Source organism: Tauraco erythrolophus, chromosome 7 (assembly GCF_009769465.1).
Source record: "Tauraco erythrolophus isolate bTauEry1 chromosome 7, bTauEry1.pri, whole genome shotgun sequence".
Lineage (NCBI taxonomy): Eukaryota > Metazoa > Chordata > Aves > Musophagiformes > Musophagidae > Tauraco > Tauraco erythrolophus.
In genome coordinates this window covers 63797000-63911265 of record NC_141471.1, presented here as the reverse complement: position 1 = coordinate 63911265, position 114266 = coordinate 63797000, and the positions used below count along the sequence as shown (strand labels likewise).

At 43.9% G+C, this 114266-nt stretch overlaps 2 protein-coding genes across 3 annotated transcripts; one reads left to right on the top strand and one right to left on the bottom strand.

The window, feature by feature from the left end:
- Positions 1-29858: 29858 nt before the first annotated feature.
- Positions 29859-37945, top strand: ADNP2 (ADNP homeobox 2). Its single transcript, XM_086614601.1, has 3 exons — positions 29859-29889; positions 31944-31993; positions 33878-37945. Exon 3 carries the CDS (start codon positions 33977-33979, stop codon positions 37148-37150), a length of 3174 nt encoding a protein of 1057 aa, XP_086470727.1. The 5' UTR covers positions 29859-29889; positions 31944-31993; positions 33878-33976; the 3' UTR covers positions 37151-37945.
- Positions 37946-48784: 10839 nt separating this feature from the next.
- RECK (reversion inducing cysteine rich protein with kazal motifs) lies at positions 48785-108566 on the bottom strand. 2 transcript variants are annotated; one of them, XM_086614438.1, is made up of 23 exons: positions 108488-108566; positions 104371-104429; positions 99712-99786; positions 95103-95139; positions 87556-87641; positions 85660-85707; positions 84597-84638; positions 82869-82949; positions 75605-75638; positions 74613-74810; positions 73936-74203; positions 71973-72152; positions 70806-71018; positions 69917-70053; positions 67557-67697; positions 64528-64716; positions 61485-61607; positions 60797-60968; positions 58588-58780; positions 56062-56272; positions 54722-54795; positions 51160-51315; positions 48785-49495 (listed from the first exon to the last, which is right to left on the bottom strand). In XM_086614438.1, the coding sequence occupies exons 1-23, from the start codon at positions 108564-108566 to the stop codon at positions 49280-49282; spliced, it is 3012 nt and encodes a 1003-aa protein (XP_086470564.1). In that variant the 3' UTR covers positions 48785-49279. The 2 variants fall into 2 exon arrangements, with proteins under 2 accessions (XP_086470564.1, XP_086470565.1); XM_086614439.1 differs by lacking the exons at positions 82869-82949; positions 84597-84638.
- Between the last annotated feature and the right edge of the window lie 5700 nt (positions 108567-114266).

Genomic DNA, 114266 nt, shown 5'->3' with positions numbered 1-114266 from the left:
TTTATTTTATTTTATGTTCTTTCTGGTTTTTTGTTCAGTTTGTTATATTTCATTTTATGTTTTATTTTATTTTTTTATCTTACTTTATTTTATGCTATGTTGTTTATGTAATTTTATTTTACTTTATTTCATGTTATTTTATTTTACGATATTTTGTTATTTTTATTTTATTTTTCTTTATTTTACTTTATGTTATTCCATATTCTGTATTATCTTTTGTTAATTATGAAATATATTCTGTTATTTATATTTCCTTTCCTTTCCTTTGCTTTCCTTTCCTTTTGTTGAGAAAAGATTCTTTTCTTCTCCTTTCTTCTTTTTTCTTTTTTCTTTTCTCTTTTTTCTTTTCTCTTTTCTTTTCTTTTCTTTCTTTTCTTTTCTTTTCTTTTCTTTTCTTTTCTTTTCTTTTCTTTTCTTTTCTTTTCTTTTCTTTTCTTTTCTTTTCTTTTCTTTTCTTTTCTTTTTTCTTTTTTTTTTCTTTCTTTTCTTTTCTTCTTCTCTTCTCTTCTCTTCTCTTCTCTTCTCTTCTCTTCTCTTCTCTTCTCTTCTCTTCTCTTCTCTTCTCTTCTCTTCTCTCTTCTCTTCTCTTCTCTTCTCTTCTCTTCTCTTCTCTTCTCTTCTCTTCTCTTCTCTTCTCTTCTCTTCTCTTCTCTTCCTCTTTTTTCTTTTCTTAAGAGAGGAAAAAAGAAGAGATTCTTCCCTTTCCCCTTTCTCCTTTTCCTTTCTCCTTTTCCTTTCCCTTTCCCTTTTCCTTTTCCTTTTCCTTTCGAAAGAAAAGAGAGGGAAAGAGCAGAGATTCTGCCCGAGCAGAGTCAGAGCGGGGCGGCTGTGGGGAGCAGGGGGAGCAGGGGCTGCGGGGCACGGTGAGGCAGGCAGGGCTCCCAGCAGGGCACGGGCTCGCAGCACTTGAGCAGGGCTCCTGGTGGTAACTACAGCCAGCTGTGTTCCAGCGGTCACCAGACAGCTCCGCAGGGATGGGGCAGGTCTGAGGTCAAGCCAGAAGAGCAAGTCAGCATGGGATGATTCCTGGCAGAGGTACACCTACAGCCTGGCAGAGCTGAGTACCTGAGCTTGGAGGCTTCTCCCAACCCTCCCAGCAGTCAAACTCCAGGTTTGTGTGAGAGCTGGCCTCAGGTGCAGGCAGCCAAAACCCTCCAGAGAAGGTGGAGGAAGAGGTTCAGAATCTGTTGGGCTTTCAGGTCCCTGCCACAAAGAGACATATTTTTTTTTGTTTTCCAACCCCTTTTAGCTGTAAGCAACATCACCTGTTTTATTTCACAGTAAATCTTCAGGAAGCCCATCGGAGGCAAGAGGTCTTGCAGGACTCCGGAAAATACTGAAGCATGAACTTGCAGCTTACGAGGCGCCAGAAAATCCAAATGAGAGCAAGGTGTTCTGCAAGCCCCAGCTGTGGAGAAAGCTGTGAGATGCTTTTACCTTATTAGACACTGAAACCCAATGATGAAATATTGTCTGTAAGAAAGCATTCTTCCGTAGTCCATCTATTCCCAAAACTATTCAATCCTCCTTACTTGCACTATTCTTTCCACTCTTTTCTTCCCATTTATACGGGTGTCAAGAGATGTCCAGCTTGGCTGCAGTGATCATAGAATCATAGAATGGTTAGGGCTGGAAAGGACCTTCAAAGGTCATCTAGTCCAACCCCCCTGCAAGGAACAGGGATATCTCCGACTAGATCAGGTTGCTCAGGGCCTCGTCCAACCTGGCCTTGAACGTCTCCAGGGATAGAGCATCCACCACCTCTCTGGGCAACCTGTTCCAGTGTTCTACAACTCTCATGGTAAAAAATTTTTTCCTAATATCCAATCTGAATCTACCTCCCTCTATTTTAAAACCATTACCCCTTGTCCTATCACAACAGGCCCTCCTGAACAGCCTCTCCCCATCTTTCCTGTAGGCCCCCTTGAGGTACTGGAAGACCGCTATAAGGTCACCCCAGAGCCTCCTCTTCTCCAGGCTGAACAGCCCCAACTCTTTCAGCCTGTCCTCATAGGAAAGGTGCTCCAGCCCTCTTACCATCTTTGTGGCCCTCCTCTGGACCCTCTCCAACTGGTCCATGTCCTTCTTATGTTGGGGGCTCCAGAACTGGACGCAATACTCCAGGTGAGGTCTCACGAGGGCAGAGTAGATGGGGAGAATCACCTCCCTCGACCTGCTGGCCACACTCCTCTTGATGCAGCCCAGGATGCGGTTGGCCTTCTGGGCCGCAAGAGCACATTGCCGGCTCATATTGAGCTTCTTGTCCACCAGTACTCCCAAGTCCTTCTCCTCAGGGCTGTCTCGATCCATTCTCCATTCTCCATTCTCGATCCATTCTCCAAGATCCATTCAGTGATCTTGAACTCTTCTCTTCTGCACCTGACCTTGTGTTACATTAAGCCTGACGTAACATCCGTATCAACTTCATAGCGTGCCTGCTCACCACATCATTGTCATCATCATGGATTTCACTCCAGGTTTCACTCCAGTGCCTCGCATGTGATGCTGGGTCTGCTTCAATTACCACACTTCCATGCAAGGTCACAAAAAGCAGTGGAGTTACAGCCTTCACCCAGGCCCCTGGGACTGCAGGTCTGAACCCTGCCACTATCCAGTCCTCTACATGATTCCTTCTTCAAACCTTTCAGAACCTATTTGGAGAAGAAATGCTACCTATCTCCATGTTTTACGCAGAAGGAATTAAGCACCAACTTGGCTGATGGAGTGAGGCAAGCGCCTTTGGGACGGCTGTCATCACTCGTGGTGGAACTCAAAGCCTCCTGTTTTAAATACGTCTCACCTAGGACATCGATATCTCTTCTCCTGACGGGGAATCAGGAAGAACAGTTCTTTAGCCTAGACATCCACAACGTGAACTTCTCTGACACTACTCATCTCACTGACGGTTGTTCAAGCAACTGTACTGGCCGCTTTGGGATGGGCAGCTTTGGTACCTGCTTACAAACAGGCTTCAACAGTTGGATTAATCTTGGAAACAGAGCCAGAGTCTGCTAGCTAGGTGTGAAACATAGCTCCTTCAGGGAGAAGTTCCCAAGCAATCAGGTAGGATGAGAACTCCAGAGATCTGTGAGGAGGCTAAACAAATGATATGTCTGGAGGGCTTTCCTATCAGCAGCTCCAAACATATTCCTGGTATGATCTGAGGGCTGGAGCACCTCTGCTATGGAGACAGGCTGAGAGAGTTGGGGCTGTTCAGCCTGGAGAAGAAAAAGCTCTGGGGAGACCTTCTAGCAGCCTTCCAGTACCTGAAGGGGCTACAAGAAAGCTGGAGAGGGGCTTTGGGCAAGGGCATGTAGTGACAGGACAAGGGGTGATGGCTTTAAACTGAAAGAGGGGAGATTTAGATGAGATCTAAGGAAGAAATTTTTCACTCTGAGGGTGGTGAGGCACTGGACCAGGTTGCCCAGAGAAGCTGTAGATGCCCCATCCCTGGAAGTGTTCAAGGCCAGGCTGGATGAGGCTTTGGGCAACCTGGTGTAGTGGAGGGTGTCCCTGCCCGTGGCAGGGGGATTGGAACGAGATGATCTTTGAGGTCCCTTCCAACCCAAACCGTTCTATGATTTTGTGATTCTATGATCAGCCTCTTCATCTCTCTTGTTCTCAAGCACTCCTTAGAATCTAAAGAAAAGAAATTGTATGCACTGAAACTCTTCAGAATTTCCTTTGATACGTTAACAGAACCAATCCATTCTTTTTCTAGCCCATGTATTTCCAGTCAAGACCAGCCACCAAGAAGTAGCTGTACCATCAGTTGACCTGTGTTCCACTCACAGTCAACACAAACTTAATCTTTCATAAAATATGAGGTAAATCTTTCTGTCTCCTTTAGGAATGTGTCAAGGCAAGGCATCGGAAAGGTTGTATAATGGAATAATCTCTTAAACTTTTTAGATACTGTGACTTGGATTTATATGTCAACTTTGGGAGAGGGAGCAGCTCCACAACCATTTTTTCACTTACCCAGCTGAAACATCTCATTTCCAAAAGCAAGACTGCCCGTCATCAGTGGTGGGCACTGGCTAAGCTGGTGGGACTGCTATGATTCCACAGGAAGTGACTTTTATTTCTATTTTTTTTTTTTTTTCCCCAGCAATATTTCATTAAACATCTGGACCCACATGAAGGGAGGGATCGTTCAGTGCTTTATATCGCTGAAGCACTCTAATCATAAATTTAAATGTCTGCTCTCCTGTGCAGAGGGCAAAGGAGTTCCAACTGTAGAAACATTCGAATGGGATTACGATGTCTGAACTTTTTGAGATTGACCATGAACACTCATAGCACCGTATTTAATGAAATTGTTAATTGGTTTGGAGTTAAAGCTACTACCTTTTAAATGAATGGGAAAACTCCTTTATATGTGAACAGCATGAGATCAAATATCGAAATATTCACTTCATCACTTCAAGTATGCATGCAGCATGCAAACTGGAAAAACGAGGCTGTAGTTTATTTCAAAGAACTCCACAAACATTGGGCTGGGACTGGCCAAAGTCAGCCCAGCTTCTCGGAACTAGCTGAAATATGTTGGTTTTGCAACTGGCCAAGGATTAGGTGGATCAGCTGTTTGGTCAGGTAACTAAAAAAACTCCACTTAGTGACAACAAGCCATTAATTATTCTCTTACAGATTAGTCTGCAGCTCTGTTAAACTATTCTATGTTTTGTTTTATCTTATCTCCCATCGAATGTCCAGCACATCGCTCTGAGCCGAGGCGGGCTACACCTCCTGCAACATTGCCCTTCCTTAAAGACTACCCCCTAACTACTGTGGCTATATCAACAACATACACAAATTACTTTTTTTTTTCCTAAGAATTCGCTAAATATTATTTCTGAACAAAGAAAAATACTTAATATGTGCATAATTTAGAAAGAAGCTACGTGATACTGGCTCATAGCTGCCTCAGAATACTTGTTTGACAGAAACACTGTCTTTAGTGGGACACAGAAGAAAGGCTGAGCAGGTTAATAAGAATCTGCATGTATAAAAATACTTATTTATAGAATCATGGAATGGTTTGGGTTGGAAGGGACCTCAAAGCTCATCTCGTTCCAACCCCCCTGCCATGGGCAGGGACACCCTCCACTACACCAGGTTGCCCAAAGCCCCATCCATCCTGGCCTTGAACACTTCCAGGGATGAGGCAGCCACAACTTCTCTGGGCAACCTGTTCCAGTGCCTCACCATCCTCCGTGTAAAAAATTTCTTCCTTATCTCTAATTGAAATCTCCCCTCTTCCAGTTTAAAGTTATATGTGACATCAAGTACTACAGGAAACTTGTTTGCTGATAAAACTTAAACAAGGAGAAAATACAGGTGAGAAGAGCATAGCTCATCTTTGAATATATTCTCCAGTTTATTAACGTTCAAAATAACGTAAAAATGCTGAAGTTGTAGTAGATTTCATTGGCCTTACTCACCCTACTGTGTTAATTGAATACTCCTACAGAGTTATTCAGTTCCCTTTGACGTTGGTAGAAATACACATGGGTTACTACCAGAACAATCCTCCTGACTTTTCTACAGGCTCTTGAGGAGTCTCTTCTGCCAACCCAACTGTTGGCCGCACACCTCCAGGTAGGTGCTCCTTGCTCCTGCTGCTCTGCGTGGAGAGAGCTAATGGGAAAGAGCCGAGCTAATGGGAAAGATTCTGGTGAATCTTGCCTGCAGGAAGGAGGAGACACAGCTTAAGGTGCTCACAAATCACCGCGAGCTGCCCAAGCGCTCTCTCGCTGCTGGTGGCACTTCCTCCAGACCTCCGACCATATAAGCCAAAATATGACTTAATATGTTACTGGTAAATGTTACTTAACGTGTTACTTAACGGGCGTAACTAACTAAACAAATATTGAATTCCTGCATGACAACAAAGCTTCGCGTAATTGAAACACAGCCACCAAATTTCTTGATGTCTCCTGGTTGGAGAAGTACTTGTCTCTAAATACGCATTCATCGCAAATGACTGATCCCGTTGGATTTAGTTGATCAAAGCTGTTACTCTCATCTAAGGAAAACTAACGGACCGCTTTACTTTTCACCCTTCTTCACACTGTGTGTTTCTGACTCGTCTTCTCTACGCTCTGTTGACCTCAAATCCACTTATTTTTATAGTTTGAAATTGCTGATTCATGGGAAAAATGAATACATACATAAACCACAGAATCCTAGGACAGTTAGGATCGGAAGGGACCTCAAAGACCATCCACTTCCAACCCCCTGCCATGGGCAGGGACACCCTCCACTACACCAGGTTGCCCAAAGCCTCATGCAACCTGGCCTTGAGCACTTCCAGGGATGAGGCAGCCACAGCTTCTCCGGGCAACCTGTGCCAGTGCCTCACCACCCTCTGAGGGAAAAATTTCTTCCTTAGATCTCATTGAAATCTCCCCTCTTCCAGTTTCCATTTTTATTCTGTCAAGTCTTCCTCTTAGACTTGCACGTTGCTGTCCTCTTTGTTTTTCACAAGGGGCGGAACTGGACGCCTGGCCACAGGTTTCACTTAGGAAAGCCTGACTTCACTTTGGAAAGCGAGTGCTGGAGGCTGACGGACCTACTTCCAACGCGTACAACTTGACGCTGGCCTCGCATCGTGAAGAACCTAACCTCCTCCCCGAGGTGAACGGGTGCCAACCCCACCTCGTGGAAATAGGACTGGATTTTGCCGAGCACACGGCACGGTTTGGCAGCCGGAGATGAACAGGGAAAAGATTTACAACTCCAGTCATTATGTAGGGACGTTTATTTACGCACTTCATAAAGTAGCTCCCGTTTTTATCGCCGCGATTTCAGTCACCATCTGGGTGTGATCCTGGGCAACTGGCTCTAGGCTTGGCCCAGACGGCCTCCAGCGGTCCCTCCCCACCTCAACCATGCTGTGGTCCCATGAAAATCAGGAGCTATTCCACAGTTTTGCTGTAACGCTTATTCTTTCACAACTATTTGGTGATTCTTTGCTGCAGCAGAAGCTTAATGTCGATCACGTGGGGGCCACTGGGCATTTCCATGTTTCAGAGACGTATTTAATTATTTTCCTTCAGGAATGACGAGACGGCAGCCAATGACTTGATTTGGAATGCCAGGATTTAACTAACTGGGACGTACCCCTCCTCGCACTGCGTAATATCAGATTTTTACGTTGTGGTCGTACGTCTGCTACGAATAATTTATCTTTTGGAGACGGCCGCCCTTTTTTCCATTGATGTTTTGGAGTCTCGGCTCGGAGCAGAGAGCACACGGCTGATGAATTGGTGTCATACACGTTTTTGACAGCAGAAAGTCACCGCCCAAAAAAACTTGGGAGTAATTCTGCTTCAATGTGCTTCTTAAAAGTGTTGGCTCCAAAGGTGAATAATTTTGGTGGCCACTACTGTGAAAAAAAAAGGAATAATTTTCTGCCAATGTGAATATTTGATTAGTATTACTTTTGACAAGATGCTGGTGAGTCTGCTGCTGCGGCCTCCACGGCAGCAGCAGCAGATCAGCAACGCAGGTCAATGCAACAGGAGTTGGCCAACGCATTGACCTGCAGGTGAGCTGTATGTAGACAAACAGTGAAATCTGTATGGGGTCTCCAACACAAGAAGGACATGGAGCTGCTGGAGTGGGTCCAGAGGAGAGCACAAAGATGATCTGAGGGCTGGAGCACCTCTGCTATGGAGACAGGCTGAGAGAGTTGGGGCTGTTCAGCCTGGAGAAGAAAAGGCTTCGGGGAGACCTTCCAGCACCTTCTGGTACCTGAAGGGGCTACAAGAAAGCTGGAGGGGGGCTTTGGACAAGGGCATGTAGTGACAGGACACGAGGTGATGGCTTCGAACTGAAAGAGGGGAGATTTAGATTGGATATAAGGAAGAAATTCTTTCCTCTGAGGGTTGTGAAGCACTGGAACAGGTTGCCCAGAGAAGCTGTGGCTGCCCCATCCCTGGAAGTACTCAAGGCCAGGTTGGATGAGGCTTTGGGCAACCTGGTGTAGTGGAGGGTGTCCCTGCTCATGGCAGGGGGGTTGGAACTGGATGGTCTTTGAGGTCCCTTCCAACTCAAACGATTCTGTGGTTCTGGGATTCTAGGATTCTAATCGTATGGCTACCAAGGCCAATGGCAAAATTCCCCTTGGCTTCCACGTGACGAGTGTTTTGTTCACACCACGAACACTTGAAGAAACTCCAGCTGAAGCAATAAGTTTGCCAACTCTTTGGAGACAGCCTGAGCAAAGCCAGGACAACCCTGTGGAGAAGACTAAAAGCTGTCCTGGGAAGATGGCAGGTATGGCGGGGAGCACGCTTTGGCGTGCCGAGGATGGGATCCAGCATGGCCGTGGCCCCACGCACCTCCACGGCAGTGTGTCCTGCCTGCTCCGGCCACGGAGCCGCACCCGGTGCCTCCGTGGTGGAGAGCCACCCATGCTGCTGACATGCTTGTGGCATGGCTGCCACTGGCCGGCAGAGGAGATCAGTCCTGTGTCCACCTCGTGTTCAGCAGGAACCTCCCGCCATCATGGCAGGCGCAGGAACCGCGTTCGCCGCTCGACATGGAGGCATCTGGCAGACGTGGCTCAAGGGACCGACCTCCAGAGGAGGTAAACCTTTCGCCAGAGCACGGCGCCTTCCAGCGCGTGACATCATCACGCTGCTGGATGACGTCACCGGAGGGGCACCTGGCGCATCTCCCCTGCCCAGGGCTGGCACGGCGGCTCCCGCAGACCCCGGGCAGGGTGTCGCCAGCCCCGCCATGGCCGCCATGCCTGGCGGGGCAGAGAAGGGTGAGCCACGTGTGGAGGCGCCGGGCGGGGCCTCCTCCAATGGGATGCCCGGCTGCCCGGCCTCGCCTTGCCCTATTGGCTGGTGGAGGTGGGCGGGGCCTCCAGCCACCAGCAGAGGCAAATGAGATTTCGCCCCAACATTCCAGGTGGCGAATCAGGAAAGCCCGGCTGGCTGATCACGTGGTCACCTCCCGCCGTTATCATGCTGACGTCCGCGATGACGTCACGCCTCCAGCTCTCGCGAGAGCGCCCAGCGGGTGCCCCTTGAAGGGCGCGGGCAGGACGGGCAGGTGACCCCCGCCACCGGAGGGGGGCGCCCCCCGCCTGAGGCTCCGCCCCCAGCCCCGCCCACCTCCTCCGGGGAGCCAATGGGAGCGTCGGCCCGACTCTCTTCCCATTGGCTGGCTGCCTGGCATGCAAATGAGCCCCGACGTCACTTCCTCGGGTAAATCGAGCGCCATTTTCTCTTTCTGGCCCTGGACGTGGAGCGGGCGGAGGCCGCAGGGCGGGCGCGGGGCGGCGGGCGCTGTGCAGAGCCCAGGTCGGCGCCGCGCTCCGGAGATGCTGCTGCAGCCGCCGCCGCCCTCGCGGCGGGCGGAGTGAGCGCGGCGGCACCGGCGGAGGAGGAGCCGCGGGGCGGGGCGGCGCGGCGGCAGCGCTGTGAGGAGCGGGAGGCGGAGGCTGCGGCGCGGGCCCCGGACCTGCCGAGCGGCGGCGGCGGCGACGGCGGCAGGAGCGGCAGCGGGCTCCCCCTGCAGCCCGGCCGGGTAGGTGCAGGGCGGGGAGGCGGCGGCGGCGCCTGCGGGCGGGCCCGCCCCGGCGGTGCGCGGGGAGGCGCGGGCGGAGGCGCCGCAGCCGCGGGGGGAAGCGGCGCGCCGGTTGAGCGCGGCTCGGGCGGCGTGCGGGGAGCGCGGACCGCACCGCATCGCACCGCGCCGGGGGCTGAGGGGGGCTCCGCCGGCGGGCGGACGGGGAGCGGCGGGGCCGGAGCGCAGCGGTGCCGCCGCGTTTCCCCGCAGACGGTCCCGGTGCGGACCTTTCCCGCGCCCGCGGCGCGCGCGAGTGGGGGAGGGGCTTCCGGGCTCGACCGTGACCGGAAGTAGCAATTAGCCTAATGAGATGTTTTAGCATATGGAGGACTCGGCAAGCAGCTGATTAGGACCGCCCTTCCCCCCGCCCCCCAAAGTTCTGCCTGTGCTTAACCGGTGGGAGTCAAGGAAGCGACTTAACGCGTTGTCTCGCAGTCTGCGGGTGCAAAGGGTTAATTGCCTCTGTGGTTCGGGGCTGTCCGGGTGTTTGAGGCGGTTTATGGAAAACTGACTGCGCAGGAATAGTGTGCGTGAGAACGGGAGCGCAAAATTGCGTTGAGCACTGTGGTCGCTCAGCAACGCGTAGATTTTGGGGAAAAAGGTAAAAAGTTTTTGGATGATGTGAACAGAGGTGACTCGTGCAGTGCAGAGCGTTAAAACCACTTGAATTTGCCTGCCTCACGCTGGAGAGCCAAGCGGTGGGAAGTTCCGTGTCCTGGTAGGTAAGTGGAGTCAAAGACGGGGGTTTGACTCTTGCTGCCATGGCTCCATAGTTCTGTACTGTCAAAACTATGGATGAGTGCCTTTCCATGGATTAAGTTCTGAAAGGGAAACTGTTGCGGGGGAGCTGGTTGTTTTCCTTAATGGTTTTCTATCATAGAATCACAGAATGGTTCAGGTTGGAAGGGACCTCCAAGATCATCCAGTTCCAACCCCCCTGCCATGAGCAGGGACACCCACCACTTTGAACCCCTGTAAAGATTCGTAATTAAATACTTCAAGACTCACTCTTGGGATGCCAAATCCAATCTGTATTCTAGGCATCTTAGTGGGTTTTTTTTAATAGACTTTCAGTTTAATTTCGAGAAGAGAAGGTGATTTCTTGAGAGTGGTATTTAGACAAACTGTAATAAATATGGTATATTGCAAGCTGTAATAAGACCTGTAATTCTAACAGTTTATTTCATGAAAGTTTTCTAAAAAAACTCAACAACAACAACCCCTCCCAAATTATAGCCAATCTTCGGACATGATGAAGAGCACATAAACACAGTTTTATTGCCCAGAGAAACTGTGGCTGCCCCATCCCTGGAAGTGTTCAAGGCCAGGTTGGATGAGGCTTTGGGCAACTTGGTGTAGTGGAGGGTGTCCCTGCCCATGGCAGGGGGTTGGAACGAGATGATCTTTGAGGTCCCTTCCAATCCAAACCAGTCCGTGATTATAATGCCTTATGTTTAACCACTGGGAACTCCTTGATGTGGGTTAAGTCTTGTTGAACGCTGGTGGAGCTGGCTTGTGTTTAAACACTGCAGTCCTTAGGCTGCAACCTCTAGCACAGCCTGATTTTTTTGTCGGTTCTGTCCCCTTGCTGAATTATTCAGGTTTTGGGTTCTCTGTGCTGCGGACTGTTCTCTCAGTCTGTGTGAAATGTCTTCGAGCCGTACTGGGCTGATTAGTGTGGTCCAAGTGCAGTTGTACTTCCTCCTCCTAGAGTTGCTGGGCTTGGTGTGTGACTATCCTGCTCCTGTAACGCAGGAGGCTGAGGAATCCCGCGGGGTTTGAGTAGGCTCTGCGTAGATGCTCCTGGCATCTAGAATGAGCTTGGGTCCCGCTGAGTTCACGTTCTGGCTCATGCTGATCCCCAAGGGGGTCTAGCTCTGTGAGTCACGGTGCCCCAGGCAGGCTCCATGAGTTCCAATGGGATAGTCCCTTCTTCTCTTCCAGCTCCCTTTGGGTAGCAGAGTCTTGATTGTGCCTTAACGAAGCATCGCAGTGGTTACTTAAACCACAGTAGCTACAGTTAGTGATGTAAATTTGGTTTGATTTGACTTTTTATGTAAGATAGATGTTGATGCCCTGTATCTTTTTGTCTGTGTAATCATGTACCTTAATGCTTTTTACTGTGTCGACAGCTGTTGAATGATGGCCATCTTTGTGTTGGGTTAGGTGATTGTTTTAATGGGTGTGCAAGTTTGTAGCCAAGAAGAGAGCAAAATTATTGTGACTATGAGATCTATAGTTCAAAACCCCTAAAGGTTTCTGATTCAGTTGCATGAAAAAAAAAAAAATTAAACCTGAGATTTTTATCAAGTTGCACTTAGATAGAAATTGTAATTAAAGAGGATGAAGTAGCATTATTTTGTTGAGCAGAACTAATCTTTGTAAGTTTTATTAATCTGTTTTTTTCTGTAGTCAGTTTAGTTTTAATTTACAACAAATAATAAACAAGAATAGTATCCATTCTAATGAATGGATTTTAATCTATGGATCCTGGTTTTCTTTCCAGGAATGCAATCTTTCCAAGCTGTTAGAACACCTGGAGATGTTGATAGGAAGCCACCATCCAAATTTCTTCCCTCTCCCTCCAAAGGCTGGATAAGCTTTGATGGTGCCAACGTCCTCTTAGATCTGGTTAGGTGTGTCTCAGATAAGAGCCCAGGGAATGGAACTGTCTGTGTAGTACGCGGCTGAGCAGGTATCCAGGTGTGACTCCTTGGCGGGCTTGTAAGCTTATTGGAAACAAACCAAAATTGATGAGAGTAAAATTTGGCATGGCCAAGCTGAGCTCACATTCTTCTCGGCAGTTTCTCAGCGTGCCTGTCCTCCTGGCTGCTGTCTTTGCCGTCCAGTGTTCGTGTTCCTTAGGTTTGGAGAATTAATAGATCCCATGCTCTCATGTACTTTTCAGGAATGAAGCAGTTATTACTGTTTTCTCAACAAATATTGAGTTATCAACTTCTAATGAGTGCACTAAAATGAAAATAAAGAATTCTTTATTGGTGCTTGTCAGCTCTGATAACTGCTGAATATAAGTTGGTAAACAAACTTTAAAAAATACTCCCTACCCACATATCCCAAAACCTCCAAGTCTTTGTAAAAATCTCTTCCGTAGTTACTAATGGCAGTTGACTAGATAAAAAGGTGTAAAAACTAAGAATGATGGAGTATCCGAAGGAAATAATTCGAAAGGCTTATGGAATTTTTGTCCTTTCAGAATTTCCCTACTGTAAGTGGTTCTACTGCAAGAGACTGGTGAAGGCCAGCTTCCTAGGAACGTGTCTGGAGATCTGACTTCAGTGTAGGTTGTCTGGTATCTAAAAAGGGTTTTGTTGCAGCCTGTTTCTCTGTGGATCTTCTGATAGGGTTTCTCTCTAGCTGCCTGTTTTCATGAACCCTCTAGGAATGCCTGGTAATCTGGTTCACTGTCGGATTTTGCTCCATGCATTTGTGTGCATGTGGAGGTCACATTTGTTTATCTTCCTTGTTCCAGCTCCATACTAATATCGTGTTTAATTCCATTGCGTATGCTGGGTTTCCTTAGGAACACAAGCTGACATGGTGCTGCTGTGATGCAAGGGAAAAACTTTTTGCTGTAAGCACAGTCCCTTGCTGGAAGAGGTTGCCCAGAGAGGCTATCAGACCTCTCTCTGTGGAGGTTTTCAAGACCTGACAGGTCAAGAGGCAGAGTCCTCTGCTTGCAATTTGTTGTTGAGCCTGCTTTGAATAGGAGGTTGGACTGGGTGTCCTCTCGAGGGCTCTTCCATGGGGAATGAGTGTTGTTCTAGGTAGAATCATAGAAACATGGAATGGTTTGGGTTGGAAGGGACCTCAACGATCATTTCATTCCAACCCCCCTGCCAATGTGCAGGGACATCCTCCACTACACCAGGTTGCTCAAAGCCCCATCCAACCTGGCCTTGAACACTTCCAGGGATGGGGCAGCCACAGCTTCTCTGGGCAACCTCTGCCAGTGCCTCACCACCCTCAATGTAAAGAATTTCTTCTTTATATCTAATCTAAATCTTGCTTCTTTCAGTTTAAAGCTGTCATCCCATGTCCTGTCAGTACACGTCCTTGTCCAAAGTCCCTCTCCAGCTTTCTTGTAGCCCCTTCAGGTGCTGGAAGGCTGCAATAAGGTCACTCCGGAGCCTTCTCTTCTCCAGGCTGAACAGCCCCAACTCTCTCAGCCTGTCTTCATAGCAGAGGTGCGCCAGCCATCGGATCATCTTCGTGGCCTCCTCTGGCCCCGCTCCAGCAGCTCCATGTCCTTCTTGTGTTGGGGACTCCAGAGCTGAACGCAGTATTCCAGGGGGATCTCACGAGAGCAGGGCAGAGGGGCAGAATCCCCTCCCTCAAGCTGCTGGCCACGCTGCTTTGATACAGCCCAGGACACGGTTGGCTTTCTGGGCTGCCAGTGCACGGTGCCAGCTCATGTTGAGCTTCTCATCCACCACCACTCCCAGATCCTTCTCCTCAGGACTACTCTCAATCCATTCTCCGCCCAGCCTGTACTTGTGCTTGGCATTGCTCCGACCCACATCCAGGACCTTGCACTTGGCCTTGTCGAACTTCGTAAGGTTCACACGGGTCCACCTCTCCAGCCTCTCCAGGTTCGTCTGGATGGCATCCCTTCCCTCCAGCATGTCCACAACACCACACAGCTTGGTGTCATCTGCAAACTTGCTGAGGGTGCACTTGATCCACTGTCCATGTCACCAACAAAGATGTTAAATAGCACTGGCCCCAGTACTGAGCCCTGGGGAACACCACTCGTCACTGGCCTCCACTTGGACATTGAGCCTTTGACCACAACTTTTTGAGTGCGACCATCCAGCCAGTTCCTTATCCATGACTTTGTCCATCCGTCAAATCTGCGTCTCTCCAATTTAGAAACAAGGATGTTGTGCGGGACAGTGTCAAATGCTTTGCACAAGTCCAGGTACATGATGTCAGTTGCTCTTCTCCTATCCACCAACGCTGTAACCCCATCATAGAAGGCCACCAAATTAGTCAGGCAGGATTTGCACTTAGTGAAGCCATGTTGGCTGTCAGCAATCACCTCCTTTTTTCCATGTTCCTTAGTATAATTTCCAGGAGGATCTGCTCCATGATCTTGCTGGGCACAGAGGTGAGACTGACTGGCCTGTAATTTTCTCTTTTTTAAAATCAGGGCTATATTTTCCGTTTTCCAGTTGGTGGGAACTTCACCAGACTGCCATGACTTCTCAAATATAATGGGTAATGCTTTAGCAATTTAATCTGCCAGTTCCCTCAGGACCCACGGACGCACCTCATCAGGTCCCATGGGCTTGTCCACCTTCAGGTTCCTTAGATGGTCTCGGACCTGATCTTCCCCTGCAGTGGGAGGTTCTTCATTCTCCCAGTCCCTGCCTTTACCTTCTGTGACTTGGGCTGTGTGGCTGGAGCTCTTGCCATTGAAGACTGAGGCAAAGAAGTCATTGAGAACCTCAGCCTTCTCCATATCCCGGGTAACCAGGTCTCCTGTTTCCTTGTGGAGGGGGCCCACGTTTTCTCTAGTCCTCCTTTTATCACTGACATACCTATAGAAGTTTTTTTTTTATCACTGACGTACCTGTAGAAGCTTTTTTTGTTGCCCTTGATGTCTCTGGCCAGATTTAACTCCATCAGGGCTTTAGCTTTCCTAATCTGAGCCCTGGTTGATCGGCCAGTTTCTCTGTGTTCTTCTCAACCTCCCTGTCCTTGCTTCTACCCTCTGTAGGCTTCCCTTTTGTGCTTGAGTTGGTGCAGGAGCTCCTTGTTCATCCATGCAGGCCTTCTGACCTTTTTGCCTGAATTCCTCTTTGTTGGGATGCATGATTCCAGAGCTTGGAGGAGGTGATCCTTGAATATTAACCAGCTTTCTTGGGCCCCTCTTCCCTCCAGGGTTTTCTCTCATGGGACTCTACCAAGGAGATCCCTGAAGAGGCTGAAGTCTGATCTCCTGAAATCCGGGGCAGTGAGCTTGCTGAGCATCCTCCTTGGCTCCCTAAGGATCTTGAACTCCACCATTTCATGGTCACTCCAGCCAAGGCTGCCCTTGAGCTCCACATTCCCCACTAGCCCCTTCTTGGTGAGAACAAGGTCCAGCAAAGCACCTCTCCTCATTGGTTCCTCTGTCACTTGGAGAAGGAAGTTACCATCAACGCATTCCTGGAATCTCCTGGATTGGTTCTGCCCTGCTGTGTTGTCCCTCCAACAGATATCGGGGTGGTTGAAGTCCCCCATGAGGACCAGGGCTGTGAACGTGAGGCTGCTCCTGTCTGTCTATGGAGGGCCTCACCCACTTGGTCCTCCTGCTCAGGCGACCTGTAGCAGAGCCCCACCACAATGTCACTTGTACCTTTAATCCTGACCCCATAGCTCTCAGTTGGCTCCTCATCCATCCCCAGATGGAGCTCCACATGCTCCAGCTGGTCTGTGACAAATCATGCACATACCCCGTGTGTCTGGCACCTACGAGCACGACCTTTTTAACGGGGCGCGTTCCAGACTAAAAGGAAGGCAAATGGGAACTTTCCATTTTGTGCGGTGACTTCTCACTTTGAAGAGGTGAAACGTTAGCATTTTCCCTTTTTTTAACGCAGACAAATTGTAGTCAGGCGTAGTTAATGTGGTAAACTAGTAGTATTTGTCTTGGAGTAGTAAGATACTCGCCAGACTGTTTGTTGTTGCTTAGACTGGTATTAAAAGCTGAAGGTCGTTGGATGCTGTAATGTGGTTACAAATGTTGTAGAGATGAAGGACAGTCATGTTGAATTTACTGGTTCGGAGTGAGACGCGTACCAACAAAAGGTTGACTGTAGTTGTGCATGGAAACAAAGTGCAAGTGAAGGCTTGAAGAATGTCCAGAATACAAGAGAAATAAACTGGTGGTAGAAGAGTATGGGTAATAAACCATGTGGTGATGAGGGAATTAAACTGAGGGCTTGAGGGAATAAGCTTAGAAGGTTGAAATTTTGTGACCTTTATGATGGGACGTTGCTGGTCCAATGGATGCAGAGGATGTTAGATGAGGATGTTAGATGAGTAACTTCAGACTTACTCCGAAGCAGTTTGTTTCAAGAGCAGCTCAAGAACCTTGCACACGATCCAAAAACACACCTATTTTTGGATTGAAGACCAACTGCTTGAAAACTGGAAAATAAGTAATTTGTATTCAAGGTGGTGGGTTTTTTTCCCTTTTTCTTTCTTTCTCCTGGATTGATGACTGAAATGGTTTGGAAAGATTACTGGTTAAGAAAACTCTTGAAATACGTGGATGTTGCATACTAAACCACCTTTGTAGACTAATATTTTGATTTTGAGAGATAGACGTGCCTCAAGAAATGTCTGCTTCCCCTTCTTCGGTGGCATCTGTGTATCAGTTAAAGGGCTGAGATGGAGGGACCATTTCCAGTGGAGCTGAACGTGTTGACCCAGATCATCTCCTTCTGGGTGATGTATGTGAGCGAGGTGGGATCCCGTCAGCTCTGCTGGTGCCTGCAGTGGACTCTGGGTTTGGTGCACGTAACCTGTTACCACAGAGGGACTGATCATAAAGCTTTAAGCTGAGACTGTACAAATTACTGGTTGATTTCACTTTAAAAAGGGAATTTTACATCTTAATTTTACTCCTTGGATTTTGATCACATGCCAGACTAGTTACTCTCATTTATTCCATTCCATACAGGTTCCTGTTCCACACCCACCTCAATGGTATCAGAATGTCTTCCAGACTTCTTACCAGTAAAAACTATTAGCAAACAAGACTAGCAGCTGTCAAATGGGGCTCCCTCTCCATTTCTCTCTACACATCTTTCCTTTGGGAGGAGAAGAGGAGGAGAATAGCATGTGAGTTGTTTGAGTTTTGATTAAAAAAACCCTCAATTGTATGTTTCGTACATAAATTAAGGTTTGTTTTTTTTGTTCTTGAGTGATGACATACAGAGTAGAAACAGTTGTTTTTGTGGTTTTGTGGTTTTTTGTGTGTTTTTTTTTTTTTCACTTTTTGTGAGGATTAGCTTGTAGCTTCTGTCCTATGTGGGAGGGGTTTTGCAACTGTTTACAGGGAAGTCTTGCCTTTCAAGGCAAAGATTTCATCTTGACAGTGATCTTGTGTTAGTTTTTGGGTTTCTTTTGTTTCAAGTACAGCTTTTCAAGACACTCAAGACCATCAAGGCTGAAGTACTGTGTGGGGATTTTCTCTATTTTTTTTCCTTTTTCTTCTTTTTAGAACTTGCCTTGGATGGACAAATTGATTGATCTATGATTCTATGAAATTGTTTAGCAATAAGGACTGAGATCTTTTAAGCTTTACTGGGCCCTCTGCTAGCTGTTTAAATACTCGTGCAGCTGGCAGTGACCTCTTTCAGTGCAGGGTGGTTCTGTTGCGTTCTGTGCCCATTGAAGTTTCCGAAATCTCAGTCTAAATTGCATTTTGCTGTAATCTAGGGAGCAGGTGATAAAGGCACATACTTCTAGAGTGAAGCCCGTGAGGATACCTCGTGGAGCTGAAGACAAGCAACTGATGTGTCCGTGCACGGGGAGCGATAAAAGCCTAGCTGTTGGGGAAACACCACACCCTTCCTGGTGGCATGTTCTAGACAGATGGGCAACCACGCTGCCAAAAAACCCTTCAAATAGATGACCCCCAGCAGATAATCTGCCTTTCTGTAGTCTTGCATTAGTCGTCATCCTCCTCTGTATGCTGGGCTCCAGCTATGGCAGCTTGCTGGAGGGAGCAGGGTAGGGTATAAATCCAAATTCTGGAGCAGGGGAAGGCGATAGAGCTATATGTGCTTCTTCAGAGGAGGAGACCTTAAATAAACCATATGGATATTAAAAAAAAAATTGCCCTACTTCAGCATATTTAAATCAGTGCCATACATGAATTTCATTTTATTTCTAATGCATTAGTATTGTAGTAGCTTGTTTTATACCAAGGTCCACATCAGCTTAGAGCAGCAGAAAACTTCTGAAGGAAATTTGGATTTGACTAGCAATCGTGTTTGAAGCATGTACATAAATGACAGCAAACCAAATTATCAAAGAGGCTTCTCATCTTGACACTAACTTTCAAGGTGAAGGTGCTGAATTCCTCTTTCCTAAATGAGATGATAGTAATTTTCTGAATAGAACTTAGTAACTAATTCTGGTGCTCATGTTCTCTTACAAAAAAACCCCACAAAACAGTGTAGCTGTCATGTAGACAGAAAGAGATCTGAAAGAAAAACTTGGAATTTTGTTTAGCTAGAAGAGAAGAAACATAAAGGATTTTTTCATCCCCCCTGGAATCAGATTCTGTTTCTTTTAAGAGGAAGCAAGTGATCTACTGGGAAATATTAATGACACCAGTTCTTTGGCTGAAGGCTTTTGGGTTTTCATATTTAAGAATATATTTTTCAGACTTTAGTTTTTTAATACTGTTAAATGCAAGTGCCTGTGTTCAGGTATTCCATCACTCTCTTGTATTTCTTTTTCAGGAAAAGTGCAAAATGTTTCAAATTCCTGTTCAAAATCTTGATAATATCAGGAAGGCTCGAAAAAAGGTGAAGGGCATTCTCGTGGATCTTGGGCTTGACAGCTGCAGGGAATTGTTGAAGGTAAAGCATTTGAAATAATGTGAACCAGCCTGAAACGTAAACCCTTGGAAAATATTTCACTTTCTAGTGGATATATGATATTCTTCTGCCATTGATCTTTATTGTGGGGTCTTTACTTGAAGGATTGCTCGTAACTGACTGCTCACATGCCACAGGTGGGTTTTAGTATTTTAGTAGGTAAGGTGTCCTGGTTTAGGCTGCTCCAGCAATGAAACTCCACACAGCTGCTCACTTACCCTCTGGGATGAGGAAGGGAATTAAAGGAGAAAAGGAAAAGAGACCCGTGGGTTGAGATAAGAACAATTTACTACGACTGCTACCAATATATAAATGTACCGATATGTACAAGGATAAATATATACGAATGAGTGATGTACGGTGTAATTGCTCACCACCCCTTGACCGAGGCCCGTCTCGTCCTGAACTAACGATCCTGAAACTGGGATAAGTCCTGATACCACAATCCCGGGCAAGCGAGAGGCCTGAAAATAGAGAGCGAGACGGAGAGAGCACTCTGAGTTGGAGAGTGAGAGCCCCGGAAGAGCAAAGGCCCTTCTTTCCAGCTACCCCACACTTTTATACTGGGCATGACACTGCATGATAGGGAATACTTATTGTCCAATTTAACCCTCAATCCTAAGTCTAAGTACAAATTACAAGGAAAGTCGACCCCCCATCCCGGCCATGCTCCCCCTTATCCTGTTGTGCTCCTGCACACTGGCAAGAATACAGCAGGTGAAAAGTCCTTGAGACCTCAGTGCCAACTATAAACATCAGTGTGCTGTCAGCATTCTCCTCAGAGCAAGTCTCAGACTAAAACCAAACCACAGAGCTCTTCTGGCTGTTAGAAAGAAGAGCTGACTGTCCCAGCTGAAACCAGGACAGGATTGACCCCTCGTTCCATACCATGCATGTCATGCTCAAACCTCATATATATACATAGATATTATTCCCTTAGTCCATGGGTCATCCCTCCAAAATACGTGTTGAGTTCATTCAGTCCGTAACTCCGGGCTTCATCTGTTGTAGCAATCTCTCAGGGCAGGAAAGATGATGTGGAATTCGCTCAGTCGGGAGAACGGATGACGCAGTCTCTAGGTTGAAGATGTCAGTCTCAAGGAAATTGCTGGGTGTCTGGAATCAGCTCTGGTTCTGTCGAAGGTTGTTCTTCATTAACCTGGATGACTCTTAATATAATGTCATTAGTATAATGTGACAATCATAGCAATGATGGTACGCAGTGACAGAGTTATTTAGCAGTTAATATCACACAATTCAATCCATTTTATTGTCTTATTTTCACCCAACATCAAATCCCCCTGGGGTATGCATCAGACTTCCTTGTCCTTCTGCATCACCCACCAAGTGCACCCAGGTCCTTGAGCAAAAGCAATCCCACGAATGGGTTTACCTTTACCCGAGGCAGGAATAACCCAGACTGTCTTCCCCAGTATATTCCTCATGTGCACTACAGGGACTTTATCCCCTTCTACAGTATGTAAAAGTCCTGATTGGGCAGGACCAGCTCGATTGGCAGATCCTCTAGTGTTGACTAACCAGGTGGCTTTTGCTAAATGTGTATCCCCATGTTTGAAGGTTCCACCACCCATTGCTTTCAGTGTGGTTTTTAGCAATCAGTTATATCGTTCAGTCTTCCCAGAAGCTGGTGCATGATAGGGGATGTGATATACCCACTCGATGCCATGCTCTTTGGCCCAAGTATCTATAAGATTATTACAGAAATGAGTCCCATTGTCTGACTCAGTTCTCTCTGGGGTGCCATGTCACCACAAGACTTGCTTTTCAAGGCCCAGGATAGTGTTCCGGGCGGTGGCATGGGGCACAGCATAGGTTTCCAGCCATCCAGGGGTTGCTTCCACCATTGTGAGCACATAACGCTTGCTGCTACGAGTTTGTGGAAGCGTGATATAATCAATTTGCCAAGCCTCCCCATACTGATATCTCAACCAACATCCTCCATATCACAGACTTTAACTGCTTGGCTTGCTTGATTGCAGCACGTGTTTCACATTCATGGATCACGTTTGCAATAGCGTCCGTAGTTAAGTCCACCCCTTGATCACGAGCCCATCTGTATGTTGCATCTCTTCCTTGATGGCCTGAGGCATCATGGGCCCAACGAGCTAAAAATTTCTCACCTTTTTGTTGCTAGTCCAGATCCACCTGAGCCACTTTAATCTTAGCAGCCTAATCCACCTGTTGATTGTTCTGATGTTCCTCAGTGGCCCAGCTCTTGGGTACATGAGCATCTACGTGACGTACCTTTACAGCCAGCTTCTCCACTCGAGCAGCAATGTCTTTCTACAATGGGGCAGCCCAGATGGGTTTGCCTCTGCGTTGCCAGTTGCTCTGTTTCCATTGCCGTAGCCATCCCCACAGGGCATTTGCTACCATCCATGAGTCGGTGTAGAGATAGAGCATTGGCCACTTTTCTCGTTCAGCAATGTCTAAAGCCAGTTGGATGGCTTTCACCTCTGCGAACTGACTTGATTCACCTTCTCCTTCAGTAGCTTCTGCGACTCGTCGAGTAGGACTCCATACAGCAGCTTTCCATTTTCGATGTTTTCCTACAAGATGACAGGATCCGTCAGTAAACAGAGCGTATTTCTTCTCATTGCCTGATAGTTCATTATAAGGTGGAGCCTCCTCAGCACGTGTCACCACCTCCTCCTCTGGTGACATTCCAAAGTCTTTACCTTCAGCCCAGTTAGTAATCGCTTCCAAAATTCCTGGGCGATTGAGGTTTCCTATCTCAGCTCTTTGTGTGATCAGCGCGATCCACTTGCTCCATGTGGCATCAGTTGCATGGTGTGTAGACGGGACGCTCCCTTTGAACATCCAGCTCAGCAATCGAGGTGCCAGGAGCAACTGTGCTTCCATACCAGTCACTTCAGAAGCAACTCGGACTCCTTCATATGCTGCCAATATCTCTTTCTCCATTGGAGTATAGTTGGCTTTGGATCCTCTGTATCCCCGACTCCAAAACCCAAGGGTTCGACCTCTTGTCTCCTCTGGTGCTTTTTGCCAGAGACTCCAGGTAGGACCATTCTCCCTGGCTGCAGTGTAGAGCACATTTTTGACATCTTGTCCTGTCCGGACTGGTCCCAGGGCTACTGCATGAACTATTTCTTGTTTAATTTGTTCAAAGGCTTGTCGTTGCTCAGGGCCCCATTCAAAATTTTTCTTATTCCAGGTCACTTGATAGAGGGGTTTTACAATCTGGCTGTAATCTGGAATATGCGTTCTCCAGAAACCCACAATGCCTAAGAAAGCTTGTGCTTCCTTTTTGTTGGTTGGTGGGGACGTAGCTGTTATTTTATTAATCACATCCATTGGAATCTGACGACACCCGTCTTGCCATTTTATTCTCAAAAATTGAATTTCTCGCGTAGGTCCCTTGACCTTGTTTTGCTTTATGGCAAAACCAGCTTTTAGAAGAATTTGAATTATTTTCTCACCTTTCTTGAAAACTTCTGCTGTGTTGCCCCATACAATGATGTCATCAATGTATTGCGAATGTTCTGGGTCTTCACCCTGTTCCAGTGTGGTCTGTATCAGTCCATGGCAAATAGTGGGGCTGTGTTTCCACCCCTGGGGCAGTCGATTCCAGGTATACTGGACACCCCTCCAAGTGAAAGCAAACTGTGGCCTGCATTCTGCTGCCAAAGGAATTGAGAAGAATGCATTGGCAATATCAATTGTAGCATACCACCTGGCTGCTTTTGACTCCAGTTCATACTGAAGTTCCAGCATATCTGGCACGGCAGCACTCAACGGTGGTGTAACTTCATTCAAGCCACGATAGGCTACTGTCAGCCTCCACTCGCCATTGGACTTACGTACAGGCCATAAGGGGCTGTTAAAAGGTGAGCGGGTCTTGGTGATCACTCCTTGGCTCTCCAGTTGACGAATCAATTTATGGATAGGAATCCGAGAGTCTCGGTTGGTACGATATTGCCGTCGGTGCACTGTTGTAGTAGCAATTGGCACCTTTTCTTCTTCAACCCTCAGTAATCCCACAGCAGAAGGATCGGTTGAGAGACCAGGCAAAGTAGACAGCTGTTTGCCTTCTTCTGTCTCTATTGCAGCTATGCCAAAAGCCCACCGATACCCTTTTAGGTCCTTGAAATACCCTCTCTTAAGATAATCTATGCCCGGGATTCATGGTGCTACTGGGCCAGTCACAACGGGGTGTTTTTGCCACTTCTTGCGAGTCAGGCTCACTTCAGCCTCTAACACCGTCAGCTGTTGGGTCCCCCTGTCTCTTCAGAAATGTAGATGGGTTCTGCCCCTCTAAAGTTCGATGGTATCAGGGTGCATTGGGCACCAGCGTCCACTAAAGCCTTACACTTTTTGGGGTCTGATGTGCCAGGCCAGCGAATCCACACAGTCCGGTAAACTTGATTGTCCCTTTCCTTCACCTGGCTGGAGGCAGGGCCCCTCTAATACCTGTTATCGTGTCCATAATTCGCTCCTTGTGCAGGAGGATCAGCAGGATTAGAATCAGGATTGTCAGGAGGATTAGCCCTCCCGTTTTGTCTAGGGGACTGCTCACTGTAGACTGGAGCAGCAGCTTTCCTGGAGGAATAGGAAAAATTTCTATTTCTGTTGGTTCTTCCTTCCAACTGGTGTGCCCTTGCCTCTAGGGTTGAGGTGGGTTTTCCATCCCATCTTCTTGTGTCTTCTCCACGATCACGCAGGTAAAACCACAGCTCGCCCCGTGATCTATACCGTCTCTCTCGGGGAGGTATAGATCCTGGTTCTAACAGGTGAAATTCTGGAACGTGCAGGTGACAAGGAGTCCACTTCTTCTCTTAATTCTCGGACCTCCTTGGGCAGCTTTTCCACAGCTGCGACGCAGGTCCGTACAGAAGTAGTATGGTCATATCATTGGAGGTGAGTGACTACATTACCTACAGGTGGTGCATCATCATCTCTGTCGTCCGTCATTGCCAGTGAGGTGGAATATGCTGGTGGCGCGCTCTGTAGTATCTTCTGCCACATTGGTCGTATGAGGTGGACATCATCTGGATCCTTGCATCTTGGTCCAGTTCTCGGGTCAAAATAAATCAACTCTCGCACGGCTAGTTCCCTCAGGTACTGAACAGCTCTCTCCATGTTGGTCCACTTGCCAAAATTACGTGGTACCTCGTCCTTATAGGGATACCTTTCCTTTACAGCTGCCAGGAGCTGTCTGCAGAGGCTGCGAACTTGTGTCTCTCTTCCAATCACTTTATCAATGCCTTCATCCAAAGAAAGGGCTCCTAGCTGCCTGGCTTCTTTACCATCTAACTCCAGACTATTGGCCTCCATGTCCCAGCGTCTGAGCAACCAAGTGACGATGGGCTCACCTCTATGATGGCTGTAATCTCTTCGAATGTCTTGCAGCTCACTCATGTTTAGAGATCGGGTGGTTATTGTCTCATCTATTAAGTCGTCATCTCTCCTCTGCCCGCTTTGTTGGGGAGAAACGGAACATTCCTGCTTTCTCTCTTGTTGTGATGGCCCTGGTTACTCCTCTTCCAATTGTCGTGATGGCCCTGGTTGCTCTTCTTTATCATCATCCTCTCCTCTATGTTCTGACTTTCGTACACGTTTCCTCCTACTTCCGGGAGCAACTCATAACATTGTAGTGTGAGTAGATAAAGTGCTTGTAGTGGTTTGAGCAGGGTGTTTGCTTTTACACTGGGTACCAGAAACCAGGGTTTGAGTAGCTGTAGTGCGTGTCACAGGGGTTGAGATAGCAAGCACAATAACACGAGAAATTAATCGGTACACTCTTCTAAACGGTCGATTAACCCTAAATATATAGATAAGAAAACATATTCAGGAGGCCTTGCAACAAAATTGAACTGTTTAGATGATTCCAGTGCTGTTCAGTATTCTCAGAATTGGCGTAAGCTTTGGTAAATGGCCTGGGGGGGAAGGGAACACAAGGAAGCTGTTCCCTTTACGAATTGGATCTCCAAAGGAGAAGCCACTGGTGTAATTGGCAACGACACCCGCCAGGTAGCGCTTAAGATTAATAAACGAGGTCCCCATCACCACCCGGCCCTGCACCGCCGGATACAGGTACTGAACTGGTTCCAGCACCCACGATTTTATCAGCATTCCACAGCACGAAACAGCAAAACTCTTAATTAGCCAAAAAATGCCTTTCATCCCGGTCCAACGCCCAGAGACACTAAACCGCGAAAGAATTCTGATAAACAGCATATACGGCAGATAAGGGGCTAAATTATAGAACTTACATTATTTTAACGCATTCTGGTCAAATCTGTTGTTGTCTCAACCCTTCAGGCCCCGCGTTGGGCACCACAAAGGACTGTGGTGGTTTAGGCGGCTCTGGCAACTCAACTCCACACAGCCACTCACTCACCCTCCGGGAACGAGGAAGGGAATTAAAGGAGAAAAGGAAAAGAGACCCGAGGGTTGAGATAAGAACAATTTACTACTACTACTGTATGAATATATACATGTACAAGGATAAATATATACAAAAGAGTGATGTACATTGTAATTGTTCTCCACCCCTTGACCAAGGCCTGTCTCGTCCTGAGTTAACGATCCCGAAACAGGTAAGTCCCTCTGAAGGATACACAAATAAATTATCAGTGTTTCTGAAAACAGGCAACCAGTTAGACCCAGGAACGTTGTTGCAAGGCCTTTCAACTTTGCGTCCAGAGAAAAGTACCAAACTTGTCTTACTGGGTGATGGTTCCGTTCTGCATCTTAAAAAGCGTGTGTAAGTGTAGCGCAGTGATCGAGATGGACCTCATGCAGTTGTTGCCCCTTTCGGGAGAAAGTATTGTGCAACAAGCAGGAGGGATTCACGCCATCAGATCGGCAAGAAAAAAGCCAGGAAAAGTGCAAACCCAGTAATGAAGCTCGGTGACCAAACAGCTGTGTGTGCCAGCCGGCTCGTACGTGGGCTTTTTTGGCTGTTCACGGTGTTCATGACTTCACGTTGACCGTAGCCAAGAGTTTGGATTAATTCTGTAGGATGGTACTAAAGGAAGCTGTGGAGGTGCTGTCGTGTCTTTTGTGGTGGTTTTTTCTGAAACTGTATAATAATAATGGGGAAAAAATGCTCAAGATTTATATGCATCACTAATTCTGGAATGTTCCTAGCTACTGCAGTTGGGCGGTGTTCGGTATATCTAAACAAATGTCACAGGAGCTCAGGGAAAGTGTATTTGTCAGTAATTTCCATTTTCTGCCTGGTTTTATCGTGGTTTGTATTGGCTTGTAGTTAAACCTCGAAGTCAGAAGCTGTTCTGTCTTGACCCGTTGGAGTAGGAATGTCTGGATGATGCTAGGATTTTTGCTATTAAATTGATTGCTGTCCATCTTTTGGATTGCAGTGTGGGGTTTAATGGCGAATGAGAAATAAGGTGTTTTGTGTTTGGTTGCTTGTTGGGTTTTTTGGAGGGGTGGGAGTGGTGTACATCTGTTTGGTTTTGTTTCCTTTTTAATAAACGGTGGTGGTAGAGAACCCAGTGAACATTTCCATTCTGGAAAAAGCTCTGTGAGATGTGGGCCAAAAATATTTTTTTTTTTCCCCCCAATTAATTCTTCCTCAGCCCATTTCATAACTTCAGTATGTTTTCTCTGGGTAATTGGGTAATCTGGGCCTGGTTTTGGTATAACTTGAAGCAACAAGAAGAATGGTTTTTAGAATTTGATTTGTACTTGGCTCATAATACGATAGTATTTCTTTTTGCTAGAATAGAGCATGTGATGTCTTAATAGGTGGGAAGTAGCTTAAGGTGTGGGTTTTTTTCCTTCAATGATTTTTCTGGACATTGTCCTTGTGAGGAAGCTGGACAATTTAGGAAACGGTATGAAACGATGCACAAACTCGACCTGCCATCTCGTCTTAAGTTGACCTTGAACTGTTGGAATAAGACATGATAATGGACAGTAGTTGTGAGGAAGGTGAAGGAGTTTCCCATACAAATAATATCTCTCTCTAGCTTGGAGACCAAGTGGATTAGATTTTAGGCTAATTGATCTCTGCAAGGAAGAAAACATCCTTTTGTGCTAGTTTACTAGTTTGATTCTCAAAGTAGTACTTTTAAGTACACTATAATGTCAGAGGCTTTCCTTTAGTAAACTATTGTAGCTTCTTTAGCATATTGTCATCTCTAAGTCTTCATTGAAACTCTGAGAGAACAAACTTTTTGTTCTGGAAGAGTGATGGTTTTAATGCAGAGGGGAGGAGAGTTCTTAATTTTAAAATATGCTGGCTAATTGTGGTGATAAGAATGGTTATCTTCCTTTATCAGCAAACGCCGTTTCGGCAAAATTACCCAGACTTAATATCACTTAATATCAAAATGTGTGTGAACACATTTTGCTTTCGGGAATCTGGTGTTCAAGTCTAAACCTTTCCTGGTGGAGAGCACTGAAACCAAAAGGAGAACGTTTTTGGGGTAGGTCATAAACTTCACGAGCACTGTCACTGTGTATTTCACTCCAGTGGGTTCAGCTGAAGAATTGTTAGTGAATCTTCAGTCTCTTTTGATAGAGAAAACAACATGTAAGAAAAGCATCATGTTCTCTAAGGCTGTGGGATTTCTCTTGTTCCATGCAAGGGTTCTTTCTAAGGTTTTGGTTTTTTTTTAAAGAAGGTTTGGCTGAAGGGCAAATAGATGACTGGTTCAGTGCCTGTAGATGTGGATTAGAATGGAGGGCATTTGTTTACTGTTGCCCCGAGCTCTTCGGGATGCTCGTTGGGGAAATGTGAAGATTGAAAAAGCTAGAAAGCCTATTGCAAACTTAGCTACATTTTTCTAAATTCTCAAATAATTTAATTTAAATCAAATTATCACTGGCATGACCTTCTGGCTCACTATAACCCGTTGCACACAGAGGGATGCTCACGTTTGCACGGTTTGGGCAGAAGCCTGCTGCAGACAGAGCCTGCATTAAGTAGGACTGTGTATTTGTTTGACTGCTGGAAGCTTTGTTTCTTTTGGTTGCTCAGTATACCCTATGTTGCTTGTAAATGTCACATAAATACCGCACTGTTTTTTGTTTTTTTTTGACCACAAACTATTAGATTTATGAACTTCGCTTCTCTTGAAGATGATTTAATCTTAAATGGTCTTTACCTGCTTCTGCTGTTCCACTGGGGTTTGGTGCAGAGGTGAAAACATCTCACCCTCTCTAGTAAGCATCTTGCAGAATTTTGATTGAAGAGGGGTTTGTGAAAGGGAGGGAGAGTGCAAGAGAAGTGATGTTAGTGTTCTGTGGATTAAGCCTGGATTCGTAGCCTGTGTTTCATCTAAGACATTCTTAGGGTGCTGTTGAAGCTAGCCTAGGGTCTTCAGAAATGCCTAGCAAACAGGAATCTAGGCTTTTTTTCGTTACGTTCATGTTTGAGTATGTGTGGGCCTCAGAAAATCGGAGAGGAACTTGAAATTTTTAGAGCTGTAGCTGGCTTTGGCTTGAGGAACATGAACTGCTCTGATGGGATCCATTAGTAGAATGCTATAAGGGAATTTGTTTGCCTTGACGTGATCGTTCCACACATGATAATGTTGCTTTTACAGCTTGAGGAAAGATAGTGCTGCTCTTAGAAATCAATTTCTGGGTGTTGTGGTTTAGCTGCAGGTGGCAACGAAGCACCAGGCAGCTGCTTGCTCACTTTGAGGGGGTGGAGAGGAGCAAAATGTCACAAGCTTGAGAGTGGAGAGAGGAACAGGGAGGGAGCACCCACCGACCATGTCCCTGGGTGAAACAGTCTTGGCTTGGGGACTAATTGGTGTAATTTGCTACCCGTCACCTCAGAGAGGATAAGGAGAAACAAAGCCAGGTCTTAAAACCACCTTCTCCCTGGCTCTGCCTCCTCCCCGGTGGCACAGGGGTTGGGGAATGGGGGGCTGCAGGTCAGTTCATCGCTCGCTGTTTCTGCTGCTTCTTCCTCCTCAGGAGAAGGGCTCCTTACACTCCTCCCCTGCTCCAGCGTGAGGTCCCTTCTTACAGGAGACAGCTCACCACGAACGACTCCGACATGACTCCTTCCTGCAAAATTCATTCCTTACCCGTCAGGCAGTTCCAGTACGTGCTTTTCCCACAGAGTCAGGGCTCCTTAGGGTGCAGCCACCCGCTCTGGCTTGGGGTCCCTTCCCATGGACTGCAGGTGCATCTCTGCCCCACTGTTAATCTCCAGCAGCGTGGGATCCTTTCCCATGGGAGACAGTCTTCTACAACCTCCTTCAGTCTCAGGCATCTCTGCTCCAGCACGGGGTTCTCATTGTAAACTTGGCTAGAAGCAATAAAATTAAAGTGTGAATGTTTTCACACCTGTATTTTTTTCAGTAACTATGAAGTGTTCAGAATTCCTACTATATTGCAAGGCAGTCATATGAACAGGAGATAAAATAAATCAAAGAGATGTCAGAGTAGTATTTTATTTGAGAGCTTGGAGACCTCTATCTGAATGCTGTATGGACTTTACATTCATCTTCTGTTTGTGTGGTTTTTCCTTTTTTTTTTTTTTTCTTGCTCTATATCGAGACTATTTTTGTATTCAGAACAGACTGCAAAAGCAGATTATTCCTTGTGTTCTTTATTCTTTTAGAGTCTTCAAAGTTTTGACCCAGGTGAAAAACACTTTTGCAACACTTCATGGAGTGATGTCTCTCCTTGGGAGTCTGTGGGCAAAAGAAAGGTATGTATGTGTGTGTTAGAAGTTCTGGGTAGAGGTGCATGTGGACTCACTGAATTTTATCACTTTCAGAAGTCCTGGAAAAGTTAAAATACGCTTTTTTATGATGAAAAAAAAAGACTTGAACATCTGTTTTCCAAGTACTATTAGTCAGGGAGTAATCTTTCATTTCTTCTGTGTTCTTCCCTGTAGTGCAGCTGGTTATAAGGACTGTAGATGCCATTTGCTGTCTTTAAGGATACAAACTTGAACGCCAGCGTTTAGGATGTCACACTAATGTTCTGCCTTTTTAGCCTCATCTGATGTGTAGTCTTAACATGCTCTTGTATACGTCATGCTTCTTGTTTCCCTGGAAGGGTGAAAATGTGATTGCATAGATATGGGTGGATTAAGCTGAAATTATCAGCAGCAGCTTGGGATGGGGTTGCAGTGGAGAACATATTCCAGTTAGATTTGTGTATGTGAAACAGCTTTTAGTTCTATATAGCTGGAATCTTGTGTGAAGCTAGAATCTACAGGAAAGGCAGGATTGAGATGAGTAGACCAAGGGATTTCTAGAACTTTATGTTCTAGCAAGTTTCTAAGATACTGTGTAGAGCATAGCAGTATACCCAGAAGAAAAGGTAGTCTTTTCTCAGTCTTGCTGAAGAGTCTCCTCACTGCTTCCATGAGGAAGGCCTGTCAACAGCAGTGGGTCTGCTCTTTTCATCCTGGATCAAAAGGTAATGGTTTAGAAGAGTTTATCTCTGCCTCTACTGTCTTTAAAACAAACTGAGGCTGAGTGCAATAGTTGTGGTTTTTTAACAAAGCCCTTAACGGACAGTCCAACCAAAGACACTCGGTCTTTGCCAAACTGTCATTTAGTAGAAAATGAGCCCCTCCCACCCTTCAGGACCTTTGTCTCTTAGTTTGCCTTTCCTGAACTTTGGTTCACCTCCATGAACTGGAGGTTCATCCGTTCACATGAATTAGTGGATGAGAGAGTGAAATGTGACTCAAGTGTTTGCTGGTCTAGGTCTGCAGAGCCAGGTGGCATCTCGCCTCTTCAGATCAGGTATGTGGTTACCATCAGTCAGGAGACTACCTTTAGGTGAATGGAATAAATCCCATTAATGGGTCTGATGGCCTCTTTCTTCTCTACCCTCCTTTTTAATCTTAATTTCTTCTCTATACACATGGAAAACTTCTCCTTTTATCAAGTCTCTGGCTCCAGTTACTTGAGCTCTAGCCTTGCTGATTCTGTCTTCTTTTGCCTTTCATACACCTTCTGACTAAAGGAAGAAATTCAGTGTTGGGACATCTGTGATGGATGAGCAGGGGAGGTTCCCTCTCCTCCCCGGACATGAAACAGGGAAAAAAGGAGGATGAAGACAGAGCAAATGAAGCTTCCTGTCTAAAACTTAAGATGAAGGGTTTGTTTTTCCCAATCTTCCATCCACAGTCCTTTAGCAAAAATGATTAGCCATTTCAGTGAAAATGGAAAAGCACTAAAAATCGTGCACTAGAGGGAATCTTCTTTCATCCCTATTGTCTGGAGAGAGACCAGGCAGAGAGACCTGATCCCTTACTAGAAGGGAGAAATACAGATGCTGACTTGGCTAATCAGCATGACCGGTAGTATCTATATCTGTCCAAAAACTAAAATTGGACTCTGATCTGATAAACTTCCATGTGGAGTTTGTGATGTGTTGCTGTGGAACAGATTTGCCTAGCTATGTCTTTTGGAGACAAAACTTGTTCCTATCCGTTTTCTTTGAGCAACTGTGGTTCCTCCATACATGTCAGTCACGTGTCTTGGCATCGTGCTGCACAGATTTGGGAGAAAAGAAGTTGGTCCTTCAGGATGTTCTATTCCAAAGTTGTTGCTGTAAGGGGAAAGTAAGTAGTTTGAGCTGCATTGGAAACTCAGTAGTCTGGAGATGATGTCTGTTTAGGTGAGGTGGTGGTTTCTACCATTAGTAATATTTTTAAGGAGGCATTAATAATTCTGGAAGAACTTTGGTTTTTGGAGGAATTTTGTTTTTTGGAGGCTATTGTGTCTTTCTGCTTATCTCTAGGTTGTGGGGAATGTGAGACTACACAACGGAAAGCGTTACTGCGTTCTGGGGTATGTTCTTTGGAGGAGGACTAATTGAGTCTTCCTGGATGCCTCTAATAACCCTTTCTGGATTCCATTTGTACAGTTTAGGGTTGTGTTGGTCAATCTTCAAGACGCTTTGTTTTTCCTAACAGGCTTAGAATTCTTATTTTGCCAGATTTCCTGTAAAACTAGGATACCACTAGTAGACCGTAGTAGCCCTTGCGTACACGAAGGGCAGCTCAGGTGCTTGTGCAAGAATGTGCTGACAAAATGATTGTCTAAGGTGTTTGTGTGGAAGGGTTCTACTTCATACAGAAAACGTCGAAGTAGCAGACTTCCACATACTTCTAGTCTGCTGAAACAGATTTTGGGGGAGATTTTTTTGTTGGTGGTGTGGTTTTTTTTTTTTGAGCTAAGTAGTGAGATTTCAGGATTTGTCCTAATTAGATAGAACTTGAGGTGCAGAACTTTTTTTTCTTTTGCTGAAGTGTCATAATTTTTACCTGCCGTATTATTAAAAAAAAAAATGGTCTAAGAAGGCATGGGACATTATTTCTGCTAGACTTACCAGTGTGCAGGTACTGGAGTGGTTTCGTAGTGGTATGCTACGATGCTTGTTTGTGTAAGAAGTAAAAACATCGTTACTACGGAATAGTAAATTAATTCAGCACTCGGATCGCTTGCAGGGTGTTCTCACTGCACCTCTCTCTTGGTTATCATCAGGAGATGAATCTTCTAGTACTGCTCATAGATGACATCATCATGGCTGTATGAAATGACAAAAAAAAAAAAATAGCTGCAGAGATTTTTGGTACAGTTCCTCACACCGTGTCTGTGACACGTGTGTGGGAGATGCAGCTGGGCTGGGTGCTGGGGTGGTGCAGCAGCTCCTTCCCTTTGGGTGGTGGTTCCGAAGGGGTGGAAGTCAGTAAGGTGGAGAACACCTCTGAGGGAACAGACTGGATGGCTGAGAGTGCAGATTTATCACCTGGATGTTGCTGGGACTGATACTGTAGTTTTTTGGTAGGAGCCCAGGGTTAACTTCCTTGGAATTTGATGAGGAAAAATAGCTGACAGGGCTACCAGTTTTTCGGAAAGAGCAAGTAACGTTCATACAGGTGTGAAAAGTAATGCTGTCAAGTGACATGTAATTGAGGGAGCAAACCACTGTTTAATGGAAGATAGTTAGGTTTATTGTTATCCGGTTAAAATATTTTTCAGAGAAGAACCTATATGTTCTATCATGAGTGTGCTAGAGGAAATTCCTTAAAGAGATGACTGATGAGATGTCCGCTGTGTTGAGGTAATACAAAGAGGTCATTGTTACTTTATCATAAAGGGTTTTTTACTCCTTCCTCTTTCTGTTGTTAACCTGGCTCCTAAAGAATGTCTTTTCTGGCTTTGCTGGGAGAGGTACTTTAGGAGAACTTTCAGTGAAGGGTAGAGTATTGAAATACACAAAAAACCTCTCCCGCCTCTTCTCTCTTTTTCTCCAGTAGATAGAAGGTTGCCCTGAACTGAGTGAGGCTTTAAAAGTGTCATACTAACAAGACTGCTGTTCCTAATTGCTAAGGCTTCACCTCCTGTGTATGGTGGCATACAAATTCTTCTTAGCATGATTCCCATCTTTAAAAAAGGGTTTCAGAATTAATTCTTGTGAACTGTGAGAAATTAACTCACTTATGGCTTCTTAATAAATCAGAAAGAAACAAAAAGGGCACAGATGTTTCTCCCTTTGTCATCTTTAAGTCTGCTTTTCAAAAACAGATCTCCATGAAACTGTGAGAAGATACATGCTATGCGTCCAGTGAAGGCATTTTTGACAGGTGATGATGCAGACTTACTTTCAAGCAGATAAGAGGGATTTAGGAACTGGCACTTTCTAAGTGGATGTTTTTGTTTCATTTGCAGAGATACAGAACAAAGCCGTACTGCTGTAGCTTATGCAAGTTCTCGTCAAAGTTGCTTACTTCCTTCAAGAACCACTTGCACCGTTACCATGAGGATGAGATGGACCAAGAGCTGGTGGTTCCTTGCCCAAAATGTGCATTTGCTTCTGATCCCAAAATAGTGGGAAAACATATCCGGATGTTTCATTCGTCTAATAAAAGAGTACAGAACTATACGGTCAGCATTTTGGATGGCATGAAACAATTCAGGAGTGACATCATAAACTTTACATGTCTAAAATGTCAATATACAGACACGTTGTATTACAATATGAAGAAACATGTGCTGATGAACCATTTTCAAAATTTAATAAGTACGTATTTTGGCCAGAAATCTGACGAAAGTAAAGAGAATTTTATTGAGCACTACTGTAAAAAATGTAATGCTTCTGCAAACAGCCAAGATTCTTTAATGTATCACGTCTTGACAGCTGAAACACACCGAGACCTGGAGAACAAACTTCGGTCTGTGATTTCAGAACATATTAGGAAGCCAGGACTCGTGAAACAAATGCATATTGCTCCGAAGCCTCCCCAGAGCGTGGCGGTGGCTGCTCCATCTGCAGGGCCTGCTGCTGCCCCCGTGGGTTCTGCCGCAGCTCCGGCTTGCATCCAGCTTGCGTTTCCACAGAACAATCAAAACCAGAGTGTGGTGCAGGCAAAAGCAGTTCAGAACACAGCCACGTCGCTGACTGTTCCAAGTGCCTCTGGTAGCGTTCCACACACAACTGCAGCTCCGGTCGTTACCCCGTCGCACGTTACTCTCGTATCTAATAATCTTCCTGTAGGTCAGAGTAACGTTAATATTCAGCCTTCACCTTCCCAGCCCATCTTTGTTTCCCATGGGCTCCCCCTTAATCAGCCCGTGAGGGCTGGAGCTATTCCTCTTAATAACTCTGTTGGGACCATAAATAGAACTGTGGCCCCCACAGTTCTTCCTCTTAATCCACCTGTCAGGCCTGGGCTCTTTCCTATCAATCAACCCTTGGGTGCTATAAATAGTCAAGTTGCAGCTGGAACGCTCCCTGTTACCCAACCTGTCAGCCCCATCAACCAGCCGGCTGCACCAGGCGTCCTCTCCGTCAACCAGCCGGTGGCACCAGGCGTCCTCTCCGTCAACCAGCCGGTGGCACCAGGCGTCCTCTCCGTCAACCAGCCGGTGGCACCAGGCGTCCTCTCCATCAACCAGCCGGTGGCACCAGGAGTTCTCTCCGTCAACCAGCCGGTGGCACCAGGAGTTCTCTCCGTCAACCAGCCGGTGGCACCAGGAGTTCTCTCCGTCAACCAGCCGGTGGCACCAGGAGTTCTCTCCGTCAACCAGCCGGTGGCACCAGGAGTTCTCTCCGTCAACCAACCGGTGGCACCAGGAGTTCTCTCCGTCAACCAGTCACTTGGGAATATAAACAGGCCCGTGGGTCCCGGGGTCTTTCCTGTGGCGCAGACAGTCGCGTCGGGGGTTCTCCAGCTTAACCAGCCTGTTGCCTCCGGAGTGGTTCCTGTCAGACCACCCGTCAGACCGGGCTTTGTTCAGCTTAACCAGCCTGTTGCCCCAGCAGTTATCCCGGTCAATCAGCCAGTTCCGCCTGCAGTTTCTCAAAACACAACTTTTTTGACGGCGGGCTCTATCCTGCGGCAGTTGATTCCAACTGGTAAGCAGGTCAACGGGATACCTACCTACACGCTCTCCCCGCTTTCGGTTACTTTGCCCGTACCTGCTGGTGGTGGAGTAGCAACTGTTACGCCGCCGCAAGTGCCCATCCAACTCATGCAGTCTGGGGCGGTGACTCAGTTGTCCCAGTCGCCGGCGAGCGCACCCTCTCCTCCGGTGGTGCTAACGTCTCACAGCATCTCCTTACCAGCCTCCCCAGCCAGTCCCGAAACAAGTGAGGCCGTCAGACAGGCCAAGCAGTGGAAGACTTGCCCTGTTTGTAATGAGCTCTTCCCATCAAATGTCTACCAGGTGCACATGGAGGTGGCCCACAAACACGGTGAAGTGAAGACTGAGGAAGCCCTGGAACCCGACAAACTGGCAGCTTGCGCGCCCTTTCTGAGATGGATGACAGAAAAGACAGTCCGGTGTTTCTCCTGTAAGTATTTTCTCTGTGAGGAGGAGCTCATGAAACATCTCCTGGTCCATGGCTTAGCTTGCTTGTTTTGCACAGTTACTTTCCATGACATAAAAAGCCTCGTGGAACACAATAAAACTACGCACAACGGGAAAAAGCAGTTACATGCCGATTACAGCAACAGAGGATTTCAGCTAGGTAACGATGCTCAGGGTGACCTTGTGTTTCCACACTTTGATTTCAGCACAGTGTTACCAAAAGAAGAGATTGGTGAAAGAGAAGTACATTTGGCGGTGCTCGCCGGGCTGAATTCGAGGACACTTGTCCCCGTTTACATCAAAGTGAAGCCTCAGGCAGCAGAAGCCAACAGCAGGTGCAACAAGAAAGCGTTGACCTGTCCCTTCTGCCTCGGTACGTTTGTTAGCAAAGAAACTTATGAAACGCATTTGAAAGACCGGCATCACATCATGCCCACCGTGCATACGATTTTGAAGTCTCCGGCTTTCAAGTGCATCCACTGTTGTGGCGTGTACACTGGAAATATGACTCTGACAGCTATCGCCGTGCATCTGCTCCGCTGCAGAAGCGCTCCCAAAAACAGCAACTCCAGCGTGAAGATGCAGCTGGAGCGCGCCGAGAAGAAAGAGCTGCTGTTAGTCAACGGTGAGAAGCACGATTCTGCGAAAAGGAAGCAGTCGGATTCCTGCTCAGTTGCAGAAGACCAAAGGAATAAGGAACAGCAGCCTCTGAGCTCAAGTGCTGGCATAGCTCTGTCTCCAGAAAAAGAAGGGAATTCCGGGGTAGTGCCTTTGAAACGCCAGAAGGTGAATACTAGGACTGAGATGAAGAAGCTTCCTCCTAGCGAGGATCTTCGCTTTCTTGCAGTAGATCCTAAGCCGTATGATTGCAACTCGTATGAGGCTCAGAAACAGTTTTTGACAGACTACTTTCACAAGAGGCCCTATCCTTCTAAAAAAGAGATTGAATTACTTTCCTTGCTGGTCTATGCGTGGAAAATCGATGTGGCGGCGTTCTTTGGAAAAAGGAGGAATATCTGCTTGAAGGCGATAAATAACCGCAAACCCTCCGTGCTGCTGGGCTTCAGTATGTCCGAACTGAGAAATCTTAAGCACAGTTTGAACATAAAAGATGATCCGTTAGATGGGTGAACCAGCCTTTTATACCAGCTCAAAGCGATCCGGAATCGCCCGCCGACCCACCTGGCAGTGTGGGGTGTTCCTCTGAGCTCCCAGACTGGCCCGTTGAAGGGTGCAGTGGTGCAAAAAAGTCTGGTTCCCTTGTGACTGTCCTTGTGAAAGGCACACGCAGTCGTCTGTTTGAAAAAGCTAAAACCTTCAGACTTACACATCTGGAATTTGGTTTAGCTTTTACTTTTTCTGGAGTAGTGGGGTTTTTTGGGTTGTGTGGTTTTTTGTTGGTTTTTTTTTTTTTTTTTGTTTTGTTCTGTTTCCCTTTCTTCCCCTCCAGGCTCTCGTTATACTTTTTATACCATCATGTAAAACATTTGTCCTGTTAAAACCAAATTTTATTTTATTTTTCTGCAATGTCGTCGTCTTTTCTAAACAATAAAACGTATCATGTTGGTAAAATACTGAGATAAACCACATGAAAAGCATTTATTTGATTTTTTTTTTTTTTTTTGTGTTCTTAAGCCCTCCTAATTTTTCAACCTTTTTTTTTTTTTGTTTTATCTACTGAAGAAGTGATTGTAGCCTTTACATCCATTGGCCCTTCAAATTCCCAGTGCGCTGGTAGCAATAAAAAAGATGGCAATCTTTTCCTTTTCTCAGTCAAAATACCTGTGCCAGTTAAGTCTGGTCACTTGTAGTATCTAAATAGTATTAACATGGTGGGGATTGAAGAGCTGGGGGTGCCTATGGAAGTGTTATAATTAACTGACTTGAAATGGTTGTGTTGTTATCTGTTAAATAGATCTTGCTAACCACAAGTGTTTACTCTCTTTGTGGGTGTTGAAACCTGGTTGTTTAAATACCTGTTGTGGAAAACTTGGGAGCAGCATTTGGTTTCTTCCCGTTTCCGAAGAGCAAAACTGCTTTGGAGAGCGTCAGATGGCTTTGAGACGCGGAGTATGCCACTTCTGTTCGCGTCGCTCGCCTGTAGAAGCCCTCTCCAGATATCACTGGAGTTTGGTGAAAAATCTGACCGTTATTTTAAATTGCTGTTCTGTGGGGTAGTAACTAAGCAGCGCTTCCTCCTCAGCAAATTAGAGCCGTGGCTTGAAGTCCTTTGGGTCACGAGTGGTGCAAACTGAACCTGGATGAATTGCCGGCGTTGAGACCGGACCCCTGAGTGAGTGAACAACGATACTCGTGTAGGGATTGGGTTTTGTTGTCCTGTAGAGAGCGTAAGAATAGTATAAACCCCAAACAGGCCATCTTGTTCGATACGAACTTGCGTCCCTCTTGCAGAAAAGCTCTTGGGAAGGTTCACTTGAGTTGGCGAACAAACTGGAGTACTGGTGGCCACGTTGAGGCGTTCTTAGTCCTGACCTTCCTTTCTGGATGGGCTTGGTTTCATCTGGCTGGTCAAACAGTGCCTCCAATATTCTTTTTTAGCCAGTTATATAATAAATAACCTATAATACGCATTATTTTTTCTTCCTCCTCTTCATCCCCCTCTCTCCACCCATCTTTCCCAGAAGAAGTAACAGAGCGGGCTCTTCCATCCGTTCACTCGTGCCAGTGTTGCAAGGAGAGGGGGATATGCCCAAGTTTATATTTTTCTAAGTACTAAACATACTTTTGCCCCGTGCAGTGGTTTTTAAAACGGATACAGAATTGTTTTTTGTGCCTTTTCTAGAAGGGGCATGATGTTTTTAGCAGAATTTGGTGACTGTCCACCTGAGGTTCTATAAGCTGTTTGAAATTCTATTTTGGATACAGCCTCGATATTTTCGTATTGATAACTTTGAGGAATTTTAATGTACAGTTAAGTTAAACTTAGAGAATCTGCTGTTGGGAAGAACGTACTCGTTTAATAGCAGCGTTGAACACATGGAAGTCCCATTTATGGGATCATCCGCACGCCCCACCCCAGAGAGGGACAGCGAGTCAGAAGCTGTGTGTTCTTATAGCCTAATAATAGCTCATGAAAAATAAATGATATTTGGGCATAGCACATTCCTGAACCTGTTGGAAGGGCTCCGAGTGAGGAAGAGGGATGCTCTGTAGAAGTTCTGAAATCCAGGCACTCATTTTCCCCTCTTAAAACCTTGATTTCTCTGAGCCTTGTCATCTTTGGGGTCATTCCGCTGGTATCCATGAAACTCCAGCAGGGAGGAATTTGGCAGCGTGCAGCTGGGGAGGGCTTGCCATGAACGGTTAAAGATTGTTCTGGAGAGAACAGCGTGGCTTGGGGTGGGGAGCTGGGGAACCATTTCAGGGTTCATGTGTGCTTGGGGTACCAAGGGAGCAGTCCAGTCTTGCCAGAGTTTTCCTCCATAGTGTCCAGTGGTGATGTTAAGCATTTTATTTATTGGACTTGGATTTCACAGTTTCAAATAAACCAGCTTTCACAGTTTCAAATAAACCAGGTGTGTGTGCAAATGATTACCTATCCCCCCTCCCCTTTTTAATATATTCGGGCAACTTGATGTGGAAGTTTTTCTTTTTGGTATAAAACAGATGTTAAAAGACACAAAAAGAAAGTAAGACCCAGAATTTGGCTCTGGACGCTTTAGGTAGACCTTAGTGCATTATAATTGTATCTTTTATTGTCTCAAATACTGACAGCAGCATGTTTTCCTGGAGACTGATGTTCTTAAATAGTGGGACTAATTTGCAATCACTAAATACTCTCATTAAATGAGGACAGTAGAAACAAAAACCAGATGAATTTTGAAGTGTGAAAGTGGTGACTGAGACAGAGTGTGTTGTTGGGGAAGACAAATCTACCAAAGGAGCTGCCCTCTGCTGCAGACATTCCCAATGCAGGTCCCTGCAGCACGTGGGTGAAGCTCTGGTCCGCTGTAACAGACGTCCAGCTGGGAAGAGCACTGGTTGGTTTGCAGGATCGTTGTAGCAAGTGCTTGTTCCTGTGGAAAAACCAAAACCTGCGTGTATTCTGCTTCTGAAATGTAGGCATTTGGAGAAGTCTCCGTGTTCAAGAAATACTTTGTTGCGGTGTCTCAAGTTTTCTGAGCAGAAAAATTGTGCTCGTGAAACGGTATGAGAAGTTATTTGAGTGTGTAGGAGAAAGGATTATCGTTACCGTGTGCCTTGGTCGTGTCTCTTCTGCATATGTCCATGTGCTGGGAGTTAAGTTAATGTTGTTTGGTGACCAAACTGGTGGTTTGGAAGGGGACAAAACCCAAACCACCCTTCGTGATGGTTTTCAGTACCGTATTCTTGTGTAGAATACTACAATTCACTATTGCATTGACTTTTTTTTTTTTTCCCCCTTCACTGTTCTGAGTTGTTCAGGAAAGCCGAGGGGCTTATTCAGGTAGCAGTGAAATACAATTTTGGGTGTATTTAGAGATATTCCCAGTGAATATCTCTAAAACTGTAATCCTGCTGCAGCTGGCTGTGCCATTTTCAAACACACATTTGTCAAACCTAACAGTGGGCACGTTTTTTTCTGGAAAAGATACTCGATGCTGAGTAGCACAGTACAGATACCTGGAGAAAAAAGTTGCAGTCCGATAGCAAGGAGGAAAAAACCAAAAACTTGTGCATGGCTTGTTTTAAAGATCAGAAGAATTTTCACTCCTTCCTCCGCAAACATGTATGTGAAAGGGACAAGCTGAGGACGTTGACGGATGAAGCTGAACTTTGTGGTGCCGCGTTTAAAGTCTGACCCACCACCCTGCTTTGGTGCCTACATGTCTCCTTTCTCCTTTCTGCTGCTCTGACTTGGCAGGCTGTGGCCATTTCTCTTTTTACTGAGGTACCAGATCCCAAAACATGTTCCTTTTGGAGGAGGAGCTTGTTCTAAGGCAGCTGCTGGGACTGATCTCATTAATGTTGTTAATGATGCAAAAAGTCAGGTCTATTAACTCGTTAATGGAAGAAGAGCTGTTGGGCAGCGTTGGTGCAGAGAGGAGCTGGTGTCGTATTTGAAGAACTTCAGGGCTGGGACTTTGCATCAGGATTTGTAAACAGGTGTGCACGAAGGTTCACCAGCAGAGGTTCACCATCCCATAAAAACGATTCCAAAATACTAGTCTTCTAAGAAATAAAATGTGAAATGCTTCTACAGAAGCTTAAAAATATTCGTATAAAAATTACTCAAAAAACGGCACGTAAAGAGTTCTGAACGCTTTAGTTTGGGGGATGATGGGATGGCCCAGAACAACAATAAAAACCTCTTAGTAGTTCGAGGCCTCTGGGGGAGCAGAACTTGGCAAAAAGACGTGTTTTGAAAGAGAAAGAAGACATTTTTCTCAGAGCAGATGTTTCTGTGTGCTTCCTGCTGCTTCTGCTGCCCTGAGCCACACGTTCCTCCGGGGCCAGGAGGTCAACTGCTCATGGAAACATAGAAAGTGGTGCTGTGGCTTTGGCGTTTGTCCACGTTCTGTCTGGTTTTGGAGCAGGTGGAAGACACCAGGTCTCTGTTGGTTGTGTGTTTTGCTTTGTACTAGCACCTTGGTGACCAACCGTTGGTAGCTCTGCGTGGTTTTGCCAGCTGGGTTCTCGTGCTGCAGACGGAGTGTTTGCATCACACTGGGAAGTACGGGTTTCTCCTTGGGAAATCCACCGCCGTAAAGCTTCGGATGACGGCGACGTTGCTGTTAGAAGGTGTTTATCCGGTGGGGCCAGCCCTGTTCCTTCTCGGCGGGTGGAAGGAGGTGGATTTTTGAAGGACTTGGAAGGGCTGAGATTTACACGGGCATTTCGGACGGAGACGTTCACAACCCCTAAGGCAGACCCAGCTCGGGACGGATGAGCTGTGCTGGAAATACTCCATTGGTGATGAGCCCTGGGCAGGGCGAGAAGCTCCACAAGGGTGATAAGTATTTGTTTCTTTGTTTTTTTCCCCTCCCTCCATACTGCTAAATACAAATGTACTATTTGTACTCGTGTGACGCGTCAGCTTCTGCTCACCTGTCCCGTGTCCATGGCGGGTCTGAGCTGCAGTCCCCAGCATTGAGTGGTGGCGCTCTGAGGCCTCCGGAAGCGGTGTCAGAGGTCCCGGAGAGGGGAGAGACCTTCTCTGGAATGGTTGAGAGCAATACTGGGCACTGTTTCAATCCGAGACTCACTCTGCATGTAGCCGGGGGGGTTTCAGAGCCAGAGAATGGTCCACTCGTGCTGTGACCAGTGCAGGGAGCCCCAGAAACCACTGGGAAGGCTGATTTCCTCGCTTGCTGGTTTTCCCTCTTGCGAATGAAGGCAGTAAGGCTGAATTTACTGTAATTCGTGATATTTTCATGTCTGGGCACGCAAATTCCTTGGACAACCAGGGTTTTCCAAGACTCTTAAAAATATTTGCTTTGCTCACAAGGGTTGAAACCTTGAGGGCATGTGTAGTTGTAGATGCCCCATCCCTGGCAGTGTTCAAGGCCAGGTTGGATGAGGCTTAGAGCAACCTGGTGTAGTGGAGGGTGTCCCTGCCCATGGCAGGGGGGTTGGAACTGGATGATCTTTGAGGTCCCTTCCAACCCAAACCATTCCATGATTCTGTGTGTGTCTGATTAGCCTCTAGAAATACCCCATGAAATGAACTTTGTAGATTGCCAGTGCCAAAAATTATCATTATGCATTTGGCACGTTTCCGTGCCAACAATGTCATACATCCATCCATGTCCTCGGTGTCAGGTCTGCTTTTCCAAAACCATTCAAAAGCGACGTGCCCGTTTGTGTACTGGAGAATTCTGTTCTTGGGGCAGTCCTGAATGCCTCCCGATGGGCATCTGCAGGAGAGAGGGTCTATGTAAAGCGAGGGAGACTCACCAGGCTTGTGCAGATTTGATTTTGATACTGAAGTGGCACAGAAGACAGAGCTGAAGCTGTAGGAAAGCCCTAGCTTTAAAAAAAATAATAATAATAAAAAAAAAAAAATCCTCAAACCAGTTGCATTCCTTCTGAATTAAAAGTAGCTGCAATGCAGTTACACTTGGGCTGTGATGCCACCTCCAGGAAAAAGGCCGTAAAATATGAGGAAAAACAGGCACCTTTGAGAAATACGTCATATATTTAGGATATGTTTCCAACTTGACTGTTTTCAACTCAGAAAATGGTTACTAAATTGTGGCTTGAATTCCCCAGGTACTGCCCAGAGCTTTTGGTCAGGTCGGGAGGGCTGCTGGATGTTCCGCCACTTTTATTCCGGTGGGTTGGGACTGGGCACGTTCAGCTGTCCGGCTGAGTCCGTGCCGCCTTCGGAGGTGTGGAATTCCTGCCTGGTCCGTGCAGCGCTGGGAATGGCTGCGGGTGGGGTGGGTGCACAAAGTGACACTTCTCAAAAGTATTTGGTGTGTGTTACGTGATAACGCGTCGCTGCGGTGGAATTGTTGATCTGGAATTAACTTGGAAAGAGAAAACACCGCATGGATCAGAGCTTCATTTTAAAAATGCACAATAAGGGAGGAGACCAGCAAACTGGTCAGTGGGCACAGTGCTGCCTTCCAGCTACTCAGAGCTTTGTTGCAGAATCACGGAATGGTTGAGGTGGGAAGAGACCTCCTGAGCTCACCTAATCCAACCCCCTGCTCAAGCCGGGTCACCTGGAGCCCAGGACTGTGTCTGGCCATGCGCTGAGCATCTCCAAGGGTGGAAGATACATTCAGCCTCTCTGGGCAACCTGTGCCACTGTCTGACCAGTCTCACAGTAAGAGTGTTTTCTCGTGTTCAGATGGAGTTTGAGGTTTCTCGTTTGTGCCTGTGGCCGCTCCTCCACCACGGAGGAGAGCATCTTCCCTGCGAGATGACCTCCCCTCTGGGCTCGGGCACCTGGGATTTCTGAAACCTGCTCTTACCAGGAAAGTCTGGGGTGAAGAAGGTCTCAGGTAGCTCAGCCCTATCCCTGTCCTGTGTCACCAGCCTCCCCACGGGGTCGGCAGAGGGGCCGCGTTCCCCCCGGTCCTACTCTTGATGCACTTGTAGAAACCTCTTGGGCAGCCCTGCGCATCCCTTGCCAGATTGTGAACGTGTCCTTGGAAAACTGGCGTCTGTCACTAATCGTGTAATTAACAGTCTATTGCAGGGTGCAGTAAAACGTTACCAAAGGTCAAGAACAGCGGCACGTGCGTTCACCGAGAATAAATGTTCCTGCTACGGCCTGACACGGACCCTCTCCCCTGCTGCCGAAAATCGGAGCATCGTGGGATGACGGAGCTGCCGCGGACGCGCCGCCGGTGCCTCTGTTGTCACCTGCCTCGCTTCGTGCCTGATGCGCAACGGTGCCGGACGAAGGAGACTCAGGTGAACGGTCCAGATGTTGGAAATTTCATTATGGTGTTGAGAACAAGTTCCGAATAGTCAGTTGGTTTCCAGAGTTTGTTCCAGTGCTGCTGACTCAGTCTGCTCAGTCGTGTGGGTGGTTTCTGGTTTATTTTATGTACTCGCTGAGCACAAGCGTGAGTGTCCTCCGAACTGCATGGCAGATGTTGCCCCGGAGGTGTAACGGGTCGTGAGTTCCACCGTGAGAGCCAGCAGCGTCACGGAACGGTAACGTTTGTGCTTCAGGCAGTGCTTCTGTGCCACGCGTAGCTTTGGTGCAGTAACAACGATGTGGAAAGTTCCAAGTGAGTTCCTGAGCCTCTGGCCCTTGCCCACACCCGTGCTCTTTGCCTCTGAAGTGTTTTAAACGCTTGCCAAGAGAAACATCTGTCTGTGAACATGATGGATGCATATTACCAGATTGTAATCAGGCCTTTGTGTGTTTCTGAGTACACTTAAACCTGGCTAAAAGTCCCTTGGAGAATAACGAAACGCACCCTGGCTACGTGTACCACTGTCGAGGAGATGCCTCGTGCGCTGTTCCTTAGGTCAGTGAGAGCAGCTCTCCTCTGACGAGGCAGGCTGTTCCTGGATGTCATCTTTCTCACCCTGCAATACATATTTAAAATACATCAAATGATCCGAGGGCTGAAGCACCTCTGCCATGGAGACAGGCTGAGAGAGTTGGGGCTGTTCAGTCTGGAGAAGAGGAGGCTCCAGGGAGACCTTCCAGTGCCTGAAGGGGCTACAGGAAGGCTGGAGAGGGGCTTTGGACAAGGGTGTGGAGTGACAGGACAAGGGGTGATGGCTTTAAACTGGAAGAGGGGAGATTTCCATTAGATCTAAGGAAGAAATTCTTCCCTCTGAGGGTGGTGAGGCACTGGCACAGGTTGCCCAGAGAAGCTGTGGGTGCCCCATCCCTGGAAGTGTTCAAGGCCAGGTTGGATGAGGCTTTGAGCAACCTGGTGTAGTGGAGGGTTTCCCTGCCCATGGCAGGGGGGTTGAAACGAGATGATCTTTGAGGTCCCGTCCAACCCAAACAATTCCATGATTCTATGACTCATCCTGAAAATATTTCTCTCCATGGGCCGTATGGAGACCATAGATGGGCAGTGTAGCTGCAGGTGGGCAGGTTACTCCAACCTCACGTTCAGCCGTGCCACCGGACAGCATTTGCTGATGAAAAGGAGCAGCAGAACGGCGACTCTTAGGGGAGAAAAGTAACGACGAAACAACAGAGCGACGTGAATCGCTGTCGTTACAACCAGCACTGACCAACCCAAGGGGCTCGTCACTCGGCTCCCCACCGTGTGTCACGACCCGCTGGCCCCAGTACGGCGGCGACACGTGTCCGTCGGCGCTGCCGGCCACCAGAGCGGGGTGAGACCTCCGTACGGGGGCTCGCCGCTGATGGCGCGTCCCCAGTACGTCACGTGTGGATGGAATTAGTTCCCGTCTCGCTTTTCTGTTCCCGTGTTCTGTTGCGTGGTGTCGTTCCTCTGGCTCTTGCTGCCAGTGCAGTTTCTCCTGTTGCAACCTGCTAAAACTTAAAAAGGCAACGTAGTTCCATAATTAATGCACATCGTGGTATGATTAGAAACCGTAATTTCCCTGGCTTTGGCTGAAGAGCTAAACGGGGGTGAGATGGTGGTTGGGGGATGTGGACAGAGGAGTCACAACTCCATCTACCCTGTTAGTCCCGTGGTGGTCATGGGTTGTGAAATAATGAGCAAACCTTGGCCGACACAGCAGAAGTAGGTGTCTTGTTACTGTGGTTCCATGTTTCAAATACCTGACAAAGGGCAAGCTGGGTTGAGACAAACACTGGAAGAGAGTTTGGATAGCTAACGGAATTCCTGTGCTTTTCCACAGTGTATCATAAGCGAGGGAACGCTCCGTCTGGCGTCAGAATTCAGTTGTGAAACCACGGCAGGTGCCTCGCGGGGAGAAAACCGAAAACCTAAGAAAACAAAAAAGGACTTGGAGAACCTGATTTGTGACTTGCAACGTGGACTTCAACAGCGGAATATGCCGTTCAGCACAACCACCGGTGTGCGAGCAGGGCTAAGGGACAAGCCTATGTTGCTGTGTGGAGGTGAGACAGGTGTTTATTTTACTTTTAGTTAAATATTCTGCAGTTTCCACATTAATTGGACACAGGAAGAGAGCTGCTCTGGTAATAAAACATGTGTGTGGAGCTCCATCTGGGGATGGATGAGGAGCCAACTGAGAGCTATGGGGTCAGGATTAAAGGTACAAGTGACACTGTGGTGGGGCTCTGCTACAGGTCGCCTGAGCAGGAGGACCAAGTGGGTGAGGCCCTCCATAGACAGACAAGAGCAGCCTCATGTTCACAGCCCTGGTCCTCATCGGGGACTTCAACCACCCCGATATCTGTTGGAGGGACAACACAGCAGGGCAGAACCAATCCAGGCGATTCCAGGAATGCGTTGATGGTAACTTCCTTCTCCAAGTGACAAAGGAACCAATGAGGAGAGGTGCTTTGCTGGACCTTGTTCTCACCAAGAAGGGGCTAGTGGGGAATGTGGAGCTCAAGGGCAGCCTTGGCTGGAGTGACCATGAAATGGTGGAGTTCAAGATCCTTAGGGAGCCAAGGAGGATGCTCAGCAAGCTCACTGCCCCGGATTTCAGGAGATCAGACTTCAGCCTCTTCAGGGATCTCCTTGGTAGAGCTCCATGAGAGAAAACTCTGGAGGGAAGAGGGGCCCAAGAAAGCTGGTTAATATTCAAGGATCACCTCCTCCAAGCTCAAAAGCAGTGCATCCCAACAAAGAGGAATTCAGGCAAAAAGGCCAGGAGGCCTGCATGGATGAACAAGGAGCTCCTGCACCAACTCAGACACAAAAAGAAGGCCTACAGAGGGTGGAAACAGGACAGGTAGCCTGGGAAGAATACAGAGCGATTGTCCGAGCAACCAGAGATCAGGTTAGGAAAGGTAAAGCCCTGATAGAGTTAAATCTGGCCAGAGACATCAAGGGCAACAAAAAAAGCTTCTATAGATATGTCAGTGGTAAAAGCAGGACAGGAGATGTAGTTACCCAGGATATGGGGAAGGCTGAGGGACTCAGTGACTTCTCTACGCTATGAAAGCACCAGTTCAATGAAGGGTGCAGTCAAGTCTAGGAAACCCACAGCAGATAAATCTTTTTTCCCCCAGTGCTGCTTTTGTTTGTTTTGGGATTCGTTTGAGGAGAGGGTCGTCTTACAGTCCAGACTTCAAACATGAAACGTTTAGGGCACAATTTATTAAACACTCAATGTTATTTATTTTGGCTCATGTAAATGCTCCCAGGGCTTCCTAGAAATAGGGGTGGTGGGAAAAAGTTTTGAAATACACGGTTATGTGCAAAAGGAAGACCTGGAAAAGTGTCATAAACACTTTTATGACAGTGACACTGTCATATGACACTTTTAAACAAAGGTAAATCCTTTGTTCCGCTGAGGCAGTCTGAGGGCTTGAGAAAACGTAGCAAATTCTTAAATACTTTTGTGCATCCACCTAAAAGACCCTAAACCCCGTCCGCTTCCGCTCAGGAATTTAGGATTATACAAAAACTCCTTGGTTCTGTACGTGTTTAACAGAACCACTCAAAATCTTCACTCTTTTCCAGCACGTTCTGGACACTCACACATGTATGAAAAAAGTCTCTGAGGTGAAATTCTGCTTTTTCCAGATTCGTCAAACAAACCAAGGAAACTTTTTTTGATATTATCTTTCGTTGAAGAAAATCTTCACAGCTGTAAATAGCACTACAGATTCTGTTCCACAAAAGGTATGGTTTTCAGCTCTTATTTTTCCAGTGTGGCATATATACATGTGTGTGTGTATGACGTGACACATGACCAAGTGTTTTATTAAAATATAAAGCTTTAATACTTTTGCATTTAAAAGATTTAGCAGAAAATAATTGCTACAGACATGCTACAACAACATACGCGTTCAAAAAGTTTTCAGTGCTTTCTTTCAAAGTTCAGCCTTTTGGCAAAAATAAGTTTTTTCTGTATATACTTCAAAAGTCGGCTGTCGTAATACTGATACGAAATACTTCATGTAGGCTAAGGTCAGGTGCATAAAATACAATAAGTAACAAAACATACTGTTCATATAAACATTTAAAGTATAAATTTCCTTAGATAACATGCAAATACTGCAATATTTTAAATGGCACTTAAATATAGATACTGAGATTCTTTATAATTTTGCATCCAAGGTGAGATTCTGAAATGTACAAAAGGATCAAAAGAACGTCCTTCGTCACTGGAGTCCGGTACTCGTGCGGAGCGTGATTGTCGTTGCACAAGCAGTGAGCCCCGTGCCCTGCAAATCTTCACTAGTCCAAGTAAAGATGGCTACTGAAGCAGGCCCAGGGCTAGCTGGTTTTCTTCTTCATAAAATATGAAAGCGTATTTACAGGAGAATAAACTCTAAAATTTTTGGTAAGGTAATTAAGTAGCAGCAAGTTGTCTCTTCCAAAAATGCTGTTTAAAGTAGGTGCGTGCTTTTTGTTGTCACTGCTTTGCAGCTGAAGAAGATCAAATGAACGTTCTCCAAGAAACTCGAAACGTGGCTGAAAAAACCCTGCGAGATCCCGTCCCGCGAAAATCAGAAATCCATAATTCAAAACCTTCCAGAGTATTTTTGTGTTTCCAAGATCAATGGAAAACCATCTAATTGTGCTGAAGGAGTCATCTGACTAGTAATGACAAACAGAATAATCTTTGCACGTTACTCCAAATGCTTTACATTAGTTCATCAAATCTTCTACAATTTTTGTCTTCTGGTTCAGTGATCAACGTTCCGAACGTCCTTCACGATACAAACCACCGCACCACTCGTGCGTATTTTCCAAGCAGTTACACGGGATATGTTAATCCTGACAAGGTGAGGAAAAGGCTGATGGACAGGGAGTGCAGAACAGGCACCACCTGAACTGAAGGAGAAGAAATGCTGAAGGAAACTTGGACTTGAGATGCAATTAATGCTGACAGCGGGACGTGTGACGCCAATGTGGGACTGTCTGAATTTATCAGCGACTCTATCTTTTCTGCTTCTTTATTGCAGGCTTCAATCTAAGGGAAAAAAAAAGTTGTTATTTATTTTCTTACCGTAGAATATGGCAAAAGTGTTGCTAGATGGTAAAATTCAAGAAAGAAAGTCTGAGTTATTCCCATCAGCACGTCAGATTTATATAATTTTGGGGAGTATTTCTTAGAAAACATGCTGGAACTCTTGTCGTGGACTTCGGTACTGCGAAAACTACTGTGGCAGCCTGAGTAGCAGGAAAAGGGAAGGAAGGAAGGAAGGAAGGAAGGAAGGAAGGAAGGAAGCTGCATACAGGTTATCGTGGGCGATGTGTGTTGAACGTCGATGCCAAAAAGCTCACAGTAAATTATAACTGAAGTAAGTAGCTGTAAATGTGAGGACTGAATTCCTGATTGACCAAGATACTGCCTTGAAGTCTGCAACAGTGGAAGAAAAATGAGGATTTTTCTCCTTATTGAGCTTTTTCTTCCAAATCAGGGAAAACAGATGGCTTTTATGGGAAGGGAAGAACGGAAATAATAGGAAAACCTGAGAAAACCCAGGTTTCCATTCCCCACTGACGTGATGATAATTAGGCATTTATGGTAGAAACCCCATTTTTTCCACCTTACCTTCTACTGCAACCCAGGAAACCCCTGGCTAAAATAACAGAAGCTATAAACTGATAAAAAGAAAAAAATTACTGAATGACCTCGTAAAATTCTAATTCTAATTTCTAATTAGACACATTCTAATTCTAATTTCAAGCTGGGCAGCTTATTAGAATTTTATTTCCTTTTTAAGGTCGTAATAGCATTTTGGGATCTCCCAGCGCTTTTCATCGTAAGGTGGAAAGGAACAGCAAAACCAGGATGGTCTCAGATTCTCAAGATTTATTTAGAATAATTTTTGTTCTAATTTCTAAATAAATCTGCCTGAGAAGCAGCTGCCCTATTAGATGCTGCAGCTTGCAAAGTTTATGGCAGTGGTTCTGTCCCCTCACGCTATACTGGAAGTCTAGCCCATCCCAGAAGCAGTACTGGGAACGCAAAATTAGACTGTGGAGATAAAATGGAAATGGGAAGCAGCCATCAATATAAGATAACCAAGTGCTGTCAGCAGGGCTGGGCAGGACTGTTAGAAACAACTATAAAATGGCAGGGAATTGTGTTCCTTGGAACAGGAAGAAGATCTCCTCACTGGTCTTGCACAGGTTAACGAGCAGAAAGGAAAAACGAAGCAACAGCTCCAAGACAATATCTCCCAGCACTTTTTATCGTAACGTGTGCTTCAGTCTACTTTTAACTATCACACTGGGGATAAAGGAGGACCATTTCATATGCAGGTGTGCATTTAACAGACAATTAGTATTAAGAGGTCATTCAGTAATTTTTTTTTTTCTTTTCATCAGTTTATAGCTTCTGTTATTTTAGCCATAGAAAGTTGAGGGTTGTGCACGTATTCATTTTAAAACAAAAAAATCATACTGCTCTTTCCCTGGCCTTCCTTCACCTCTCCCCCATCATCACCCGCACCCAAAAGCCTTGTATCAGAGAAGCAGGATTCTGAGGACACATTTTTACTATCCATAATTCCAGCTCTTCAGACCCGAGTCACTAGAGGAATCCCCGTGCGCTCAGTACGCAGGAAAATGCACCTGTAAAAATGAAGTAAACCCATGCTGGGGAACCAAACCAATACCATAGTCTACCTGCAGTGGTTTGGGGTTCTGATCCACAGGAATGATGAGAATCACAATTTCGGATTCTATGCTTAGGTATCCAAACACGTCGCACTGCGGCACCGAGACATGCAGGCGGATTTTTTCCAGTATGTCGAGTACCGTTATAGGCTTTTTATTTGTCACCTGCAAGGAAACAAAGAACTTGGTGGGTGACGTGATATTCTGCAAAATTACATTTCTCCCCTTCAGTTTTAATTACTTTATGTCATGCCAGAAAATTCGTTTCAGCCATTAAACTACTCTAATCTCTAGGAAAAAAAAAAAACAACACACAACCACCTCCAAAAAAAAAAAAATTAAAAAGTGAAAGGAAGAAGGGGAAAAAAATGTTTTCCTTCTTAAATTAACCATGGTTTTGGTATGCAGTGTGTGTATGTATCAGGTACACAATGGAGATGTTTATTTGGGGAACCAGAGGGAGAGCAGCCCCACCAGCGGGCATCCCATCACCAGAACCTGCTCCCAGAGCCACCAGAAACGACAAGCTGTGGCAACAGGTGACCTTTCAAGATCACTACATGACTACCAGGTAAATAGATTTTTTTTTTTCTTCTCTTAAAATCCTTCTCTCTGTTCTGCTGTTTGTATCTGACAGTAATTGGATTGTAGATGCTCTAAGGTGCTCAGTTGAAGGACACCCACACCTTAAAAAAGTTTTTCACTGATTTTCCAGGTCACTTCTGGTTGTGTTGAACAGTATAGACACCAACACAAACACTTCACTTGTGACTTCTGGTCATTCTGTTGTGTTCTGTTTTCTAGCTTTAGCTGCAAGAGATCCATCCTTCTTATCCTGCTGTAGCTTTGTTTCTTTTCAGCCCACTGGTACAGGCCCTTGGCAAATGGAAATCTGGAAAATCCGAGCAGACTACACAAATCAAACGTGCTACGTGTCACACAACACTTCTTTTACCAGATCTTTGAGGGATTTCCTTCTCATAGCCCCATTAAAATGTAGGCTGGCATCTCACTGATCAGCAAACCCTGTTCAAACCAGTCTTAAAACAGAAGCAGATGGATACTTTGAGAATGACCGATCATGTCAAACTTGGATTTTAGTATCTTAGATTAGAAATCCAGTAGATTAGATTAGAATTTTAGATTTTAGATTTTTCTTTGCTCTGTGTAGATGCTGACTTTTGTTTCCTGCTATCTTTACAAAAAAGGCCGGAGGGGTAGGGGGAGGGGGAAAAAAAGAAACACAGATTTATAGAACTTTTTTCAGTAATTGAAGCCCTTTTTTCTCATCTGAACCACCTGTCTGAACTAAGATAGGCATCATTGCTACTGCTACTGGGGGTGCTGGTGGATGAGAAGCTCACCATGAGCTGGCACCGTGCGCTGGCAGCCCGGAAAGCCAACCGTGTCCTGGGCTGCATCCAGAGCAGCGTGGGCAGCAGGGCAAGGGAGGGGATTCTGCCCCTCTGCTCTGCTCTCCTGCGACTCCACCTGGAATACTGCATTCAGCTCTGGGGTCCCCAACACCAGAAGGACATGGAGCTGCTGGAGCGGGTCCAGAGGAGGCCATGAAGATGCTCCAAGGGCTGGAGCACCTCTGCTATGGAGAATGGCTGAGAGAGTTGGGGCTGTTCAGCCTGGAGAAGAGAAGGCTCTGGGGAGACCTTCCAGCAGCCTTACAGTACTTAAAGGGGCTACAGGAAAGCTGGAGAGGGGCTTTTTACAAGTGTGTGTAGTGACAGGACAAGGGGTGATGGCTTTAAACTGAAAAAGGGGAGATTTCCATTAGATCCAAGGAAGAAATTTTTCACTCAGAGGGTGGTGAGGCACTGGCACAGGTTGCCCCAGAAAAGCTGTGGCTGCCCCACCCCTGGAAGTGTTCCAGGCCAGGTTGGATGAGGCTTTGGGCAACCTGGTGTAGTGGAGGGTGTCCCTGCCCATGGCAAGGGGGTTGGAACTGGATGATCTTTGAGGTCCCTTCCAACCCAGACCGTTCTGTGATTCTATACTTGTTGCCCTCTTGGGTTGGTTGAAGTGTGTGCCAGCACTTCCAGCAACGATTCCACCTATCTGAGACAACCATCTCCCGTACAATGGATGTATACACACTATATGTATCCATACATTGTCAAAAGAAAGAGCTGCGCCCCCATCCTATAGTTTTATTGATGCAGTCAGAGGAGATCAATGGTATTAATGTTAATTTCATGTAGATGACAAAAGTATCAAATCTATTCAACTACACAGTTGGGCAGCTTCTGTTGTACTACTAGGAGATACTAGCTGGATGTCTCACAGTGGAGGAACAAAGGCACAGAGCTGCTACGTCTCTCTGCTCAGGGCAGTGTCACACAGGCACAGACTCCAGGTGGCTGTGACCAGTTTAGAGATCGTTTCTGGGTGCTTACCAGATGACCCTTGATTGAAGTTTCCAAAGAAGAGAGCTTCAGTCAAACTTCTGTAATTTCTAGTACGTGCTCAGAGCACGCTGACTTGAATGTTTGAGAGATCACGTATTTCAAATGTAAAGACCATATATATATTTATACGTATGAGTTCTGAAAACTTGAAGACTGTGTATTGTGTTGGGTGAGCAAGAGAAGAGAAAGTCAGCTAAAATGTGGTGACAAGGGAGCAAAAAAGGGGGGAGGGGGGGAGAAGGAAAAAAATCAACTACTATGTACCCTAATCCAGGTATCGGGGTACTTAGATGGTGGTAACTTTACTCTCCTCTCACTTACTGCTTGAATAACTACTCAAGTCAGTCCAATAAATTTCTTTAACTAGAAAGCTGCCTTCTCACTAAACCTAAAAATTCTTTGTCACAGCCATGTGTGAACTGAGAAGCTGCAGTGGTCACTGTGTCCCTGGTACCATCAGAGACGACAACTGGAAGACATTCCAAGCTGCAGTCAGGACCTAACGGACACTGTTTCTCAGCAAAATTGGTCCAGGCAGACACACAGAGCACACACAACCTCCGAGGAAAGCAGCAGACCAGCAGTCAGCAGCACACCCTTGGGATGAAGGCCGACCACACGCTGGGCTGCCTCAGCAAAACCAGAGCCAGCAGCAGGCACTGTCTCCTTTTATCTACACCCCCTGCCTCCTGCCCAGGCCACACGGACAAACTGGGGAGAGCCCAGCAGCATTCGGCTTGTGGAATCTCCACTCCTGGAGGTTTGAAAAGCTCAGCTGGCCAAGCTGATCTAACCAGCATTAACCTTGCTTTGAGCAGAGGGTTGGACTAGACCCCTCCAGGGGTCCAGTTCAGGCTACATTTTTCTGTCTCTTTTTCATTTGTCTTTACAAGTCATTTAAACAGCAAACCTCAACGTGCTCCTTTGTGCCTACTCCAATTCTGTTTTGCTTTGCATTGTAATTCAATTTCTACACCTGATACGAAGAAATAAAGGGAAGTATAAACAGTACAAAGAAAAAAGAAATCAAATCTCAAACTATCTACTGGAAAATAATTGGGTTTATAGTGTGTTAACTTTTCAGGAGAGAGTGCACAGTAAATTGGCCTTTCCATGTACCATTTCACATAAGGCATGATTAAATTGTTTACCCTTGCAAAAGTATCCAGCTTGTCTTTGTCATACAAGATTCTCAGCATTCCAGCACATAGTGGACAGCAGGCTCCTATGGGAATAAAAAAAAAGTCTCAGAAACAAAAGCAAATAAATAGTGCGTTCACTTTTAAGCAGAGGTCAGAAGTTGAATGTTAACTGAGAATGAAAACAGCAAAAAAGCAAATCTCTCAATTTGAAAGCAGAATTGCACAATTTCTCAGATTTGTTAATGCTGAGAACGTTTGTAACGCAAAAGCAGTCGCCTTTCAAGGCACATTTACTGCTATCAAGATGAGTTCTCATTTGTTTCAGGATGATGCATTACTGTGAGCTAAACCCACAGGCACGCTGCGTGCTGCAAGCCAAGGTTTTGTATGGATGCACACCCATGCAGCTACAGAAATTACCAATTCCAAGAGCTGAAATAGCCAGGGCATGACAGAAACAATTATGCACACTGCAAACATTAAATTTACAAAGTTATACCATGTTGGAGCGTAGAATCTTTATATAAAAAGGGGGGAAAAGGACTTGTCTGACGGATTCATGTTTAACACAGAAGAACATCGTATTTCCCCTTTTTCCTCACTATCTTGGAAAACAACGGGATATTTCAACTTTCTACCCATGACTCTATATTTAATTCAGCCCCCAACTTTTATTATATAGAATCCACATTCACAGTGACTTCTGCAATGTTAAATGGAACACCATTGCACAAAGATCCTTCTTCAAACCAGTGAATAAGAAAAATGCATAAAACTTTTTTTTTTTTAAAAAAGAGCTTTCCTGTGATTAATTACTGACACTCCTTTTATCAAACAGTTTCTGCAAACAATAAAAAGCCAGTTCAAAGCAGCACAACTGCAAAACTGTTCCTACTGTCCTCTTTCACAGTACTGTAAATACATATGGTACCTTACTCTGTCTCCTAATTAAATACAATCTTCTGGGAACCTGACTTTGACGACAGGTTGGCATTCCAGTGTGGTGTCTGTGCTGCCATTTCAGAAAAATGGCTCGTCCAGTTCTCAGTGATGTTCTACCCTACGACACCACCGACCTCACTGGTTCCTCCCAAACCAGTCCTGTGGGGACCGCTGTGCGTTTCTCAAGCCGGAAGGCGAGCGACTCCCAAAGCCAAGGCTTTGCCACTCCAGAATCACTCAGCTGAGTCCTGGTACTGGCTTGTTCCAGTCCTCAGTAAAGGTCTCTGCTTCATCCTTCCTCTTAGATGTCTCACAGACCTTGCAGAAGACTATTTTAAAGCCTGAACGAACACACGTAGCCTGGGCAATCATCTCCCCCATCCGCAGTAAAATGAACAAACATTAACCTGGTGCAATAACTGGTTTGCAGCCAGTAGCAGAAAGCGGGGGGCATCTGACAAAGGCACACTCCGTGTGGAAGCCGTAGTCCGAGAGGACACCCACAGCCTGGCAGTGGCCATAGTAGTCAACGGCCACGCGGTCGGAATAGGCGGCGCAGACGCTGCTGTAGGTTTCCCCGTTGTGTCCACAAACGGGTTCCGCCGGTTTGCAGAACGGCTGAAAGACAGAGAAATTCAAATTTCAAAAGATCGATTTAGTCATGCTACGGACAAAGCTTCAGAGTAGTTTTAACACTGGGAAAACCAACGTTCATGGGAATTCACTGATAATACTGTTGAACATTCAAAAATTAGGAAGTTTAGAGTAAATGAGCAGCCAGTGTATGAATGGGTAATAATTGCAAAGAATAAGCACTTACAGAAGGTGACGGAAAAATGTAAGTTGGAATCTGAGAAATGTACAGTGAGACATGTTTTGGGAAACAACAATTTTTGTTCTGTGCTAATGCTTAAATAAAACGACTGTGTCGTTTAAATTAACTCACCTATTAAATTAATGAAGACCATTATATTTTCATTAGGTAACAGAATCATGGAACGGTTAGGGTTGGAAGGGACCTCAAAGATCAAAATAAAGCATTATTAAGAAAATCAAATTATTAATAAAAACTGCTGTTGTATAATTTGTAGTGTGTGCGCGCATGTGGAGTCACCACCCCTGGAGGTGCTGAAGGGACGTGTAGATGTGGCGCTTGGGGACACGGCTGAGTGGTGGAATGGGCAGTGTTCAGTTCACAGGTGGACTCGATGATCTTAAAGGTCTCCTCCAACCTAAGTGATCCTGTGATTCTGTGCGTTTCTAACACCTTCTTTGAGAAGCTAAGCGTATACATTTATTTCAGGAGAATAAAATCCATTACTAGACCTCTCTGTCAAAACCAAGATTTACTGTTGAAACCTTTACATTTCTAAAAATACATTTATTGTGTCCATTTTCTCTTACAAAAACGTATCTAGCGTGTCATTTGATTCAAACACATGTAAAAATCCAAGAAAATTGTAACGTAGTTTCTTCCTGTCCTGCCTTCGCCAAGTGTATTAGTCCAACATGGCTGAGAGGTCAGATGCCAATAAACTTCAGCTTCTGAACAGGGACAGAAGCGAATGGAATTGCTGACTCTGCAGACAAGGTATGACTAATGCTTTTCTCCAAAGTCTTAAGAAATGACACGACTCGTTCCATAATTGCTTGCTGAGCTCTACATATTTTATTAAGCTAACTAATATCTCAGGTAAGTCACCATAGCTATATGATCACTGTGTGTCCTCTAAAATAGCAAGAGAATTACAGTTTCTATGTTACACACCTAAGCTAACAACAAAACAGGCAGAGGACAAGTAAATGTGAGCACTCCAAAGAGTTTCATATCTTGCAGTTGTCTTCCCTATAAAAGGAAGAATGAAAACTTAAAGCTACCAGTGTCAAGGACTTTGTGAAGATGGACACAACTAGATGTATAACTGCTGGAGAAAAAAAAAACCACAACAAAGAGCCATGCAATATTGCTTTGATTCTTACTGTTCAAGGGCTGTACACTCTGAGTATCTCATGAGATATCTGATGGGCAATGAGAAGAATTATCTGTACTTAACGAGGTTGCTGAAAAAGGGTAAGAAAGAGACAGTATAAAGACAGAAAGGCAGAAACTAAAAGTGGGTTAAAAGAGCAACAGCATTTATAATACAGAAAAACCCTGAAAAAATGTTCTGTGCTTCTACGAACATCCATCAGTCGAGACAAAAAGAAGGTCTCAAATTAATCTTCGTCATTTGAGAAACACCTAGAGATGAACAGCCTAAAGCCAGCAACTGTGAAAAGAGCAGCTCCAGACTTTTCTTGTAAAGCGACAGAAATAGCTTTGTCTACCAACACTGCAGGGAGCAGTGGGATGGAAGAACTAAACCTAGTCCTAATCCATCTGAGGGATTGATATGATGACCAATCCAATCCAGACTAACTAAAGAAAATATTACAGACTGCCTAGTCTCCAGCAAAACTCAGGTGTAAGTAGATCCTGAACAATGAACTTGGCAAACCTGGGGCACAACCACACAAAATGCTACATACTTCTATGACTGGGCATTAATTTTTATTTCAAACAAGTCCAACTTGGTGAAAGCTAGCACTTAACTAACCAAGGAACTGAACTGATAACTGCAAATGTACCTCAGTGCAAGCTTTAATAGTGAAAAAACATAGGAAGACTTAATATAAATATCAGAGTATTATCCCCAAGGAAGCATAAGTAAAGCTTTGGATTGGTTTTGAGACAGCTGTTGACAAAAGCAAAGAAACACCTGACAAAATTCCAAATATAATTTTGTGACGGTATTTCTTATACCAGTGAAAAATACTTTTTTTAAAGGATTACTTTCAATGAAAACATTTTGCAAGCTATAAACCCCAGAATATTGCAAAGTTGAACATTAAGGAACAAAGATTTTGTATTTATTGCTAGAACCACTTCCTACCTGGCACGGTCCTTGGTACGCTAAACTTTTTCCTTTTTGGTACAAAGTGCACAAGTTGCTGTATTCCACGTTGTCTGTGTCACAAACAGGATCCCGTGTCTGGTCACAATTTAACTGCCTCGGCACACATTCATGCTGGCTACATTTGAATTTTCCAAAACTAGTCAGGCAAACTCGTTTCTTTGGTATGCACCTGCACAAAGTAATAATTTCATATTATGTCATAGGATTTGTTTTTTTTTTTTTAAAGTCTCAAAATATTCAAGGAAAATATTTTCCATGAAATTGTTTCCAGCACTTTAGAGCTACCTATGGTTCAGCAGAGCTGCAGCAAACAGGTAACAAACCATTCTGAATAGCCAATTTCAGGTCTTATCGCAAACCTGAAACTGATTCACACCATGGTTAGTCAGAGTGTGTGAACACAACTACAGTTTCCACTAAAATTAATCTTTTACCAAGTATTTGTCAATGGATCTTCAAAAAAGGCTTGGATAAACTTCTTACCTACTCCCAAGCTTCATTTTTTGAAACGTATATTTAAGGAAAACATGAAAACAGTGAACTGCACGAGAAAAAGATTACATTGCAGAGGTCTTGCCTGACCCTTCCTTGAGAAGACAGTGAAAACCAGACTCACAAGATTATATGGTTTCAATTATAAGTATCTAATTGGATTCTAGCTCTGTAGGTTCAGTGTATTATATCACATCCAATCTTGGGGATGACCGGGAAGAAACCGAAAAATCTAGATGAACACAATTGCCTTTTTTGGCTTGGCATCCCTCTCAAGCCTTCACAGATAAGAAGAAAAGAGTGGTCAAGAGCAGAAATTCTTTCCCCTTTATATTAAATACATACCTTCCGTGGTCTAATCCACAAAACATTTGCCATATGCCCTGCAAGACATCCCGCTGCTAGAGGAATGCCAGCCAACAGTTTGGTGAACAGACTGACAAAGAGTTAAATGGCTTTTTTAACAATCTCCTCCTTCTATAAATCATATCCTTATACTTACAGACTTCTTATATCCTTATTCTCTCTGAGTGCTGCTGGCCTATGCATCACCATTTTCCTTCTTTATTAGGGAAGGCTCAGAAATTCTGAGATTTAAACACAAGTGGAATGCAAGATCTTAAACAGACTCTAAGCACTTCAAAGATGTTTTAAAATGAGAACGCTTAGATTACGCCACATTATCAAACTGAGCCAGAAAAATGTATTGTGTACAGTCCTGAACTGAAAGGACAAGGTGAGACTCTAAGCGTAGTGATTATTCTGTAAAAGTGAAAATCTCTCTATACTTTCTGAATTAAAAAAGGTAAAAAGCGTATATCCACAAAGCAGCTTTGAAATTCCAGTTTGCAATGCCATCATGGCCATCACGGCTACAAAACTGCAGTGTTTTCTCTGCAGTTTTCTGCACTCAGGCATTTAAAGTGCAGAAAAAGGAAAAAAAAAAAAATCAAATTGCTATCATCATTTTTGTGAAAGCACAGTATTACACAACTTCTTACGTTGGCTTTCTTTCAAAACTGAAGACAGAGACCAATATTTATGAGCCACAGACTGATTCCCGTAAGAAAGGTCAGATTTTCTTTTCTCCTGACACGAGTACAGAGTGTATTTTTGTTTCGTGATGCTTGTCCATTCACATTTTGGCTTTTCTGACATTGGGAAAAAAAGAGATTGTACAGGCGTGGTGGTGTTCACAAGATACCGATCTAATTAAGAGAAACTCAAGTCTTCCAGAGTTAATTGACATTATCCTATTTTAGAGCTAAAAGCACGGATTATTGACCAAATAAGCAAGACTGAATCCAAGTCTTGAATTCAGGTGTAGGGGTTTTTTTTAACTACTAGAAGACGGTGTGAAACAAAGTAGTAAAACGACACTTTATGCCATTTCAACAAAATTTGATTCTCCTATTTTTGAAATTATACGTCAGTTCTCTTTAATGGCTAAAACTGAGATCAGCATAATGAATTTCAGTGATGCAGCACTACAAAAACTGAACCAAGAACTGGCAGTTATTACAGTCTGTTACTATGATAAATAAAAAGTAGCTACTTCAAACAGGTTCTTTTTTATTGGAGTATCCCAAAAGTAGAATGTTACTACAATATACAAAACACACAAAGAAAAAGTGAATCTGCTTCACAAGCACGTGATGCCAAAGAAAAGCTTAAAAACATATTCTGCTTTTACCTCTGATTTTTATTACAAGGGTTAGGGTTGCAAGGATCCTTGGAAATACATGATCCAAATTCGAATTGATTGTCCTGGAGCCCAACACAACGAGCTATACATGCGCTTGGATACGTGCGTCCGTTCTGACCACACACTGGCACGAACTGATCTACGCAGTTACATGGTAAACCTGGAAAAGGAACACACAAAACGAGGGATTTTCCATGACAGAAGTCACACAAAGAGTCACTACGATATCTTTGCCTCCCAGCAAACGCAAAGATGTGTCTTATCTTCAGTCACTTCCTCCCTCTTGTAGTTTAGCAACGCTGTAGCACATATGCTACTTTTAAGTAGTAGGAAGGGAAGTTTGTGCCCTGCCTCCTAGCTAATTCTCAATTTTTTCCCCAAATTCCTAACCTCTCATCCTCAGTGGCAATACCCTGTCTCTACCTATTTTACATATTTCATGAGGTTTTATTTTTCAATACTGATTTTTCTGTGTTTTTTAAAGGTACGTGTTTTTTCTGAAAATGAGAATTTTTCGGAAATGAGAATTTTTCTGAAATGAGAAAGACAAATAGTTAAAAGAATATATTAATAACAAATTATCAGGTATTTTCCATTAATACTGTAGAAATAATTCAGAAGTCAATCCTCGCTCTAAGAATATTAGGTTAATAGTTTCTCTAGTTTGAAAAGTTACCTGTGAACTTCCGACGTTCATCTTCGGAACTATGCTCGGTGAGGCACTGACGCGTAGAACATATCAAGTTTCCAGCAAAACATGAACAGACATTACAATCGATATTAAACGACGTTCCGTGACCTTAAAAGAAAAGAAATTAAGTAAATACATACAATCAAAGCAAATATACCAGAAGACTATATATCTATTACATAGATATTACATTTTCAGTATGAATTGTTCCTGTAATTTCTTTATTCACTTTCTTTTCCCATGGAAATTCCTATCTTTTGTTAAGATTTCAAGTTTTGCTTTATTCATTTAAAGAAAAAGTCTCTTCACATGTGTTTTCTATGAATCAGTTAAACAAAGAAGCAAGCACTTTATCCTTTCAAAGTGTGTATAAGTTACCTTGTGGGTTTATTTATTTTTTTTTTTAAGAACAATTTAAAGCTGCAAAAATAAATAACACTCAGAAAACAGAAGAAGTGGTAGCACAGTACGTAGTACTTTTATAAATCCTGGCTAGCAAGCTCCCTATTTTTAAAGGTAAAGCTTTTGTAAAGACACACTCTTCTCCTAAATTGATGTTATGTAAGACTGCTAAACTTTCTGCCACAGTCTCACGCAGAATGCAAAACTCCTCTGTTGGGCTCATTTTTTTCCCTCTGTGTGTACTTTCTATCGAGAGGTAATGTGCCAATGCCTCATTCCAGTCTTTACTGGTTTGCAACATCTGTTGTACTGTAATTCCAGCCCCACCAGCAGTACGAGCCACAGCGTGGCTTTCTCCAACGCGGAGAACGAGCCAGCCTGTAGCAGAGCCGAGCAGAAACCCAGAGGTAGGTTCAGCACAAGCCACACACGAATCCAGAGGTCTGTCCTCACCCTCTGGCTTTCAGAAAGGAGCCCTTAATCCTGCAGCTGACACCGTCACAGCTGCTTTTTGAGGATGGAGCCATCTGCCTGGTTTTTGCCTTTTGTAAGTCAGTAACCTTTTCACACCTGAATCTAAGAATCAAACACCAGACTTCAAGAATTTTCCTTCAATTTAGCAATTCCAGTTTGGTTTTGTGAACTGTCTATATGATAACCCTTCCCTGTGTTGTATGTTTTATGTAAAATCAGCTCCTGTTTTCTATCCATAACCAGGTCGGTTATGAAAGACCACCAACACACACACAGCTCTTCAGGGAAGCGCAGAGTAACTGTGCCGTACAAAATAAGGCAATTCTCTCTCATCTCTTTTGGAAGGCTTGAGATTAAGGACTAGAATTTTTAAAAAATACTACAGGGGCACAAGGAAAACTCTCAGCACTTGGGCAATTTGGAAGAGGTGTTCCTAGACAAAGGATGGCAGTACCAGGGGGGATGGAAGAGAGCCTCTGCCGCACAAAAAGCTCCGTTGAAACCACGGTACTGCCCAAGGAAGAAAGAATTTGTCAGCAGGGAAGAAGAAAAGTTTCCAAGACTTGAAGGTAATGCCAAACAGATGATTCTTCAAAGTAAAGAGTCACTGATCTAGGACATACTTGAAAACTTTGCAAGACTATTGGCTTTCACTATCAAAGAGTGCACACAGTAAACCGTCCTCTTCATCAGTAGTAATTTCGGAATTGGAGTGAATTGACAACACAAAAACCCCAGCATCAGATAAAGCATTCAGGGATGTTGGGTTTGTAGAGAATGGTTTGAAAAAACACAGCTCAGGTTTGATGACTAAACCCGAGCTTTTTGCAGCTGACATACACCCCAAAAATATATAATTATATTTTATATATACATACACCAACAGCAACTACAAAACGTTCACGTGGCGACTGTAAATTTTTAATTATCTGTTTTCAATATATCATCTAATGCATTTGGAATTCAGTAACTTTTATCTTTTATTATATAATACCTAGAGTCTTAATCACCACACACACTTAATGAGCAATTATTGCAAAAGAAAGGAAGCTGTTTGGTTTTGGTTTTGTTGTGTGGGGTTTTTTTTTTTTTTTTAAATGGTCAGCACTGGCTGAATACCAAATACTTACGAGCTACACATATTGTTGTTAACCCTTACCACAAGTGATAGCTGTACACTGTGCAAGCATAAAACACTAACACAACTTCAGACATTTTTGTGATTATTTTCACCAATAATCTGAAAAAGTGCAAGTTTCTTTGGTCAGAATGGTCCATAAAAGGTTTCTTTTGCTATTTAAATAATGTATTTGCTAATGACTGTATTTTAAAAGCACCTACTTTCACCAGATACTTCCTATAACTGCCCATCTTTTTTCTTTGTCCTCCTATCATTAGGGTTATGATGTTTTCAGTGCTTTGCTTCCATGAACAAATAGTACCAATTTGGCAACAGAAACTAAGTTTTAAATATGTTTGGTTGACTTTTATCCCTTTGGATGAACAAAAAAAACAGACCACATTACTAGCTGTAAATGCATGGATGGAACGTTACAGGCAGACTTTCCTGCACAACGAAAACAACTGTACAATTGATTATTTAGATCTGCTTAGTGTCTTTTAAGAGAAAGAAATATCCTAATTACCTCTTTGTCCATGATTTCAGGGTTTGGTTCACAGTCAGAAAATTATGTTTGTGACGAACGTAACTACAATGAGTGCTTTGCTTCTTACGATTCACTTACTGTGAAAAAAACTCTTTCTTATTACACAGCAAAAAAAAGTGACTCAGTTATTTTGGACTTACTAGGTACCTTTGACGTGCTACCGATTATCAAGTACCATAAAACCACAGGGGACGTGAGGCAAGTCAGTGGCCTTTTGGTTGGAAAACGGTGGACTAAGACCACGCTTCACACAGGACTTCATTGGTTGAGACAGACACTGTCCAGAACTGATTTAAAAGAAATAATGGAACCCTCCAGTATATATGAGAGTTAAATGAGTATTTTATAGAGAGACGCAAAAATTAACTTTTGTATTTTCTGATAAACTCTGTATTCAGGTCCTCTGGGTCTTCATACGTACCTCGAAACTCATCACTTAAGGACCAGGGGCTGTATGAAGATGTAATCACTGTTCTAACACTTACTTTTTCTTTGTCCTCCAACAATGCATGACTTTTGGTGGTCAACACAACGCATTTCCATGCAGTTTTCTAGCAATCCACTGTGTCCACAGGTACAAATCTTGTAACAACCAACATCACCAGCTGAGGATGGAACCTGAATAAGCGTGCCTTGACGGACAATAAAGTCTGAGGCTTCTCCCAGTTTGCAACCTATATATACAAGGAGAAATTTTGGCTCATGTTTAGTGACTACTTTGGCAAGTGCCACTACCAAAAATAACTACTCTCCTCTTTGACTTGTGAAAAAGTGAAGGTGTTCCTAAAGCAGCCTTGCTCTCACCCTATAGACAAATTCACTCATTTCAAAGAGGCAGCAAGCGGCAAAAATAGGAGATATTTCCTTGAGACAATGTTCTGAAGAACCTGTAGAAATGTCACTTCAGAGAAAGAGACTGGTAATTCCAACAATTCTCAATTAATCTGATTTTCCACAGTTCTGTAGCAGCATGAAACGTATGTAATGTAACAACATGCTTCGCCCTCTCCAATACACAAGCTGAATTAAAGGGTCTCACAAGCAAAGCCCAGTCATTTCCCCTCTCTCACATATTTTATTGTGTCTTCCTTCCCGACTTGTCCCTTTTATGTGAACACTGAAGGACTCAGAGGTAGACATGAAGAGAGAAGAAAGAAACAAAAAGCAGGAAAACTGGATTTAAAAAAAAAAAGAATGGAAAAGAAGAAAAATGGTTTTAAAAATTGTGAGGAAACAGTAATAATAAAAAAAAAAAGATTAAAACTACCCTAGAAGTGAAGAACTGCAAATCCTCCAAAACTTTCAACCAATAAAAAGACTGAATTCAAACATAAAAGTCATCTTTCAACCTTCAGAGGAAGTAAACTGTCTCTTCAAAAGCTCTGGGTGAGCTCGTTTTCAGATCACTTTGAATGACTTTTGCAGCAAGTGAAGACAATACAACCCCTATAGTAATAATGCTCAGCTTTTCAGAAAAACAACAATATTTTGAAAGGTTCACAGAAACATAACCAAAATAACATCCCTAGGCTCACAGAAGGAATGAGCTGAAGTCTCTCCTCACTTTTAGGAGAGCACAAGTGTAGCAGATGTACAAGTGAAGCAAAACCCAGTTTTCCTCTCTTTAATCAAAAATCCCTGGAGAAACTGCTGATGAACCACAGAACTGCTGGAACAAGAGGCTCAGGGCACTGATGCGAGACAGTTACAGCAATGTTCTCTAGAACTTCCACTACAGAGGAAGCTGCTTCATGGAATTCAGTTTAAAAATCAGTGTGGCTCTCACTCACTCAGTCTCCCTCAACACGTGTTCAAGTGGTCACCAAACGCAAGCCTTCCTCTTTGCTTCAGGAACCTTAGGTGATCCCTCACATCACTGAATGGTATCTTTTGCTTTAAGGGCAGGAGAAAAACTGTGGCAAGCACTACTGCTAACTAAGGTAGAACAATGAAGGGGCTGTAGAAGTTGGACAATTGTACAGTCTCCCACCTCCTTTTGTAGACTCGACCCTTGTTAGCAACACCAAGACTGCCATTTCAAAGTTAAGACAGCTGAAACTCATTCTACATGAGGCTCTCTCCCCACTCAGCTCATATTTACGCACGGTACAGAAGTTAGACAACATCTGTGTTCTAAAAAAGCAGTTCCCAAAAGACCAGGAATGCCTTTCTAGTGAGGTGCACCTACGTTAAAAGTATCACTCAATGGAGCAGAAACGCAGCCAGCTGTGTACCTCTGCATCTCCAGACATCAACGTGAATGAGAAGCGGTACCGTGGGTCTCGTGGGAAGGACAAAGCAGCACAGCGTCCGTCATTCACACTTCCGTTGTTCCCCAAAGTCAGTGTCTTTTTCCTCTAAACTACAAGTCTACGTACAGATTTAGGAGAGACTCAGATCTAATCTGCCTCGTGGTTCTGGCTTTTTCTTTTTCTCCAGTCAATGCACTGGTAGGGCTGTCAGTCATGAAAGTTGAAGAGCAGAGATGCTGCGTCAGTGCTGCAAGCTCAAGCAGTAGAGAGAAGAAAGGAGAGACAACCAAATTATGTGCCATGTTGCTCCCTTCCCAAGCCCCACACCTGGGCACTCTCAATCCAGTGAAGCAGCAACAGCAAAGCTCTTAAAAAAAAAAAAAAAAAAAAAAAGACTTTGGGTATTAATTTGCTCGGACCAGAACTAGTTATCCATGAGCTGCTGGTCCATGAGGTTTTGAGAAGCTGACCTGGCCTATGAAAAAGGATTTTGGACAATTCCATGTAAGATATCATCTTGAACTTTAATATAACACCGGAATTGCTGCCAATGGAGACGTGCATCCCAGGGCATCCTGCATTCCATCAGGTTCTCAGAGCTCTCAAACATGCTCCCAAGACCGACAGCCTGATTTTCATTAATTTCAAGGCAAGACATAATGTCCGTTTATTTCATCAGTAAGGAAAATAGTGTGGATATGGCTAAGAACATATGGAAGAACAGGGCAATCCATGTCACGTTGTCTGCGGAAGCAGGGAGCTGCACTGCAGTTGCAGCACTGCACGTTTGCAATTTTAAATAGCAGGCAGGCTGCTTAGAGACCAAGTGTGGACACGTGTTTCTTCTGAAGCAAAAATCTACTACCCCTTGGTAATAGATCTTCATAGAATCACAGAATGGTTCGGGTTGGAAGGGACCTCAAAGATCATCTCGTTCCAACCCTGCTGCCACGGGCAGGGACACCCTCCACTACACCAGGTTGCCCAAAGCCTCATCCAACCTGGCCTTGAACACTTCCAGGGATGGGGCATCTACAACTTCTCTGGGCAACAAGACACTACGTTTCAGGGGACAATACAAACAGAAACACAGTGAGACACGAGAAGAGCTAGAAGGCAGGCCACAGCTTTGGAAAACACAAGGTAATTTTGATAATAGTTCTTTAGGGACAGCAACGATTCACTTCAAAACTGTCAATAAAATGTCAGAAACATGCGTTTATCAGCGAAATTCAGGGAAACACAAGTCCAAAAACTCTTACCTGGCACACACAAATATGGGAGACACAGCTCTCCAGCTTGACATCCTTTTCTATTTACTTCACATAACTGATTAGCTGCACATGGATTCGGATTACATGGATGTGTAACATCTTCTACAATGTTACCTAAAGAACTTGGGCCTGAAAACAGAATATAAAGCACCTGTATTGATTTAAATGATGTTTACTTTTCTTCAGTAAAGCATGGCATTTCTTACATTCAGTCAAATCATATTTTTGACAATTCTGTGAAATATTTTTTACTTTTTTTAAAAGCTTGACATGACAAGGGAGTTAACTTATTTCAAAAGTTTAGTCCTCAATCCTGGAAATAACGACCAAGATGATTATTCACAAGCAAAATATATTTCCTCTGTCTTAATTCCTCAATAGTTTTCACGATATGACAAAAATACAAACTGACAACGACCGGCAGCTTAAACACGAGAAGTCCCATGATTAACACACTGGAGGTTTAACGTACACTCGATGTTTCACCAAGTTTGCTATCATTGATAAACTTTTGTTTCTGTTTTCTCTTTAACTCCCTAGTCATGTTGTCCTGTTATAAGAGTAAGGAAAGGGATGGCAACATGGAAAATCAGCAGCGAAACAGAAAGAACCACCCCAAGCTTCAGTACATTGTCTCTTTGGGAACAATTTCTTCGTTGAGGCATGCTTTCAGTTGCAGCTCTTACTACTCAAAATCTTACTCTTTCAAAGTGTTCCACGCTTAGCGATAAGACATGGTAGAAGAAAAGAGAATCACAAAAACTTCCTTCTTCCATATACCTACTAAACTCATGTTCTGTTGCCCCAAGAGTTAATTTTGGTTTTGGTTATTCTAACTGCACAGTTAAAGAACGGAGTTTATGCATCAGGCAAAAATGTAACTTTGTAGATCAAGAGGTTGTGCTCTAAATAAGGCTATTGTTTAAGTGACATATATTTCAGATGAGTCCTCCCAAGCACAATCCAGGTTTTGTCCTGTAACTAGTGTTAGTGGGTTTATTATCATAGTACTTTTTTTGGCATGTGAGATGAGTTCTTGAAGAACAGTTTTCTCAAAGTGAGGTTAACTAGTCTATTTTCAAGTAGGTAATAACCACTGAAGTTCAACAAGCCAGATTATTCGATGATATAGACCAGTGTAATAGCACTCAATACATGACGTCTCCACAGGAGAAGTGTGGTGGGCTAGCCTTGGCTAACAGCCAAACTCCCACCCAGTCCCCCCATCCCAAACAGGATGGGGGTAGAAAATAGGTAGAACAGGAACAGAAAAGCTCACGTTGAGATAAAGACAGGGAGATATGTGCAAGATTTACCATCGTGGGCAAAACTGACTTGGGGAAAATTAACTAAATTTATTGCCAGTTAAAATAAATCATAGAATCATAAATCGTAGAATGGTTTGGGTTGGAAGGGACCTCAAAGACCATCCAGTTCCAACCCCCCTGCCATGGGCAGGGACACCCTCCACTACACCAGGTTGCTTCAAGCCCAATCCAACCTGGCCTTGAACACTTCCAGGGATGGGGCAGCCACAGCTTCTCTGGGCAACCTGCTGGTATCTAATTACACTTATTAATATTAATGTTATAAATATTATTAAATATCTAATTACAGATTCAGATAATGGAAACAAAAAGAGAAACATTAAAGCAATGCCTGTCTTCCTCCCTTTCCCAGGCTCCCCTTCACTCCAGATTTCTCCGCCCCTGCCCCAGGCGATGCAGTGGGGACCAGGAAGGGGGGATGATGGTGATTATGGTCAGTACCCAGCAGTTTCTCTCTGCCGCTCATTCCTTGTCACACTTTGCCTCCACTCCAGCGTGGGCTCTCCACGGGCTGCAGGTTCCTCCAGGGCATACCCACTCATTGGCACAGGGTCCTCCACGGGCTGCCTTGCCGGGAAGCACCTCCTTTCCTCCGACCTTGGTGCTACCTCTGTGTTTTCTCACTCTTCCTGTTCCCTTCTCCTCCACCTGTCCGGCACTTTTTGCCCTTTCTTACACTCATTTTCCCAGAGGCACCACAAACTTTGCTAAGTGGCTCAGCTTTGGCCATTGCTGAGCTGGCTGTGCCTGGCACAGTGCGGTCTCTGACATCTTCCCCTACAGCCCCTGCAGCCTCCACTGCCACCAAAACCACCTGGCCATATACACCCAGTACAAGAGGAGTAAACATAATGGGCTACGACAATTTGAAAACCCCAATTTTCTCTAATACGCTAAATAAAATGTCTCAAATTCAATATAATTTTCTTTAAAACAAATAACGAAAGTTATTAAAAGCAATCCTAAGTCTTCAAACTATCCTGGTTTCTAATTTTGTTGCACAGGTATGTTGATACTTACTCAGGTATGTATCCAAAGGGATACAGTTCTCCAAGTCATCTGTTGGAGATAAGAGCTCACAAATACTTTCAGCTGAGTGGCCTTCAGGGAATTTATTATGATCTCCACATTTCTTCAGTATTTCCACACAATCTGATCTTCAGATAAATAAAAGAAACAGAACTTCATGAACACTACTTGAAGAAAAAAGGTCTCATATCAAAAAGATTTCTTTCCACATTCTTCCCTTCCCTGAATCCACAACCTTCCCCTCTGTCTCACAACAGTGTTTTTATATATGTGTTTTTATATATGTATGTGCTACATTTTACATACGGGGGAGGAACCAAGTTGTGACACAAAGACAGGAACTATTGCTTACACTACTCTTCGTCTACTTCAGGCTTGGTGATCTTTATTTCCCATGGCATTGTATGCAAGTACATCTCAAGACAAAGCATCTCCTCGATTTACCGATGTCTAATATGGCTTGAACTCTATCTCAGTACCTGTACTATTAACTGGTCTCTTTTCTACCCAATCACCTACTTTCAAAATTTTTTTTTTTTTTTAAATAAAATTCTTTTTTTTCCCTGACCTTTCTGCTCAGCTGAAAATCACCAGTAGAAGAGGGAAGGTTTTACAGACGGCTCAGAGAGCCAAAAAAACTCCAACAATCATCAACTTTACAACGGAAGCATATACATCCATCTCATTAACAGGCAAGCATCTTCCATTCACAGTGGCGCAGATCAAGCAACGGCAACTACGCAAGATCGTATTTCTTCCACGTTTGTCTTGCCGTGTTTTCCCAACGTAGGTCAAACAGAGTCCTACAGGAGCTTTTTAGTTCTCATTAAAATCCTTAGCAGAACCTCTAAATTGTTTTTTCCCCCCTCACAGTACTTACTTGCAGATAATACTTCCTCTAGATTTGCTGTGGCAAGGTTTAATCTGCAGTGAGCAGGCAATTGCCTTCCACATTTCTGGTTGGCATTTTTTAATATCGAGCACAGGAATATTTATAAACGGCATCTTAATACTCCCTTTCTCCCAGAGCTTCATGTCATTCATGGCTCCCTGGTCTGACTGAGTATTGCAGCTCCTGAAAAGTTCTGTTGGTCTTAAAAGAAAAAGTTAGGGTATGGCATGTATACAAGAAAAAGAAAACGCCACACATTTTACCTTTCGCTAGATGAATTCTACAACCTTGATATGGCTTGCTTTTTGTGGTATACAAGAAATGAATCCTTTCCACAGTTAAGCGAGATCAAAATCAATTTGAATTCTGTCTTTAAGGAAAATAAGCTCTTTAAGACTCCAGACTGAAACTCCCTTCTCACCTTTACCTCTTAGATCAAATACCACTTAAATTTTTCTTACCTGAAGAAAGCTGACTTAAAAGCAAGTATCTTATCTGAATATCTGTGCAAATGTTTCCTCATCAATCACTAATGTAAGCTGATTTATCATTTGTATTTGCCCAGGCTGCACCTCTAACATATGTGATTCTGCCACTCATACAACACTCATGCCACTGTACACTATTTCAAAGAAAGGCCAGAGATCTCCGATAGCCAAAAAAAAATTTAAAGGTTTTTTCAAACTCAAACTATTTAATTTGTAGCCTTACAATTACTAATTCAGACACCACTTTTAAATCATGAATATTTAGAGTATAAACCCACGGAATTACCTCTGAAAGAAAAGGAATTTTAAAAAAGAGCAACATGTAAGTTTAACAAGAATTTTTACCTTGTTTATAATACACAACATTCCAGTAACCATGGCTTACTTGTTTATACAGTAAAATAGAGGAATACATTGCTATTACGTGATGACATTTTACAAGTTCATGAGCTAGCTTTAATTCTTGTAAGTTTTGTTATGTCTGTTGTTAAATACATTTCCAAAGGTTTATTCTAACGAAAAACTATTTATTTTTAAATTATCTAAAAAAAAAACTATTTGCAGAAAGACAGCTACATACAATCTTAAAATAAGCTGGAAAATAATTTTATTTTTTAAATCAAAGCACAGGAATTCCTTTATAAAATATTCAGTGTCTCTCTCCTACCTGTTATTAAAATTAGTGCAGTAAGATAGATTTCTACAGCCCAGCTGACAAGGTTCTCGTACATCTGCTAAACAGGTCAACATGGAAACTTCAACTGCATTATACTCACAAAAGCGATCAAATTCTTGCCAGCTCTGTGAATTGCCCCAGCTCGTGCTATAAAGTTTAGTGCAGAGCTCTCTGAAAAAAAAAAACAAACCAACAAACAGATGAAGAAAACAAAGAACAGTGTTCGTTGATACAGCAGAGCTTGTCATTTGTTTGCTGATAAACTCCACTCAGCGTAGAAGGTTGTGTTAACGTCTACAGGGCCTGCAAGACTATCCAAATGTGGTGCTCAAAGTAAATAACCCCACTTCACTGTTTTCCGAGTTTTCAGTTTTCCTTAAGAATGCCAGCAAGCCTTTAAGCTAGTCAGACTGAAAGAGTTCAGTATCTAAAGCTGCAATATCCGATAAAAACGCAATAGCTGGAAGCCTGAACTAACGACCTTGAGTTGAGAACTACCCCAGCGAATCCTACTTTTCATAGATTCCTAGGCTGGAAAAGACCTTAGAGATCATCGAGTCCAACCGTCCCTAATCCCCATTAAACCATATCCCCAAGTAGATCATCCACCCTATTCTTAAACACATCCAGGGATGGGGACTCAACCACCTCCCTGGGCAGCCTATTCCAGTGGCTGACAACCCTTTCAGAGAAGAAATACTTCCTAACATCCAACCTGAATCTCCCCTGACTAAGCTTACGCCCATTTCCTCTTGTTTTATCACCCAACACTAATGTAAAGAGTCCTTCCCCCACCTCCCCACCATCCCTTCTCAAGTATTTGTAGTACTTGTAATAAATCTGGGCTGACACGATGATGAACAACTTCTACTCCCATCCTTCAACTTCACATCCCACTTCCTTCTCCTACAGAAATGGCTGGCACATAAAACTAATTTCTTCTTTTGCCCTGACGTTGGAAACAGGAGTACACTTCGCCGCGCGTGCCTGAGATGTTTCCTGGTGTCAGCAATGCCCGAGACACCTTGTTCACAGCATTATCCTACAAACTACAGCTCTTCCCATCCCATCCCAAAAGTATGGAACTTCACTGTACTACTGAAGTCACTGAAAACCTGAGGGAAAGACCCGTTTTTAGAACCCGTTGTTACGGCATCTTTTAGTTGCTTGCTTTATCAGCTGCCCTATGCTACAATGTTCTAAGAAATAACTCAACTCCAGGGCTCTACTGAACTCATCGTAAGATCCTGCTGCATTCAGCATCTGTCGTTTTGTTACTGCAAACTTTGATGTGAAAAGAAGTAATAGCTCAAAAATCAGTGTTTGCGGCTCATTTTGACATACTGATGCATTTAAAATGCAGTGAAGATCTATTTTTGAAGTGGAGAGATAACCACTCTAAAATAAAGATGCTCCAATTACAGCTATTTGCAAGTGTGCAACTATTTGCTGAAAACCACTTTTTTTTTTTTTTAAATCAGAATAGTTAGCTCCATTATGGAATTATTAAATAACCCAAGTTATTTTCCGTTGACAAAAACCTGAATAGCATCTTGTAAGGAATACTGCTAAGGTTTTGACACACAGCAACCAGGTACTTGAGAGTCTGTGCAGTTCACCGTCCCCTTGGCTCTCAAGATCTCGATGATCTTGTGGCAATATGGGCTATTACGACCACGAGCAAGGTCCAGGTTTCATTAACTTAGTGCCTGCTATAATAAACCAGTGTTAAAAGCGAGAAAATCACAATTCCTCTCATGGAACAGTATTTTTTGAGATAAAGCAAGTATCAGACAGAATACAACACCCATCCCATTACCTAAACCTGTATTTTTTCCTAAGAATTCACAGAAGTCTTTATTTGATGTACACAGCAAGATTTGAGGAAAGGCCTGACACGAGACAACTGCTGAAGCATTTTCACACTTGGAGACGAGGGCAGAAGGGTACTGACCTACAAGTGGAAGAATTTGCTTTGGAACAGCAATGGAGCTTCGCTCCATCGAGGCCCGTTGAAGGCGGAGGGTGCACGGTGACGCCGGGGTGAACAGATCTTGAACTCTCCAGAAAACATTGCCAAAGTGGATCCTGAGGGAGAGGCATGGTTTTACAGCCTTCTATGAGCCCATCAACAATTTCAAGCTCTGTTTTCATTGACATTAGGATTCTTTTACAAGCAGTCTGACACGCATAGTCTTCTGCTCGATCACAGCAATACAAACCTGTTAAAAAAATTGAAAAGAGTTAATGATCGAGCACACGACACCCACTGAGATGCATGACAGGCCTCAGGGAAAAAGTGCTATGAGGCGGCTTTCCCCACTCCCCAAATGATCCCAAATAACATTGCTGCTTCTAAATGCCAACACAATCAACTCTGGAAAAAAACAAAGTACCAATATGTAGAATTAAAAAAAAAATTAAAAAGAAACAACCAATAAGGCACCTACAAACAGAAGTTATCTTTATAAAAATGCATATAATTAAAACTGTAATACAGAAATTCATTAATAGAATTTATATAACAGACTTATACAATAACACACTTTATATAAAAAGTACATACAATCCTCAAACATTTTCAGTATTTTTTATAACTCTCAGTAAAGGAGGATTTTTTTTAATACTTACTATCCGTAGGATTTCTCATTGGATATGACTGTGTGTAGTTGTTCACACAGTGTATGAGCTGAGGGCTAATAGATGCACAGTAATTTTCAACTGCTTTGATTTGTGAAGGACCAGGAGAAGAGTCTGTCCGAAAAATTGCTTGACAATATTCCCGACAGTTTGTATGATGACCCGCGTAACTGCAACAGACTGACCCCACTGGGGAAACAAACAAACAACAGAAAATCGATGGGAAACGATACTCGAGGTACTACCGTGGAAACAAAATCAAGAGATTCTTCCATGCTCAATTAAAATAATCTCTGTCCACAGAATGACTGGGAATATCTATAACTAGCCAAATTACGTATGTTTGGCTGGAGAAAAAAGTCCCTAAAGACGTCTTGAACTCAAGTTCAAGACATCAGCAAGTCAGCTGAATTTTATCTTCAGCTGTTTTGTTCTTATTTAAGGTAATCAGATTTGTCCTATAATTGAATTATTAGACAAATATTAATAATAAACTTGTAAATATGAGAGCAGTATCCTAAAACTCATTAGAAAAATACAGACAGATGGTATCACGATTCACTCATTTTTATATGTTATTAAATACACAGTTCTTGAGAAATACAATTACTAGAATCAATCTGAGACACCGATTTCTTTTCATTTTACATAGACAGGCATCAGGCAACAAAACACTTGCACGAGGCAAGACTTCAGCCATGCATTTAATTTTGTTACTTAACACTTATCAAATGAACGAAGCAGAAGGGAAAAAACGAGCTTCTAAGCAAGCAATCATCAAACCAGGACAGATAAACACAGCTACACAAATTAAAAACAGTTATGAAGTATGTGAACAGCCCAATCCCCTCATCAGTTGAGCAAGTCAACTTAGGCATGTGGTTTGTCCTTCTACGGAACTGAATCCATACGATTTGTGCATATGTAAACCCATGGAATTTCTTACATTTTAGAGAAAAAAGGATAGAACAATATATACTTACTTTCATTTCTGTTAATACAACTAAAGAGAGCATTCTGAAATCAAAACAAAAATATTGTTACAAGCCAGAAAACTTCAAATAAATATTTAAGTGTCCAGTCATTTCTTATCATGAGCTAATAAATCTAACTTTGTTATTATTTGTTCCAATTAGATTGGATTAAAAGAAAAAACACTATACGAGACCACTGAAAGGAGGAAATTAAAAGATCAGGGGCCACCTGAGTTCTGTGTGCACTCATACTAAACCAGATGAATATTCAAACAGGTAAACAGGAAGACTCTCCTGGACTAACTTAGAAACAGCATCCTATCATAGGATGTCCCAAAATGTTTTGATGTGTTGTTTTTGGGTTGGTTGGTTTGGTTTGTTGGTTTTGTTTGTTTGCTTGGTTTGAATGACAACAATTTTAAAGATTCTATGTGCAAAAAAGAATTCGCACCGAGAGATGTGCACGTGGAAATAGAAAAACCCAACAAACTGACTCAACAACAACGTCTCTTGAAAGCTAAAGCATGCTGCCAACCCTCTCCCGCTGCAGCCGGAAGGTACACTCGGGGATACAGAACATGTCAAATGACAGAAGAAGGGAAAGACGTACGCCCTGCCGTTTCGTTTCAGAGGACTCTCATCCACAGACCAGTCATAGAATGGTTTGGGTTGGAAGGGACCTCAAAAATCATCTCGTTCCAACCCTGCTGCCATGGGCAGGGACACCCTCCACTACACCGGGTTGCCCAAAGCCTCATCCAACCTGGCCTTGAACACTTCCAGGGATAGGGCATCTACAACTTCTCTGGGCAACCTGTTCCAGTGCCTCACCACCCTTCGTGTAAAACATTTCTTCCTTAAATCTCATCGAAATCTCCCCTGCAATAAGGTCTTCCCAGAGCCTTCTCTTCTCCAGGCTGAACAGCCCCAACTCTCTCAGCCTTTCTTCATAGGACAGGTGTTCCAACCCCCTGATTGTGTTTGTGGCCTCCTCTGGACCCACTCCAACAGCTCCATGTCTTTCTTGTGTTGAGGACTCCAGAACTGGACACAGTACTCCAGGTGGGCTCTCACCAGAGCAGAGCAGAGCGGCAGAATCACCTCCCTCCAGACTATTGAGCTCTCGCCAACACAACTACAGTCTTCCCCAAACTGAAAAAGCACATTTCTTCTTAAAAAGACATATAAGCTTTCTGGGACTCTGTGATAGTCATGAGGTTGAAATTCCAAAATGCAGTTGCCAATTATAAAAGACTTTAAATTACATGATTGTGAAAAAGAAGAGAAATTTGAATGCCCTGCACACTTGTCAGAACATCAGATTATAAAATTACTGATGAATTAACACAGTGACTGAATACATTAACACAGTGACAAAACACAACTCCCATCTTCAGAAAGTTCCTGATCTCCTTAATTTCCCCGTTTTCTCTTTGTCTTACAGATTGTTTAGAGTGCAGGAGTTTTGTTTTTCAATTCATATTCTCTACTTGCATTCTTCTCAGAGATCACTTGAGTCAATTCATCTATTTTGGCAGCATCCTTATTTCCCCCCCTGTAGTCTAGGTAGGATTCTAGAGAAAAGCCAAATAAATATCAAAGCGCTCCAATCTCCCAGTGGCTAACTCATAAAAATGCCAGGAACTACAACATCTGAACGCTGAGGATTCCCTCCAAACACCTCGCTTGCATTCGGACGGCGAAGGGTAAACACAGAACAATCCCCTGTTCACGGGAGCGGCACAAACAGCATCCAAAGGAATGAGCATTCCTGCACAGACGGCTCTGATGAAAATCTGAAGAGTCAGAAGAATTATTTACTGCACCAAAGATGGAAGACTCTCATTTTAACTTAGATTTGAAAAGTCTCAGGCCTTGATGTTTCGGTTTGTACCACGCCATTAAGGATTTTATTTTATCCTGCAATTTAAATCACGAGTTCCAACTTGCCAGTTACTCTTTACGCCGTGTAAATCATAGTGCCACAATCCTGTTTTCTACAGTCTCACAATTTGATCATCTTTTGGATAATGTATTTTTGGAGAGTGAAGCATGTTAACAGTCAAATGCAAGATTTTAGAGAGCACAGTCCCAGTACTGTAGTGAGCAGCATCACTTTCTTCTATTTACAGTCAGAAATTAATTTCAACCATGAGTAAACCATGACAGATGTGGCACTGAAACAGGGCTATCTCCAACTAGATCACGAGGCCCTGAGCAACCTGATCTAGTTGGAGATATCCCTGTTCCTTGCAGGGGGGTTGGACTAGATGACCTTTGAAGGTCCCTTCCAGCCCTAACCATTCTATGATTCTATGAAATAATGACCCTAAGAGAATAAACACAAATCTAACCTGAAAATAAGTTGGTTTTCCATGAACACCAGCTACTTATAATTTTAATGATCATGAAAAAAAGGGCAGGTCTATTGAGAATACCTTACATGGAAATTCAAAGTCTGCATTACGTAAAACAATGCCCCAAACCTCACAAAGCAACAATTTAGATGTTTTATTTTCGTTCTTCTAACATCCTTTACCAAACTTTAGATCTTTTCTCCCAAGAGCACAGATACTGCACAATTTCTCTGAGACCGAGAATGAATTTGCTACAACGTCCCTCATCCCAGCAGCGAGTTTTCTTCTGATTCACTTCACATTTTCCCTTTCTACTACCCACAAAGCAAATCCTGTCACCCATTCATCTACATCTCACAGATGAGGGACAAGAGAACTCATGAAAACTGAAGACGCAGACAGAGTCACCATCCTACATCTGTAAAGAACAGCTATATACTCATTTCATTGCTATAGCACCATCCATCCTTCTCTAGGGATGCCAGACAACAGTTATCAGAAAGTCACTGTTTCAATGTGGCCACCTGGTTTCTTTGAGACCTTCCGTGTATGAAAAATGAAACAACTTCCAGATAGGAATTGCCATACATGACATCACTCTGACCCCAAAGCGACTGTCTTCAGAAGCTACGGAAACCGGACTCCTGCACATCCACCCTGTACCCTGGCAGACAAACCAGCCAGGCAGAAATCAACATTGTAGCTTTACTAATTAACGCCCTGGGACAGAAGAAGCTCTTGAAAAGACTCAAGTCCAACTCTCATGGTTGTACCCAACTGCTTGACCATACTGTTAGCACAAACAGTATTTAGAATAATGATGCAATGCTGCTATAAGCTCCGCTAACAATTGTCACGTAAGTTGGGTGTCACAAAAACATTAATAAAAAGCAGCTCAGGGTAACAGCATCACTTGCCCAAATCACAGTTTGTAACTACACACGAAATGGAGAAGAATATTGGGGAGATTATGGTGTCTACCAACACCGCTCCTCTAAAGAAGGGCTCAAGTTGAGACAAAATTATCTTCTTATTGCAATTTTACACACCGATTTTGTACAGGCAGGATGTCCTAACGGGATAATAAATCTTTTTCTTTCGGTACTTTGAAATTGTAGTTCCACAGGCTGCTGAATCACTGTAAGAACGTTCATATTTCTGTTAAGAGGAGGTGGTCTTACTTCTTTTTCCCACCTTCTTTTCAACTCTTCTCTCACTGTTGCCAGTTGTTTAGTCTTGTGCATGCCTTCACACCAGCTCTGGCACTAACTGTCTTCTCGTGACCTAATTTTTGTCAGTAACCCTGCTGGAAACTCCTTTTTCTCATCCCTTGGGAATTGAAATCAGCAATTTCAACAGGTGTAACACTTGGAACAGAGCAGAACGCAGAACAGAACAGAACAATCTTTCAGATACCATCTTTTAGAAGGACCTGTCAGATGCCAGAGGCAGAGTAAGGTAAGGAGAAGTATATTTGTAGGATTTGCAGGATTGTTCAGTCTCCCAGAAAGTACAGGTACACATGTGGGGAGTGCAACTGTACGGACACGGGAGAAGCTGAAAAAAACACAATAAAATCGGTGTGTAGTCACCTGCTCATAAATAAAGCTGGTAATAGTGTCAGTCTGACTGGAACTACTAATCACAACTTCATTACAGAACACAGGGTTAATGCCCATTAAGTGTTCAAGGCCAGGTTAGATGAGGCTTTGGGCAACCTGGTGTAGTGGAGGGTGTCCCTGCCCATGGCAGGGGGGTTGGAACTGGATGATCTTTAAGGTCCCTTCCAACCCTAACCATTCTATGATTCTATGATCTCCAGCACTCATATTTAGGGTTAATGTCCATCTCCAGCACTCATATTTAAGGAATCAGCAGCTTTTCTGCCCCACTCCAGCTTCCGTTTGAATCTGCCAGTGAACTGTCCAAAGGGAAAGACAGATAAAACACAGCAAAAGATAAAATAGAGATATAGGTAAGGAAAAACAAAACAAAACACAAAAAATAAAAGAGCAGAAAAGGATCGTCTCTTTAAAGGAAGAACTAAGTCATCAAGATCTGGGAAAACTAAGACAAAGGCAATACCGTGTACACGCAGAGTCTGACACCCCATTTTCAACTTGTGAGTAAAATATTAAGCAAACAAAGATGGCAATATTGAAATTCATAGAACATTATGATTTGTTTTACCGATGCATTAATCTCATCTTTCAGACTTCTCTCTTTTTTTTTTTTTTTTTTTTAAACCCAAACGTTGCTGAAACTGGTGATTAAAGCCAGTGAGATGATGAGCAGAAGGAATGGAAAGCAGCAGGTAGACACAGGCAACACAGCCATGTCTGCCTTAAACGAAACAGTCCCACAGATCTTTTGGTGTTACGGAAATTGAAAAAGGCAACTGAACATTCTCCAGTCTTCCTCACCAGAAGCTCCTTGAAGAAAGACTGTAGCCAGTACTGCAGGACCTAACTGGTTTCGCTCTTTTTGGAGCTCATCAGCTGCAGGTAACGGCTCAAAACCCAAACTGCATGCGCACGAACACCAACGGAGCAGAGCAGTTTGCTCGAGGAAGAAGCCTTTTGCATCCTAAGATGTGTTTTTATATCGTAAGCACGTTTTTCCTAAATGGCTGCCTCTCGTGGCTTGAATGAAAAGTGACAGTGAAGCCATTCTTTCACAGCAGAAATTAAGAGTATTCTGCTAAAAATCAAAGATTATTTTCCCCCATAAAAATTATCATGGTATCTGTATTCTACTAACTCTGGCAGAAAAATAAGTTCAGTACTGTTGTCTTAGAACCATAGAATAGCTTAGGTTGGAAGAGACCTTGAAGATCATTGAGTCCAACCGTTAACCCAACACTGCTGAGTCCGCCACTAAACCATGTCCCCGAGCGACACATCTACACGTCTCTTCACCACCTCCAGGGATGGTGACTCAACTGCTTCCCTGGGCAGCCTGTTCCAGTGCTTGACAACCCTCTCAGTGAAGGAATTTTTCCTAAGATCCAATCTAAACCTTCCCTGACACAACTTGAGGCCTTTTGCTCTTGTCCTATCACTTGTTACCTGGGAGAAGAGACAAACACCCACCTCACTACAACCTCCTTTCAAGCAGCCTGACACCTGGGTGGCAGCATGTTCCCACCGGAGCTCTGTCTGGGAAGCTGCATCAGTCATCAGTCGTGGTGGGTGTAGAGCTTAAAGAAGACATGGGTTTCTACCAGGTGGACACCATTGCTCCCCAGTCGAGCTGGCAGAGCTCCAGCACCCTTCCTGCACATCTTGCTGCACAAACTGCTGCACCTCACACCCTGGTGGCTAGTGCTCCCTAAGGGCTGTTTTTGGGGAAGGGTGCACTTGGCCACCGGTGCTCCTGGCCCCGGTCACGTCTCATCGGCCAGAGTGACGCGAGCTGTAGGCTCCTGGAAGCTATCTGAGGTTCCCTCAGTTCAGGAAACCTCCCTGTACACCTCGCTGGAATGCTTTGCTGCAGATCATGCAGGCACCGGAGCTGCTCACGTCAGCAACCTAACCATGTTTAAGGTTTGGATATAGATCCTATCCAACTAAGGCCATCTTAATTTAGAAATATTACCTACAGTTAACAAATGCACTAGGAAACCAAATGTTTCACTCCATGAGAACAGCAATGAAAGCCCTGCTAATCTCTCCTTGACTTCATGTAATCTTCAAATTTATCAACAGAAGTTAAAGTCAGAAGGTAACAGTGCACTAAGGTTTAGTGGATGGTGCACATCTATTAAGAACTTTAAAACTTGCAATAATTAACAAGTAAGGTCAAGATTTTCCTCAATTATATAAACCAGTAAAGAAGGGAGAACACTTGCACAGCAAGGTAGAACAAAATCACTGGAACTTAAATTTTGGCAACATCACCGAGTGTTCAACCAACCTTCTTTGAAGAGCAGAGAATAGAGACAAAGAGTACCAGAAGATGAGATCAACAATAATCAGACTTGAGAGCTACAATGTGTAGGATATGGTCAGAGTCCTCCCTGAATTCCTTAGGTAGTACTTCCAGAGGCCACACACAGCTACCTGCCTTAGGAGTTCATTAGAACTGTTTTGGAACCTTTTCCTAAACAGCTCTTTGAGTTACAATCTATTGTCTCCGAGTAATCCGCACAAACAATTAGAGAGCTAAAAACTGCTGACTGCATTTTTCAGAAGGGGTAGTTGGTAGCCAGCATTCACTAAAACCTCAGCATAAAGCAGAATCATATGACCCTAGAGGGTAAAAGAAGCCAATACTGGAGCACAGTGGATACTTCCCTGAATCCCTACTACAGCACTTGAAGCTGCAGCCACTGCATTTGAAGTTGCTGTATTTAAACACTGTAAGAAAACAAAGTCGGATTAAGCTAAACACTGCTCAAACCTGCGAGAGCAAATATACTTTTATGACGTCCAAGGACATCAAAAGTGTTTGTTACTGTGCGTCAAAAACAGTTTTAAGAGCAGAAGCTGAATAACTGGCAACATTTCCAATTATATTTTGACCGCGCGGCAGATGTGAATAGTGCTCAGCTGCAGCAAAGCTCTCATAATGCCAATTAACTGGAGAAGCCAGTACACATGAAACAAGAACTGGAATTCCTAATGTGCAGAGAGGTGAACTCACAGTACGCAGCGCAGAGATTCGGGAGATGCAATCTAATGGAAATTTCATGCATGGAAGAAAGAAAAGTGATCTTGAATTAAATAGTAAACCTTTACAGCTTCTTTCAAGCGTTATAAACTATTTTGTGGCTCTTCCAAGCATGTATTCCACACCATCGTTTCAAAAAAAACCAACCTCAACTTTACACAAAACTTTTAAAAATAGGAAAATAAGAAAATCCTACATACAATCCATACAGTCTCCACTTCTTTTTTCTTCTTCCTATTACCTACCTTCTTTTTAGAGGAAGATGAGCAGGACAGCAGAAAGCTGGAAGAAGTGGTGAAAGATAAAAAGAGTTGAAATGCACAGAACTAGAGAAAAAACGAAGATGACAAAATGAGTGTCTGAGAAGCAGAAGATGGGAAAAAGGTCTACCACAGTAAAATCCTTCAAAAGAAGGCAAATAAAGTACATTTCAGCAACACTCAAAAACACTCCGCAAATTGTGTTAATTTTTTAAATTTTTGTATGCAGTGCTACTTGAAACCAAAAAATGTTTAACAGGGCATGCAATCTTCAAGGCACTGATCAAAAATGAACAGCTGATTACAACGTGATTCATTTCTGAAACATATAAAATCTTCAAATTAGAAGGATCACAAGCTTCCTAAATATGCACGGTAAAAGTAATCCTGAAACGGATGCTGAGCAGAAAAAGCATCTTCAGTGAATCTGGTGAAAAGCTGGCACGTCAGTGCTAAGGTGATTCTGTTACCGTTCAACCTGAGACTCCGTTCAGCCCTTCACACTTTGTGGCACCACCTGCTCGGGGTTTGGGGTTGTCCCACTGCCCCAAACCCTACGCTCTGCCCTTGGAGACTTACCTCGTTCTTCATGCTCACTAACTCAGCGAGAAGCTGGAGGGCAACACATGAAGTTGCTTCCCTCATCTCAGAGTTACACAACTACGTGCAGTTCAGCCAAGCACTGTAAGAAGCTTGTGAAAATCCTCTGGGAAATCCTTCTGGGAGTATGTAAGTAAGCTATGAAAGTTGGTAAGCTACGAGAGTGTTTACAAAAAGGGAATTATACTTTCATATTCTTAATTCAGCTAGTTTTTATTTACACGTCATGTACTTATCTATTCAATACCTCAATAACAGACCTGAGAGCTGATGAACAAGCAATATGATCTATACTGGAAACTATTTCTCTAACTGGATCGTCATTTTTAGTGAACGAAGTCTGGATTCTTGAACACAAAGGCAAACACAGTATGTGTAACGTTGCATTTATGCGATTCACTGGCTGTTTCTGATCTTATGTCACCCTTTCAGTTTTAACTAGCTGCTCCCTTCCCAGTTGTTCAGTTTCTTCCCCAGTTAACCCAACTGAGTACAGAGTACGGTACCAGTCACAGACACAGAAGGTACTTATAGGCTACAGAGGGAGCAGGACACATTCACCAGGGCAACAAGAATTTTTTTTTTTAAGAAAAGAAGAAAGAATGACTAGGGTGTGAAAAAGTGCAGGTCCCCTTCACAAGTATTTTTTGGAATGTCCTACCTTAGGCAAAACTTTCTTGAATTTTATACAATCAATGGGTCTCTCGAGTACATTGTAAGTACTATTTTTCATGAGTATCTGTAAAACTAGATACATAGGAAAACCCATTGTCATACAAAACTCTGTAATCACTGAAGATCTACCATGTCAGGTACTTAATTTCTGTCCCTAATGCAGTGTCTGTATCTGCTACTCATTAAATAGTTCCCCTTCCTTCTTCACCAACCAGAAGACTGATTTTCCTTCTTTCATCATTTTTCTCCCTCTCCTTCTTTAATAGCGTTGCACAGACAGAGAGATGTAAGGTTTTCTGTACAATAACAGCAAGGTCACTCTCAAATAAGAGTGAAGGACCCACTTTCCAAAATTCCAGATAAAAACTGGAAAAGAAGAACTAGGAAAAGTAAATAAGATGACTATCACCATTTTGTAGTCATTCTTTAATCTCTTACCTTTCCTCTCCCGTTCTCCTTCAACCCATATTGGCCAACCTCCTACAGCAATGCAGAAATCCAGAAAAAAAGAAGGAAACAGACCAGCATAATAGAGGAGAAGCTTACAGATGTTGACAGTACAGCATATCATAGCATGAGAGGAGACAGAACTACTTAAAATGAAAATTTATTTTTAAGAGAACAAGCTATGGTAACTTCAACAGTGAAGAGTCAAGGAAAATGCTCTGTAGATTGTTTAGATAAAAAGACCAACGGAGGGGAAAAAAAAAAAAAAAAGGAATTTAATGTTTCCTGGGGAAAAAAGTAGACCTGCTACATTTCTGCCCAAATCAAGAGAACAGAGAATTGTCTAATATCCTGAACTGTTGATTTTGAGCAGAATTTATGCAGAACTACCTAATTCAGGGCAGGAGGAAACGCGATGAAAGGGGAGAGGAGGAATCTGGCTTTTAATGAAGAAATAGATTGAAAGAAAGGAGGTCCTAGCAGAACAGCATCTCTACAAACTGTGTTAAAAACAACACAGGAAGGGCACATTTCTGAAAATATCGTGATGATTAATTTTAAGAGCAGAACAGTAAAAATGTTTTCAAGCATTCCTAGTTTCACTGATATTACAAAAAATCATTCATTTGGAATTCTTTACATTAGGACAGGATACTTAAAAGGTTATTCTTTCCTGAGTTAGTTTCTTTAGGTCACTTTTAAGCTGACTCTCCCATTAGAGAAGAGGAAATGTTTCTGATGGAATGAATGCTCACAACAAAAGCTGACTTTCATCAGAACTCCTATGAAACAAACTGTTTTGGAATCCATGTCTCTATTTTGAAAGTTGCATCTTCATTCAAATTAAGATATACGCAAGTCTAAAAAAAGACAAGCCCTTTTACAGAAAACAATTTTACAAAAATTGTAGAGAGAGGTAATTTACATTTGGATGAAAATCGGTGTATCCAAAAATATAAGACCGGACTTTCCCTCTTCTACAGGATGCTTTTAGCAGAATTTATAAAAGAATTGATTTTTAATAATATATATATCCAGACACATATACACATACCTCGTATTCCTTCCTGCAGACCTTTAAGACATCATTCTTTGCAGAAGCCTGAAAGACAGAAAGATTTCTCCATTTGTAGCAGAAAATAACAAAATCATGTTGCAAAATAATGATTCTACCTTTATATTACCTGCAATAACCATGGAATCATGATCTATTTAAATGTTCCTTTTTAAGAACCTAAAGAATCCATGCAAAGCTTTAAGAACAAAAAAACAGAAACCATGAATGTCAATACCACATTTTATTAAAAACCAAAACCTCATATTTCTGCACCAAGTTAGTTGACACCAGAAGCACACAAAGCGACTTTGTTGTTGTGAAAGGTTTACCAGATAGAGCAGAATCCAGGAAACATTTAGCAAATGGGAGAACATGGGCATAAAAATATCTGCATTTTGCATGCTCAGTACCACTTATGTGCCTCTTTCCCTTCTCCTCCTGCCTGTATGTACAGTCCTACAGTTTCTACTGTCAAATTGAGTTGCAGAAATTCTACCTTCAAACTGCAAATCAGTTTCTTCTGTAGAGTACCTCTTGCTCCTTTTTCATATGACAGATACTCAAAATTACTTACTAACATTAGCTATTTCCCCCTCCAGTAATTTAAAACACCAGGGTAAAGCCAGACCTTGGACCTATCATATCACCTTCTTCAAAATGCCTCCAAAGCCCCCTCAAGTTTCAAGAATCAAAATTAAAATCCAAATATTTCCCATTATCCCTAATGTCTGGCAAGTACCTGTACTTTAGTTTAAATGAAAATGGTGTTAAACGTATCGACCAGAGTCAGCTGAAGCACTAAATACAGCCAAGCTTCTGAGACAGCAGTCTGCAATGAAATATGGCATCTGATTCTGAGAATAATGAGAAATGACACAACAATCATAAGATTAAACCAACTAAATCTCACAGGACACTGCAATAAAAGGAAGTGCTTTTATCAGGTCTGCAAAACACTTCACCATTAGGACAAATCAGAAAACTTTGCTAAGAAATGCAGTTGGGAACGGACACACGTATCTTCTTTTCAGAAGGTCGAAAGTACCCAGTTTGTTTACTCACTCCTCGTCTCCCTTCCACACTACTCAGTTTGTGTCCTCGCTGCTCATCTCTTGCCAAATAGTTCAAACTACGTGATTTTGGGGGAAGGTAGTAGCTTTCTTTTTGCATGACAACAGTTTGCAGTAGGCTGCTGGTCCAAGATTAAGATTACACAAGTAGCATGCAAGATACTACAGTGAGTATGAAGCACATCTGTGTTCCAGAACTGAGTTACAAAGACAATGATAAATAATTACATGTTCTTCGACTTCAAAGATGTTTTTAAGGTCACAAGCATATATTTGGAAAACAAAATAATCACAAAATGCTTCACAGATTTTTTAATAAAAAGGTCATTGCTAAATTTATGTACTATGCTTAAAACTGCCACTTGACAAAACCAGGGATATAGTAACACCAAAACCAACCTTCTTCCATCTGATGAACAAAAACCTCTTTGAAGAGGCACAAAAATCTATTTGGGGCAGTAACCACAATGTTGCATCATTAAACATTCCACTGCTCAAGAAACGAGCTTAGGAACAGCCACACGTTGCCTTCCACTCTGCACTATTTTAAAATAACAAATTTCACGTACAGATGGTGACAAAAGAAATCTCAAGAAATTAAGCTTAGCATAACCAGAGAGAGCTTCAGAATCTTTATGGATTCAGTCAATAAATGACTACGGAGTAACAAACTGGAGCACATCAGTAACAATCACACAGTAAGACTTCATCTTAACTGCATCTTCATTCCTGAACCATTAAACGTGGCACCAGAACGTACAAAACTGGCACAGTGAACCCTAAGAACCACACGAACCACAGAGAAACGATGAGCAAGCCTTACCTGTTTACACGCCTGCCGACACTCCACAGCAATGGCGAGCTCGCAGCAACCTAATCCGACCCACCCGTCCGACTTCTTCAAAACTCCTTGGAAAAGAAGACGACAGTACGTATTACGGCAGGTATGCCATCGTTTTTTCTTACAGCCCCATAAGTCAGTTACTTTTCAAATCTGATAATCCTGTTCTCATTCAAGAAGCCCATTTACAGATTACGTTTTTACTGGAATTTATGAAGTCATTCCAAATCAACTTTAAGCAAGAAAAGAGCAAGCCTGCGCCTTAATAAATCATAGAATGGTTTGGGTTGGAAAGGACCTCAAAGATCATCCAGTTCCAACCCCCCTGCTATGGGCAAGGAAACCTTTCACTACACCAGGCTGCCCAAAGCCTCATCCAACCTGGCCTTGAACACTTCCAGGGATGGGGCAGCCACAACTTCTCTGGGCAACCTGTTCCAGTGCCTCACCATCCTCTGAGTGAAAAATTTCTTCCTTATATCCAATCTAAATCTCCCCTTTTTCAGTGTAAAGCCATTGCCCCTTGTCCTATCACTACACACTCTTGTAAAAAGCCCCTCTCCAGCTTTCCTGTAGGCCCTTTAAGTACTGGAAAAGCTGCTATAAGGTCACCCCGGAGCCTTCTCTTCTCCAGGCTGAACAGCCCCAACTCTCTCAGCCTGTCTCCATGGCAGAGGTGAACAATTATGAAGTACCTTCTGTACAATGAGTTTAAAGATGCTATATGCAAGCTATTCTATATGTTCACTGGAAGTATCACGGTTTGATAATTTGATTTATCCAATCTGAAATATAAGCCAACAGAAATCAACAGGAAAAAAAACAAACCCTCATTAAATTAACAACATTATCTCCTACAGACACATCCTTTTGTTGGTTCCAATAGGACATTTTTCTCCCAACTTTGTCAACGCAGAATATGTTTCTTACTTTTTCTTCAAGCTTCCTCTACTGGTTTTGGTTGGGATGGAGTTAAATTTCTTCACAGTAGCTGGTATGGGGCTGTGGTTTTGATTTGTGATGAAGACAGTGTTGATAACAGAGGGATGGTTCAGTTATTGCTGAGCAGCGCTCACGCAGCATCAAGGCCTTTTCTGCTTCTCATACCGATCCGTCAACAAGGAAGCTGGGGGTGCACAAGAAGCTGGGAGGGGATGTAGTGGAGAGAGCTGACCCCAACTGACCAAAGGGACTTCCCAGACCATATGATGTCATGCTCAGCAATAAAACTGGGCGTTGGAGCTTGGTGGGGGCTGCTGTTGTTTGGGGACTGGCATCCGTCAGCTGGGGGTTAGCCATTGTTTTCTTTTGCATCATTTGGGTTTTTATTTTTTTTTTTTTCTACCATTTTTTTGATTATTAAACTGTCCTTCTCTCAACCCATGAGTTTTCTCACTCCTACCCTTCTGATTTCCCCCCCCATCCCATCAGCAGGGGAGTGAGTGAGCAGCTGTGTGGTGCTCAGCTGCCTACCTGGGTTAAACCACAACCCTTCCTCCATAGTTTATCCTCCCCCATAACATGGTTTCAAATCCAGAATCACCTTCAATAGAAGCCTCCCATCTCCCTGTCTCTCTTTCCATTTATTTCACTACTCACATTATCCTAATTTCTTACCATAAAGTCACCTAGAAAAGCAAACTGCTGCCATAATTTGTTTCATCCTCTTAATCTATTCCCAAATATAGATTTTCTGATAACTTCAAGACATCAGAACTCAAATAAAAGAAGAATGCACTCCTGTGTCTATTTCTCATATCACTTTGAAGACAGATATAATTCAAGGGAAGGTTTAACCTATGCAGCTGCCCAGCTGCTGTGGCAAATTTGTTACAGTCATTTTCTTGGAGTGGGGAGTGGAATTACTTAGCTTCAAGGAAGCACTCATTTTTGTTATGAATTTTTTAAAAATAAAGCAGTATATTAGGACATGCACAAATTATATCCTTTATGTAGAAATAAAGAGTACGAAGTAAAAGAATCAACCACTTTAATTAAAAAAAGTGCTCCTAAGCCTAGTAGAAATGCCTATTCGGAAAAGTCACAGGGAATGTCCAGCTTTGAATAAAGGAAGTGAAAGAGCTAAGAAAGGAAGTGAAAGAAATGCTAAGAAAATACAGGGAAAAAATGTCATTAAAAATCATTGCAATCAATGGAAAACAATCACCAGTAGGTATTTATCGTGAACAAAATTGCATTTAAAATACACTCTGTTGGCTTTACCAACACAGGTGGCACTGAAAGCCTTGCAGTACCAGTCTTTCATGACGTGAAATGGGCAAATGAAGAAAACACACTAATGGTAAATTTATAAAGGAGGAGCAAAATCTTTCGCTAAATTAACGTATTAAAATGCAAATTAAAACTTTCATGCTCAAGACAAGCGAGGTAGCAGGACTGCACAGCAGGCAGAGGGAGCAGAGGTGGAGAACAGCTGTTGGTTGCAGCCTGCGTTGTCAGGAAACGGCCGTGTGCCATCGGAACGGTCCCGTCCTTCGGGAAGCACTGCAGGACACTGAGTTTTTTTGGAGACTGTCCAAATCCTGTTTACGTCTATTCAGAGTATTGGCTCGCTCTTTCAATTCAGACCAGTTCAAAGCAGCTATGAAGGCCATGAACAACTGGAAATTCAGCTCACCTCCCACTTCCATAATCGGGGTATGGAATTAGTTTTTCCGAGATTGAGCATCTTTTTGGAAGTGTTAAAGATACGGCTGTTGTGCACACACCAGTACTTTGTACTCAACGTTCCAAAATTAAAAAACATAAAAGCAGTATCACGTGCAATATGAAACGAGATTTCCAGAAATCTCTGTGGCAATAACCAGCTAGATCCAGGAGAAACACGTGGCAAATACAGCTGTACAGCTTTAGGGGCAATGTCACCACTGAACCCGTATTTTGTGCAATAGAGAGCCTGTGGTTTTCAGAAATGCTTTTCCTGGAACTAAACCATGCTAAAAGAATGAAGCAAGCTACAAACACATGCCAAATTAAGAACACTGATAAGTTTCAGCCATGGTTAGTATCTTCTTGGCAAGCGGCCCTCTCCCCAGGACAGTTACGAGTAGCAGACATGCTTGCGGAGAAAAAACACTGATGTCACATCTTCAAAAAATACTGAACTGCAATTTTAAAACAGCAACTTATAAATCAATTTTATAGTCAAGGTAATTAAAACGCATGCATTTCTAGATAAAAACACAGCTTCAGTGCACAATTAATTGACTGGAGTCCATTATTTCTGATTATTCACCAAATTAACAGACAGAAGCACACTACAGATCCCTGAACTATAAAAGATTGTCTAGTTGGTTAACACAGGCTCTTGTCCCACATCTCCAGAAAGTTCCAGAAGCCACATCCCAATAGTGAGATGACTTACACCACATGCGCATTCTTCTTCCTATTATAAACATTTTACTGCAGTCTCCACAAAAGTATCAAAGTCATAAACGTGAAAAATCAGAATGTCATCTCGGATACATTTATTTTGTGATGAGAAACATTCTGAAAATATCTGAGAAACGCTGGATCACTGTGATCCAGAGGAAAACAAAAAAGAAGAGGGAAAAAGAAGAAAGGGAAAAGCAACCAAGCTTCTCACGTTCCGGAGTTGCGTGCTTCAAGAAGGGTGCAAGAAAGCTCAAGTCAGAATTCTGTTGTATCTTTGGAGTCTTCTACACTGCTTACAGAAAATGATGAAGCTTAAAATCCGAACACAGTTATCATCTAGAATTACATGTTGCTGGGTTTGGTTTCCCTCTGCCCCCCTCAGCTGGGGGTCCCTCAATCAGCTTCTTGAACAGCATGGTGTGTGCATGGTCATACAGAAATTTTAATTTCCTAGACGAGTCCCCCAAAATAACACATGTTCTGTAGGCCTCCTGGATTTAAGAAATAAAGATTGATCAACTAATGATATTTCCCATCAGAAAACATGGAAAAATAGTTTTCTTTCAGAGAATATTCACATTCCTGAACACCTAGTCTTTAAGTATTTAAGGCTTACAACACTGTCTTGGCAAGGACAACAAAACATGACTTACAAAGTTGTTTTGTGAGGATAAGCCAGAAAAGAGTTAACAGAAGACCATCATGATGGGTTTAAGGAAGTGGAAACAAACGTGGACAAGAATGGTAGCTGTGAGGATATAGAATCTTGGAATCATAGAATGGCATAGGCTGGAAGGGACCTTAGAGATCATCTAATCCAACCTCCCTGTCATGGGCAGGGATACCTCTCAACTAGACCAGGCTACTCAAGGCTCCATCCAACCTGGCCTTGAACACCTCCAGGGAGGGGGCATCCACAACCTCTCTGGGCAATTTATTCCAAAGTCTCACCACCTTCGTACTGAAGAATTTCTTCCTAAGATTTAGATTAGATCTGTTCTCCTTCAACTTAAACCCATTTCCCCTTGTCCTATCAGTGGACACTCTTGTAAAAAGTCCCCCCCCAGCCTTCCTGTAAGTTCCCTTCAGGTATTGGAAGGCAGCTATTAGGTCCCCCCGAAGTCTTCTCTTTTCAAGGCTGAACAATCCCAGCTCCCACAACCTGTCCTTGTAGCAGAGGTGCTCCAGCCCCTGGATCATCTTTGTGGCCCTCCTCTGAACACGCTCCAACAGATCTATGTCTCTCTTATGGTGGGGACACCAGAACTGGACGCAGTATTCGAGGTGGGGTCTCACAAGAGCAGAGTAAAAGGGGAGAATCACATCACTTGACCTGCTGACCACGCTTCTCTTGATACATCCCAGGATGCGGTTGGCCTTCTGGGCCGCATGAGCGCACTGCCGGCTCATGTTGAGCTTCTCACCTATAAATCCTTCTCTTCAGGGCTACTCTCAACCCACTCTGTGCCCAGTTTTTATTTGCGCCTAGGGTTGGCCTGACCCAGGTGAAGGACGTTGCATTTTGACTTGTTGAAGCTCATGCAGTTTGCACTGGCCCATTTCTCAAGCCTATCAAGGTCCCTCTGGATGGCATCTCTTCCCTCAGTCCACAGCACCACACAGCTTGGTGTCATCGGCAAACTTACTGAGGGTACACTCAGTGCCGTCATCCATGTCACCAACAAAGATGTTGAACAGCACTGGACCCGGAATAGACCCCTGAGGAACACTGCTTGACACTGGTCTCCATGTAGACATTGAATATGAACATTTTAAGTTAACCATGTGATGAAGTTATTGGTAAATCAAACAATTTCAGAATTTTAGCACAGATCAGTAATATCAAGTGGCTGTGGGGATGGAATGGAAGAGGAGAAAACGAACTACAATGAACATACACAAAGGATGTATCGAGCAGCAAATTGTAAGGCAGGGTCCCAAATTCATAGTAAATATGTTGTGTTATGACAGGATGGCACTGAAGCCCATATGCAAAACAGGTTTCCACCTGCACTCCTACCAAAACTGCCAGGCATGTCACAGAGCTGTTAAGAAAGAAAATAACTATGGAAGACACTTTTATCCAGTCAATATTCTGCACCTGTCTGCGACAATGCCGATGTCGGGAGGGCTGTACACAGTTTCACCATAGTGTGTACACGTGTCTGCGTGAAAATTCTTTGTGGATGCTGTCCTGTGAAAAAACAGGGATGCTGATCCGGTCAAAACTCAGTTTGTGGGGCCATTCTAAACCCTGTCATGAAATACGTTCCGTACTGAGGGTAGTCAAAGCGGAGAACAACCAGAAGGAAAACCACAGAATCCCTGAGGTGGGAAGGAACCTCTGGAGGTTGTTTAGTCCGGTCTCCCTGCCCAAAGCAAGGTCAGTAGAGCAGGCTGCTCAGGACCATGCCCAAGAAAGCTTTGGATACCTCCACAGATGGAGGCTCCAAAACCCCTCTGAGCAACCTCATCCACTGTTCAATGATCCTTACAGTGAAAAAGGTTTTTCCCATATTTAAATGGAAGTTATCGTTGCTCCAGAAAGGCAGTAAGAGCTTCTCCTATAATGCTGTCCTAGATCCACCACGCCATTAAGTTACCAAACCCTACAGTGCATGGAGTCACTGCAGAATACTTCAGAGAATTTTAAAAGTGGTTCACATCAAAGAAGAAGAAAACAGTAACGTGACTTCCCATGCAAGAAGAATGACACAACTGGCTTCATGCAGGCGCAAAGTTCAGGATACAAACTGAGGATACTACAGGAGGATTTATTATTTCACTTCTATGACAGGACTAAACTACGATTACAGCATCATTGAAGAAGTGACCTTTTTTCCATCGATCAGAGGATATTAAATCCTACCATAAAGGCACTGAAGAGGCTTCACATCCATTTAGGAATTACAGGAAGACAGTTTGGAAATAGTTCATTAACCAAGATTTCCAAGGCTTTTTCACTCGCTTATACAAACCTGACATTCCAAACAAAACATGTATTTCTCACTTGCAGTAAAAGCCCTGCCCCTTATTGCATAGAGCTACTGAGCTTCAATGGAGACTACGCGTTGTCTCCAACCAAAAACTTATCAGGTTTTAGACCGGACAGAACCCTGCATCTCCAAAAGATATTTCTGGTGAAGTAAAACTAGCCAAATGTGAGCCAGCAAGTCCCGTGCACTGGAATCGACAGTTTGCCTCTGGAGTGGGACGGGGGAAAGTCTGAGCAGATGCCAGAAAACTGGCACAGCCTCCTCTTTCCCCACCACAACTTTTTCAACCCTAGCATGCTAATTTCACTCAAAGTCTTTCAGATACGACATACAACAGTACTAGTTAAGTCCAATTGCATCTATTTTTGATCTCTCCTTTTAACATAACAGTCCTGTCTTGTGATTTATGCTTTAACTTTCCGAATCCACCCACGCCCAGTAGTTCAGTTCTTCAACTGAGTCTCTGCACTTCTTAAACTATTTGTCTAGTTCACAGAATCCCAGAATCACAGAATGTCAGGGATTGGAAGGGACCTCAAAGGATCATCTAGTCCAATCCCCCTGCCGGAACAGGACCACCTAGATCAGATCACACAAGAACGTGTCCAGGCACATTTGGAACATCTCCAGAGAAGGAGACTCCACAACCTCTCTGGGCAGCCTGTTCCAGTGTTCTGCTACCCTTACTGGGAAGAAGTTCTTCCTCATGTTTAAGGGGAACCTCCTTAGGTTCTTACTATTTCCCCCGTTACTCTTTTTTTTTCCACATTGTACTGCATCTAGAGCAAATTTGCAATAATCCATGATTTTATAGATCAGGCTAAGGTATACTGAAACTAAAAATAATCAAAAACCTTTAAAGGAAAGAAACTTAGATATTTCTTGGATGTGTCACAGAAGTGCATGTGCTTAATCATACAAACATATAAACATTTTCTAACTAGGAAAAGAAAATAAGTGTTAAAACAAAGCACAAGTAAACCAGTTTAGACTAAAGGAAAGTAGACATCACATACAGTTTATAATGGAAGTATAATGAAAGTTAAATAGTAAAGCTATAGGTGCAGGTGGCAGACACATCAAAGCATGCATTGGTGAAAAAGCAAAATGATTCAAAAATAAAGTAGTATTTCTTACCTGGCAAAGAAGAATTTATACAACCCCACACTTCTCCCTGAAAAGTAAAATGCAATTAAGCAAAAGTAAGTCTACGGAGTAAGAGAGTCTCTAGCAGACACAAAACAGCATTGCCAGCATTTTTGCCCTGGGTTTCAAATACTCCATTGGAAGAATCCTTACGTCTAAAACATCTTTTGGAGAAGCGCTACGTGACGTAAGCTGAGGACCACTTGCTTTCTGCCATCTGCAAGAGTATGGAATCAACAGCAGTGGGTTTGTAGGTGCAGAACATGCTGTGATTGCCTGGAATATGCTAGCTGGTCAACTTTCTCCACCACTGTGGAGAGAAATAAGTAGCAACTAGCCAGGCTAAGAAAAAGATTTATCTAGGACCAAGACCTGTGGAGAAGCTCACTGCCCTAGCACTCTTTTCCACCAGCTTAAAAAAAAAAATCCCCAAACCCACATATAACCACACACAAAGCAAAAGAAAGAGGTTTTAAGGTACCCCAGAGACCAGAGAAACGTAGGAAAAGACAGATACACAGAAGAAAGAGTTGTAGAAGTGACCTTTACTAGCAGGAAAAGTTACAATAGGGATCTGTTGGGTTCACCTTGACCGCAAAGCACCTCTGGTCCTAAGCACAGGTCATCTAGAAGAACCTAAGTGGCTGATGGTACTAGGCAGAAGAATTCTGTAAAAGTTTCTTTTCTTTTGGCAGGAAAAAAAAAAAAAAAAGGCTGAAGATCTTCCAGAGAGTTGCTGTCCCCATCATTATTGTTAATGTACTCTCTCTTCTCCAGAGGCCTGAAGAACTACATGCTGTGGGAGCATTTAACGTCCTACAGCTGGAGTCTTACAACACTTGAACAACATGATCACAGTGTAGTATTTCAAACGACAAGAGTACACGAAGCCTGGAAGGGTTACATGTATTTTAGTACAATGTGACTGAATTTAATATTTTTTTTTTTTAAGAAAGCACTAAGAAGACCTTAATTAGATGAAATCAGAGGAAAATTCTGCAGGGAATAAGAAGGCAAGTGACAAGTCTTAAGGGGTGTATTTGGTTTATGTGGTGAGGTTTTTGGAGTGGGGGCTGCAGGGGTGGCTTCTGTGAGAAGATGCCAGAAGCTGCCCCCATGTCCAAAATGGACCTGCTGGCCAGGGCTGAGGCAATCCGCGACGTTAGTAGTGTCTCTGCATTTAAGAAAGGGTAAAAACCACTGTGCTGGGAGAGAGGAACAAGAACATGTGAGAGAGACAACCCTGCAGTCACCAAGGTCAGTGAAGAAGGAAGGGGAGGAGGTGCTCCAGGCACCAGAGTAGAGATTCCCCTGCAGCCTGTGGTGAAGACCACAGTGAGGCAGGCTGTGCCCCTGCAGCCCATGGAGGGCCACGGTGGAGCAGAGACCCACCTGCAGCCCGTGGAGGACCCCACACCAGAGCAGGTGGCTGTGCCCTGAAGGAAGCTGCAGCCCGTGTAGCGCTCACACTGGAACAGGAACCTGGCAGGACCTGTGGAGTACAACCCACACTGGAGCTGGTTTTCTGGCAGGACCTGTGACCCCGTGGAAGAGGAGCCCACACTGGAGCAGGTTTCCTAGCAGGACTTGTGGCCCTGTGGGTGATCCACACTGGAGCAGTTTGTTCCTGAAAGATGGCACCCTATGGAAAGTACCCATGCTGGAGCAGTTCTTGAAGAACTGCAGCCCGTGGGAAAGACCCACGTTGGAGAAGTTTGTGGAGGACCATTTCCCATGGGTGGGATCACATGCTGGAGCAAGGGAAGAGCACAAGGAGAAAGGATCAGCAGAGACAATCCACAATGAACTGACCACAACCCCCATTCCCTGTCTCCCTGCGACACTTGGTGGGGAGGAGGGAAGAGAAGTTGGGAGTGAAGCCGAGTCCAGTAAGAAGGGAGGGGTAGGGGGAAGGTGATTTTAGATTTTTTTTTCTTAGTTCTATTTATCCTACTCTGACCTTTTGATTGGCAACACATTAATTTCCTTGATTTGAGTCTGGTTTGCCCATGACAGTAATTGGTGAGTGATCTCTACCTGCCTTTATCTTGACCCACGAGCTGTTCATCATATTTTCTCTTCCCTGTCCAGTTGAGGAGCGGAGTGACAGAGAGGCTTGGTGGGCACCTGGCATGCAACCAAGGTTAATCTACCACAAGGGGCTTTAAATGAAAGAGTGTTGAACATGTTCTTTAAGACAAAATGAAAAATTCAACTCAATCACACTGAAATAGCAACCCATACTATTTTGATATGGGAATATCACGTCATGCAATGATTCTGCTATCACACAAATGAATGACTTTCTAAAGTTGCAATGGATGATCTAATGATGCAATCTAATGATCCAAAACCGTCTACCTCCGTATCTGAGGGAGGTTCCCACTTAGGTTAAGAGTCAAAGTCAGCTCAAAAGAAAAGGGTAAAGAGCTGCTACTTCTACTAGTTCCACTGCACAGATTCAGTTGACTCCCTTTATTTCAGGAGAAGGTTCACAGCTGGACTTGATCTTAAGGGTCTTTTCCAACTCAAATGATTCCATGACTCCAAGATAAAGTCACCTCTTAACAGTTAATTGCTTAATACCAGGCGACACCCTTTCTATCATCTTACCTGAAGAAATACAGACAACACAATGTCTGTAACCAGTGCTCCAGAAAACAGACCATCTGATTAAATTCCTAACCTAACCGCTCATCCATGGAATGTCACTAGAACACCTCTCGAACAAAGACAAGTGGTTTCTGAAAACAGCAAATGTGGTATTAAGTTGAACTGTTACATATTTTATATCTAGATGTCTTTTTAAAAGTCTGTACATATTACCAGTTCAGTGATATTAATTTAAGATACACACTGGACAGTAAACTTGCCATTTATAAAGATGGTGATTGGGATTTAAAAAAAATCATTTTGTCAGTCATTTTCCCCTTTTCCAATACTCTCCAATCCTGTCTTCTAAAAAAGCACTCCTCCACTACACCAATAGATCCTACTCTTCCTGTCAGGGAAAAAAAAGATAAAGAAAACCAGTACCAAAAAATCACTATGCACCACTTCCATACGTTTTCACACCACAGGTTTTGCTCATATCATTAGCTGCCTACAGCTTCTCAAGACCTTGGCACTGATGATTCACAGAAACAAAACACTGAAAAAAACATACTTTTGACACACAGATGAAAGAACTAAAAGCAAACACGCTCATGCAAAGTCACTTATAAAATGGTATTCCCAGATTTACTACTCCTACACGTTGTTCGCTTGAGCTGAGTAGATGTTTTAGGCTAGCTGGAAACAGCATGGATACTGTTTAGAAGTCACAAAAATGATACGAAAGCAGACCTTGCTGACAGTAAACGTGTGGAGATATTCTAAGCTGCCAAGAGATAAGACTCCAGAATTTAAAATCTGAATGACAGCGCTTATCTCACACAGAACCACACAGAATGTCAGGGATTGGAAGGGACCTCAAAGGATCATCTAGTCCAATCCCCCTGCCGGAGCAGGACCACCTAGATCAGATCACACAAGAACGCGTCCAGGCGGGTTTGAAACATCTCCAGAGAAGGAGACTCCATAACCTCTCTGGACAGCCTGTTCCTGTGTTCTGTTACCCTTACTGTGAAGAAGTTCTTCCTCATGTTTAAGCAGAACCTCCTATGTTCCAGCTTAGATCCATTTCCCCTTGTCCTATCATTGGATGCCACTGAGAAGAGCCTGGTTCCATCCTCATCACAGTCACCCTTTACATATTTATAAACATGAATGAGGTCCCCCCTCAGTCTCCTCTTCTCCAAGCTAAAGAGACCCAGCTCCCTCAGCCTTTCCTCAGAAGGGAGATGCTCCACTCCCTTAATCATCTTTGTGGCCCTGCGCTGGACTCTCTCCAGCAGTTCCTTGTCCTTCTTGAACTGAGAGGCCCAGAACTGGACACAATATTCCTCTAATATTATCTAATCTCTTCCCTGATTAGATCATCTCTAAGACAGGGAGCAGACTACATTCTTAATTTTTTTTAGTCATGCACTAGAGAACTTTTAGGAAACTGTAATCTTATCCAATAAAAGCATTACTCCAGTTTGTCAGATATGGCCATAAACCTCTCGGAGCAGCTACGAGGGTCTCCTTGCCTTAGCCCAACCAAGACCTCACAGCTTTGTCCCATATACAAGCTGGAACACATGATCTAATTTAAGTCGCTGCCATCAACATCCAAGTGACAATCACTCAGCATACAACATAGGTCAGATTTTCATTTCATCATTTCATTTCATTATTTCATTTCATTATTTCTTACACAATCAGGACCCCTAGCAAAATTGTCAAGCCCCATCTTATTCTAAGTAGTGTAATGCATGATGGCTCTACAAAAAAAAAAAAAAAAAATCCTTTGAGGATCAGATCTTACTACAAGACTTTTTCTAGTCTTCATAACAAGGAAGATAAAGCTTGAAGACATACACACACGTTCTACCAACTGAAAACTCAGTGAGTAAATAAAACACAAGTAATTTTAAAACCTTGTTTTTGCAAGCAAAACTTTGTTAATATGAGGTTAGTTGTTTCGTGTTCTTCAATAAAAACTAGCAAGCCTTACCATTGATTCTGGACAATATTCGGGTGCTCGCTGCAGTAAGTGCTTCAAACGGGAATCACTCTTAGAAGACAAAATCTGTTAAGAAACAAAACACACCTTAAAACACACAGAATGTAACTACACATTGAATGCTTTTTTCAATTGATCGAATCGTTTTTAGTTTCACTGCTACCTGCCCTTCACCAACTTTGGCTGACAATACGTAAACAATGTAAAGTTAAGATTTTCTTTATAGTCTCTCAAATATGTCCCACTTTCTATGAAGAGGAATTTTTATATTCAGAAGTGAATGAGAATTTCCTCCTCAAAACACTTCAATCCAAAAGGTTCTAGTGAATAGGCAGTGTGAAATAGAGAGGATTTTTGCCCCACGTATCAAAATATTACACAGTTCTACTTAATTAACCTTCTGCTACATGTTACATGACCTCAGGCAACTAAACTCAACCCTGAAAGAAGGAATTTTTGTGGAACAAAGATGAACAAAACCTAGATTAGTTGAGAGACTATCAAAACCAACAGGGGAACAAACGCTAGCCACAGCAGAGCACCACCTAAGCAAACTGAACTGACCACTGTTTTCGAAAGATCATGGTGACTGGATGAGGTTCCTGATGATGGAAAAAAGACAAACATCATAAACATTGGAAAGGCAAGAAGGATAATCCGGGGAATCTGTGAACAGGCAGCACAGGGATACCAAGGGCAAATTGAGTCTGACAGCTTTCCATAACAAAAAGACTGTTCAGTAAAAAAGCTAAACCACATGCTGCATTTGGCAACAGTTGTCCATTTTCCCTTCTTCAGCCCTTAACTACTGCCATAGCACGCCTTGTTGCCCTCGACATCCTCTGCCAAGTCTCAACTCCAGTTGAGACTGGACTTCAATTCCAGTTGAATCACAGAACGGTTTGGGTTAGAAGGGACCCCAAAGATCATCCAGTTCCAACCCCCCTGCCATGGGCAGGGACACCCTCCACTACACCAGGTTGCCCAAAGCCTCATCCAACCTGGCCTTGAACACTTCCAGGGATGGGGCATCTACAACTTCTCTGGGCAACCTGGTCCAGTGCCTCACCACCCTCAGAGGGAAGAATTTCTTCCTTATATCCAATCTAAACCTCCCCTCTTTCAGTTTAAAGCCATTGCCCCATGTCCTGTCACTACATGCCCTTGTAAAAAGCCCCTCTCCAGCTTTCCTCTAGCCCCTTTAGGTACTGGAAGGTACTGGAAGGTCTCCCCGGAGCCTTCTCTTCTCCAGGCTGAACAGCCCCAACTCTCTCAGCCTGTCTCCATAGCAGAGGTGCTCCAGCCCTCGCATCATCTTCGTGGCCTCCTCTGGACCCACTCCAGCAGCTCCATGTCCTTCTTGTGTTGGGGAGACTTTGAGACTTTGACTTTCCCAATATAACCTTACATGCCTGGGCAAACGTCCTAAATTCCTCTTTTATAACCTTTCCCTGCTTTTACCTTCTCCATCCTGCCTTTCTGCATGGAAGCTTGTTCATGACTTCTCTGTTTAGCCAAGCCAGCCTCCTGAAACACTAACATGTTTTCCTGAGGACTGGGATGCTCTTATGCTTGGAGGAGGACCTGGATAGAGATCTCTGAAGTGGTACAGAGATGAAGGCTGCCAGGAAGCTCCTTGTTGCGAAACTTCCCCAAAATAAACTCAGGAAAAAAATGCCAATTAAAGACAGACGGGCCTACTTGTTCAACAGTATCTGACAGATTTCATCAAACAATCACGAAAAGGAAACGGCAGTGAAACTAAGCGTGTAGCAATACTTACTAAGAATGCAAAATAATTAGATGTTTGAATCATATCAGTTGACAAACAAATCCGTAATCTGAGTTTTCTTTTCCAAAGGGCTCACTTACAGTAGCTGAATTACTAGTTAGCAGCATTCCTTACTCTTCATCAAGCCTTTTTCCTGAACTGGCAGGATCAAGGAAAACACCATTGGGTCTCCTGTGCCCTTCACCCTAGCCCCTGGGCTGTAGTTACCTTTTACCCACGCAAGGCCTCCCTCAACAGTATCACTGGTGTCCATGCAGATGAGCAGGCAACAGGTAATAACAGTCTGAGGCTCAAAACCACCTTGCAATTTCTGCACCATGCTAGATCTGAGCCCCTAAAAAACCAAACCACCTTAGACATCAAGTCTCATCTACAGTTGACTGCCTCCATCTGCCGCAGAAGGGAGTCTTTCTACTGGTGGCACTGTTTACAACCAGTTGATTAGGCCAAGGCAGCTCCCTGATGGACCTTGTTCCTCCTCACCTGCTTTAAGGCCTCAAATTTATTTTTTAAGTGCAAATCCAAAGACAAGCCAAGAAACCTCTTCCTGCTGTCAGGGGTCACAAGCTTTCAGTCTCCACTAAGCAGAGCCTCTGGCCATCCTTTCTATGCAACGCATAGTTGAGGCTATCACCCTTGCAGGTTCTCCATGAAGAGCTGGTCTAGCTCCCATGTACAGAGGCAATGCTTCTATCCTCAGCTTCTTCATCTGACAGTTCAGGAAGCTGCCCAGAGCATGACTCCCTGAGCTTAAGTGCCACTGACTCAAGGAGAGACACCAAGACTTGGATGGACACATTCTTCCTCAAGAGCTCCCTCTGGGTCAAAACCTCCAACATGTCACAGGTGGTTGGCCCAGCCGGTGCCAGAGACCATCCTGCTAGACATAACAGGTGAACACAGTCTCAAGCAGCACATCTGCACCACCTGCTGGCCCTGTCCACAGCAAACAGCTGTGTTAACACTCCAATTCCTGCCCGTGCTCCCTGGTCGCTGGCATTCCCTAAGCATTAGCTCTCTTTCCCTGCTGTCCCTGGCAAACAACTTCAACGTTTTATGGTTCAAACTACCAAGTCTAGGAGGAAAACATTTATTGCTAATTATTATTAAATAAGTTCAGGGCCAGGTTGGATGGGGCTTTGGGCAACGTGGTGTAGTGGAGGGTGTCCCTGCCCATGGCAGGGGGGTTGGAACGGGATGATCTTTGAGGTCCCTTCCAACTCAAACCATTCCATGATTCTATAAGTTATCACGTCAGGATGGTAGTGTGGTGGTACAGACAAGTGCATGGCAAATGTTTTAGAAAAGGTGGTTGTAAAGACAGAGAAAGGCAAATCACTTGGGCAACTCTGTTCCTTTACAGTCACCTCCCACGTACGTAAACCTTCATCCTACAAATTTTATGCTTAAGACAAGGAGGTAAGTATCAAATAATACATCCCAAAGTGGAGTCAAAGACAAAGTATTTGAATTGTGCTGCACAAAAGGGTTAAGTTACAGAACGTGAATGTCAGTAGAAAAATAGCAGCCAGCCTCGTCAGGCAGTTTGTTGGCCTGTATCAAAGGGGGATCCGGAAAATGATGCTACCAGCCTGAGGTGAGATATCTCAGACAGCTTCGTACGGAACAATTTGGAGGATGCCAGCCTTGCTTTAGACTTGTTCTAGACCTCTCACCACAAAGACGCTGAATATGCTGATTATCCGAGTAGAGAAAGATCATCCAGATGAGGCGAGATCAGAACATCTTAGAAAACCCACAGCAAATCCTACACAATAATTAGAACCGGTGTAACAGAAACAGGATGAAATTTGACAGCAAAAAGCTCACGGCCTTTCATGAACAGGAATTCACGTGATAAACCGGGAGCTTCAAACCAATGGAACAGAAGGAAGAATTGGACAGATTATTCCAATTTAAACTGAAAGTTTTGTTAGTACAATCACAGGTAAATACAAACTTAATCATGACCATGTTTAATGCCTGAATAGCCCCAAAGCAGGCAACGAAGACAAGAAAAGGGGGCAGGTATGATGTAAAGACACAATTTCAACATAAAAAATGTGTATGTGTGTATGTTTGCTTTACTGATGTAAAATTTGTATGTATATAAATTTACATAAACACACACACAAAAAGCTGTACCTCATACCATCCAAAGATACAAATCTAAACATAAGTTGTGGAAAAGTATTTTCCAAGCTGGAATTTAGCACAAACAGCTCTTTATTATTACCTTATGAACAGAGTAAGTGAACAGATTTTTGCCGGATTCACAAAGCCATATATCATAACGAGTATCTCAGATGCTCAGCTAAGAAACAAGAACTGTCAGGAAGAAAGAACAGTGCCAACATCTTGATGTTCATTTTAAATTCCCCAAAACTTGAAAACATATAACCCAGAAATTGGGAAGGATACCTTCACCCCTCGCACTTCCTAAGATGCTTATCACTTCTTCACCAATCATAGAATCACAGAATGGTTTGGGTTGGAAGGGACCTCAAAGATCATCCAGTTCCAACCCCCCTGCCATGGGCAGGGACACCCTCCACTACACCAGGTTGCCCAAAGCCTCATCCAACCTGGCCTTGAACACTTCCAGGGATAGGCCATCTACAAGTTCCAACCTCACTACAAATCCCAACCTCAGATTTGTATCTCTATTTCTCCTCAACTTCAGCAGAACACATTTTCCACTACGAAAGGAAAGACCTTTAAGTCTTCATTTAAATAACAATATTACACCTCATGATTGACACGGAAAATCATTTGCTTGTAACCCCAATCTTGCCACGTCCTTGTCCAAAGGCATGATTTGAACTCGGAGGGATAAACCAAATTTAAAACAAGCTTACCTGTTCACAGACATCCCGGCACATTAAGTTGTCCTTTGCATGGTAACAACAAGACAAGCCTATGGAAAGGTAGGGGGAAGGAAAAAGATACTTAGAAAAACTGAAGCACTTAACTATCACTTCCCAACAGGAGCACCCACTTGATGGCCTATCAGGACCACTTCTCTGGTCCACAGACAACCATGAGAAACTTTCCTTCCCAGAGGCCAAAAAAGAACATGAGAAATTTTTGCTCCGAGGTGATGCAAATGCATTCAACGAGTCTCATGGAATTGCCCCTGAACACTCACTGCCACCAAAAGGAGATCCCACTCCTCTTCCTTCTGCTTCTAGTCACGTTTCTGCTGCTTAACTTGCTTGGCACCTGCCAAATTTCTTCATTTCTTCAGGTATCTGAACTACATACGACACAAAGGCAATCCTGTACAACGACACCACACGTATGAAGTTGTAGCTCACAATACCCAATTACTAAATAGATTTTGACCGAACCAGTAAGAGGGATCCTGGGCACGGAATTCCTTGATAATTTCACAGGTTACAAGTGTTTTCATCTGAAACCTTAGAGCTGTTACAAGACGACAGCCAATTTAAAAACCAAAAGAATCCACCACAATTAAAACCAAAAATCTTGAAATGACATTAAAAAAAAACAAAAAAAAAAAAAGAAAGAAAATTTCAGCCTGAAAACGTCAAGGAACTGGGCAGGGGAAAATATCACTGAAAAGGCTGTCTGAAACAGTGGCAATTTAACAAAGCTAATAAAGGACTGAGCTATATTTTCATGCAGAAATCTATCATTCCTGAAGAGCAAAGAAGAGAAACCAATGCAGGACTTGTAACTGGTGAATGTTTTCATTAATAATCAGAAAAAAACCACAGCAAAATGCCTGTAATAAATGAGGACAGCATCAAAATCCCACTTACAACACGACGAAATGAAAGAATGAAATCATAAAATTGACCTCAGTGTATTTTGCCAGATTTCTACCATCGCAGAAAAAGACTAAGATATGACACAGATGGCTTAAAAATATTTCCGATTTGAGGGCTACACATGGGATCGTGCAAGTTTTCCTGCACTATGTTCAGTAAGCCGATCCGTGTCAAGAAACAACTTCATCGTTAGCAGGCTCCACCATATTCAAACTTCAGGTACTGAATCACAGAAGGGTTTGGGTTGGAAGGGACCTCAAAGATCATCCAGTTCCAACCCCCCTGCCATGGGCAGAGACACCCTCCACTACACCACGTTGCCCAAAGCCTCATCCAACCTGGCCTTGAACACTGCCGGGGATGGGGCAGCCACAGCTTCTCTGGGCAACCTGTGCCAGTGCCTCACCACCCTCGGAGTGAAAAATTTCTTCCTTATATCCAATCGAAATCTCCCCTCTTTCAGTTTAAATCCATTGCCCCTTGTCCTATCACTACACGCCCTTGTAAAAAGTCCTTCCCCAGCTTTTCTGCAGGCCCCCTTTAGGTACTGGAAGGCTGCTATAAGATCGCCCCGGAGCCTTCTCTTCTCCAGGCTGAACAGCCCCAACTCTCTCAGCCTGTCTCCATAGCAGAGGTGCTCCAGCCCTCTGATCATCTTCATGGCCTCCTCTGGACCCGCTCCAGCAGCTCCATGTTCTTCTTGTGCTGGGGACTCCAGAGCTGAACACAGTATTCCAGATGGGGTCTCACGAGAGCTGAGTAGAGGGGCAGAATCCCCTCCCTCGACCTGCTGGCCACGCTGCTTTTGATGCAGCCCAGGACACGGTTGGCTTTCTGGGCTGCCAGTGCACATTGCCAGCTCATGTTGAGCTTCTCATCCACCAGCACTCCCAAGCCCTTCTCCTCAGGGCTGCTCTCAATCCATTCTCCGCCAAGCCTGTACTTGTGCAGGGCATTGCCCCGACCCACGTGCAGGACCTTGCACTTGGCCTTGTTGAACTTCATGAGGTTCTCACAGGCCCACCTCTCCAGCCTGTCAAGGTCCCTCTGGATGGCATCCCTTCCCTCCAGCGTGTCCACAACACCACACAGCTTGGTGTCATCTGCAAACTTGCTGAGGGTGCACTCGATCCCACTGTCCATGTCTCCAACAAAGATGTTAAATAGCACTGGTGCCAGTACTGACCCCTGAGGAACACCACTCATCACTGGTCTCCACTTGGACATTGAACCGTTGTCCACAACTCTTTGAGTGCGACCATCCAGCCAATTCCTTATCCACCGAGTGGTCCATCCATCAAAACCATGTCTCTCCAGTTTAGAGACAAGGATGTCATGTGGGACAGTATCAAATGCTTTGGATAAGTCCAGGTAGATAATGTATTGCTTCATTTAACTGAAAAGCTTTGCTTTACACTTTCTTAATCCTGTTATAAAGCCATGGTATTAGCAAAAATACAACAACAATAAAACCAGGAACTTTGAAGAACCGATAGTTTTTCTTAAGGCAAGAGTTGCACTTATTTTCAGAAACATTTCCAAGTTTCAGTGCCTGTGCCATCAGACTGCAGGTGCATGAACACAGCGCTGGAGAAAACATTCAGGTTCCCGATGAAAAGGTATCCAGCCAATTAAGTAAATAAGTAAAAATTCCAACCAAACATACTTAAACATAGGCTTTACTCACAAACAGAAACACTGGCTACTCAAGTACGTTTTTGTTTGCTTCGCTGTAGGTCTCAGAATTTTTTCATTACATGAATTTTTATGGAGAGTAACTGCTACACTTAAGAGACCCAAGAGTTCAGAGTTTCCAACCTATAAGGAGAATTTACACTGGCTTAGGTGACAATGCATACGTTTAACTGCATATGTCACTACGATTTGAGTTTGTGAATACCTTAGGCAACATTTTATTAAGTTCACACAGAGTATTTGATAATCTGTGGCCTTTCATCCATTAGTTTTCAGTGGCTCTCAACCCTCCTACAATGAACTAACACACATCCAGGATAGTTCTCCTAATCAATTGCTTCCATTGCTGAGTTTTGAGTCCTATCAATTACACCAAAGAGCGTAACAATGAAGTAACAATATACTAAACTTTATGGTAATTTTTTTTCTACAAAATCCTGAGCAATCGATGGTATTCTGAGTTAGCTGCAAATTAAACTGGCCCAGAGTGATCTCTAGTGCGTAAGTCAGAAATGGAAGTTATTAACAACCCGCATTCCAAACACAATTCCTCAGTTCTCTTTCCAGTTAACCTCTTCCAAAATGTCTTAGGACATCTTTCAGTCACTCCCTTACTTTCTCTTTCCCACGTTCTCTAGTTTTACTAAAAGATTTCCAGGTTTCACTGCAAAATTTTATCCATGTCCAACTAGAAAACCCCTTCTTTGACAAGACCTGCTAGCCCAGTAGGTTTATCGAGGGAAAGCAGGGCTAGAGAATGTTCGTATTTCCCTCCGCCAGCTTTCCAGTGCCTTCTTCCTCAAACCATGCCTCGCTGGAAACTGGAACAACAGACCTGCGACGAAGTGACGTAAACGCCTCAGTGACTGCAGTCTTCTGCTCTGAAGTATGACGTGGTTTGTGTTTTCCATTCCCATGACAGCACGACCACCGAGATCCGTTTATCGAAGGCATTTGCCACTCTCGGGGCTCGTGCTGCTTTCTTTTCCATTGCTCTTTTTTGCTCCCGTCGAGGAGTTATCTGCCAGCACCGCTTTAACGCGGGGAACCCTTTCACCACCGCCCTTCTCTCCTGCCTTCGCTCCTTAAAAACTCCACACCACGTTCCATGCCCCCCTCCTCACCGAAAACCTTAGCAAAGCCCCACGGAGCACAAGGAATTCCACACGCTGGAACACCAGGTCTGTCCTGGCACTTCATACGGCAACCCCGAAGTCAGGTTCTACCCGTGTGGACAAGACGCCGGCTCTTCTCCCTTTCCAGCCGCCACCTCGGGAATTTCCCCGCTGCCAGCACGATCCCGGCCTCGAGCCCTGCATCCCGCTGGGGTAAAGGAAGGGGTCCCCCCCGCTCCCACCCCGCCCCCGCAGGCGACGCCACCGCCCCGAGGCTCGGGCGCCCCGCGGACAGCCTCTCCCCCGCGCCATGTTGCTGCAGAGCGACCCGCGCAGCCGCCGCCTCCCCCCCGCCGCCGCTCGCCACTCACCGGCCGCCCCAGGGGAGAGCAGCGGAGCCGCCGCCAGGCAGAGCAGGGCCCAGGGCCACCGAGCGGCCGTTACCGCCATGGCCGCCTCACGAACCCGCGGCGCGGCGGCCCCGCCTCACGACCCCCGCCCGCCGGACGGACGGACGGACGGGCGAGCGCGCGCTGACGCGGCCCGCGCCCCCTCCCTCCCTCCCCCGCTCCGCCTCCCGCGCCCTCATTGGCTGCGCCTCCCCAGCCAGGCCCCGCCCCCCCCCCCCCCCCCCCCCCGAGCGGACATTCCAGCGGGCGAGAGCTGGAATGTCCATTCTCGCGCCGCCCCGCCCGGGAAGGCGATTGGACAGAAAAGGGCGCGGCCCGCGGCGGAGCGGCGTCCGCCCCGGCCCCTCAGCGCCGGCCCCTCAGCGCCGTCCGCTGCCGGCGGGCACCGGCGCTTCTGACGGCTCCAGACTCTTAGAGGAGCACCTTAGCACCCCGTTATTGTATTTCCTGGCAACAGGAACACTTGTAAGAACCTAGAAAATTTGGTGTTCTAGAAACGGCTTATATCCTTTTCCCCATCTGCCATCCCAAAGAACTCCTTCTCCAAAGAGCCTGACAGACTACCAAGCTCTTAATGACTCTTCTACAGCCTGGAGGATCTGCAGAAACCCAGTGCGCTTTAATTCCAGCACCAAATTCATAAATGGTCCAGGAAAAACCTCAAGGCAGTACAGGAGAACACTCCGATGGATAAAGTTTTGTGTCTTGCCTGTCTGCCTGTGCAATGGTGTGGAGATTAAATTGTACTTCTTTATGGAGCAAGAAATAACTACAAGAAATAGCAGCATATTTAGTTGTATTTTCGTAGAACCACAGAACGGTTCGGGTCGGAAGGGACCCCAAAGATCTTCTAGTTCCAACCCCGCTGCCATGGGCAGGGACACCCTCCACTACACCGGGTTGCCCAAAGCCTCATCCAACCTGGCCTTGAACACTTCCAGGGATGGGGCAGCTACAACTTCTCTGGGCAACCTGGTCCAGTGCCTCACCACCCTCTGAGGGAAAAATTTCTTCCTTAGATCTAATGGAAATCTCCCCTCTTTCAGTTTAAATCCATCACCCCTTGTCCTGTAACATCACCCCTCGTCCAAAGCCCCTCTCCAGCTTTCTTGTAGCCCCTTTAGGTGCTGGAAGGTCTCCTCGGAGCCTTCTCTTCTCCAGGCTGAACAGCCCCAACTCTCTCAGCCTCTCAATTTTAATTTGAAGTCTAACAAGTTAAAGTTGTAGCTTTAACTGTAAATTCAGGAAACTGAAAAGTGGCAAATGTAGCCTGATTATAAAAAATACTTTTCATGCCCAGACAGAAATGGTGCTCGTATGTAAGTGGGCTTACATGTCAGTTAAACAGCTGGGCTTTTCCGGGCTCCAAAAGGTTAACTTTTGTTTATTTTCTGCCTGCTAGCTCAGGACTTAAAATTAATCACGGGCTCACGAGGTGGCAGCAGATCCCAAAGCAAAACGAGCCAGATGGCCAAACTTTGGGGCCGGTTTAGTTCCTCTGAACACAGGATGGGCCTGAATTCATCAGACACAGCTCCCCACCTCGGGTAAATGGTTTAATTTAGCTGGATTTTTGGAGGGTTGAGCTGCTGTGCGGTCTGTTTCCTCGGAATGCTATTTATGGGCAAAGTCATTACCAACAATCACTTACCCCATAAGCAAACAGGCAAAGAAAAGATGCTGGTCTGGAAATTTAAAGCCTTTACGTTATCACTCCATGTCACCGCTTCGGTTCCAGAAGAAATAACTGAGACTGCTGAAAGTATTTCCTTCACTTTAAAGAGGCAAACTGAACTTGGAAATAATATAAGCTTTTAAAGTTTGGCGGTACAAATTTTCATCTAATTGCTCTCAAAAGCAAGACTTTTGTTCCCTGGGAGTTCGGATGTTGAATCTGCAGACCACTGTTTCCCAGTTAAACCATGCGTAGCAGTCTTTTAAAGACAGAACCCATTTGAAATTGTTCCCTACCCACTGTTTAACTGTGACAAGTGTAATTTTGGTGCTTGAGATAATGAAATGCCTCAGTGTAAAGCAGCGACAAGACAGAAACCCTTCTGCAAATGTCTTGGTTTTTGCTGCTCCTGTCCACTGCTAAGGGAAAAGGAATATTTTATTCCATATGCTGTATTTCTTGTGGCTTAGAAATCTTAGAATCTGCTCATTCAGCTACATTTTTTGTGTTAGCTTAAATAGTTAGTTCATTATATTTTGTTCTGAGCAGCATTTGATCCTGCTTCCTTATCCTAAAAATCGCTGAGATGTGAAAAGGTTTGAACCTTACTCTGTATTTTATGTTGAAGTCTCCCTCATCAACTGGGGAAGGTTCTGACATAGTCATGGTCTGAATTACTGGTCTAAACATACATTTTACTGAAAGAGATCTGACCTGATGGGGATCCCCTCAGAAAGTAAAGCAATGCCACATTTTTCTTAAATCTGGAGATCCATATTGTCCATGTGGCTTATCTGTGCACGTTTCAGCAGAGTACACTCTGGACTGAAAATATACTGTCCTACATCTGAATTTAACATACTATTAGATGTGTTTTGAGATGTACATAAATTCTGCGTGCCGGAACACAGGCTCCCCAGCCTTTTAAGAACTTCAGGAACCAATACACAGAGCTACTCCTCTCGAAACAGGACTTCATCAGAGAAAAGGCTGGTTTCACCCTCTGTTTCTATTTTTACCTCCTTCCTGGTAGCCAGTAACCTTTTCCTTCTTAGTAGTTTCTAAAACCATTGTGTTTTAGCTATGAATATTTAAAAAAAAAAATTCTTTGCTGTAATTCTTTGGATATCTACACCTTACAATTGGAAAGGTACTTACGATGTTTATAGTCCTACTCTAATTAGCTTTAATTTGTCTCATCTGTGCATCAACAACTAGACACCTGCACGACAAGCCTGGGCCAGATTTTTGGCACGTGCTGAACAGCTTTCCTGCGCTGCGGCTCCTTCTGGTTCCTCTCTCAGCTGGAGCTAGGCAGGGCTTTCCAGCTGCCTCAAACACATCTGTGTGCAAACTGGTAGGAACTGCGGGACCAGTTGTGGGACTGTCCCTAACACGCTGCTGTACGGTTAAGTGAGGCTATTGCACGTTTCTTCAGGCTAAGGATGGATTTTGTTCTTACACAGGCAAACCTTAGCTACTTTATTTTGAACTCCATTAGATATCAGGCAGCGTTTTTCGGCTGACTTCCCAAATAAGAAAGATTGATTTATTTTCAAAGTAGTTTTTTTTTTTTTTCAAACCAGAAAAGCAGAACGTGTTTTTTTTTTTCATAACAATTAAAAGGTAAAACCCAAACACAAGGTTTGGCGGCTGCTGTTACACACATCAGAAGCAGCGTGCAGTTACACTGATAAAGGAAGTTCTAGATAAAGTAACACTGACATGAAATTAAAGCCAATAAAGATGTGCATTAATGGCAAATACAAATTCTGCAATTAATCTTACACAAGTTGAACATGTGGTGCATATCAGAGTTCATAAAATCTTGCTATAGGCAATAATTAATGTTGCATACATCAAGTCTGGAAGGATAGCCAACTGGAAGTGGTTAAAGAAATACAGATTATATAATTAATTGCAATTTGCTATGAAGGTCATAAAGAAGTAGATAAGATTCTGTCAGCGTTAAGTTAAGAAACTATTTTATAGTTTTGGAAAGGAATTTGAAATAGATCTCACGTTTGCTGAAAGAGGCAGTTTTGATGTTCGTAAAAGACACCGTAAAAAAACTGCCTCCACTTTACATCATGTAACTTTTCTAATGACCTGGAACTGAAGTCACCTGTCTAAGTTTTAAACCTCTGGAATTGGTTATGGGATTTGGAGACACGTCTGCTTCCCTTCAAACGAGAATGCCGAGTGAAGCATGATGCACCTCTTGGTAACAGAGCCTATGAAATGGATAATGTAAGACCAGGATGCGGACTGATGGAAGCATCAAGGCCATCTGTTCTCTCTGACACAGCAAAACTGCATCAGCAAAGTCTAATCACCGCGTCCTTCCGTGTTACAGAAGATGCTGCTGAGCGCCACCGAGATGCTTTGCATTCATGGCGTTTGGTCAGATGCTTTTTACTCTCCTCTGTAGTCTGTGTGCTGTACACCCCCTATATAACACGTAACAGGACAAGGGGCAATGGCTTTAAACTGAAAGAGGGGAGATTTAGATTAGATATAAGGAAGAAATTCTTCCCTCTGAGGGTGGTGAGGCACTGGAACAGGTTGCCCAGAGAAGCTGTGGGTGCCCCATCCCTGGAAGTGCTCAAGGCCAGGCTGGATGAGGCTTTGGGCAACCTGGTGTAGTGGAGGGTGTCCCTGCCCATGGCAGGGGGGTTGGAACTGGATGGTCTTTGAGGTCCCTTCCAACCCAAACCATTCCATGATTCTGTGATTCTATAATTACGTATTAACATACCCATATCCATTTGCTGCCTCCAAGACGACCCTGCATAGGCCGGGATTACTAGCGAGTGTGTGGAGTACCTGCGTGCAAAGGCTCTCTAATGGGATGGAAGATCAGTTTGCTTTGATTTCTGGAATAACATTAAGGGACTGACAGAAGAAAAAAGTATTTTTTTCTGTTTGCGAAATTGGAAATGAGGGAAGCTACACTGGGAGATTCTGGAATCCAGGGAGTAGAAAATGGATTCCTTCAAAATGTGGAAAATGAGTATTTCAAATGGAATCGTGTTCAGTCCTGTCACATCCTTGAACCATACTAATCATCTAAACCCGAACCTAAACTCAAGTGCCTAAATATAAAGCCTGCCACACCTGTACCACAGTTGAGACAGGCCGTGCTTGTGCCAGTCAAAATCCTATCTTCTGTCTGGCCTTGGCTCACCATCCAAGAGGACAAACAGCAGCCTTTAGCAAGCAATGACACATCTACGTCTTTGGATATGGATAACACGGATACTCATTTTGCTTTTCTACTCGGGCTCTGGTATCAGCAGCGCACCACAAGCACGGGGCGGAGACAGAGAAGGCTGTGTTGAAGAACACAGAGAATGCCATATGGAAACATCTTCTGTGGATTATCCCACAGAGCCATCGAGTCACGTATAGGATTAGGTACTTCTCCATATGGTGTTTAAATGACCAAATGGCTGCTGGAACATTTTCCAAAGGCTATTTTTATGTTTTGCAGTACTATGGAAATGTGTTAAGAATGACATCATAACCTGTACCTACAGTGAGATATTTCTAAGCACCCAAAGAGCTTTATGCATTTTCCACCACGTTTTAGCCATTATGCTACTCTCTCCATTAGTATCTTGAAGATCTGTGTGTAATTCATGCGCTGCTACACACGCGTTTCTGTACGAACACAGTCTGCAAGAGCCCTGCAAAAGCGAGCGTGGGCGTTACGACATCATTTACGCTGCCAATTGACAATTATGCAGTTGCCTTTAGTTCTGAATAGAAAAAAACCAATGTAGACTGGCAGATAAAGTAAAAAAGAAAGCAAAAGGCATAAAATCTCATTTTTGCAACCGGTTTGTGTCCCCACTCTTTAAATCCGTTTTAGTTAAACTAGCTGAAACTAATCAGTTTCAGCCAAAATAAGATTATTTCATTCTTGCTCTTCTATACATTAGCTAGCAAGTTCTGTCAAGATGATGTCATAATTATGTGAAATGCAGATCAACACCTATTCCCATTTGCGTGACGTGAGGGAATTAGGGCAGAACTTTGCTGGTATGCATTAATCCTGACTAC

Coding starts and splice junctions, on each gene's coding strand:
- ADNP2 (XM_086614601.1), top strand. CDS start 33,977: ATGGACCAAGAGCTGGTGGTTCCTTGCCCAAAATGTGCATTTGCTTCT.
- RECK (XM_086614438.1), bottom strand. CDS start 108,566: ATGGCGGTAACGGCCGCTCGGTGGCCCTGGGCCCTGCTCTGCCTGGCG. Junction 67,698..69,916: donor CCCTTTGGATACATACCTGA/GTAAGTATCAAC, acceptor TTCTGTTTTCAG/GCCCAAGTTCTTTAGGTAAC. Junction 60,969..61,484: donor TGAACGTCGGAAGTTCACAG/GTAACTTTTCAA, acceptor TTCCTTTTCCAG/GTTTACCATGTAACTGCGTA.